This window comes from Scomber japonicus, chromosome 3 (assembly GCF_027409825.1).
Source record: "Scomber japonicus isolate fScoJap1 chromosome 3, fScoJap1.pri, whole genome shotgun sequence".
In the NCBI taxonomy this organism is placed as follows: domain Eukaryota; kingdom Metazoa; phylum Chordata; class Actinopteri; order Scombriformes; family Scombridae; genus Scomber; species Scomber japonicus.
In genome coordinates, this window is record NC_070580.1 from 10,245,887 (window position 1) to 10,390,065 (window position 144,179).

The following is a 144,179-nucleotide window of genomic DNA, read 5'->3' on the forward strand; positions in this document are numbered from 1 at the left end:
CCTTCAAATGTGACAGAAATACTCCAGATTTATTTGGACTGGTCCAAGATTTATGTGTCGGATTAGAGTTTTCTTTCTTTCTTTTGACCAAACTCTGCACCACTCTCTTAAATTCACTGCAGCTCCTTGTGTTATTGTTTGGTGCCTTGTTTTATGGAGCTTGGAAGGAGTCTCACTCCCATAATAATTTTCTTTATCATGTCATTTGGTATGAATTAATTACAGAGAACACAAGGACAGCAGTTAATTATTGCTCTTACTAACTTACAACTGATAAATTACAACATGAAGAACAGTTTGAAAAGGCTTATGATTTGTATAATTATATATGTCTTTCTAGGAATATCCAGGAAAGTTATTATCCACGGACTCATAACATAAACCATTTTTAAAGCGATATTTTCTAGGTAAGTGAATCATATAAATCTTGACTGATTTACTAAATCTTATAGGAATGTTCACTGCCACTTGACAATAAAACTTAAAACTAAAGGTGAAAGTGTGTATGAAAATGTAATGTGGTGAAGTTCTTGTTGAAAGTGGGTTTTGGGGCATAGTGTCACACGCCTCAATAAAGGACTAGTCTACATTGTAAATCAATGGGGGTTATGGGATATCAGTAGTAGTAGTAGAGTGGCATATTTCCTAAAAGAAAAAAGAAATAATGCATAGTTGTCCAGCATGAGATCACCATGAATGATTCACTGTTTTCCAGGAACCTGAAGTCCCCATATAATGGAGTCTATATGTTCATAGTACATATTTAAAACACATCAGCTGCAGGATATGGATAGCTATAAATAGATGGGCATAGATGAAAATAAATAGAAACTTAATGCAAAAGCTGAAGCCCACAGGATACACAGGACACCAATAACACATCAATAGCCCCAATACCACATCATGGGATTTGTGACCACTTTGGAGAGTATTATTTAGCCTGTCTGACACACACACACACACACACACACACACACACACACACACACACACACACACACACACACACACACACACACACACATTTACTAGGCTAAGAGAAAAGAGAAAAGCCGAAGGGAGGCGTGTGTGAGAGTATGACAGTGGATCAATAGTTGTGTTTGTGGCGGCGCTCCCACAGGAGTGGAGCAGTATATGAAAAGCCGCTGCTGATGGCTGAAGGTCCTCTCAGAACATTCCCTGTGTGTTTAGCCCAGAGCCAAGGTTAAACCCAGCACAAAGACGCCACAAAACCTCAGCCTGCCTCCCCGGGGCTACATACACTCACACAGGCAAGGCCCACTGGAGCCTTTCTTCTTTTCATGTGTGTGTGTGTGTGTGTGTGTGTGTGTGTGTGTGTGTGTGTGTGTGTCTTGTGGCAACAAAATGGTGACTTATCAAATGCTGTGACAGGGCTGCGAGCTGGGACAGAAGCTTAACTCTTTTTTTATATATATATATATTGCATTTCATCATTAATGTGTTTAATTATAATAATTATGTGAAATTAAATTAAAGAGATTTTAGATGATACTAGGTCAGTGGAAAGAATACAATAAGGGGTTTTATGACAGCTATATTAGCACAAATTTCCACACACAGGGTTAATACTCTTGTTGTAAATAAAGTAATGTATTTGATCTAAGACAGACTATAATTGTGAGCCAAGGCAGTGTTAACCTCTGTGATTTATCCAGACTTAATTTCCATCTTAACACCACTTTATTGCTTTTACTAGTATTAAACAGCCCCTGTGAGAGAGGGGTAATAACCATGGGGCCATAACACTGCTAAATCATGCATTTAAAGCAGTAAAATGTGTACATGGAGGTTTCACTACACCCCTGGTGACTGGGAAACTACGAAGGCACAGACAAATAAATGTAACATTACTTTTCTCCAGTTTAAATAAGAGAAAAAAAAGTAATTCTCCCAAGGCTCATTTTCCTTCCAAATTGTATCGCATTCACTAGATTCTACCCAGACAAAGGATTCTTGTTGTTGATGATTACAGAGACAGAGAGGAAAATAGGAAGCTTGTCATGCTCTCTGCAATAATGATAGGATACTCTGTCAAGCAGCTCTCAAGGTGTCTGCATTCCTTCACTTCAGCCATCCTCCTCGTGTACGGGCGGTAACTAGCTGCGATGTGCCTCGACAGGCCGTAATCGCCACAGAGGACTGATGGAATACTAATTAGCGTGCCACCACTTGAATTATTCATGCATCTTAATTAGGGGAGAGATTTCCCATTAGGCTTTTAGATGTGACTGAAGAGTTTGGCTCCTATTTTGTGCGAAAGTCGGAGTGAGCGTAAATAGATGTGCACGCACACGTACACACACACACACACACACACACACACACACAAACATAAGCAGCTGTGTGTGGTATATGCATACATGTGCGCACACAAAGAGCAAAGTCGCACGTCGTCAATGCAAATTGAATATCCATCACCCGCCCTCAAAACTTAAAATGAATATGAGGAAAGTTAAGTGTGAAGTTTCCAAAGCAATAAACAGACATATCATTCATCACAAATACACTACATAGCTTTTAGTAACAGTGGACACAAAATGCCAGATCGCCACAACTCATTCCTCTTTAAAAGCACATGAATAATAAATAACAGATGCTTTCTCTGCAAGGCTGCACAGAAAACATAGAACTCCTGCTGCCCTGCTATAGGGTTCACTAATTAAGCTAATTAACTAATTATCTACAGCTAAGACAGCAGACAGTAACTGCCAGTGCATGATACTGTATTGCTACTGTATTCCACTCACTTTGCTTTTCTTTCATCCATCTGCTGCAATTTAGCAGGGAAATTAGGCTCTCAATGTAGCATATTTGTTTAAGTAATTAGAAAGTAATTAATAACCTGAAAATATAATAATGTGCTCAGCAGCTTCTTCTGCAAACCATTCAGGGGAAATTGGCTGCTGCCAAGTGTGTGTGTGTGTGTGTGTGGAGAGAGGCCATTCACTTGTCAGCATATTACAGTGCGGCTGCTTCATGCATATGCAGGACTGAGATAAATAGGAATGACAGTAGAAAGGATAGTGTGGGGGAAAAAAATCAAATGTTGACTCATAGGTGAGGACGGACGAGGTGCTCTATATGACATCACTCTGCAGGTTGCTCATTGGCCGCCCGTTTGGCTGTAAAGACTGCAGCACCGGCTCCCATAACCACACAGCGAGGACGACAGCGAAATGTGAGCCCAAGGATCAGGTCGACATTAAACCCGGCTTCTAATTATGCTGTTCAGAGATTGTTTTTTATAAATATTTGATGAAATGTCATCTGCTGCTCTGAGGTGTTGGGTGGAGGTGGTGGGGGGGAGGAAGAGGATGGGTGTGTATGTGTGTGAGGGGTGTAAAGAGGGCTGTATAGTCTCAGATTTCACACTCACACAGACACATACACACATACACACATATATATAGTATGTAGACAGGCTGGAATCTTTACTTTGTGGCTCTAGGGGAATTTACTCACACATTTAATCAGCTCAGTAAATTTAACGTGATTTAATGTAACTTTTATTCAAAGCTTTTCATAACCAAATTCTAATTTTGTCAAGTCAGCAACACAGAAGGACAAACAGCAGCAACGCCAGCAACATTTCCCCACAGAAGGTCTTCAATGAATTTTCTTTTCAATTCTGACAAACTGCACACTGATCTTTACCACTCCTGCCACAATTATAGGTCATTATTTGTGCCACATTCTGCCACAACATGGACTTTTTCCAGTTTGGGACCTGTAGCTTGTAAGAAATGTTTTTTTTGTTGTTGTTTAAAGTATAAAAAACCTATCAACACATTTTATGAAATATTTGAAATACTGCTTATTTCAATCATTCTTTTAGTTCCCATTTGGTCAGTAAGTCAAAATTGGGAGGTGACTGTTGTACAGTATCAGCGGTCATCCTTCCTTCACATGTGTGTTGCTGCCAGCTTAAAAGTCATTATAGTGCACTGGCTCTAGAGCAGACCCCTGGGCCACATCCGGCATGGCAACTTGTTCTTCTGTCATTCAAAACATTAAAACTATTTATTTCAGATAGATGCTTTTCTTCTTTCTCTCACAGGCACACACATACACACACACACCCCTCCCTAAGCGGACACCTAAGCAGCTGCTGCACAGGGCTCTTTGGGATCGCTGCATTATCAAACTCCACCACAGAGTTTCTCAGGTGTCCTTGAAAGTGTGCGTCAAGTGCGACGGATCCAGGTGGAGGAAGACAGGAGGGATCTCCCAGCTCGCTGCCGCCGCTTTGTAGCTCCACCAAGACGGCAAATTGACAGCTGTTTCAGTGCTTCAGAGAGCCGTTTTGAAATTCCTATTTTTTACTCCCTGGTTAACTGCAGTGAAATGACTCATGAAGAACAGTGGGTGACAGAGGCATGTTGATCCAATGATCTGACAGCAAAATTATGGTAATTTTGCTGTGTGGTCTGGATGTCTACTATATCAGTTAATATGGGCCTTGTTATCAATGTCAGTGGATTATTGCTTTCCTATACTGGTTTCAGAGACTTCCATTCCATATAAATTCCATATATACTATATTTAATGTTTCTATTTGACCCAGTGTGACACAAAATAGTAATGCTAGACTTTTACTTTCCCACTGACTAACCATTCATAATTTGATAGTGTTATTTCTGACATAACTGATCTTAACGTCCTTGTGGTTCTATCACACATACACCTAAGCAGGCAAGCCTTTATTTAGTTGATGTTTGTTATAGCACATTTGTCATTTTTCTAGTTTCCAGTCCAAGTAATAATTAGTTATAATAATATTGTACCTGCAGGTGACTCTTTGCTAAAACATGCAATTAACTTGCAAGAGCAGTGTCTATTTCCAGTGTTAGAAAAAGTAATGTTTCAAGGCAAAACTCCAGCAACCCCTCACAAACTCATTACCTGACATGTGCTGCATTCAACACATTCAACGTACATACTATATCATGTATGCAGCCATTTTTACATGGTTCTTGTTTTAAAACTACTTAGTTTGAAACATTGACTAGTTAGCTGGAGATTGAGTCTTCAACCAACTTGTGAGTTAGCCTAAGGAGGAAAATGCTGGCTCATTACAACTGATAAGAACCACTAGCGATGAGAATGACAGCTTGCTTTAGTTGACTTCTTTCCTAAATGGAAGACTCATTGTTTCAAAAATGGCTAATAATTTTAAGTTTTTACATTACTGAGTACAATCATCATCCATTCCATCACTGTAACGCAAAGGGTTAATGTAGCAATAGCTTCAACAGACCATGCACGCACACTCATAAACACACTTACATTACTCTCTAAAATTATTCAATTCAAAAACTGGCCACTGTGCAGGCCTCAGGGTGTCATCTGATTCAGTGTGAAATACTAATCCTCCTCATCGATCTGAATATGACCAGCGATGGCAGCAGACCAGATAAATATGTATCATGAAGCCATACCCAGAGGCTGCAGTGGAGGGTTAGGGTCTCACCTGATACCAACACAGCTCAGGTGAAGTGTCAGGGAGAGGGACTAGGTCTATACCAGAGAAATGTGTATGAAGGGATGATGGCAGCTTTCCAGGATGATGTGCTCCCACCCACACAATCCTACTAAAGGGCAAAGGATGTATATATGATAGGATGGGATGGATATGTTTATCAAAACCTATAAAGACGCAATCATTCCTATTTAAAAAAATATTAATTTCTCCATTAAGTGTTTCCTGTACCTGGAAAACTGCAATAATCATACTAGTGCTCATATCAGAACATTTCATCTTATGCAATTTGGGTTTTGAAAACATCATTCGACTGAAACTGCAATTTGTTGTTTTCTGGAAAATATTACGGCTAAATTGGACAAGAGGTGTGTGGTAAGAGCTATCCTCTTTGATTTACAGCAAACCTTTGATACACTTAATCATGAGGTTTTAATTACCAAGTTATCAAACTTTATTTTTTTGCCAAATGTAATTAAATGGATAAAACCTTAGAAAAGGTTGGTAGTCATGTTGATGTACCTCAAGGTTCAATTTTGGATCCCCTTTTATTTAGTTTGTATATTAATGATGTACCTGAAGTTTGAACTACTGTCTTACCGGCTGGGCACAGAGAGGTAGGACCACATTAGAATCAGTAAAAAACCCTTCATAAGCAGGCTATTAAAACACTGGAGAAGATGAATATCAAATTAATATCTTCATCGTAAATTTTTAACTAAATATTTCGCGCAAATAAATGAGCCTGTTTGGCATATTTACATGATGGACCCATGTGCTCATGTTAATTAATGTGCATTGTCCCTTCTGAAATAAAATAAACATGAACATAAAGATGAAATATATTTCCATGTGTCCGTGCCATATGACCTTGCTGGCTTACCAGAGCTCATTACAGTGGAAGGCAGCAGTGGAATCAGTGGCAATGAAAAGCAGACATGACCCACAGATTGTTGGAGCCAACATGAAAGTGCTCAGCTATCAGTGAGAGAAGGAGGGGGAGTGGTACTGTAAGAACAAGCGAACGGAGCTGTCCACAAACTCAAATGTGAACTGTACTGGTTTGCATAATTTAAGGTTAATGAGGAAACAATGGCAGATAAAATCTCCCTCGTTTTATCCCGGCCTGGCTTTGCTCTACCGGGGTGCTTTTCATTAAAAAGGCATCAGAAGCAGTGCTTTAATGATCTGTGAATTCATCAAAGTTTCATCTCATTTTATATTACACCACGTATGTGGATATGAAAGTGGATTTTCCTTTTCAAAGAGATGCTCAGTCTTATTTAGCTAGGGTAGATCAGTGTAGCAAACATGCAGTAACTTCTCCACCCCTCTCCAACCAAATGACACATATTCTCATGTTGCCATCCGCTAATGCTTACATATTGTTAAATTATATACACATTAAATGGACTAATGTGTGGATGGAAATATATTAATATAAAAGAAGCCACTTAAGTATCTTTAGAGAATATATTAGGGATTAAAAGGAGAACACTTATCAGGAAAATGGCTTAAATAAAACTTATCACAGGCAGCAGGTTTTACAAAATGTCCAGTACAGCATGAAAAAAGTGCATTACAGCTCATTTACAAATCAGCAAAAACATGATGACTATGTGTTTTGTGTGTGTGTGTATATATATGCGTGACTTTTTGTTCCAAAAATACACAAACCCTTGACTCTTAATGAGTGTTTCAGAAGCAGAGGCAGCCTCTGGCTCTCTGTCTCTCAGTTATCCTTACAGAAGTAATTGGACAGAGGGACACACTGTTCTCCTCTCCAATAGCCTCCTCCGCCCTGCCCCTCCAACCCCCCCATCTCCCTCCCCCCGGCGCCTAATCACACCTCCATTTGCATGGAGGTCCCCGAGAATCAGCCTCAATAACGCGGCGCTGCTTTGAAAGATGAGTTTTTAATCTCGAGGAGGAGATGAGTTTCTGACCTGCACCTGTTTGTTTCTATAGTTTCTTTTTCCTGTCGTACAAAAGTGACCTGAGAGTAAATTTGCAGAGGCAGGATAGCTGCTCTGCTCCCTAAGTACTGTCATTGTGCATTCATTAATATCCCCATATCTGACATGGCGGGGAAAATGGTTCCCGGAGAAAAAGGGCACTTGTCGTGGTGGGTGAGACTCCCTAACAGGCAATCAGATAGGCTGACAGCGAGTGTCAGCTGGTGTGTGTGTGTGTGTGTGTGTGTGCGTAGGCAAAGGAGTGGGCTGTTGTCTTTGGGTAAGGTGTGGGTATTTATTCTTCTCCCATTGCCCTCTATTGACCCATGTAATGGAGAATTTCACAAGGGGAAGTGTTTGAAATATCCTTTGGATGTAGGTAATGTGTTCATCTAAGGAGTGCAGACCCTTACCCCAGTAGCTTTCACACACACACACACACACACACACACACACACACACACGCAAGCACGCACACACACACAATCAGCCACATTACTGGTATATGCATATACACCGTAATACTGCAATGTGGTTAAGATTATTTTAAATTTAGTTTTAAATATATTCTATAACATGCTATGGTAAGAATGTTGGAAACTCAATTTTGTATCAGTGTTCAGCTTTGAACTTTATTCTAACCATTTTGAAATGAGTATGTTAATGAGAAAAATGTGCTGTAGATACATTCAGTTTTGCGGCTGGATTTAAGTTTGAAGGAGATATGAGATGAGGTCACTGTTTGCATCTCCTGACGATGCAATTAAAACTGATCCACACAGACTGCTGTTGGGCAAAAAACCTGTGTGAAGTTTTGAAAGCAAAGTAGCAGATTGAATAATGTGTGTAACTTTTCAACATTTACATTTGGGCAAAGATAAGTTCTTATGGGATTGTGGAAGGAGAAATTATATACTGTTAATTATTTTTTGACAGTTGTTGATTTTAAAGGTACAGGTGGTGTGTTTTCAGATCAAAGCAGGACTTAAATGTTCTTCTAGTAAAATGCTCAGAACAAAAAAAACTCTATGTTTTTACCCTGCTTGAGAAATACACTAATTAGTGCTTTTCAAATGTTTTCAAGTTTTTACACATTGGTGGGTTTTATGGATGATGGGATGGCTCATGAAAAGTGAAAACTGTTCTTACACATCATTTTTCTAAATGATGTGTAATCCATCCAACATCCCATATCCCAAAGTGAAAGTGTACTGTAGATATTATGGAGACAATGGTGTGGATGAGGAAAACTAAAATAAAGAAAGAGATAAAAGAAAAAAGATAGGGATGCTGCAAATATTCTTAAGGAAAATGTGAATTTCAGCTGCAATAAGTATTTACTGATTTGTGGCATTATCACCCCAATAGAGTTGCTAGGACATGGTCCCTCACTGGCTTCCCACCCATGACCACTTTTAAAGCTCTGTTCAGCCAGGTAACAAAAAATAAAAATGCACCTCATGCAAAATACAGGATCATCATAAACTTTTTTTTTTTTTTTTAATAAGGGTCTGAAAATGTAAGGAACCAAGACCTGCACACACCTGATGAACACCTTTTTTGATTGGCTACCATCATTGTGCTCACGAGCAAGTCATGTTATCACCGGTGGCTCCAATGAGGTTTCATCACAGTCAACAAAAGAAGAAGAAGAAGAAGAAGGAGCAGAAGTAGAAGAATGTGGAAGCTCCCGCTGATGAATGTGTGCTACAGTGTAAACACACTGAGCTGTGTGCTCAGCAAAAACTACAGCAGATAAACAAAGGTAAGACAAAGTTTACAATTAGTCATGGTGCTGTCTAATATATTCAGTTCATGCAAATTGCTGCCATATGATTTCAATATTCCAGGCCAAGATGCGTTATGCTGGCATGAGCTTACCTTTTTGGGAGAAGCAATTCACTTGCAACCCTGAATACAAACAAACCTTTGAGCATATTTCACTACACAAACAGCTCATCACATCTCCCCACAGAGAATAAACAGAACACACACACACACACACACACACACAAATATGCACAGATTTGATATTCATGTGGATTTTGACACACATACATAGTGTACAAATAAAAATAAACAACACGCCTACTCTGATTACCCACAGCTCCTGCATCAAAAAAAAAAAAAAAAAAAACTTCAACAAGGAGAATCTTAGTGCGCATGCTAAACTTCATCACCTTGTTTACTGTGTCTGTTTATAGCTGGATGTGTGAGAGTGCTTCAGCGAGGCAGCAGCCTTCATCTTGCTATTACTGCTCCGCTTTATATTGTTGCCAAAATCACAGGTGACAGGCCACTTTTCCCGGGCGCTTGGCACAAACCCTCCGTTCATCTCGCGCTGCAGGCAGAGTCATTTGACGGCGATAGCACCCGACACACACACACACACACACACACACACACACAGGTTTCACATATTCAGCCTGAGTGTGAGACGGCAGAGGTAGAAAAGAAGGCAGTGAGAAGCTATATGAAGGTATTATTGGTGCAAAAGGTTTGAGCACCTGTAACAGTGGAATTTGTAGTTGTGTACAGTGATTGTGTATGTGTGTCAGTAAATTTGAGGTCACATACTCTATGAGTTGTGTACTTGTAGATTTTTTTTCTCTCCACAAATACAACACAACACTTACACATTCACAAATTCTTAATTACAGGTGCACAAATCCTATTTTACAAGTCACAGATTAAAAAACTGACATGCTCACATTTTTGCTCCTATTGTTGTAGTATATTTGGTGCAAAACATATTTGTGTACCTGTAACAAAAAATGTGAAGTTGTGGATAAAATTTGAATATGTGCAAATCTGAATGTGAAGTTGTGCAATAAATATTCAATGTATGTAAAATAATTTCTCACGAAAATATTTGTGTTCTTTTAAAACACAAACACAAATCGACAAGTACAACTGCTCGAATCTTCCCCACGAGTCACAGATTCTGTTTCCTTCAACTACAAATCACAAATCGCGCCTCCACTGAGATATGTGGTGCAGAACTATCTGTGCATTCAGTCTATGGAGCAAAAGGCGGGTGCTGATCTGAGATCGACTGATCCCACAGCCAATCAGAGAGGAGAGGGGCTTCTGTCCCACAGCCAATCAGAGATGGACTTTTGTTTACATGCGGATTGAGAAGGATTTAGCACATGCTAAAACTAACAGCAGCAGAGACAGCGATATAGGCAACTTTCAAGGTAGGTTGTATTTTTAACCACATAAATAAATAAACCCCGACGCGAAGCTGAGAAATTTAGCGTCCTGTCACTTTTCCTCTGTTTTGATAACCCTCCTCCCGGCCGCGTGCATTGTTGCAAGTGTGTATTGTTGTTGTCTTATCTGTCATAAACTGTAAAAAGAGATTACGGCGCGTGACAGATATGCACAAATGCACGCGGACGCTAAATTTTTCAGCTTCACGTCGGGGTTTATTTATTAATGTGGTTAAAAATACAACCTACCTTGAAAGTTGCCTATTTCGCTGTCTCTGCTGCTGACTGAACTTTTTATTACATTGTATCCTGTTTCGATCTGATATCCTTTTGGTTGTGTATTGTATTGTGCTGTGTGTGTTTTACAGAGATGTTTTAATATCGATGTTCATCAATATGTACTGTCCCTATCCAAAAATAAAGTATTTATCATTATTAATATTATTATTATTTATTAGTTTAGCAAGTCCAAATCCACCGGTGGGAACCATAAACTGTGGTGGGAACTCTTCTTCCCCTTCTCAATCCGCATGTAAACAAAAGCCCATCTCTGATTGGCTGTGGGACAAAAGCCCCTCTCCTCTCTGATTGGCTGTGGGATCAGTCGATCTCAGATCAGCACCCGCCTTTTGCTCCATAGACTGAATGCACAGATAGTTCTGCACCACATATCTCAGTGGAGGCGCGATTTGTGATTTGTAGTTGAAGGAAACAGAATCTGTGACTCGTGGGGAAGATTCGAGCAGTTGTACTTGTCGATTTGTGTTTGTGTTTTAAAAGAACACAAATATTTTCGTGAGAAATTATTTTACATACATTGAATATTTATTGCACAACTTCACATTCAGATTTGCACATATTCAAATTTTATCCACAACTTCACATTTTTTGTTACAGGTACACAAATATGTTTTGCACCAAATATACTACAACAATAGGAGCAAAAATGTGAGCATGTCAGTTTTTTAATCTGTGACTTGTAAAATAGGATTTGTGCACCTGTAATTAAGAATTTGTGAATGTGTAAGTGTTGTGTTGTATTTGTGGAGAGAAAAAAAATCTACAAGTACACAACTCATAGAGTATGTGACCTCAAATTTACTGACACACATACACAATCACTGTACACAACTACAAATTCCACTGTTACAGGTGCTCAAACCTTTTGCACCAATAATACCTTCATAAAGCTACCGTTAGCGCTATTAACTGTCAAAGTCACCTTCACCCCCGAGGCCCGGCCCTGCTGAACACACACAACAAACATACAGGTCGCTACACATTCATATGCTGCATGTAGCATGATTCATAAAGTCATTGTTAGCCACTGACTTTATATTATACAGCTAGCTCACCATTTAGCACCTTCAAGATTAAACATAGGAGGACAAAAAAAAAACACCAACTCATCAGCATCATGGTGGTGCAGCACTGCTGGCCCCCCTCAGGATTGCATCTCACCTTTATTTTTACTCAGCAGACAGCCTGAAAGCACGGCATTATGGGACAACGGAGTGTCTGAACGTGTCAGCCGAACACCTGCCGAGTGCGCCGAAAGGAGAACCGGGGAGCCTAATTATCAAGTAATTTGAAACAGCATTCTGTTGCCTCTGCCGCTGTTTTAATTAGGGGGTGTTGGCTTCCAGAGGTCACTCAGAATGAGCTTTTTTTATGTTTGCGTAGAGTAGATGTTTTTCCTCGCTGAAAGGCCGCTCTCCCTTACGCCACTCTTTAGACGACAGGATGGCAGGCATCCCGCCAAAAACAATGAGGAAGCTGGGAGAAGGTTTAGAATGCAAATGGGAATTAAGAAGTATAGAAGAAGACAAAGTGTTTCCTTTATTTCTTTTGCCTGCCTGTTGTCAGCGAGTGCTTTCTTGTTAGAAAAAAGGTTCTTTACCTGATCGCTCTGAATGGTAGAACATTAGTGAGGAAAGAAGGAGGGAGGAAAGGAATGAAAAACAGTTGTGTGAAAGAAAAGAATAGAAATGAATGAAGGAAGATGGAGCAAAAAGGGACAACAGCAGTTTGAAGGAGGGGATGAGAGCGAGGAAACGAGGAAGAACGAATGAATAAATGGATGATGAGCAGCGAGAGCAGAGACATGGAAAGAAGGAAGGGAAGGAAGGTGGAGTGTATGATAAAAGAGTGGAGGAAGAAAAGGGTGGGAAGGAAGCTGGATAGACAGATGGAATGGGTGGAAGCAGGACGGGAGTTAGGAAATGAACAAAGGATGGGTGCTGTCAAGACAGAGGAGGGAGAACATGATGGATGGATGACAGGAAGAATGAATGAAAGTAAATAAAAGGGGGGAAGGAAAGGAAAGCTGGAAAGAAGGAAGAAAAAGGAGGAGAGCGAAGAATGAGGAACGATGGAGGAGATGGAGAGGAGGTAGTTGTACAGATGGAAAGACGGGAAAGAGGGGACGAAATGAAGGTTTGATTGATGGATGGAAAGGAAAAGAAAGGATGATGGGGATACTTGCCTTCAGATGAAAAGGAAACATTCAAAACTTGCTCGTTCAAACTTTGCACTCAAATCTAAAAGAGAGCGTCAAGTTTTATTGATTGTAAAAGCAGCTCTGAGGGAGACAGGCTGAAAACGAGATTGTCATGGAAAAAAAGAAGAACGTGTGTTACTCATTGCAACTTTTTAAAATCTGCCTGTCTCTTCACTCAATTTCTTGAGACAGCCAAGGTAATTTAAATCAATTCTAAGTCCTTCAATTACAGACACACTGACAACAGTTTGGAGAGAGAGGAAATGGATTTTTCTGCTCATCTGCAAGCCAAGGACAAAGCTCTCTGCAGACCAGACTCTGCTCCTCCTTCACTCTTGACGTTTTTACCTGCTCCCACACTGTGTTGCTTTCCTTCCATAAAACCTGTCAACAAATATTTTTTATGCTTTCAGTCTGCTGGTGGTAAGACAATAACGGCTGTGGGGAGGTGAGGCTGGACCTGTTCGCTCATTTTATATTTCTGTGAGTGAGAGGAAGGAAAGCAAACAAACTAACAAACAAGTACAAAAACACAAACAGCAATGCTTTGCTTGGATGATCCCAACAGATAGGATGTGTTCGCTGTCTTCATAGAAAGCTCAAAAACTTATGAACGAACACATGTTGGCACTGCACACGAGGATGGATACATCAATATGCTGACACACATGCAGTTCTCACTCACTCACACACACACACACAGGCTCATGCCCCTTATCTGTCCACTGCCTGGTCGACAGATGCACAGGCAGAAAATTGTAAATATTGAGCAACCTCCTGTCCCTGAAAGATGAAGTACACTAGCTGGAGGCAATTCATACCCCTATTGCTTTTTTATGAACTAATATGTTCATAGTTGTTGCTTCCAAATTACTCAATAAATATCCAATACTTCCTGAGAGACGGCCTTGACCCTGTTGTCTCAAAGAATGCTTTTCACAAGCACCGGCACTCCCAATACGCTTAAACACTGACGGCAGCTTCATAAAGTGGCAATTACCGTTTTGACATCAATTCTGAGCCACATAAAAAAAGCTGCCGTGTTTTGAGAAAGCAAAATGGACAATTACAGAGACAAATAAAGCGAGTCACCGAGGGTGAAGAATAAAACTCCCTCAGCATCATAATTCAGCTTAATTAAAGGAGCAGCCCGCCCAAAGGGCCATTTAAAAAACAACGCCCCCCTTCGCTCACTTCCAGTCGTATTAGCTGAGTTAAAAGCAGCGGGGCTACATGATAGAAGTCTTCAGGCTGACCTCCAAAGCTTCTTTCCCCCTCATCTATATTTATATGAAGGAGCGGCACTAATTTTGCCCAGTAAATCAGTGTGCACATTTCATTGTGACCTCTAGCTTGACACTGAATTAAACAATATCAGGGCCCCGAGAAGCCCGTTTTAACAAGCCTTAAATTCCTCCGTCCAATCCATCAGCGGGGATATTTCTGACACACGGAGGGAAGAGCATGAAATAAGGCAATTATTGAACCCTTCAGCCCATTTCTACGGCTTGGCTGGCTGGCACGGTGCAGCAGAGCCACAGACCTCTGAGTTTGTGTCTTGAGATGACTCTCGGAGATAGGGGACGCTTAAGATTAATACATTACAAATAAATGATAGTAGTTAGCCAGCAGTTTCTCGCTCCTCTTTCTCTAGTCAATGTCAAAGTTGGTGTGTGACTTCTAACTATGTAGAAAACAAAGATGCGTTGCAATCACATCAAATTGCTCGGCCTGTCTGGAGTCCTCATGACTTTGTCACATAAAAAAAAAACACAAGTGTGCAAGAGACACGCTCCGGTTTGAGACAGAGACTCCGTTTTTTTTTCCGAGTGTTCCTCTCCAGTGCATACAGGAGGAAAGAAATGCTTTGTGTGTGTTTGTGTGTGTGTGTGTCTTTCATGGAGGTGGCAGTCGATCCTGTGTGTCTGGGCGTCCTCTCAGATTGCCTGACAGATAATCCATCACACAGTCAGTGTGTCTGACAGGAAGAGGTCTCAGTCAACTCTCTGTCGCTCTGTGCCGATGGTACGGGGGCCTATGAAGGACAGTCACTCCTCTCAAGTCTCTCTTGGGATGATGTACGCTGCAGTTTCATTAGAAGACTGGAGGTGGTGTATTTGAGGATTTTTAAGGGTGTATGTGTGTGTGTGGGTGTGCCAATCTGCTGATGAAGACCAAGACAGATATAGACTAATATGAGATATGCTGTAAAATATTATGTATGACACACTTTAACATATTGCATTAATAATAATGAGTTCTTAAGGTAAACCTGAGCTTGATGGCAAATGAATGAATCAAACATGATTAATGATAAGTATAAAAGTCTTTGGTAAAAATAGTATTATATTATTCAAGCATGACCTTGAATTATAAAAGTTAAACCGGCAACTATGAATGTTTTTTTTATACCAAAAATAATAAAAACACTGAAAAGGTAAAATGATGTTTTATATTTCCCCAACCTAGACAACATTTTAAAAATATTTGCATTTTATTTCTTTGCTCATTTATTCATTCTTGACACTGTAAACCAGAATCTAATTCTACAGATCAACAGCTTTTCATCCAAATACTCTTTATTTGGTGTTTTTTTGTTTGCAGTGATGTGTGTCTAAGTGTTAAGCCTGTGAATGTGTGCGGATTAATCATGATCTTACCTAAAAAAAATAAAATAAAAAAAAAGTTTCATAGCTGGAGCTGCCTTTTATTCCACCATAAAAAAGAAACAAGAGTTGCTACATGTCTGGATATAGTTGAATATTCATTTTCAGCTTTACTCATCCAAACAAACAGGAACAGAAATTAAAGCCATCCTTTCTCTTGAAACCACGTTGGTTTATTTTGTAACCTGAAACCATGTGACTACTATGTTATTCTGACCAAATTTGACACATTGATTTAAAAACGGATTTAAAATAGATTGGTAATCATCATGCGTGCAGTAGATGTCTCCTAGATTCTAGTTTATTTACGCAAAAGAAAGTTTGGCGCTGGTGATGTCAGCATGTATGACTTGAATTACTTGAAATAAGCATCTACTGTATATTCAAAGGTTATCTCAAGGCTGAGTTGTGTTTCTCTTTTGCTCCAGCAGTCAATAGTGTGGACTGAAAGGCACACAACCGTACAAATGGCTGAGGGTCTAACTTTCCTCTTGCTGATGTTACATTTATTCTGCGTATTCACTCTTTTCCAGAAAAGACTGAATTTTGCTCCCTTACTTTCCACTTGCTTCTTCCTTTCTCTCCATTCGAGTAAAGACACCTCAAAAAAAGCAATGTCGAAATATTTTCTTTAATCTCTGAAATTATATACACAGTTATCACACTGTATCCAAGATATCCTGTCAATATACATTCATGATTATACAAAAAAAGATCTAGACTTTTTATTTTCTCTTTAAAACACATCTTGTATGAAACTATTTCTACGACCGAGAGAGCTGGCAAGATAGTTTACGAACCCTTTAGCCTTGGCGTAATAGGCTCAGATATATGCCGTTATACACTGTACATCATAGAGTGAAGCAGCACTTTACAAATAAGACATGATTTACAAAATTCACAGCCCATTAAGAGTGGGTACTTCACTTCATGTGAGACATAGATAAGGCATTGGATGGATGGATTTAAGCTTGGAAGATGAAGTCAGTGGGAAAATTCAACGTTAATCTGCTAGGCTGGGTTACCTTTAAAGCACTGTGAGCCGAGGCCTGAGGTGAAAGATGATGAAGGCCTCTCCTTAATGAATACTCCTCACAGACCTTACAATAGTCCATACAAATGCCACAATATGCAGAGAGAGAGAACGTCACATGCTCTGCCTAGGAAAAATGGAATGCACAAAGTACGAGGGCTCCATCTAATCGCTGACAGAGATCGCTCGAGCGTTATTATGCTCTATGAATATGTTGACTTTCATTATGTGATTTCAAAAATAAAAAGCCTGAAAGTTACAGTGATTTATCTCAATTAATACGCATTTCATAGAGAGAAAAATGGATGAAAAATGTTTAAAATGGAGAACTGTATGGCTCTGTAAGGCGAATACCGCCTTAAAAACCTGTGATGTGATCAATAGGACTTGTTGATAACAAACAAGTAGAGGCCTATTAGAGCTTCAAGTCCTGGATGTGTGCATGTGGTAGAAAAAGGCTGATGATCTGAGGCTGTATGAGTATTAGTGAGTGTAGTGTTGCTACACTGAGAATTATGTTAAGATGAAGGTGGAGTTCCTTATTTCTTGATGGCAGCCACCGCTTTCTTAGCGGCGTCGTCCAGGTTGTCCGCTGCTGTGATGGGCAGGCCGCTATCACTGAGGATCTTCTTCGCCTCGTGGACGTTGGTCCCTAACGGAAACAGGAAAAAAAAACAGCGTTACAAAGAGGCAACGACAAAAAAACGACAAAGAAACTGACTTAACAAGGTTGCACCTGATCTGCCATCTGCGCTGATGTAAAAACCACGCTGTGTGAAAGACTTATTTTTGGAGGAATCAATCCACACCGATGGCAGATGGATGGAGTTATGGGTGAGCGGTGGCAAATTCAACTGCTGATCCGAAAGCAGCTTGGTCTGTGAACAATGGCAGTGAGGCAAAAGGGCAATTTGTGTGTGTGTGTGTGTGTGTGTGTGTGTGTGTGTGTGCTCCCCTGGCTGTAGTGAGGTTATAGGGGTAGCAGGTGCTGGGTGATACGGTGGCACCCATGCCCTGGTAGAGCAGCAACCAAGCAGAGAGAAGGAGAGAGAGAGAAGGAGAGAGAGAGAGAGAGAGAAGGAGAGAGAGAGAGAGAAGGAGAGAGAGAGAGAGAGAGAGAGAGAGAGAGAGGGAGAGAGAGAGAGAGAGAGAGAGAGACCCGCAGACAGTCTGCACAACCCTGAGGCTCTACACACTGAACTGGCTGCCTCCCAGCGCTGCACACTGCGCAGCCAAACACAAGCCTGACAAGCCTGTCACAACACAGGGCAGGGGGGCACTGCAGTGGACGGAAGGGCACACTGAGGGAGAGGTTGGTGGTGGAAAGAAAAAGGGGAGTGAATGAGAGAAAGGGCAAAAGAGCAAAAAGGTCAAATGAAGCAGAAATGGCCTCGCTGAGACAACAACAAAGGCCAGCTGTTTATGTGACATTCACTGATTGTACATGTTATGACACGGTGGCAAAGAGAAGGCCATTTGCACATCTGACTGATCTGATATCAGCAATTCTCTGCTCTGAATTTTACTTCTCTTTTTCTAACTGTAACTTGATTATTTTAAAATCTAGTCAGCATTTTTACAGTAAGAGTGATAAAAAAAAAGATTCTCATCTACATATTGTGTCATTTATGTCTTGTGTAGTTCACAACGCCGCTCGTGTGCATCGTAATCACTCGTCAACTCTGTGATGTTAAATAAAGGTGTTGGTGCGTGTGTGTGTGTGTGTGAATGCTCAGACACTCACAGGTTGACCTTAGCTCTCCTGGCTGGCGTGTAATTAAGACTGCATGATATGTGAATTCTCCGGAGGCCTGGCCACCCCTGATCAATAGACCTTTCATGAGGAATTCTATTACCAGCGCCACTTAACGCCTAATATTTCATCTCTTTTGTCCAGCCAGATAATAAGTCATTCCAAACACATTTCTGCAGGCTCGCACTCCAAAACAATCAATTCTGCTTTGTAATTAATTAGAATAAGAGCAGGAAGAGGCCTTGCTCTGGTGCAGGAATAGGGAAGGGGGGGGTAGAGTGTCCCAAACAGAGAATATGCTCCCTCTGTGGGTCCAAAGACAAATCTAGCATTAATGCTGTCGCTCAAATTTACTATAAGCTTTACATTGTATAGGCTGACCTGTGGACTTCATTGGGATTGACAGATCCGTATTATCATATAGTGACAGGCCTATCTGTCAGATGATTAAAACAAAGTTGCAGCAACAACAAACTTGAAACAACAGGAGATAAAACTGTGGGAGAAGCAGCCATATGTGCCAACAGCAAATACATAATGCAAGAGGTATTCTGAAAAGACAAATATCCCTATGCAAAGTGTATATAGCACTGAAATAAAGTAAACAACACATGCATTTTTTTTTTGTGTGCTATTTTTTCATCTCATAAATATTCATGAGCAGCAACAGCGTGTGTGTGTGTGTGTGTGTGGCATTGTTTAGTCACCGCTGCTTCTGTGCTACCTGTGTCATCCATGTAGCGTGTGAGGGGTTATTCACACATCTGGGGTGGGAGTGAGAAAGAAGAGGCATGGATTCATGTGTGTGGGCTTTTTTTCTGCATAGGTGTGTGTGTGTGTGTGTGTGTGTGTGTGTGTGTGTGTGTGTGTGTGTGTGTGAGAGCTGACTGCAGTTCCAATGTGAGCGGTAGGGAGCACTGATAGCTCACAGCAGCAGAGGCGAGGACAGAGAGCCCAGCTGGATACAGCGCCATTAGGTGTGTGTGTGTGATTGTGTAAGTGTGTGTGTAGAGTATGCTAAGTATATGAATGTGTGTATTCACCTGCAGCCACTAGGTGCTGCCAGAGACCTACTCACAGCCTGGGTAGGGACATACAGTATGATGTATTTATGCACACATGTGAAGTAATCTTAACATCTCCATCTTAACATACAGATTTGTACTCATAGCTTGATGTTATAAAGTAAATGTTCAATATAATCAGAGTCTAATGGGGTTATTCATCACAATCAATGACTTAATTAATTACTATTAAAGCAGCTTGGATTGTTCTGGCTTGCAAAAAACTCAGTTGCTGGACTCAATTTTGTTTTCCAACAAGCATCTATTGGGATTGAAATTCACAGCATCACCGCTTTCTCAACACTTTGAATACTTATCAAAACTGTTGAAACGATGTATCGACTCTCCAGCTTTACCAAACCCCCCCCCCCCAAAAAAAAAACCCCAACACTCAGCTACGAGGCTTTAAACACACCGTTCAAGCCAAACCAACAAAAGACCAAACGGCGCTAAGTATTATGCCATGTGATATATTGCAACTTCACAACACATTTCTGTTGGATTGCCGCTCTAATTAGCGAGCTTACTTGTGACTATTGTGGAAATGTCACTTTAATGTGTGAGTCAATTACAGGGCACCATATTTCAACGGGATAATAAGGCTTGGGGCTGTGCCAGAGACTTGCGCCGGAGGAGTTCTGTTGATGCTGCAGCTCCTAAATTTGGGACTGATTCTGTACTTCACAAGCTAAGTTTAGTGAAGCTTAGATCTGATGAGAGAACAGTGTCTGTTGCTGTCTCACACCTACAAAGACACTGTATATTTTTGTATGAGGTAAAGATAAAAGCCAGGAGTCAGAGCCTTGTTCAGTTAAATGCACTACTGCTAAAGCTTTACTTCTTTTGACCGGTAGTGATGAGTAATACTGACATTACTGAGTCAGTTCGCTGATTTAATGACTCTGGTGTTGCTAATAATATTAACGATGCCTTTGTGAGAGACCTTTTTGACAGGAGATATGTCAACGTGTCATATCAGGAAATACACAGGTGTAATTAATCATTTAATTAAACATGAATCACAGCCTCACTGTCGTATTGTGTGTGCTGGCTCACTGGCTTTGCTTACTGAGAAACTTACAAAAGGATCCTAGCCGTCATTAATGCCATTACAGTAGTAACAGTACAGCGCCAACCTCCTGCTATGACCAAATGTCTAATGTGAAAAATGTCTATACTGTAGTAACACCCTGAAAATAAAGCAGCTAAATGGGATTCAGCACTCAGCAGTCACAGATTTCCTTCTTTTACTCCTGTGCTTTCTCCTGCTGTGATTTCCTTCTTCGGTTCTGAACTGAATGAAGCTTTATGGATAAGAGGTAAAAACTATTTTTAAGAGCTTAAAGCGAGTCCAGTTACCTTTGACTTGCACCTCTATGATAACCAGGATGCCTGAGAATCGTTACACTCTTTTGGCAAATTTAAATCTGGATAAATCACACCGTCTTTGAATTTTTTTGAATGCACATCGTGAAAGCTCTTCATATTAGTTTGTAAAGCTACTTTGAAACAGGAGAAGGACAATTTTATGTATCTAGAACACTTGCTGCAGTGTATGTGTTTAGGCTCACTACTGAGATTATCCTAATATTTTTTTTTGTCACTGACAAGACACCAAACTAATCTAATAAACTTTCCAGTGTGGCTAATTTAATAGACAAGCAGATACACAGATGAAACAAACACTTCACAGTAACGCTGAATATTCCAGAACAGACAACACACATCAGGTTACATACAGTAGTTTGTGTCACGCAACAGAAAATAGTTGCTTCTCTGTGCATCTTCACTCCAATTACCCTGAATTATTGATTTAAGAACATTTTCTTTCATCGCTGAATGTCATCAAACTTGTTCTGACTTTGATTGTTAATCCTCATAATAATCAGCACCAAACAGTGAGAGAGTTTTTCTCTTCACAGGTAGAAATGAATGGATGAGACCTACTCCTTCTCTTCTTCTCTCCTCATCCTGTGTGTCAAACATGAAAAGCTTCTCATCTGAACGCAGAGCGGGATACTCCTTAACGCTGCATATGCTTTTCTTTTGATGTTCTTAGCCACTCATTAATCAGAGTATTCCTGTTTCTTGTGTTGTCTAGACTGTTGTTTAAGAGGGACATACATCGTATAGCTATCAGATATCACACAGAGACTAGTATATACACCATAAAGGCTAGAGAAAACCAAAGCAGGGGTCAGAATTCAGCATCAATGCCAGCCAATGTGGGTGTATATAAACTGTGTGTGTGTGTGTGTACATGTATATCTGTTTATGTGTGTACGTATGCTGCAGCAGATGGCTGTATTTACACTGTAATGACATTGTCAGGACTGAAGGAGCCATCTAAGCCTTACTAAAGGACTTTGTGCCTCTTTTTTAATTAAATGGGAGGAAAAAAATGGCCAGATCTCCTTTTAAGGTGAAAACAGCCTCCACTGTTTGACAGTTGTGGAATGGCACAGTAAATCAATAGGCCTCGAACAGAGTTAAGCGAATGCAGTCACCTTTTTTCCCTGGACCCCGAGGGCTATTTAAGGAGAATTTTTCCATAGTGGGAGACAGCAGCTTCACTGTGTACTGTTTTCATTTTCATACTGTGGCCAAAGGGGGCAGTGCAGTACTTCCTCAGGTACTTTCAATACCCTAAACATTAGTGTGTACACAGGCATCTGTAATTTCTGCCTGTGTTAAAGCTTTTGGAGGAATTTGCAATGGATGAACAAGAGGGCTGATGAAGTGGCTCATAAGCAGGGTGTGTTTTAGTTAGACATTCTCAGCCCACAAAAAAACAAAAAAAACAAAAAAATAACACCTCATGCACCCGTATCAACTAATTCAGCTCCCATCAGCATCTAGACCGCATGCCCCTTCTTGCCCGCATATGGGAATACACAACTCTCCACCAATGCAATCAACCCAGGCCGTTTAGAAGAGTCTTCCCAATTAAAAGTGTGCCAGTTAATCCATTCTGATCCTGTTGAAGAGTGCTGGGCCATTCCCACTGCCCTGCGGTCAGTCTAGCAAGCTGAGCTGATTGATTCTGAACCAATCTTCTCCACAAGACTGCAGCCTAGGATGTAATGACCCACAGCTAAAGCTTGGATTAGGCCTGGGCCAGAAAAACGTGGTTGAATCAACCACCAGCAGTGACCTTCTGGACTCAGCCTGTTTGAGAGTCAGGTTGAATTACAGGGCCTAGTATGAGAAATGAGTGGTGACTAATTAAGGGTCTATTTTGATTGCCAATGTAGTCGTTTCTGCTGTGACAAATCTCAGCAGCTGTATAGTCACCGTTCAGCAGTGTCGAGGTAGTCAAATTATTTACTTAAGTAAAATAGAAATAGAATCAAAGGTCTTCCATTCATAATTTCACTTGTTAAACAAAGTACTTGTTATGCAGGGTGGCCCTTATCAGTGTTATATTATTGGATCATTCTGATTACTTTATTTAATAGTTAGAGTTACAGATCTTTTTTTGAACTAATTCATGTTAAGCTATTTGATCTGTTAGTAATTTGATAACCATTCATCTGATACTATGAACATAAATTAGTAACATATGATATGTTTTGGATGGGAGATCGCAATCTGAAAAATAATTGCTAATTGTACCTACTAATTAAATGTAGTAGTGGAGTGGAGTAGAAGTATTAAGTAACATAATATGGAACAAGTCAAGTAAAATAGAAGCACCCCAAAATTGTACTTAAAGGTCCAGTGTGTAGGATTTAGTGGCACCTAGTGGTGAGGCTGCAGATTGCAACCAACTGAATACCACTCCCCTGGTGGCCCCAAAACTAAAAAAAATGTGAAAGGCCCTCTCTAGAGCCAGTGTTTGTTTGTCCATTCTGGGCTACGGTAGAAACATGGTGGTTCAACATGGCGGGCTCTGTGGAAGAGGACCCACTCCCCGGCAGTGTCTGAAATCACTCCCTGCTTATTTTGTTCAATGGTGGAATATATATAATATACGCTATTTACAACATACTTATGAATATTATATTTCATTACTGCCAAGTCTGTTCTGCTACATGCCAATAAATTCTACTCGCTGCACCTTTAAATACAGAGCTTGAGTAAATGAACTAGGTTAATTTTCACCACAGCCCTTCAGCCACATGGCGAATGTAAATTTAAACATCCTGCATATTTAGCTGTGTGTTTAATCAGCAACATGAGGACAGATGTCAGATACAAACTACACAGGTGCATATGTAGTATCTGAACTGGCAACAATGTTTCCTTGTTAATCTGTTTACAGTGGTAATTTGTGGGATTTGGGTTGTAGCCACACATCTGTCCTTGCTGTAACTCCACTTTTGGTTTAGGTGCAATGTTATTTGAGACAAAATGCACTAATATTACACAACTCCATGACACTGGTTTTTGTTTAGGTAGAAAATAGTGGAAACATTTTTCTACATTGTTAAGGGCTGGTGACCCGTTGTCCACACTAACATGATAACTAAACTTTCCACACACTATTATGCACTGAACAGCCATGTCCACACCTCGCTACTGTACCCCTGCACACAGTTGGATTCTCAAAACAGACGTACCTGACCTACAAACCATATTAGCACAGTGTGTGAGGACATACAGTATGAACGGCTGCTCTGGACACACCACTCAGCAGGATCTTGACAATTAAGCTAACCACCAACTGGCCCCCGCGCCTCCGGGAGTCACTGCTGCCATTCTACACATGCACGCACACCTACACAGACACAAGCATACACTCACACACACATAACACACAAAACTGACACACATTTCATTAGCATATATAGGTTGAAAGGTGAGCCAATCAGTGCCGTCTCTACTGTTATTCTGGCTGCCGCTAATGACGGGCGCGGCAGAATGTGACACGTATGAGAAATGCGCTGCTGCTGCTGTTCTTACTGGGACACTGGGCCACAATGAAGATGGATAGGCTCCAGGGATCGCAGCAAAAATAATTTAATGGTTTCAAAGTCTGAGAAAAGGTGAGGAAAAGATGCTTTAAATTGGTCCATCTTTAATACTGAATTATCACTATAAAAATGTAAACTGATATATTTAATATCTAATACATACAATGTAAATAATTTTATAATTAGTGATTATTTGCCTGTGTAGTATGCACTATTTGAGGTAGACAGAGTTAGTAGCCATCAAGGTTGTGTACACTGGACTAGCAGGTCAATGCAATAATATAGCATAGAGGTTTAGGAAAATTCCTGTTTGAAGACAGATAGTACAATGTATTTTTGAAATTCAATTAGAGATTGGCTGAATCACAATCTGCTTGCATGATGCCTATGGTGGTGTGACAGATGCTTGCTTATCTCAGCCTCAAAATGTAGAGTATGCTAAACAGCTCATCAAGATGAGTGACAATGACTGCTGGTGGTGTGAACTTGGTTGTGTACTGTAGCCTTGAGGCCACTGTCATTATCCAACATCACGGAATCCTCATTAAGTTCAAGTGCTTTTATCACACGCTAGGTTGAGATCAATGATCTGTGAATCTGAAGGGGGATGATGCGTAGTATATAATATACGAGTGGGAGTGTCACCTGGGACAGGTTTACTAAGAGGGTCAGACAGGTCAAACCTAGATCTGTGCATGTGTGTGTGTGTGTGTGTGTGTGTGTATGTGCGTTATTATTGCCCACCTTCTAGCCTGACCACCAGAGGCACCTTCAGCTCCAGCTCTCGACAGGCCTTGGTGATGCCGTTGGCAATGATAGCACAGTTGACGATCCCCCCGAAAATGTTGACCAGGATGGCTTCAACCTGAGATCAAAGACATAAAGAAAGGATTTAAATAATGTTGGAGATGCCAACATATGAAAAGAAAACTCAGTGTACCATCTGTATGTGACAACAGGGTAGCAGTTGAAGCATTGAAAAGCGACAGTCCTGAAATGCATGTGATTCTTGACCATATAGTCATTTTATTTTTGTGTTTTAACACCTGTTGCCAAATCCAAGTGATATTGTACAATGGATGTACATGTATAATGTCCAACAGCCATTATAGTGAAGCATAAAACATGAAACCATTGGCAGATGTAGATTTCAGGTTCTCACAGTTACATTTACTGTACATATGACCAATATAGCTGGAAACTTGCTTTACCACACCTGTGAAAAAAACCCAACTGAAATCTCACAAAGGAAACATTAATAGTACAGCCTCACCACCACCAACTAGGTTTAGGTCGTGCACTCAGAGGCTACATATCCCGAGGCAATACAATACTGTCACAGTAGAACCAGAAAAGAAAAGATATATTGCAGAAGTTAAGAGGCCAGCAGCAGGTAAAGGTGGCAACACTGGGACCAAATAATAAAGCAATATTTTAATGGGAAGTGGTGACAACAGAAGCTGCACACCCGGCTGCTTTTCAAACAGAGCTAGCTGTGCCATGTATCTCATTTATCTCTTAAAACCCTTTTACATACTGGGGTCTGGTAGCTATCTGACTGGTTCATAGAACAGAATGAACTACATAAAGTCTTTGGCTGATCAAAAAAGTGGAATTCCCACCCTGATAATGACCCTCGAATTCAAATTCACTTGTAACCATTTGAACATGTCAAAGGGTCCACTTTTCCTCAGCAGCAACAAGAACACACCTTTGAGTTTTACAGTGTGCTGACTCGCTGTGGTTGCAAAGAAAGAAGCCGTCTCGCAGTTTCTTTGCAAGCTAAAGATATCTTTAACTTTCTCACAAAATAAGCACGAAACTGATATCACTAAGAAGCGAAGCAAGGCAGCGAGAGTGTGTGTGTGTGTGTGTGTATGTGTGCGATTACACTAACAATCTAGCACTTGGTAATTACCCTGGCTAGCTCAGTGGAAAAGTAGACTGAGAGCACACAGGATTAATCCTCCATGTTTGTTTATAATCACTGCTAATCTGTTAGCGGTGATTTGGATGAGCAGCTTGTGGGTGTGTGCGTGCATGTGCGTGCCCGTTGTGAATGTGTATGTTTCCAGTGTGTGGTAATGATGTTTACAGGGAGAGGAGATCAAGGACTTGGATAGCTATCACAGCGACAGCCATGGCATTGTCCTCTACATGCTATCCAAATGAGCATCTCCTTATAAACAGCAGCAAATGACACAGGACCATGAGACAGCTCCAAAAACAAACACAGATGTAGGCTGGAGCAGAAAAGACTCAGTTGCCATGCGAAGAACTCAAGCAGGCTGCTGGGTCAACATGGAGAACTGTTTCATGTTGATTAAGTATCACACAGTGATGTGACCAGGAATGCAAAAAATAAGGAGAAAATGCAGACAAACAGCAGACTCAACATACAAGAGAACTGGACTCAGATGTTAAAATGAGGAAATAACAAGGAAATCTTGACCTTGCAGGTTGTAAAAGTGATAATACATGATGAGATGTTCTGATGTATTAAAAATAATGGATGAAGTGGAGGCTAATAATGGCAGTCTATTTTCTTTTCAAGCAGGACACGTCAGATTTCATTATCTCACTTGTGTAATGATTACTTAGCAAAGAAAACAAAGGTAGAGGTTTGTTTTTCTTCAAATTATCCGTTTTTTTAATGGGTGTTTTTTACAATCCAGTTAACCAAGGTTAGGTTCATGTCACCACTCAGTTAATTGACCACTAATGTAATAAGTAGAGAGTAGAGTAGAGTAGAGTATTGCTGCTAATGCTGCTTGCAGTTTACTGTACTGTACTGTTTTTTATATTCAGCACTAGGCAAGGCAAGGCAGCTTTATTTATATAGTGCATTTCATACCTAGGGGCAACTCAATGTGCTTTACATAAAAACAAACATTTAACAGTAAGAATTAGAAGAAAAAAAACTTACAATATACTCCAATTATAGTAATATTGGAAACATTAAAACACAATAAAAAAAGTAGTAGTATAGTTAAACTCTTGAGCGAAAGTGTTTTAATACACGATATTGACAAACATCTGCGAGACAAACTCATTTTGATAGTGTGTCTCATAATTTCACATCGCACATCTGCAAATGAACAACATCTGGTAATATCATCATTGCCTGGAATGAAATCACTTTCCCGGACTCTTCTTGTTTGTGTTTCTGCAGTGTTGGAATGAGTTACCCAGCTCCATACAGTCTGCTGACTCCCTTGGCGCATTCAAGAAACGCCTGAAACTCAGCTCTTCTGTGAGCACCTAAATACTTGAGCCTCTTTAACCTTCTAGTACTTTGTTCATTACACTACATTCTTGTTGTTTATGGTAATTTTTATGCATTTGTCTACTTCCAGTTGTTTCTTACTTTAATTTTAACTATTTAAAAAAAACAACAATTGTCAATGTCACTTTGAATAAAAGTGCCTGCAATGTGTAACTTTTACAATCATATGCTGGTTCTCTTATTGTGAAGCAGCTATCATTCTACCTAGGACTGACACTATTAGTGTTGATGAGTTGTGTTGACTGACAAACCCCACAGGCATGAACATGGGGGATCACAGGTACACAGCCAGATGTACAGTAACAGTCGATACGTTTAGACACACTTTTCCATTAACTGGAATGAGCTCTACTACAGATTAATACAGTACAAAAAAAGCTACATTCAGACATTATATTATACAACCACTCTACTGTGATATGGTCTACTCAATGACTGGCCAGGATGTACATGTATGAAAGGTGGCAGACAGTGTGAAACTGTGACTGCATAGTTCAGCAGTGTGATAATAACAAACCTCATGTATTGAACAGTTCTTCTGACAGCCTGTAAGGTGTGATCTGTAGTTCACTGTGTGTGTGTGTCTATATTCTTTGCTGCCTTAGGGCACGTGTGATAAGTGTGTGTTTCCTTATTGCCCTGAGCAGTTGTGGCCCACAGCAGGGGCACAGGGTCGACAGTTCTGCTGCTTGCCACCATGAATTTATACAGCACCAATTTAAAAAAATGAAGGAGATATCTGGAGTTTGAATATCATTGACTACATCCCTAGGCTTGAGTCTGTGTGTGACCTGTACAGCTATAAGCCTGACCACCATAGAGATGAAACAGATTTAAATTTCTATGAACTACATGCATAAGTGGAGTGACCGCAGGGCCAGAGGGGACGACCGCCTCAGGGCCCATGCTCAGTGGGGGCGCCGCTGGGGTCATAGTGCGTGACCCAACTGGGTAGAACTGCAGCAGTAGTAGAGCTTAACTCTCAACTTTTTTTCTATTCATTCTCTATGGTAGTTCTTATCACTACAGACAAAATCCTCCCTCCTACCAGAAAGTGGGTTGCAATGGCAGAGTGGTTGTCTGAATTGAAGACTGCAGAAGCAGCGATTCGAAGTTTATGACTTACTTTGCTGAAAACTTTAACTCTAACATTATTTGTGTCATTTTATGTTTGTGGTAAATTAATCTTGCAAGACAAAGTTTCAGCCATCTAAAGCTCTTGAAGAGTTATTTCTGTTCCACTCTTACTCTGCTGTGTGCTGAGCGGGACCATAAACATTGACAAAGACAATGTGGTTGGCAGATTTGTTACTATGAAGGACGGAGTTTTAAATAGAGGCTGCGATATATACAAAGTTTGTTAACCTTTTTAGATGATTTTTTTCCTATAAGAGGATGGTGGACCTCACAAATGGACTCCACTAAACTACAACAAGCTCAGCAAAGACAACAACTGATCAGTGAAACGTCCATAACTAGTCTTTATTAACTGAAAATTGGGCATGAAGAAATCAGTCAGAAGATTATATCAGTTATATCAATCTGCTGTTTAACTCCATGTTCACTGCTTCTCAATACCTGCCTATGTCACTGCCTCTGGTGTTGTTTATGTTATTTATGTGTAAGAAAGACATAGAAGTGACACATTGCAACCGATCTGTGGTTGTCTATTGGTTGCTGTGCTGAATAGTTAGTCAATCAATGCACATAGAACGCTGTGCGCTGTCCTTGGTGCTGAAACACTTTAACGCAAATAGCAACCTATTTTCTTTGTATTGTTCTTTAGAATAAGCTTGTTTGACAAAGCGGCTTCACTGTATGCTTTCTTAAACATAGGCTTGCTTGGTCCAGTGACTGACAATTTGTGCTTATGTATATATACCGGATAGAATATATCAGCTATTTAACGGCTGTGGGTTTTAAAATGACTTTATCAGAAGGGGAACCTTGAGGACATTCTGCCCCCTCTGTGCTGAGAGTCTAGCTCCACTCCTGACTACATGTGCAGAGATTTTAACAAGCGTTCTGTGAAGCAAACATTCTCATATGCAATGACTGGGGGTAATATAAAGATTTACATAAGTGTTCTTCATGTACACACTAAGCACTGAGTCATAGCGATACAGCACAATATTTGACTTGAATATCTGTATATAAAAGGAGACGTCCACACATTATACAACACAGGGCATGGGCGGGTGAAGCTTCACACACTATATCACATTGTAAGGTTTGACTAAGGGCCTCACAAACATCAACAAACATTCACAAATACACACACACACACACACACACACTGAATTATGTGGTCCCCACTGGGGGGCAGTAGAGATTTAGATGCCTTTTATAGCTTCACTAGAGAAGACTCTATTCTCCTCCTATCTACAGCCCATTTTTCAACTCTGTCTCTATTGGGAAGAACCATATTTCTTCCATTCATGCGTCTCCTATTGACACCCATGTATATTAATGATACATAAGACATGATTTATGTTGCTTGGCACACAAGTAAATGCAGTTTATAGAAATATGGATGTGGCGGGGACTGAGTCACACTTTGCTGGAAGTTTGTGTTTTCTTGTAATTCCTCTGGTTTTGGTTTACATGTAAGTATACAGGTATACAACCAGAGGGATGTTATTTCCCCTGTACAAACTGACAACTGAACGTAAGCAAACATTTGACTTTATGTACTTCTATAAACACCTACCTATGCTGAGTAAAGCTTCTAGATCCAAAACCACACACAACCATCTCCCTGTCTTTTGAAGGGGGATATTGTGGTTAAATACTGTGTGACCTGAGGGAATGCAGCCTCAGACTAAAAATATACAGAGGCATTGAAGGTAGAATTGAAGAAGTAGTAAAGGAAAATGATTCATCTTTCTGTGAAGGCTCATTCAGTTTCAAAATTGCACATTGCTTATTAGTTACAAAAGATATTGCCTTCTCTAAGCATGTTGCTGAACCATATGGGGTTAAAATGTAACAATGATGAACTGCCCAAAAGAATGGGAGCCAAATTTAAGTACAATCTTCTTGGTTTGATACCTTCTCCAATCAAAATCACTGCTCTGCTCCATTCAGGCTCTCAGTGTCTCAGAAATCCTACCTTAAGGTATGAAATAGCATTGGACATTGAGATCCGTCTTAAATCTTCAACATCGTACTCAGCAGCGTTTTACCTCCTGTCACCAAGCCAAGTACAGCCTCTTTTTCCTTAAAGGCATTCATTTCAGGTGAGCTAACTTGGCAGCAGGGTGGATTTCTTTCATCAGAGCTCAGCATAAAGGCATCAGGTATAATGTGCCAAGTCGCTCTTTTTATGGGATCTTTGTGTCTTCTTTCAGGCAGTGTTATGGCGGGAGCCGCTGCCTTCTACCTGGGCGTTGGTGAAATGATTCAAATTTAACAAAATAGGATCATTGCTGCTGGCTTTCTGATACCCGGCTAAGGCTTTTTTGTGTCAAAGTCAAAAAAGTGGCTTCACAGGAGAAACAAGCTTTTCTGCCTGCTGTTATAAACCCCACTAACTGCATTTAGGACAAGAAAGAAATATAACCCAGACAATTTGACATGCTCACGTAGTCTAATATTGTATTCCTATCTGTGTGTTAGCATAAAATGTGTCTTGGATCCATGTTTGACATTTTATGAACAGTATGTGTTGTTACAGTATTATGGACACGGGAAAAAGTCTCATTAAAAAACAAACTAAAAACAAAACAAAAAAATAAAGTTACAAATCAATGGTTGTCTGTATGGACCTGAAATATAAAGACAACACTGGAAAGCAACATCATGTTCAAAAATTCATAAAAATCATATTCCTTCCACAGACTAATAAATAGCTGACATATATGATGTACTTTTCTCCTCCAAGTTTCAGCCCGGAGGGAAGTAAAAGCATTGTACTCCTTCTCATTCTACCAGGCTCCTTGTCACGAGTTGTGCGAGCGTTGCTGAATTATCACTCAAATACACATTTTCATGCCCATACCCCTGTTAAGCGCTGCTAATCTCTCTGCAGGGAAGAAAGAAAAGGGAAAGCATCTTGTTTTCCTTTGTTACCAGCAAGCAGATAGGAGTAGAAAAAGGCAGGGCTGGAGATGGGTGTGTGTCTCTCTGTGCCCTATTAAGGGCTATTGTTCTGTCTTATCTACTGCAGACAGCCTGTACTGTCACATCCCTCTCTGGCAGGCCTTGTTTATTTGTTTTCGATCTGCTGGGGGCCCCTACGCTCTGCCCTGGGGCCACAGGTCAACATGCACAACTTCCAAATCAAGGAAGGCCCGCTGGCTACAATCACACATCTTGGAGTGGTGAGACGGCTGTTGGTGGGGAACGATAATTGTGTTTGAAGTCAAACGTGTGATGTCGGTTTCTTACGTTGTATCCAAACCAGACAGTAGTAGCTGTGCTAGTTCAGGTGAAGGGACAGCCAAGTGAGAACTACATATCTAGGCCGATGACAAATGGATGGAATTATTTAACAGACATTTTCACTGACACAAGTAAACAGTTATTACAACTGCAGAGCATTGTTGGTACATGTTTAAAATTAAATGACTAAATAAAACCTGCATATCCTACAAACTATGAAATATTCTGCATGGTTACAAAAGATAAAAGTAAACATACACTTGTCACAGTGGCGCATTCAGACAGTTTCTTGGAAAGACTGAATTTCTAGAAACACTGTGTAATTGTGTTTCAGATCACAGCACTAGTGCTTGCATGAAAAACAAGAGCATGTTTCCATGTGTTCTTTTTCATACGTGTTGGGGAGAATCAAATGCAAAGCGTGTAATAAAGATGTGCATATGGCAATCTCTTGTGGAACGTTTACTACTTTGAGCTTCAATCCTGTCAAAGCGAGGAGCTATTTTGCCTGTGAAAATCTATTCTTGGAGAGGATACAGAACAAGAAAGAGAGAAAGACACAAAGACAGACTGATGAAAAAAGAGGGTCTTGAAGTCAGAGAGTGAGGCGAAGTGAAACAGATGGAAGAGGAGAGATGGAGAAGAAAAGAGACGGAGAGAGGTGATGGGAAGTGGTGCGGTCCCTGGCTTCTATTGAAGGCTAGGATTGGCCCTGGCAAGGAGGGATAAGAGGGAAATAATTATCCGGCCTGCTGAAGCATGACAGCCCCTTCTTGGGACTGCAGAGAGACAGACTGAGCATTATGTCAAAGATTGGCCATGTCACAAGCGGAGACACCTCTTGACAGACAGTGGCATCTGAAGTTTCACTTGACGGTAAAAAACTAACGCAGTAGGCAGATGGCTACCTGCCTGGTGGAGACAAGGTTTCATCTGGAGGACATAAAGAAGTAATCCCGAAAGACAGGCTATCATCTACATATCATTATGTTAGTTGTTACTAGTTTACATGTTCCACCAAGCCTGATTTCATGTTATGAAATATGGAATCCAGCTCTTTTGAAATGCCATAAATATTCACCCTTGTTTTGGGTAAATTATCTCAGTTCCTCTTTCAGAAAACAAATTGTGATTCTTTTTTTAAAAATAGAACCAAAAATCAACCACAACACGCACTACAACTCCAGTCCTCATATCCTGAAAGATAAGAAACACAATTTTTACAACCTGAACCCTCACCTGCATCTGTATCTCACTCACATTTGTCCTGGCCAAGACTACTTTATGAGCACTCACACCACCTCCCACCTCCAGCTCCCCTCTTACTTCATTTTTCACTGCGGGCCAAAGAATAGAATCCAATCAAGGCAGGAATGGCTTTGCTTCCAGCCAAAAGAGGTTTGTACAAAAGGTATGGGGCGGATGAGGAAAGAGGGAGGGGGAGAAATAAGGAAAGGTGAGATCTGTCGGAACCTACGTGATAGGAGAATGGATCCTGGAGATGGCCATTACTGCCTGAAGGTTTGCCACCTGTTGTGAGTGAGCAGTGGGGTCATAGACTGTGACAGGTGCCTTGCGGCTGTGTGTAACCAACCGTTCTGCCCCTTTTTCCTCTGTCACAGAAATAAGGCAGTACTTTCAAACTGCTCTTCAATCCGTCATTGCACAGTGGGGTTCTGCACAAGTCAGGTATATTCATTTGTACTGCCTGGTATCGCACACAGTGACCCAATGGACTTTCAAGCCTTAAAAAATTGACAGTTCCTTTTCCAGTACAAGTTCTCTATGAAATTCCAAAAAAAGAAAGAGAATTTTAAGGTTGTAGAAACAGAAAACAGTTAGTTCTTAGTTGTTATGTCCAGTAAAAGAAGTCCAATAAAGTAAGTTCAATAAATGGGTTTAGTAAAATAAGACCAATTCAAAATGTCCATATCAGTGTGAGAGTCTGTTATTTATCATTATCACAATCTTGGGCCAACAACAGCTATTGTGAATTGGGTGTAATGATAGATCAGACCGAGTTGGATCAAGTTAGTTCCAGTCCAGGCCGGTTGGTGTTGACAGCGAGGAAATAAAATCATACAGCATGTGGTGTTTAATGATTGTAATGGTTTGCCTTCTGATCCATTCACTGCCAGGCGTCCCCATTAGGGTTATTTTAAACATGTTTGACAGGTGTGAGCAGCACCAATAAGACTTAACTGTGTAAAAAGGCGAGCGGACACAAAATAGTGCAGTGTGTTGTGACTGAGAATAATATTTTAGAATCTAGTTAGCCCAGGTTCCAGTTTCGTCCTCTCTTATTACACCCATATGTTTGCTGTGACAAATGTTTCTGGATGACCTTCATTTCTGCTTTTGGTGCAGTCGAGCACAAATTTGTAGTTCTCAAGGTATTTGGGGGTTGCTTGGTGACACAGCTCTAATTATAGTCTATCTGTAGTTCAGGTCTGGTAATCACTGTATGTATTCTGTCATTCAATACTATAAAAATCTGTGAATATTTGTGGAAAGAAGTTGCTATGTGTGAGGTGACTAGTCTTTATAGGATTCAAAAAAACAAAAGTCTGTTCCCATTTTATGTAGACCAGTGTGGACCACAGTACTTTACTTTAGATGAGCAGAGATGATTGCAGATGATTCTCTGTATAATCCTGTGATAGAAAACTCCAATTCTAAAAGTACTCTAGTGGAATGACTGGCTCAAAAGACTCAAATAAGGATCTTTTCCACAGACCCAGTATACTCTAGTCATGAGGTTGCATGTCAAGCAGTAACAATATACTTTTTGACTATAAGCTCAACACAGGTAATATATAATATATGCTGACCCTTGATTTCTTTTCCATGCTTGGGATAAAAGCTGAACCATGACATTCTCCTCCCTTAACTACACCATGTCTCATATTCCACTGATTGTCTCAACATGGGCGTAGACGGTAAGAGAAAAAGCACTATTATTGTTTGGATGACAGTATTTTTGTTGATCCTGTGTAACTAATGACATTCAACGTTCTTGTATTTATTTTCATCTATCAGATAGCACCCTCGCTGTTAGGTAACAGAACCACAGGGAGGCGTTTATTGTGTAGTAAAATAGAAAAACAGCCACACTGAAAAGGTTAGATGAAGAGCTGCGGGCGGCAGGCAATTTCTGCAGTTTGTGTGAACCAGCAACCCTCCAACACATCATCAAGGTAAACAACACCTTTTACTGTTGCATCCTGTTGTAGGGAAAACTCATGCTGTGAGCGCATCACAACCTCTGATTGCAGATGCTCACCGGATGCATGGCTCAGCATGGGTATTCCCTACTGTTGGGAAAAATGCCAATAGAAAAATGAAGTCGCTTGAGACTTTGAATGCTTAGGCAATCTGTGCTTTTACAACATGAATCATTATTGTCCTGGATGCATTTGAGAAAGGCTTTATGTTGATCATGAAAGGATTTATTTGTATCTAGTTGTGTTTAAATGAAAGGGTGTCTAAGCTATTATTAATACCAGAACGCTAGTATCACTCTACACTGCTGACACCAAGCCGGATGCTTCAGTCACTGTTCTACCTGCCATAAAACACATCAACACAAACCAAGATTTGTCCAAGTGCCATTCTCATTCCTCCACCATCATCATGTAAAGACTGTACTGTAGCTTTGTCCTTGTTGTTGGAGATAAAAAAAATCATAACTGTCAAAGTATTGTTGTTTGAAATGCTCCATCCATTCTATACTCCTTCAAACAGTTTGCACATCAGTCCTGCACATTTATTTACTCTATATTTATGTGAAGTTTTTGATCTTTCACAACTCATGTTAAAGGCCACACTGAAGTAAGAGTTGAACAACTAATTAAACACAACGACATGACAAGTTCAAAAAAGGTGTCCCGAACACATTTCCTACAACATACTGTGTAGACATTCAGTCATCATTTACATTATCATAAATCACCTGTAAAAAATATAGAGCTTTCATCTTGACACAGTTTGATTTCAAGACCAATCGTCTGTTGCCTCGAGCCAAACTGAATGTTTGTGTTTGGCTATGTAGTTCATCTAGCCTGTACTGCTGCCTTTTAGTTTCAACTATATAGGATTTTCTTATAATACTTTAAAATGAAGTTGTGAATGTTATAAAAAATTCACACTGTATTTACCATTACTGTAATATTTCCATTCTACTAATAATGTATATTACATGAAGAACCTAAGAGTGTTATTTACACTGTGTATGTTTGTGCTTTTTCATCCTAACAGCCTGGAAACTGACTTTGAAGGTCAACTCGAAAAAATTACTTTGTTGCACTTCACTTCTCCTGGAGATGGAAGCAGGGGTGGTGCATGGTGTTGGCTTGGAGGTACAGTCAGGGGGAATCACCTTGTGGGTTCAAAGGTTTGAAGGATCTATTTAAAGATTCGGGGCAGCAGCGGAGAGCTCAAATCAAGCAGGTACTGAGCATGTGTGTGAATGTGCTACCTGCTGCTCATGTCAACACTCTGCTGTGTCCAACTAAACAACTTTTAACCAGTTTGGAGTTGCATGGATTCATTTCCAGACCATCTTAAGTACATGCTAACAATGGGCATGTCAATCATTTTTGAGTATTTTTTATATCAGCATTATTAAAATCATTTAAATACCGTATATAGAACGTTACTTAAATAGATAGAAAGTAACAGAGAAATTCCAAGCATGACACACACTGAAGAAACACAGACCTGCATGGTTAGCGGGAGGTTTGTCAGATGTCAGTGTAGAACTTGTGTCCTGCTGCTCACTTCAGGGTATCAGGATGCCTCTAGCCTGAATGCACACACACTTACTGTATATGCACCAACACGCACCAACACACACCAACTGTAACCCTATCAGCAGGCGCACACACACACACACACACACACACACACACACACACACACACACACACACACACACACACACACACACACAAACCACTTTGCTCTGAATTGGACTCAACAATTGGAGCCAGTGTAGGGCAGGCATATTATTCATCCCCAGAGGGTGTCGTGTCACCGCTGACAGGCAGACATAAATATTCCTCAACCCTGTCACCAAGGGTTAATGGCTGTCCATCAGGCAGCAATAAGACATACAGGGCCACATGGGCTTGGTGTCCATGCTCACAGTATGAGCGCTTTCACTGGTACAGCAAGGTCATTTATGGAGATGGGAAAAACTATGAAAGACACATGAGGCAGGCGTGAATACTCTGCTTCATCATGTTTACATACAGTAGGAACAGACACATAGGTTTATAAACAAAAACCCATCCACGCACCTGATATCTGCATACTAATTTCCATTTGTGTGCAGTGCACCCACTCAGATTTATGTAGATACCTCTTCAGTCAGACTGATGCATTACCTAAAAAGTTGAGTATTGTTCAGTGTCTTGCTGTGTTGGGCTCTACTCTGCTCAGAGCAAGAATTATTTTATTAAATTGATGAAATGCATAATAGTTGGGGAATGGCATACATAATCACCTCAGAGACTGGGTACAACAAACCAGCAGCTGAATATAAAAGAGCCAACATTTCCCGCTTTGTTCCTAATGCTGCACGGCCAATCAAAATTAATTTATTCTAATGTATGCACACAGAAGGTCAATTATCCAAATGATTCCAGTTCAGATTGCACCTGATCTTGGGAGCCAATGAGCCATCGAAAGGGCAGATGGGTGTGCTTTGCAAGGCAAATCATCGCCCGGACCTCTTTTTTGTCACCACCCCACCATTTGCATGTCTAAATGTGCAGGCCATCCACTCACCTTTAGTGAAGTGCATGCCACTAATGGATAAACAAAGCCAGTGAGAAATATATGGGATAGGTGTAGCCATGGTCAACTGTCACAGTTAACACAAAGAAGAGCAAAATGAAGCCACTTGAGGCTTGTTTAACTGTAGCTGGATATGGCCTTTTCAAATATTACTAAGGTTTAACTTGTTTAAAAGAAAGGATGAACAAGTCGGAACTACAGTGAGACATGATTATGATAAATACAGTATAATTGCTAAAGTTCTATAATTATTTCAGAATAACTTTGCTCTAAAGCCTGATTACACTGTAATAATTTTCCGATCAATATTAGATATGCATATTCTGCATAAGTAGCATTGACATGAGATAACTATAAGTCATATCTTGGAGGCATACTAATTGCTATTTGACAAGTTGACAAGAAAGGCTAAACATGTTTACACAGGTCTCTCCAGAGACTTCTTCCCTCCCCTAGCAATAAATGGTAGACATGCAATTTGCACCTATAAGCCCATTAAAAAGTCTTCCAACAACACAATGCGACCGTCTACTAAGAATACATGTGAACATGCGTACCTAAGGGCCTCTTCCAAGCTGTGAGAGAATGCAACAGCAGCTAATTAAGCAAGAACAAGCAGAAGATAATGGTCTAGTGTGACACTTCACCATGTGTTATCAGCCATGTGTACATATACAGCAGTACCAGTGCTAGTTGAAATCAACAGGGGTCAGTATTGTTTTAACCCTTTATCATTCTTGCTCATTCTTAAAACAGTATCTCAAAAGCCTAACCAAAGGCATACACAAAGGGAACAGAGAGTAGTTTGTGAGCCATTTGCAGGACGTACATGGTCTCTTTTGAACAGTAACACGCTGAAGTCCCCCCACCCCCCAACAGTTAGAATCATTTCAACTGGCACTGAATAATAGAAGTTTGAACACAATGAAGTAGAAGGTTATTATTTATACAGAAAATGAATATTTTACATATTTTTCTGAGGGTATGTCAAGGCGAAAGTCATTATTAGCTTCCAAATGACTCCAGCTTCAGAGTAACTGAAGCAGAAACACATTATAGCACTTTTTTCCCTTATTGAGACTCTTTGCACATATAAAACAGTCAAAACAAGTGCTATGGTAGACAATCTGTTTATCTAAAAAGAAACAGCAAACAACTTCAATTTAATATTGTGGTGAAATATGCTTTTTAAAAACCCTTAGCTATTAGAAGTGTCAGTCAGTCATCAGTAGAATCTATTCCTATTGGTTCAGAAAGAAGAGGGACAAAGGCTTCCTTTTAACATGTCCTCTCATTGACTATTATAAGACTGTGAACAGCAACTGGAAGCTCCTAAGTGAGGTGTCAATTGAAAGGTCAGAATGTGGCGCGAACTGACGCAACAGTGGTTTGTGGGTATTCATTTTACTGGATTTAATCGACTGGACTTTAACCAATGTAAAAAGATCATTTTCTTTGTAGTTGTTTGGTAGTATGTGTTATATAGGCCTTCCTTCTCTTCCAATAGGTTTATTCATTCAAGGTTTCCACTATTTGTGCATGTTAAACTGGAAATCATGTGATGACCCTTAATGAAGTCATCTTTTCTGTATATTAGTCCTGGGAAAATGTAATTAGCCAGGTTTGACCTCTTTTATCCTGAAGGATTCTGCAGGAGTGGAAGTGGATTCAGACATATTTGATGAACTTTTGAAGTCATCTGAGGTGTCTTTCAAGGTCTTCACTGAAGAGTGCAATTGAAATTGCAACCTTGTATTTCTCAAAATGAATTGCTTAATGTAATAATGTATGGCTAATGTAGCTTTTATTCATCTTCTAAACTACATTTTGCAACACAAGGCTCTGTGTGTGTCCTCAGACAACAGTGTCATCTTTATCAGAGTGGTCACCATCACGTGTGTCCATCGAGGTAACACCCAACAATAATACTTCAATCTACCAAAACTTGGAAAAAACGGCTAAATCAAGGACCCACTGACAGCAACATTGCAAGGGATATAAGCTTATCAAACTAGGTTCTGATATGTTTTAACTGAAGCTGCCAATAACCAAACTTTTGTACCAAAATTTGAAAATTTTAAAACAACAAGAATACATTCATGATGAAATGATCAAATATAATGTTCAACGCAAAAGGGGCAACTAGACAGGGAGGAAAGACTTCCTAAAATGCTGATACTAGCCCTGATACTGTACATCAGTCCAACCCTACATTAAACATTATATACAGGCAGCCAGTTGATTTCCATTCATTTCAGTATGGTATGAAAATCAACTTCCAGAGACTGGAAAAAATCTAATGTTAACTGTGATGGTTTGCCTATTTCAAGCAAGCTTCAGGTCTGTGGAAGTTGAAATTTTCATACTGTACTGAAGTGAATGGAAACCAGTAGCTGCCTTAAAGGTAGGAAAATGATCGATAATAAAGTATATGTGATATTTAACAAATGAGCTAGAACATGAAAAAAACCAACACTCATATGGTCCTATAAGTGAAAGTAATTGCTATGATGTTAATTCTCATTCTCTAGTATGGGACAGTGAGGTGTCTGTCATCCTTGTGCTTCTTCACCTGTTAGCCCAAACATCCAAGGGTAAGAAGTCTTTCAAGATTACTGCACCAGATGTTGCTGACTGCCTGGTGTAGTCCATGAGGGTATGTACTTAAAGTACATTTGACTTTTAAACATCAGCTGATATGGGCTTTTCAAGGGCCAATACCGGTTTTGAGCTGGCAAGGGGACCTGACGTGGTGCAGATTTATTTTTAATTCTTTTCTCCAGACAGGCTTGGCATTACAACACAAGAGCAGCTTTGTCTTCATTAAAATTAATTGTGCACATGAAAACAAAAATAATTGTGCACTTGGGAGTCAAACATTGGAATATTTTCTCTTAATTTTAGGCAGCAGTGCTGGCACTCGACACCAAATTCAAAATTTTACTCCTGTGTGATTCTTTCACACTCTCTCCCAGGTGGGGAGATGCATGGAGACCTTCCTCAAGGTACCTGGCCCCGCTCAGCTTTTTTTCCTGTGTGCCAGAGAAAGAAACAACAGCATCCACAATTTCTACATCGTTCTCGACTAAAAGGTCATTTCCTGTATGACGCAGACCGGAATTGCTGCCTTTGACAAGCTCTTCAATGCACATTTTGCTTTTGCTGTGTCCTATGATGAAGCCTTGTGCAATGTCGACACATTCATCCAGACCACTGTGTATGGCATTGGTGCAGGCAGTATGAACAAGGGTCATCAGGTCAAGGAAATCAGAGCAAGAATTCTTCAAGTTAGAAGAGAAAACATCTTTTGAAATGTTTACATGTTATTTTGCATTGTACACCATGCAAGCTGTTTAGAATGATTTAGGCTTTTAGCATGGTTTGTACCCAGGAAGTCCTTGCATTTCAACTGTGAATAGTTTTTTTGTTTTTTTTTGCACATACCCTGGTTACAAGTGGCACTTATATTGAGCACATGGAGACTGTGTTGATTCAGATCTCGACAGCAATTTTGAGTTTGAGCCTGGAGCTTCTGTTTCATAGCCGGTAAATGTGGATTCTCCCGTGACTGTCACTACACACGTTCCAATTGAAAAAAGGCAAATACTAGACATGTGCAGCTGTTATTTCTCAAGTGCAAGCCTCAGGTATTCCTGAAAATACTGTGCAGTTTGTAGTTTGTTCAATGGAGGAACTGGTTAATGACATCTACGCTCATGTAAAAGAAGCTGTTGCTGAGTGTTTGTCATCTGACACCTCTGGAGAAAGCTTAGAGAAGGTTGAGGATTGTTTTGATCAGCTTGAAAAATCCATTCTCATGTCTTAACACAACATCTCAAAGGATAAGGCATTTTGAGGAAAAATGGAAAAATAGTTGAACCATTAAGAATCATATTCTTGGTGTGCGTTTTGACATACACAGAGATAATGCAGAACATGCACATATAGGTAAGTTCCTGTCAACGTTCATAGGGTTTCTTTCATCTATGTTTAGGAACAGTGAACTTTGTTACAGTTTCCAAAAAAGCTAAACTACACCAGGAGGATTTTGACAGAGATATAAAAGATGGTTTCTACTTTATTCACACAATGAGAACATTCTCTTCAGATCCAGCATTACTATGACGACTTTGAAACTGCTAATCCATTACGCTCGAAAAGGGAGGGCACAAACTTGGCTGTATTTATGACATTATGAGTCATTTGCCACCAAAGCTTAATTTTATATTGATGAACATTCATCTTGAATCCCTCTTTCACTAAGAGGACTTAAAGAAATATGGGTTTGATCCTATTTGTAAAGCAACTTGTTGATGATCTACACCTTTTATAAAGTGAAGGAATGCAGGTGCTTTGTTAAACCTTTTTACAGGTTTAAATGGCACTTTTGGTTTTGTTGAATCATTAAGTGGAATGTCTGGCAATTGTATTTAACTGATAAGAGAGAAGAGCATTCAGTCTTTAGTGAACACCATCCAGGTTTAACTCTATGACTGAAAGACATTCATTCAGAATACTGTGGTGCCATCCAACAAAGTCCTGTTTTGACCTCAACATATGATATCTGCTTTATTCCCTCCAACTGTTCCATATATGAGACAACTATGCAGCACAATCTACTAGAAGGAGAAGAGAATGAGTTAAAGCTTGTGTTTCAGTACTTGATTAAGAACTCCATATCCTCTCTAAGTTCATTGTCTGGGAGATTTATGAGCTTTGATTATGTATATAAACAGAGAAGAACAGGCTAAGTGTGCTAAAACTGGATGATCTTGGCCTTAATACTGTTCAGTCATGGTTCCTCATGGAGATTTAGTTTGAAGGAATGATAGCTGTTGGAACTTGTTACTCTTCTAAATTCGTAAATAATACACATTGTGTTTACACCCATTGTAGAGTATGCTATGATTTGCTTTTTTGACAATCACAAGCTTTTTAAATCTCTCTTTTCAGAAGGGGATTTGATTCCAAAAGCACCACCTAATGATACATTACCAAAGCCATATTACTGTAGGAAAACTGGGCCACTCATACACACGTGGAGCACAACTTCTTCAAAAATTCAGTAAAGAACTTTAAAAACTTTACAAAACACATTGGAATGAGTTGGCTTTTAATATTTGGAATTTTTATTTTAAAAGATTACAATTTGGCTTTAATGTGTCTTTTAATATTTCTATATGTTCCTCCTTCTACTACTACTACTACTACTACTACTACTACTACTACTACTACTACTACTACTACTACTACTACTACTACTACTACTACTACTGCTGCAGGTTGGGATCTACTGTATGTATGTTCTGGTGTTGAAATAAGATAACTTTGACCAAAAGGATTGTTAGAGATGACAATCCTGTTCTATCTTCTAATCATCTAACTTGTAATGTCTCAACAATGTATTTTGATGATCATTTAAATGCATTTAACATAAACAGAGGTCTTGACACTGAGCTGAATGAATGACATGAATTATGTTTATAGTATACCTGCACAGTACACAGTGACAGGGGGCATTGGTTGTCCACAACATTCAACACCCTCAGAGTTAATTGTGTTACATGCATTAGTGTTACTATGGTGGAGTCAAGTGTAGTCTGGAAGTGTTGATTTTCTTACACTGACACTAGTTCAGTACTATCAACACTTCTCAGTGTTAGCCAATGTTTTCAACTCCTTACACTGTTGAAATACAGAGTTAATTAAACGCCAGTGATTTTGCTGTGTGGCATATCTTGGCTCACCTTATGGCTAACAATAGAGGGAATAGAATATAATTAGTAGGGTAGAATTTATAGTGGTATCATAAACACCAGAAAGAGATGGAGAAACAGTCATGGAACACAAAGAAATGGATAAAAGTAAGTGAAAGGGAACTTGAATTCTTTTCTGCCGCTGGATGGCAAGCTAGCTTGAGAGGCAATTTAGCAGGGCTGAAATAACTGCAGAGAGCTGTAATTCTGATGAATGAGAGGTTATCTTCATATGACATTCTCAACCTTTGCTGGCTCCCTTTAAAGGTTTCTCTCTCTCTATATATAGGACCCTTTTTTTTTTTTTACAAGCCCACTGATTTGTCTTTCATCCTCATCAATGACTGAATCATAGCAGTTAAAGGCGATGACTGTTTTTCAGCACCACTCAGCTCTGGTTAAATAAGTAACTTAGAAATTGACAGACATATTTTGCCTCTCTGCGCCAGCCTTCTGTCGTTCCCATGCGTTCACCCCCTCTGGGTCCTGTGAGGTCTGGGTAAGTGGGTGCTAAATTGCCAGAAACACCCAAACCTGGTCGAAACAGATGGGCACAATCAAGGTTTAATTTTCAAAAAGCCAGACATGGATACATACACTGATTGGGCATGTTAGCACGCTTGCCCAATACTTTCTTGCTGCAGTGGGAGCTGTTACATGAAATTTTCCCATGTCCTCAAGCCTCATCAAATGGAGAAGTGTTCGGCTCTTATATGCAAATGAATGGGATTTTTAGTTGTCTTTCAAGGGACACACACATGCACACACACACACACACACACACACACACACACACACACCAATGGCTCCAAGGCTGACATTTTGCCCTGCAGACTTTTGATGGAGCTCTAGAGAACAGAGCAGCATATCAATTAGCCATTAAGGGTTTGCTCAGGTATTAGAGGGATCAGAGAAACCAATAAAAGCCTCAGGAGGAAAAAGAAGAGGCTGAGTAGATTCCAGATCGATGGAGGTCTCATCTAGGGGCTTGCTCTATGTCAGAGAATGGCATATAAGGTGGACAAATAATGTGACCTTTGAACTGCAGGTGCAGGCTGGAGCTATTATGCTAATAAAGACCTCAGACCTTCAGTAATTTAACTATTTGGATGTTGAGAGCTTCATATTCAGGCTGATAACACTAGATATAACATAGCCCAGTAGACATTTGGGTAATGTTATGTTATTGGGGAAGGTAGATTCAATATGAAGTCATTTTTTCAGGGTTTTGATGTCATCGGGTTAAACGTTGTCTTTTTTCCTCAGCTTTATGTCTGCAGTCTGTTTTCGCCAGACCTTTTCAAGCCATTGAAGCAGGAACCTGAACTATTTGACCTGTTGTACACCAGTAGTAGTTATGCAAAATAATTATATATACATGAATATATTATTATATCTATATTTTATAAAAGCACATTACTGTGAATATAAAACTGGAAATGTATGTTGTTGAAATATTAGAGCACATTATTTGACCTGGGAGCTCGTGTAAATAACAGGATCCACTTTTCAGTTACTTTTCAAAAGATCAAGATAAATATTACATATAGGAATTTAAGTGTTCAGCATGTATTCCTTTGGCTTTGGAGTCTGGTTCAAGATGCAATTATCTTGTTTTGTGTCCGCAGTATGAAAGCAAAGGAGCTGTTAGTCTGTGGAGTGAAAGACTCTAAATACAAATAGTGCATTCAAAAGATGGATTATTAGTTTATAAGCACTTGACTGACAGCAGTAAAACCAGTAAAAAGATGCAGTATAATGATTTATCTATCTGTCATTGTGCGGTTTAACTTTGACTTGCATTTCAAGCAACCACACTTCCCCCTCACCTCTCTTGCACACACATATATATATGTACACACACACACACGCACACACAAAAGTAGTGAAAGAGTCAAAGAAGGGTTAGGGGGATCTTCAGTCCCATATCTCATTCGTTCTGCCTCTCGATGTAGTAAAACTCCACTTAATTCATTTCTTTCCAGTCCATAAACCCTAACTCTAGCACTTTCAAAATCACCAGCGTGTTCTCCACTCCTGCCTTCACTGAACCAGTGACTGAGATGCCACCCCCGCCCCCTCAACCCACCCCCACAGTCCCCACCTCTGCAGATAAACTCTTTCAGTTCCTTAAGAATAAACAGGAACACTCCCATCTTACCACTCTATCAACCCACTGTCCCATATAACAGTCAGCTGCTGATGGTTCGGACTAGCCTGTCTGTGCGTGTGTGTGTGTGGGTGTGTGTGAGAGAGTGTTTGTGTGTGCATGTGTGGCAGAAAGCGAATGGAAGTCTTCTCCGGCAAGATGAGCTCCAGTGATTACAGGCTGAGACACTTTTCTAATTATTCTGTCAAACATCAATCCTGTGGGCTGATGCAGGCCATCCTGTGGCCTGATGGACAATGTAATCACTGCTAAGCCCCCCTCCATCACACCCCCACTACCACTCCTCCACCCATTTTACCGCTCTCTACAACCCCTCCACCCCCCACCCCCCACCTCCTCCTCACCCTCTCCACTCTCTCATCTTCCTTTCTTTATCGGCCTTTTCAACTCAAGTCTTTTGCTCACTCGCTCTCTGTCTCTTCTTCTCATCTCCTTTTTCTATACACACTATTTCAGCCATTCTCAATGCTTGCTATGATGCTATGCTGGTGGATCTGAAAAGACAGAAAAGATTGAATGCCACAGGATACAATCAAATGCAGGTAAAAAAGAAAGAAAGAAAGAAATAAAGTAAAGAAAGTCTATGCTGTGAGTCTGAGAAGACACATAAAACATAACTATTCAAGTTATGTTTTAGTTCTCAAGGACAGTGAAGACTACTATGCTTATCTATTTTAAGACTGTAACTTCAACAGAGGCTCCAGACAGAACACCTACACCTGCCCTGTTGTTTTCAGATAGCTGAAAGGACTTTTACAGTTTGAATGCAGTTGTGAATGACAGGTTTAAACACATCTACTTTTGTCCAATCTATTCTCCAAGAGATTGTTTACATTATTTGGATTTCTCTGTAATTGCTGGCAATTTTCCCCTGAATTTTGTTGAGTAACCAAATCACTAGCTGAGGTACGTGACACTGAAAGCAGACAGGTCGAGTTTTTTTTGTGTCCATGAGGTTTTGTCAAATTTAAAGGGGTTCAAATGTGAGAATAAAATAACTTGCACACATTCTTTTTCTTGTGGAGCCAGCATAACATGTCTGCTTTTAATCCATTTAGAGAGAATATATTAGAGGATTATGACAAAAATGTGGTGTAAGCATAAAAACTTTGTACCAAAATACTTCAACTTTTTTAAAAATGCTAAATTCTCAACAAAACACCATATCAACTAGTTTGGCATGATCTTACATTGTAACTTTTTTATATTAAATAAAGGAAATTAAATATTAAATCTAATCTGGGGAATCATATCAATCAGGAACCATTTCAATTAAAAAGAAATGTTAAGTCCACTGTAGGTGGATAAAATATATATTTATCATTCTTTTGTCATTACACCACTTGACATTTTCAGGAGCATCCAGTCTTATTTTTGGTTTAAAAAAATGGTGCAATTGTCATTTCAAATGACAAACTAAATTACAATGTACATTTTAACAAACCTGATGCTGCTTTTAAGACAATTTTGAAGATATTCTTGAATTGCTCATTTTACCATCCCTTAATGTCACTGACCCAGACATCATTGAACGTTTAGTGTCAGTAGAATTCCATCATGCTGTCCAACTGTGTTTACCGGTGAAGTAAATACCATGTTGTAGTGCATTTATCAGTTATTTGCTGTTTTCTTTCATGTCGAGACCATTTCTCCATTAGGTTACATATTCCATATGTAGGGGGAATGATTTCTCTGCGGTCAGTGTACATGGATACTTTAAAACTCAGAGTTACAATCTAACCAGATGTTTTCATTGTCAATCTACTGTGCCTGCAGATGAAAGCTCACTGTTCTCTCGTAATTAAATCAAACTGCATCAAAAAGGACAATGAGCAGCAGATGTTACAATAATGAAAGGAAACCTGAAATTCTTTAAAAAATGCATCTACTGGGATCCATCACGATGAGAGAACATTTTTATAGTGGATGCACTCATCCACATCTTGATCTGCACAAGTCTGAGGCAGCTACTTTATACCTTTATCCGATATTTACTGATAATTCAGAGTCCTGATACTGTGCGTTACAGTGCTTAAAATAAATCTGAGAGTAAAAGGCCTAAGAGGTTGTTGTCTTGGCAACCAAATCTCTACAAAAGCAAACGCTGTATCACCAATAACCATGGTAGTCTGGCAATGAATGAGAGGAAATGACAGGTATGAGATGAAAAGTCTCTAAAAATGTAAGGCAAGTGCTACAAATCCTAGCTTGTTTAGTTTAAATCTCAGCAATGGAGAAGAGAGAAAGAAAGAAAGAACTTGCTTGAACATTCAGACAGACTGGCCTATTTTTTAGTTTGTCATCAACCTGCAATTTGCTAGTATTGAATATAACCTGTACATTTTTAGTATAACCAAATGGGATTTTACAGATTGTGCCTGCCAAAAACTGATCCTACAAACTGTTTCTGCTACATATCAATCCTTCCCCCCCTTTCCTTTACAGTGCCTCTCAGTTTTCCCAGTGCAAATCTCTTGTCCATCTGTATCCTCCTCTGGCAGCAGCAGATACTGACTGAGATAATAGTGTAGGGGAACCGTGTTCTACATTGCCTCTGCTTCCTGGTGAACAAGGCAGACGGCTGCAGCAGCAGACAGTCATGTCATACTAGGGACTCAACTGGATCATACAAGCTGATACCAAACACTTCCCAGTGGCTGTTACTTTTCAGGAATGTAGGAACAATAAAATCTGGATGAGGGAACTATGAGGTGGTATGTGATGGCTGAACGTATTGACTAGCTACATCCTTGCATGTATGTTTGAAGGGTTAGGGTTAGGGTTACACTGCTGGACACAGACAGTTAAAAAGGTGCATAGCTTTCATTATTATTTCCTTTCTTACGCCTGTGTAACGCTAATATATGTCTACTATTGTGTATGTGCGTATGTTGCCTCTTCACACAGATACACTACTTTCTACCCTGACCCCTGAGCGTATACACGAAACGCGAGAGGTGATTCCTCTGGAGATACGATGAGGCGAACGTTTCATGTGAGCCTCATCGTCTTTCCATTACACTCGATAATAAAGAAGTGTGTGGATCAGACAAGAGGCTCATATCAAATCAGGCCTGGAAAAGCCAATTACACTGACAATAATCTCTCGCTGTACTGCTGCCGGCATGTCTTGCCATACAAAGCAACAAATACCTGAAACACGACCAGTGATGGGGGGAAGGAAGGGATGGGACATTTAAACTGTAGTATATTTGTGTATACTTCATGATTTGAGAGCCAGTGTGTTTGGGGTTTGTTTGTTGTTGTGTTTGAATTATTATGCAAGACTTCATTGATTTATTTTCAGAGTGGATTAAAATGTTAAAACAAAAAGGACAGCGCAAAGCACTATTGCTGCCCTTGCATGTGTCATACTGAGGGAGTAATGGAGGTGGACGGCAAAGAGGGAGCTGGTGGAGAGGAGCTAGTGTCACAACCCATGACCCTGTGCAAATCCAGGAGGCTGCAACAACAGAGAGGGCAGGAGGCTTGTTGGATGTGACAGCTGGGTCTGACTAAAATCTGAAGGTTAATGTGAGTTGTTAAGGAGCCTACGGCCGTGCTGGAGTGAACACAAGCTTCAGGAGCCTGAGCACGAGCATTATTATCCAAAGACAGGTCAAGGGAAACAACTGGATGCATAATCACACACAAAGTGGTGCTTATATATCAGCTACTAATAAATGTTAAAGTAACCTATTTGTCTTTGTGATGAGGGGCGAGGGGTAACTTTCATCTACAAACCAAAGTCATGTCTTTGTTTGCTAACTGTGTACAAAGCAAAATTTGAGAATTTGAAACATCTGCAATCCCCTCATAAAACCTGTTAAGTGTGACGACTCAGATGTGTTTTTAACATAATTTGTCTGTTAATGAATTTAATCAGGTTCAGTTTGTGCTGTAAGGGTTAGGATTAGGGTTAGGGTCAAATATTTCTACACTCAAAGAAATACAGTAGTGCAGGTTTATTTGGACTTTGCTACCAGCTCCCTAATATTAGCAACATTTAGCTGCAAATTTGTAGTTCTCCTGTCATGTCTCATGTATTATCAATTGCCAATGAGGTTGGGCAGTTTTCCCAGTGTTTGCTCTGTAATTGTACAGGCCTGGATGCCCGCCAATGAGAACCCCCCACATGGCCAAATTTTTATATATTTAATTTTTTTTAAATAGCAAAAAAATAACACTTAATATCCATTCATTCAGAAATCAATAATCATTTGCATGTGGGAGCATCTGTGCGGTTCTAAAATGTGAGTCAACTTTTGTGTTGTTGCCTGGGTCCTAATGCAGATGTGATGTGGCGTATGCTAGCAGCTAGCAGCAGTCAACTGAGTGGAAACCCTGGTTTCTTTTTATATGTAATGTAAGATGATCAAATAGCACGTTAGACCGTTTAAACAATCTCCTTACAGCAGAATTGGCATCAACAATCATTCTTTCCATTCTTCACAGCCAAAAGTGTATCTGAGCTCTAGTTAAATACTATGCTATACGCTCTATAATCTCAATTTCTGACAAGATTAAAACCTTGTATTTTAATTTAGTATGAATCCTCATCTTATATTCATTGAACCTCTATTGGTATGACAGATTCTTAATTTCAGTGCGCATTTTGCTAAACGCTTTGAAATGTATGTTGAAGCTACTGAATTATCGCTTCTCTACACGTGTCTCCTGTGAATCGTGTGCCGCCTTGCAGTGACTCACTCACTTAATGATGTGAGGTGCACTTCGACCACCTCCAGCTAAAGAGTGGATGGGGAAAAAAAGAAAAAAAAAAAAAGAATTTTCCAAGGCTTTGGCATGTTGTTTGTTTGCTTGCCATCATTTCTTACTTTGCTAATATATTTACAGCAACAGCCAAGTGCTCCAACTGCAATTAACCTGTGTTTCAATGACGCAGGCTTAACCTCGACTAGTCACTTCAAAAAAATATCGCCAACATTAATAGCCTGAGAGGACAGGAAAGGGCAGAGTGTTTGTGGTGTCAGTGCACGGCTCAGAAAACACGAATGGTTTCATCAACCGTATGTTTGAGTGGCCTCGAATAATCCCCCAGCATGTGCACACATAAGCGCCAGGGGAGCGTGAAATGAGGGAGGTCTAACAGTCACAATTTGCGACCGCGTCGTATCTCGGCGCTGGACGGTGCTGTCTGTGATGGCGACACTCCCTGTGAGGTCTAGGGGAAGGATGGGCAGATGGAGAACTGGAATGGTGGCAGAGGGTGGAGCGGGTGACAGCAGATGGTTTGGATGGAAGGAATCTCCATTTATAATGCTGAGTGGAGCAGAAGAGAGGTTTAGTCAGGATAACATTGGCTAGCGGCGGCATGCCACATAAAATATGAGGCATTATTGTGGGCTACTGATCCATGACTATGTTCAAACCATGTGTGAAGTGTAAACACAGCACACTGCTCTCATGGCATAATATTTATAGCTTGAGAAAATCGAGGGTTAATGATGCAGCCAAGACAATATTCTAAGGTTTTTTTTCCCTCCAATTCCCTGGATACATGTAAATGGATGCAGGGACTTGCCTGAGTGCATCAATTTAAAAACAAGAAGAAAAAAAAAACAGCCTGAGAGTAAAGTTACAAGGGAGCTAGAGTGATAATCACTATTCTAACAATTTTCTTCCAAAACTGTGCAACAGAGAATACATTTACATTTCCTTTCATCAACAGGTGATGTAGCAGAAACATTCAGCGGCTCCTATAGAGGCACATGAGGATAAATTAAGCCCTTCTTTTTTGCTATGTCCTTCCTCTCGGTGCTTGACTTCACAAGGTCGCTCAATCACGAGCAGCTCCCCTTCCCCCCGTGGCATCTAAAGGCCCTATCTGATCGCTCGCTGGCTCCCTCCTGGCCCCATGGTGTGAACCAGGTGCTGCGATGACAAAACGCTCCTGGCAGCAATAAGAGAACAGAGAGTGCAGAGCTCAATTAGCCCGAGCTCCAATCCCAGATCCTCTATTGATTTCCCACGGATGAGGAATGGCAGACTGTAGAAAGCTCAATCAGACATGCCCATGGGACCTGTCTGTGTGGGAGTGCGTGTCTCTGTGTGTGTGTGTGTGTGTGTGTGTGAGAATCAACACGGAGGCCAACTGGAGCTAAGACAAGGTGCCGGGATAAGGTGAATACATTAGCAATCCATAGTCTTTATGCATACATGATGGTTAAGTAATAGTGTTGTCGACTGATGGTGTGGTGGAAAGCGTCATCACTCTTTAAAAAGCATGTGACGCTGTCCTAAGCCCCCAGATCAAATGGGAGGAGGAGGAGACAGACAAGGCATAAGTTCCCTGAAGGGCGAATCAATCTGACAAGTCATCAGCTCCATAGTGCATCTCTGGACAATTCCTTCACTTCCTCAAATTAACCTTCGCGAGAGGAATGAGAGGGAGAATGTATGAGAGTGTGACAACCCTATTTGTCCTTCTCTTATGGTTTGAAGGTGCAAAGTGTACTTTTTTGATTTTTTTTTTCCTTCCCCAAATTCATGATGTGCGCATGCATTTGTTATCTGCGTTATGACAGTGCATGGATGTGTTAGGACAGTGTATTTTTGAGTTCAAGAGTTCGGTCGGCAGGGGAACGCGTGTGTGCATGTCGGTGTGTGTGAGAGACATGAGTGAGTGCTATTGTTACCTCGGGTGGGACTGCCTCGTCTCAATACACAGCTACAAAAGTTAAAAGTCTGCAACTCTGTCTGAGCTCAAAGGCAACTGTGAAATTAGAAAGACTAATTGATTTAAATGCATGCTAATAATTGTGTCCTTGTCTTATTACATTCTACATTCATGCACACTCTGTAGCTGAAGCATTCTTTCCCTAGACAAGTCAGGTAGTTTGTGACAGAACCTAAATGCTCTAAAATAACAATAAAACTGAATTTCAAAATCTTGTTAGGCTCTTCCACAGGCGTACATCATTGGAATACAGATTTACCCAGATTACCCTAACCTTTACATTGCATTCAAAGGTTTGAGTAAATCTGCTCAATAATATGTCAATGATTCTGTAATACAGTAAAAATTAAAGCATATTCAAGTATACAGAACTGTCAAAGCAATGGGCTCCAAACATCATCACATAACCACTTGTAAGCATTTGTAACTACCACCCTGTTTAAAAAGGAAGAAATCACTAAACACATCTTTCCAGCTTTTGTGGAGTAATTTCCAGAGAAGTGGGTACTTGTTGGTTGGTTTTCATTCAACACAAAGTCTGTGGGATTGAGCTCTGAAAACTGTGAAGGATATGCCCAGTCAGTTTGAGCTGTCTTTCACATTCCGTTTTAAGTTGTTATCATGCTGAAGTACTGAAAAGCTCAGCTGGCTCTAATCCTAATGGAATGGGCATGCTCATGATGATCATACAATTTTATTTGAAGCTGCTATGAACCTGGTGAAGACCTTAAACTTCATCACCGCCGATTCAGAGCAGGTAAAACCCATAAAGGCGGCGGCGCACTTTGGAAGAGGGACAGTGTCTCTCCAAGAAGCACTAGTAAAGAGTAGATAGCATTATATTATAATGTCAAGAGATTTTAATTCATGGTGGTATTTTCAGGCATTGGTGTAAGTGAGTTGATAATCAATAATGTGAACTGCAAAAAGACTAGAGAGCAGAGCAATCCAACTTTGTAAAAAGCTGTGTATATAACACATAGTGAAAATAGATATCAGATTCCTTCATATTACAATTACAGAACATATACACTTGATATATGAAATGTTAGGGGGGAAATCCACACTAATTATAACACTGGCTGTATGGTGAAACAAAAAACCTGCAAACAAACAATTTGCATGCTAGATGAGCAACATGCTTTAGATTCAAACAATATGCTGCTTTGTTTATAATTTGCATATACACTATATATAAAAAAAACAACCTAAAACATTCTTTAGGGACTACGTGTTCAACCACGCTACCAATCGACACTTCAACCTGCTGTATTTAAAAGAAAAAATGAGTCAGTTGCCTACAGGCTTGTGCATAAAATATATAGAAAAGATGGAAAATGTAATACAGTTAAATCAAGAAAGAGTTGCTTCTGTAAACTGATGTCATGTTTTAAAATATGTATATTGACTATCAAAGTTGAGCCTTGAAAAGAAATGGTTTGAAATCTGTTGTGTTTGATGTGTCTATGTGATGTATAGGTTTTTGAGTTCTGCACTCTGCGTCAGTCTATAGATGAGCGCTTCACTGTGGCTGCACAATTGAGTTCTGAACTGCTGCTCTATGTCTCTGAGGCATCCAATGGACAACCTTGAAATCTACACACACACACACACACACACACACACACACACACACACACACACACACAATCACTACTGTATATGTACTCAAACTTTAAAAAAAAAAACAACCCACACATTAATACACTGAGCTGAAGAGTTTGTCCATATGTATGTACACACTGAGCATTTACAGATCATCAGGCTCATGCTGAATACATTTCAAGGACTAACATCAGTGCACTATAACACAAGCTTGCCACACTGCTGCAGAGATTCTAAATGTAGTGGAGCTGAAGAGGTCCCATGACACACAAAAACCCAACCCTATATCTGTCACTAAAGCAGGAGTTTAATGCACTGTAAGCAAATCTGCAGGAAAACCATTATATGAGGTAGAGGCTCTCTCTCGTAATGGTAAACCAATACAATGACCTGTGCTGTATACATCTGAAAAAAATAAAAATGAAATGCATCACCCTGAGAGCCACTTCTCCTTTAAAGCACACAAACCTCCCTCCTATACTGTCATCCTGTAGCAAGCAATGTTCACTCTTTCAGTGGCCTGGCCTCGATATGGCAGCCCGAGCGTGTTGGCTGGACTAAGTACTAGTCCCTCCATGGCTGGCCCCTATTTAGTACTTGTGTAATATTCTGCGCTCTGGGAATGAACTCCATTACTGTGGTAGCTTGTTTTCTCCTTTCTCTCCTTTTTCTCAACGGCGTTGCATCGCATGGTGTTTATAACGCAGGGGACCAACGGCTCTCGCAGGCCCTCGGCTTCAGGCGGAGAGGTGATTTCTTTCCTTCTAAAATAACACACTATTGGGGGGCTCTCGCATCGCAGGTGACTCTTGTGATTAAAAGTTGTCGGTATCCCTTGAGGGCTGCATGTGTGTTTGTGTGTGTGTGTGTGTGAGAGAGTAAATGTGGAATGCTGTGTATGTATTTACACCTATTTTCTCTTGCTGCGCAGTGAGTGAATGAAGTGTGCCATTTCCATCTCAGTCATGTGCTGCAACACCCAAAGGACACAGTTGCGTAAAATAGGGCCGCCTCACCCACTCCCCCCATTCCCCCCTCCCCTCCCCTGCAGCCTGAAGACAAGATGATGCACTTTTTGCAACACGGCACGGCACACTTTCCTAGCTCACCTGCTTGGACCGGAGTTACTGTCTTTCTGTGACACTGTACATGTTGAAGCACATGGGCTCAGACATCTCCATATGGGGATGAGAAAGGCAGTGCCTGGGTTCCTAGAGGATTTAGCTAGCAGGCATGAAACTGAAAGGAGCTCCTCACATTGACTTTAACAGGATTTAGCTAGATGAAAGGCAACAGGGAAGAAAAGAGAGATACAAAAAGGGGGAGAGAGGCCAAGGGAGAGAACGGAGGAGAAATGGAAGGAAATGAAGGAACCGCAAGAGGCAAACAGTGATAACTAGTTGGCTGGTGGACACAATGGGAGGCCACAATAAGTGTACGGGTATGAATCAGCATGTGAGCAGTGTTGAATAATACCAATAAAGGCTCTTTTTCACAGAACACAGAAGCAACAGTGTTGGAATAGGTAGTAATAGTAGTGTGCTCCCTGTGGTGGAGATAGGACGTAAGTAGCAGGCAGTGCTCAGGAGTGTCACGGCAACAAGGAGGAAAGTGGTTACAAGGGGACCACAGGTGAGTTAAAGCGGAATCACTGAGCTGGAAAGAAGGAAATAGCACATAGTTTTAGCTACGAGGGCTGACACACTGGGGTACACGCATAATTATCCCACACAAACAGCGAGGGGGTGAAAATGCAAGGGGGAGCTCAGGAAGACGTAATACAATCACACACAAGCACACACACACACACACACACACACACACACACACACAGGTGAGCCTCGGCATTCCAAATTGAGATCACACACACACACACATACACAAGCCGGCGGGAGCTGAAAAGATGTTTTGTGATCAACGGCGTGATTATGCAACAACATTAACACAAGTGTACGAACCCACCTCCATATTTGCCTGGGAGGTGGGTGACCCAGCTGAACTAATGCTAATGTGCCAATCTGTCCCTCTTTCACCTCAGAGCGCAGCATCCTCACTTTGCATCCCTATACTCAGTCTGCTTCGCCTGAAACCACACAGCAGCAGCAGCAGCAGGATGAACTACAGCAATGTGTGACAAACAATCCTACAAGTAGCAACCAAGAAAAGCACACACACACACACACACACACACACACACACACACATACAGATGTACACACAAGCTTTAACGCAGATAGACATATTAAAGTGTGCACACAGATTAGGGGTGACACAATATGAAGGTTTTAATGATTATCATTGCTGAAAAATAAAATGAGTTGATTGCATTATTTCCTAGTTATTATATGTTGGAATGCACTTTGTAAGAAAAAAAAAAAAAGTTGATGTTGATTGTTTATTGAAACGCTTCACAACTGATGCTCAATCACCATCCTTCATTCCTACCCTGCAAGACATTACTGTATCTATATTTTTTTCCCCCATATTCCATATTCCATAATTACCGATTTAATTTAGCTGCAGACACTGTTACATTCTCACACCAACGACGAGGGTGCGTTTTAGAAAAGAAATGTCATTATTTACTCGAGCAAATCAAAATTACAGAAAACTGCCTTAAGCCCTGAGAACAAAATGGATGTCGAGTTGGACAAAACATCCATCTGCCACTTTCTTTACGGCGCAGGCACAAGGCAATAACGAGGTTATTTGGTATTTGCTGCCTGCTCCTGCTTCATGCCTACAGGTGATGTGAGGGAAACCTCAATAAATTCAGCCATTCTGTCAACAAACTGTTCTATACGTGGATATGAAGAAAGTGGAGCTATTTATTTTAGCATGGAAAATAAATATGTCCGTGCCTAAAAAAAAGCCCTGGGCCTAAATTCAAACAAAGCTGAATAGTCTGGTACACTCAGCTGAGCTACATAACATCTCACACAGTTAACACGCACTCGGCTACACACTACCTTATAATTTTTTTCTTTTTCTTTTCATCCAATCATTCCAATTTGACGTCCCCCCCCTCCCCCTCCCCTCCCTGCTCTCCACTTCAGATACAGTATACTCCAATTTCATTTGTTTTCTCTCTTTCTCTGTCACAGAATAGTAATGTTTAAGGTAATGAATGCTGTAAGGGAAGGTATCGGAGAAGTGAGCAAACAAGAAAAAAAAAGAAGAAAAAAAAAAGAAAAGAAAAAAAGGAGGCTTTGTCATCTCAGGCCCCCGTCTCTGCTATTCAGTGCCAGCAGTACACTCACATCACTTCCACTCCTCTCAGCACAATGAGCCTGAGACATCAAAGCCAGACGACTGAGAGGGAGAGAGAGAGAGAGAGAGAGAGAGAGAGAGAGAGAGAGAGAGAGAGAGAGAGAGAGAGAGAGAGAGAGAGAGAGAGAGAGAGAGAGAGAGAGAGAGAGAGAGAGAGAGAGAGAGAGAGAGAGAGAGAGAGAGAGAGAGAGAGAGAGAGAGAGAGAGAGAGAGAGAGAGAGGGAAAGAGAGAGAGAGGGAAAGAGGGAGACAAAAGCGTAAAAAAAAGCGACCGAGGAAGAAAGATTTCGAAAAAAAAAAAAAAAAAAGACAGACGACGAAATACCTGTTTTTGTGGAAATGTATGGTGTAATTGCAGCGTGATATTTACTGCTGTGCTGCCTGCTTGGGCCGCTAAATGCACCTCTACACATAAACCATTCTAATCCTTCTAGTCTAAAGTCGTAGTGGTCTAAATAAAATAAAAGCACATATTCATGTATGCAGCGTTCTTAATGGCCATCTGTACGCCAGCTATCGCACTCATTCCATGCAGTAAATAAGCACTTTTTGCTGAAAGAAGAATGCAGGTTGTTTGTACATAAACTGTAAACAGTAATTACGGGCAATGCAAGTAACTCAGTGTGACTGGGATTTCCTCTGTAAACAAAGATGGTATATTTAAAAGGCTATAAGCACTAATTGCCGTGATATGTAAGGCAAAGACAGAAAACAGCACTCTCACTATAACTTAGTGACACATGCTATCAATCATTCTCACCTTGTCACATGTATCTAGCCAAGGGCGTGATGTCAATTTCTACTCAGATTTTGGAGTATGGGAGAAGTAATTTATGAAAAACAAACAAACGGGAAAAAAAACAACAACCCAAATGCAAATGTGCAGCTCTCACTCTCTCTCTCTCTCTCTCTCTCTCTCTCGCTCTTATTGTCAAATGATTAACATTCCCTTCACAGATCAGAGCAGGTTTCTCAGCTCCCCTGGTTGAAATGCTAATGGTGCTTCCAACCCAGTTTAATGTCAATCCTATTCTACTTTTTTCTCTGTTAGGGAGGAGCTCCCTGTCTCTATTTCCATACACAGCAGCAGGAGGGACAGGCAGCAAGCTTACTCCCCCATCTGGATCTGGGGAATCAGCCCAAGACAGAAAGAGAAGGAGGAACAGTAGGAGGGGTGTAGGAGGATCCTCTTGTCCATGCCGCAGTTTTTTTTAGGTTTTTTTGGGGGGGGAAGTGGAGGTTGAAATGAAGGCCGACTTTTTAAAAAACGACTTTGCATCTGTTGAATTCCGGCTCGGTTTTTTAAGGAGATTTAATAATAACAAATGACGGCCTCATACCAGGAGAAAGTGACATGTCTTTGTAGTTTTTCCTCTCTCCCCTATTGATCGCATTTCCGTTTTATCCACTGCATTCATCCCCTATCCCCCCCCCCCACCACCACAACAGACCACTGAGTTGAATTCACGTGAGACCAAATAAAATCTACACAGAGTGGAAATTTGAATGAGGCAATGTATCAACTGCTGGGATTGCTAAGCTTGGTGGGTTTTGAACATTCATCTATAAAAAAAGGTTTGCAACACTGGTCTATTCACTGCTGTGCGATAAATATGAAGCAGAAAGTCTTTGAAAAATGCTTCCATTTCCAGACCCTCATCACTAACAGTGAGTCACATGAAAATATTCTGCTTCTGAGTAGAAGGGTTAGAAAAAAAAAGAATTTATCAAGGATCCAATTATGACAGAATATCTACTTTAAGAGTAGAATGTGTAACAAAATATAGGATAGTATATTTGTCTTCAAATATTTCAAAAAACTGGGTGTTTAAATGAAGTAAGATATTTTTTTTCTAGCAACGATGGAAAACTAGATACATGAAAGTAGGGCATTTTTGGTCAAATCTCTGAACAACCTAAAGAAAGTGTGAGTGCAGTGAGGCGCCTCCTTCAATAACTGCTGTCGAGGTGTATTTGCTATAGTGAACCTGCACTTACACCCCAACGTGTCTGCTAAATGCATAGCCAGTATTAGAAAGCTGTGGTTAAATTGGGCAATTCCCAGGTGTGTAGGTGTCATCTGAAATGAGTGTAATACAGTTTTTTTAGTCATATGAGCGTGTGCTAATAAGGGGGGGGGGGGGGGGGGGGGGGGGGGCATATGAAATGCTCCTCTGTATTCCATTCAAACAAGTTTTGTCTGAGATGCTAACACAGAAGCAAGCGGAGATCAGTCCGGGGATGTGGGAGTGACAGCGGAGGGGGAATTAGCTGTGCGATGACTGTCAACACACAATCAGCACCGCAGTACCATTACAAGGCTCAAAGTGTTTAGTTTGGGGTTATTAGCTTTCTGAACATAGAGCTGAATCACTTGTGAGACACCCCAAGCTGCCACTCATCCTGAGACAGTCTGAGGCATACTTTGGATGAAATTTGTGTACTGTATGTGCATTAATTCTGAGTTGCATAGGGACCTGTGTTGATGTTAATGTGTGTGTGTGTGTGTCTGTAGATGCACATGTGGTAAGGAGTGTTTAAAAGCTGCATTTTACTGCATCGATTTATCATGCCACTGCAACTGAAAATGATGGCATGTAATCACACAGCCTCCTAGAGTCTGTTTCACTCTGTGAAACATGGACATATGCCAAGGTCCCCAGTCTAATGAGTGCTGTTGTCTCAGTGACAGCACACTAACCATATAGACAGGACTTTATGAATGTGCTATGACAAGATACATGACTGCAATATCGAACACTATTCAACAAGTGGTAAAATTGTTGACTTTGACTCTTCTTAGATCTGGTTCAGAATAAAGGAAGCAATGTGCCTTATCAGACTGAACCTAAATTGTTAACACACAATTCACTTTTTTCAACAGTTTGTTCTTACCTTGGGGTCAGCAGTGAGCAGCTTAAAGGCCTCATACACCTGCCTCTCTTTGACTCCTCCCCCGAGGTCCAGGAAGTTAGCTGGCTTTCCTCCGTGCAGGTCAATGATGTCACATGTGGCCATGGCCAAACCGGCTCCATTCACTGAGGGGGCACACGCACACACACACACACACACACACACACACACACACACACACACACACACACACACACACAAAAATCTGCGTCAGCTCACGTAAGGTGTAAAAAGGTATACTCCGCTATAAAAGGACACATAAAGAGCAGACACGCATTTAGTCAAATGGATAATGGCTTTCCAGAGTGAGACTTGTGGTGTCAGGTGTACTCATTTTACACATTCACTGAGTGTTAATGATGCTGTAGCCTAAAAATGATCTCTCGCACAATTTATTAAACCTATTCATTAACTTTAACAAAGCTAATTTCGGGCTCTTTATGTCTAGGCTAAAGTCCAAAATTGAAACCAAAAGATCCTGAGAGAAAAGAAAGAACGGCGGCAGCCATGAATGAATTAAAATAACATTACCGGCGCTGAAAAAAAAGATGACATGTACTGTAAGGACACCCACAAAGGAATCCAGCTTTAAATTATCTACCAAAAAAAGAGCAAATAGCTGGAAAAAAAAAAAAAGTGTCACACTTAAAAAAAGTGAATCGCGTGGAAATCTTCTAATCAGGAACATTCAATGCTTGGAGTCAAGCAACACAGAGAAAATTTGATTATGACTCCACTCTCGACTTCAGAGGAAAAGAGTATTGATTAAAAGAGGTTCTGCTCTGCTTTTTTTTTTTTTGTGGCCTGTGTCATCATTTAGCCAACTGCCAGCGGAGCTACCCTGCTGAGTTGTGCGGGAGCCAAGTGCACAAAAATGTCTTACCTCGTTTAAGTTTAGCCAAGCTGAACTTGTGTCCTGGCAAGCTCCCCCGACCAAGGTCTCAATAAAAGGGAAATTCGCTTTAACAGCTGTCACTTTGGTGGAGCTCTCATTGAAGCTGCAGGGCCTTAAAAGCTGTTGTTACTTTAAGAGATGCTGGGAGCTGGGGGTTGCAGGATGGGGTGTGTGTGTGTGTGTTGTGAGGGGGTGATGTGGTGGTGGTGGTGGTGGTGGGGGTTTAGCTCTAGCAGACATCTAATGTGTTTACGAGGCTACGGGGTAAGAAGCGAAAGCACCTGTTAGTGCTGCCGTACACTGTAAAAGCTTTGATTTATGACAAGAGAGGGGGCCTTTAATGAGAATGCTAACAATCTAGCTCGCTGGAGACTTTCTGGGCGGATTATGGCTAATTAGAACGCATTGGTTACGGCAGCATTCCTTCTGGAGCCCTCAGAAAGCTGCTTGTAATGTGGACTGGAGGAGAGCCCAGGCTGCTTTTACTTTAACTAAGTTTTAACTGTGTCCGAGCTTTTCACTTATGTGACTTAAGAGACGCATTAAAGTGTTATGCCAGGATGGGTTCGCTTATGAGAGAACTCATTTAATGATTAGTGTGTGTGTGAGTGTGAGTGTGTGTGTCTGTGTCTGTCTGTGTCTGTGTGCATAAATGAGCTCATTCTGTTTTCTGTTTTTGTTTCCATACCGAAGCAGGCGATGTTTCCGTCCAGGCCGATGTATTTGAGGTCCCACTTGGCTGCCTCCATCTCTGTGGGGTCACTCTCAGTCATGTCGTCCATCTCAAAAACGGCTTTCTGACGGAACTCGGCGTTGTCGTCAAAGTTGATCTTCGCATCAAAGCAAACCACTAGGGCAGAGACACAGAAGAATGGAGAGATGACAAAGACGGAGTTAGGAATAGAGACAGCAAGAGAAAAAAAGCAGTAAAATGAGAAAGAGGAGGATATGAAGCAAGGGAAAAGGGAAAGGCACATATAAAGAAGACAACTAATTATCTTTTCTAAAACCTGAAATTAATGAACTGTAGGGGTGTCCCCTCGGCCTACTGGTCTTAATTACTTCAGAGGCTGGCTCACTAAGGCATGTGTTTTTGACACTGCCTCTAAGGGATAGACCATTATAGTAAATGGACATTTCCTTTCCACATCAAAGAGAGAGCATTTCAAAGACGCCTTGCTCATGAAGCTACCTGTAAAAAATAGCAGGCAAAAATGGAACAAATCAAATCAGTGACCAAATATAGTGACCATAGCACATAATGCACAAGCCAAGGTCGGAGTAATATATATAATTTAAGTATATATATAATTTGCTTGGTTGAAGGAATATTCAAATGAAGTCTAGACTTAAGACACTAACAGACTAAGACACATGGACATACCATGATCCCATATATCACATTCTGATTAAAAGGATATCCTGTAAGTATTCAGAAATCAGAAATGTAACAATTAGGGTTTAAAATGTACAATCCTTGAGATTTGCATGAAATCATACCTCATTTTGATACTAGTTATAGTCAGCATTTCAGTAAAAGCCATTCAATGTCTTTAACATTCTGTAACTACCTCTCTATATAGTTTGTTAGTGTTCCCATACTGAATTTATACTGCCTCCCTGAGCACAAGGGAAAGGATGCATGCATGTAATTCAGCGTTATTGTTTTTAGTTTGATCTCATTAATTATTATTAATACTTACATCAATTATAACTTAATGACTTCTTTATTAAAACAACACAAGTTTGTTTGGTCTGCTCTTCTGTTGCTTTCCTGACTAAGTAGCTGCTCAAGTAGTTTGCTGTAGCGTTAAACTGCATTTGCTCCAACTACTAAGATTAAAATGTAAAAGATTACAATTTTAATAAATAACATCTAGAAAAACTGTATGTGAACGAATGGCACATGACAGGTTAACAAGGAACCCACAAATAACAGTGTGAGGAAAGTGAAGGGAATATGGGAATAGGCTTTGGGAATGATATCCAGACAAAAAAAAAACTATGTAAATAGAACAAGCAAGCGCACAGACACAGAAACATGCAACATGCAGCAGACAGACACTCCTGGGACTGGGAGGTTGCACTGGGACTGGGGAGTAGACATACTGTGTCCTCCAGGTACAGTAGCGCTCCTACTACACTATTTCTTTCTTTTTTTTTTGTTTGTTGTTTGTTGTTTTGACACATATCATCACACTCCATCTACAAAATGAATTCATCTATTACCAAATAAGTAAAAATTTTCCATACTTGAGAATTTTGCCTTTTTCAATAGACATCTATTGAGTACCTGCAGGAAAATAGCTGTGCTCCCCTGTGACATGTGAACAAATCTAAAGAAAGAATGACTTGATTTTAATGTGAAGCTCCTCTACAAAAGCCTGCGCCTCTGTCACAGCCACCTTCTCCCCACTGGTGGAAAAAGGAAACTCACACCTCTCAGTTTTAAATTTGCCGTTTGAAAGGAGTCATTTTAGTCATTAATATTCATAAGAAATCATAAAACAACAAACATCCCTTGTCAATCTTTGATGAAGCAGTACACTTTCAACAGGAATCTGTTTTTGAGCTGACTAAATAACATCAAAGTAGTGATGCATCTTAGGTGTGTTGTAATACGTCTCGATAGGACACATCACAGTCAATCTGTGTTCAGTGCCACAGACAAGACAATCACAATTATTTCTTTGGGAGAAAAAAACTAAGTTCAGTACAAGTTCAACTAAAGCGGTATCACGGCAGCTACGATACGTTTGCCTCTCATCGGAATGATAAGCAAGACACCCAAATCTCCACTCCTGTCATGTTTTTTACCAATTTATTGCGCTAAATGACAACAGGGGGGACTGAAACTTACCCACAGCTCTGTGTTTCTTTGTGAATTCAAGTGTTTTCATCATCTGCTTACATCAGGGGGGGGGAAGGAGAACACAGACACTGGACTGAGACAGGCTTTGAACCCACAACTTTAGCCTGAAACCATAGCTGTGGCTACTAGTGATAGCAGACTCAAAATCAGCCTGGTATCAGCTACAATTTGCACTATCGCTTTATAAAAAGAAAACACATACTTTATAGGTTCAGTGCTTCCAGCTGCTCTTTTTAAGAAGTGGGACATTACATACTTTTAAAGAGCGTTTAATATTTTAGACAAATTATACTGGTAGGTTTCAGCTGACAGGCGACAACAGAAGGGCCAGTTCTGGGCTTGTTTTTTTTTTAATGGGGGGACAACAGAGAGACTCTCACTTGTTGAGAAAGGCCAACTGCCAATTTAGAGCTCCATTAACTTTACACTAGTAATACTGTTTTACACACAGCATTCACAGCATAATAATGATGTGCTGAGGCTCTGGATTCTGGATTCTGTACTTGAACTACAAAGACTTTGACAGACAATAGAGATTTTATTTATCGCTCTACTGCACAATAACTTTATCCTCAATCTAATTACTGAATGTAAATTACAATCAAGTGAATATGTAATAAGGGAGACGGTGCTGCTATCCAGACAATGACCTCAGGAAGAGGATTTCCTAACCCTTTGATCTGTTTTTTTTTTTTATTAATTTGTAATAATCCCAATGTTGTTGTTGTCAAGTACACTAAAGCATCTCTCCTAATATAAATATCCCAGGTTGGTGTACATAATGCATTTTTGTTCAGCACACAGCTAACTATCTGAAATAAGATGATGATAATAGAAAATGGTTCCCATGGGACATAGAAAGGCAAGAGAATAGTGTGATGAATATTCTAATGGTGTAGTGAATACATTTTAAAGTATGTATATTGGTTTCAGAATAGATGTTGAGCATTAGGCAGGATTAAAGTTTTATAAGCTACCAAAACTTCAAATTTCGCTGCTGAAGTCTTCAAAAAAATCAAATAAATACAATTGATGAGATTAAAACTTCAATTTAAGCCTTAAGACTTTTCAGTGACTAAAAACGTAATATACTGTATTTATAATTGAATTTAACAGACATTTTATGGGCCTGCTGACACCCTGCTTTGAGCTTAGCAGATGTTTTTTTTTTTTTGAGATATTCAAACAGTATCCCAGAGAGGATAGTCACTCTTCAACGGCCATGGTGTAAATGAGGGATGTGTCTGGTGCTGCTGCCTGCTGCGGTAATTTGTAGTTCCTCATTACTAGTTGATGATAGGCTGTACGCCTTTAGTTAATCATCAACAACTAGGAAACATCGACAAACATCAACATGCTATGAATATGGAAAGCTCTGCTCCCTGAAGCCATTTGGATTTTGATCCAGACAAAGTCATGCTGACAAGAAGATGACGTCAGTATGTTGCAATTACACTTCACATTCTGTAATACATTCAGACCTGAGGAAATAGTATGCCTGTATCCCACAGTCCATGATTAATATGTGGCTGCATGTTCACGTTGAATTCACAATTTTCAAGATTTAACATAACTTAACGACAAGAAAAAAACATATGGAGAGACATGCACAGAAAACACAAGACACACAGAAGGCCAAGTCAACACACACACACACACAGAAAGACAGACATTTTCTATGATACAAGGTACCTTGTCCTTCGGGAGTCTCTCCGAGAGGATTGACTTCAACTTGAGTGGCGTCGACTTTCAGGAACAGATCATAGAGCCTCTTAATCTGATCTGCTGCCTGCGAGGTCCACAGAGGACAGTAATTACCTGATGGTTTGGATCTGAGCAGCCGGCCCCGCCAAGGCCACTCAGCCTCCCACACAAGCTCCATAAAACATGGCAAATCACCTTCACTATCACGTTGTCTGGGTTTGTTTTGTACGAATGTCTCTGAGCTAAAAGGGAAATGTTTATTCACTCTTTCCAAAAGATGTGACATCTGACGAATAAGGCATGTGTTATAAACACAGCATTCAGACATACATTAGTGCTTAATACAAATTTCAGCAGATTCTACCCAGACATTTTCTTTTTTTTTTTTTTTTTTATATTGCTTTTTTCTAACAAGTCTGATATTTACAAATGGCACATGAGCAAAAGATGAATACAGCAATACAGTAGAAACACTTAAATCATCACTGTCAATGACATTGTGTATCTCCTCCTCCTTTAAAATCAACACACATTTGGCATCCTACAAGAAAAAAAAAGGATCACATACAAAAAGGGTGCAACCTTTGCCTCTCTGTTTTCTTCTGTGATTCATTTGGCTGATTTAAACACATTCCACGTGTTAAGAGCTAATCTGATTTCTCGTGCCGCGCTGACAGTGGAAAAGAAAACAAATTAGTGATCCGATACCAAGAGATGAATGGTTTGGAAATTAACTCTGCTACTGAGTACATACATACCCTGCTGAATGTGAACTGAGTCTCTCTGTGCTGTTTTCTTAACTGGCCTCATTTTACTAGCTGAAGCTGCTTTTGAGCATGACTTTTAAACTCAAGGTGAGTAGTGAAAATGTTTGTTTTATTGCCCTCAAAATCTTCTGTAGCTCACTGAGATGAGTTTCTTACTGCATGATTCACTCACAAAAACAATACGCTGCATGTTCTAACAAGTAATGGTACCATTAGTGATGTGATCTCTCCTCAGCCTGGCGCACAGCACAGTGTGTCACTGCCAGATATGACAATAGACCACCTGGCAAAGTCAGTCAAGTGCAGTGACACTTCACAACTTGCCTCTGGAAAGCTGATAATGGCCAAAGTTTGCTCTTCTTGTGAATGAGCTTCTATCTCTGTATGCGTATGTGTGTGTGTGTGTGTGTGTGTGTGTGCGCATCATAAGTCTTCCTGTTCTTCTTTGCATTGTGACTTTAAAGCCCTCAGTGTGCCCATTACCTGTCTCTGCAGAGGTCCTTTGAAACCCAAATTAGCTGCCATGGCAAGTGCCTGATCGTCTCGCACGCCTTCAAATATATCTATGGCTTCCTATAAGAGATGCAGAGAGAGCGGGAGAGTGGAGGAGAGAAACAAATGGTAAAAAAGGGAGTGAGACAGAGCAGCTCAAACACTAGGGCTATAATTTGACACAAAGCTGATGTTCATATTGAAGTGAGCCATCGTAATTAAATAGTGGTAAGCTTCCAGACATGGAGAGATGAGAAAGAGGGTCTGAACCGATAGATTTATGATCTTAAGACCCTCATATCTTTGACTGTCAGATAGAAGCTCTCTTACAACTCTTATCAAAGGTATAAAAATGTGTGATTTCAGGGTTACGCAGTATTAACTGTATAAATATATAACTATGCCTGGAACATACGGATTTTAATGAGACAATCAAATAAATGACTGTGCTGCCATATGTGTTCAATAGCAAGACCGCAGCTACGTGCAGCACATACAATCTAAAATCTCTATTATACATATACATAAAAAGACTATGGATATAATGAGCTGGATTTGTACAATCTGCTATAACATCTGTAGAAGCAGCAAAAGAAAAACAAAAAAAACAACATGTAATGAAGGGGGGGGGCATTTGTAATTCTAAAATTGTACATGTGTGAACAATAAAAAAGGACTTGTTATTTTGAAGTGCAATGAATGAATGCATGCATCAAATCAAAAGTGATATTATACCTGAGAACAGCTGGAAGTGTGGACATTTTTAAAGGGAAAATCAAAACCTACCTGTTCAGCCTGGCTTCTGATTCATAATTTAATAGTTTTTAATTTTATTCTATCATGCTTGTTTTTGTCTTCTTTATTTTACACTCGTATTATTATCATTCTACAGTTTTATCTTCTAATCAATTGTATTCTTTTGTCTTTGAATGTCTCTCTTAACCTAGCCTTAGTCCAGCTTTTATTAAACCTCATCTTCTATTTTACTTTTCTTTCGTCTTTTCAATCTATTTTAACCTAATTTTTTACTCTTTTAATAAACCCTTTCTCTTATTCTCTCTTATTTTCACTTTTTTATTTAATTATTTTTTATCTATTTAATTATTTATTTAATGTTTTGAGTATTTTTATCATTTTTTTATTTTCTTTTGCATGTATTGATCTCCAGTTTTGTCTTTTAAAATGTTTATTATTAATATTTACTTATTTTTTAAATTTTGTAATAGCTTGTCAATCAGCTGTCAATCAACTGTAAAGCATGTTTACCTACGTACACTAGTACAGTATGTATGAAAGGTGTTATATAAATAAAGTTTGATTGATTAATTAAAACTAAGACAGCTTCTTTATGTGTGTATTGGTTCATGTGATGCTCCTGTGTGTCCTGTGTGTTGCTGTATGGGTGCATAGTGTTTAGTCCCGGCAGTCTAAATAGGAGCCGGACAATGAATTGAATTGAATTAGCTGATAATATGAACAGAGCACAGCCTCCATCTGTAAGTCCCTCTGGGCAATTTAGTCACAGCATGATTTCAAGTGTCATCTTCTTGGAAAAATGGAAAGATTTATACTTTTTAAAGAGAACTGTGCCAGACAAAATCAACCAATTCCATTAAACTGAAAAAAAAAGAAAAATCCATTATATCTAATTAAACATCTGCACTTTTTTAAAACTAGGTAAACTGTATAACCATTACTGTAATGAGCAGCACATTATTATTCTCATATTGTAATGAGGAGCGTGGAATAAAACTGATATACCTTGAAGATGAGTTCTGGGGTGCTGGCTGCCACCTCCTCAATATCCATACCTCCCTGGGGGCTTCCCACCATGACGGGACCATTACAAGAGCGGTCCATCAGGATGGCGAAATAGGTCTCCCTGGTAATGTCCAGGGCCTCGGCAACCATAACCTGGACATGACACAGCAGGAGAGAAAACCATCTTGACTTCATGATCACTTAAAGAGTAAAAGCTGTGGTCCTAATAAGAAAAGAAAAAAAAAAGACTCCTCCTATGGTATTTAGGATTTGCAAGCTTTGCCTTTTGTCATTACAATGCAAATGCACAAGTTCCATAATATTTAACACAAGACTGAACACAATGGCAAATAAGCAGAATCCATAGATTGGCAGAATCTATGAAGCAAAGCGCTGAGAAAAATCTCATATACTGTGGATGAGAGAAAAAAAAAAGAGAAGCCAGCAGAGAGGAACTTTACACTGAGAGTCGGACAGATAAGCAGAAAGAGGAAGCAAGCAAGAGGCTTGTTTGGAAAAGAAAAAAACTGACAGGAAACTATCAGTTTTGTGGTGGTTAATGGGGCTGCAGGCTTTTTGGATAGAGTGTTAGGGTTCAAGCCTTCCACCCTATCTCCCACTGAATGATGATGGATGCTCTCCTCTATGTTAACAGACATCGTACCTATCTCTTTTTTCAAGTGTGGTCTTCCCCCAGTCACTCAAATGTTCTCTCAAATTCACGTTTGACTTATAGCCCGTTCCTTTAGTCAAACTAAACACATTCTACACCCACTCTCACACCCCTTTTTGTCTTTTTCTCCCCCCCCCCATTCATCTTTTACACCCCGGCTCACCTTCCCTTATCTTTCCTCTCATCCCTCTATCAGCACCCTGACAGCAAAATCTTTGTAGGATATGCAGGGGAGGGGGGGGGGGGGGTTGCCCCTTTTCCAATGGTGATCCCTGATCTGCTGTGCTATGCTGTGCAGTAAGGCTCGAGTGTTGATTCAAGCTCCATTGGCAGGTTGACAGCTGAGCTCTGGCAGTCATCTGACACACCAGGTTCTGCCTGCACCATCACTGTACTCAATCCTTCAGGTCAGTCAGTGGCTGCTCTTGCCTGGTCTGATTTCTTCTTCGCTACAGGCATCAGAGGATGTTTTTGAGAGTTAGATGGACAATTTGAGAGGTCTCTTCTCCCTCTGATCAAATGAGAGTTTTGTCCATTTTTGTTGTTGGTCTTTTCTTCCTGCCTCTGAGACACAGGGATAATTCTTGTGAAGCTTGTGAACCTTCTTTGCCGAAAGCGCTTTCTATAAAACGACAGGTTTGACACTCATTTGATTCCACCTAGATTCAGCAGCAGGAGCAGGTGTTGGGTGGATGATGGGATTGTAGGTGCAAACGAAAATAGGGGAGAGACAAAGAAGGAGAGCGAGAGAAAAGAGAGAGCAACACACAAGCCACAGAGAGAAGGCTTCATCACCTGGAAATGTCTGTTTTGTGGAGTTGCTACATGCAGCATGCAAGTAGAAAAATGATATTCTTGCTTGTTAGTGGCACACAGAAACAGTTGTTTACCAAACACTTTAAATTCACAGTGGGCTTGGTTCAATTTATGCAATGAGCCATAACACAAGCCAAGCGCACCCACAGTAAACAACAGTGGACAGCTACTATTTAAAACTAGCAAAAAACGGCAAAAACAAAACAGAGCCAGTCTGCCGTCACAGTCATTAATTTTACAGAATTGCATTACTGGACTCAAAATGCCTTGAAATGAGGTCAGAGATACAGAAAATAAAACTACACTAAACGAAAGGAAAGCAGAGTATATCAGTATATCTTTCCTTCACTCTGTGCAGTGGCTCACCGTTTTCACTTTCACTCCATCTTTAGGTGTCTGCTTGGTAGTCAGGTTGAAGCCCAGCATCTTATTGGCTAGCTCGCCAACCACCGCAGGGCTGTGGAAGACAAGTTACAGATTCAACTGTATCAGTCTTAATTTATAAAAATAAAAATAAAAACCACGTAGGAAATGCAGAATGAAAACAAAGCAAGTGAGCTGACACATGAATAAGTATTTCTTTATCTTTTGAGAGCATTGTTCATTTGAAGAGAGATATGCCAGAGCACTTCCTGTGCATTAATGTAACATATTCTGACAAAGCAAGCGTTTGGAGACACTTTGGTCCATCTACACATCGCTGTGAATGAACCTCTACTTATTCTCTCTGTTTAAAAGCGGCCTGTTCCTGTAAGCCTGCTCTGGTTTTGTAAGTGAATACAAATGAAGCCGGGAGTTGGACTCATCCTTTGATAGATGAGACTAAGGTGAACTGTGTGCTCATGTCATTGTCTGGGGACAATGAACTTCAGCGTATCTCACTTTAAAAAAGTTCCTGGCCATTCCGAACCCTGAAGTAGGGTGACGATGATACATGTCTGGGACAATTGTCATAAATCACCTTTTTTTGCCATAAAAGGCGGCAGTAAGTGGTTGGAGCCTTTACTTAAAAAGAGATAGCACATAGTTTAGTACTTGGAAACATGGTGGAAGGAAAATGCAGGCGTCTGAGCAAAGAAAAGCTCTTTCAAGTTGTTGTTTAGCCTTTTGAAAAATGCAGAAGATTTGAGTGTGAGCCCTCATTGGAGGAATACACCCATCAGACTTTGTAATTCTAAGCTAGAACAAAATAAACCTCAGTGGCAGCACAAAACCTAATCAGGGAAGCTCAGTGTGTGGTGCATAACACTTCTGACGTCCTTAAAATCCCCTTTTCAACATTTAATTGAGGGTAGTTGTATGAAAATGAGACACTGGAAGAAAGAAAAAAAACTGTTTATTTGCAGCTAAAGCAATCCTGGCTGTGTCTTTGTGCCTAGGGAGCATCTTCAGAGAGCTCTTTGAGCCTCTTCACTTTAAAAGCCGCTGTCGTATGAGAAAATAATATGCATCTCCTGCTTTAACTCGCAGTGTGAAATGCGCACGGGGACATACTCACTCCTTCGTTAGGTGCACTCCACCTTTAAGGCCGCTGTCGAACACACCCTTGCCTCTGCCGCCAGCCAGAATCTGAGCTTTCAGCACAATCTCTTTGGCATCTGGAAGAGAGAGGGAGAGAGAGACCGATAGAGTGAGAGGAGACAAAAGAAGAAGAAGAAAGACAGACAAAGCGAGGCAAGAGCACTTAAGATATAGGCTCTGCACCTTGAAGGCCCCCTTGAGTCTGCCACTTATCTGTCCATCTGATTGAGGGGAAAAAAATGTGAAGAGGAAAAGAAAGAGGGGGTGAATGTGAAGTGTGAAACGATTAGAGAGTGTAGAAAAAAAATTGGTTTACACTCTGGACTACAGCACCCATCTAGAAGAAAATCGTAATCTAAGACCTATAATTAAAATGTACTGCGTGAATGACACTTCCCACAGTGAAAATGGGCATAAAATGGTCATTAAAATATATTTTCCACATACCATATGCGCTTATAAAGGTTTAATTGGTATGTTTCCTCATGACTAGCATTTTCAGTCCAAGAAGAGGGAAAACAAGAACTGCACTACTATTGGCAAAACTTCCCATGACCTTGCTCCAATTATATAACCACCCTGCATCCCCTTTGCTGTCACTGCCACCTTTTGCACATCAGGAGGAGGCCCCTCAGCTGTCTGTTCAGCATCCTGCCCACAATCTTCCTATTCTAATGGTGTGAGGACATCTGATGGAAGATGGTCTCGGACTAAGTTATTATTATCTAGGTGGGGGGAGTTCAGCCATTGACAGGTGGCTGGCATCGGGCTGGGAAGTAGGCGGTAAGGAGAGTGGAAGGGGATGATCCACCGCGCCGTGCCGATTGGCGTACGAAGCGTGCCTTGCCCTTGGAGGCTGGAGACAAAGCTCCTAACTTGCTGGTGTGAAAAGCGGAGCTCTATAGGTGGGAGAACGTCGAGCAGGAGCGTGGCGAGTCGAGGTATTTTAAAAAAAAACAACCTCTGGCTCCACTTTCTGCTGTAGTAGTAGTAAGAAGAAAAAAAAGACCCCAAGAAAATAGCCTCTGACAAGGTGGCAGGGATTAAACTAACACTGCATTAGTGAGGCCCGTTCTCTGTGGAGAGCTGTGAGGGGAGAAAGAGAGAACGAGAGAATAAAGGTGCGCTCGTATGCAAAGGGCTTTGAGAGGAGTCATAAATGAATAAATATGTTAATAAAAAACTGCTACTGCGCAAAATTAAAAAGAGTTCAAAGCAAGATGAAATAGAGTGTCCTACGGGCATGTGCAGCGGAGAGGGACGGCACAGAGAAAATGACTTTTCCTTTAAAGAGGAGAGGAACAAGAAAAAAAGGGAACAAGTAGAAGAACAAAGATGTAGCCCCAACAGGGAGATAGCATTGTTGGAGGTGTGGAGAAAGGTAAGACTATTGACACATGATGAGGACCTTTAAAAAAAAAAAAAAAGCAAGATATGGTTTTAAAGCGGAGGTATATTAAATGTATTAAAAGGCATGTAATGTGCCAGGGAAGGTAATGGGGTGAAAACGAGGCAGGTGTTCACTCCTGCTGCACTAGTAATTGATAGCAAACCTGCTTATTATGCGGCACACAACAAGATATTGTGGCAATATCAGCGATTATGGATGGGCACTGGAGGACTTATATGCTGATTATAAGAGGTAACTATAAAATGAGAAACAAAACAGGAGGAACAGGAGATATAATGTGATAAAACGTAGGCATGCTGCATCTCAAAGACTGAAGGAGATGTTCTGATGGAAAAACAATCTCTGTAGAATCATACCAAATTCTCTGGTTACAATGAAACGCTGTTCTCTTTTGAAAATACACGGAGAGGATAATGATGTCCTCAAAGATCACAGAGAGCACAGTGCATGGTAAAGGAGCAGGGCGACCATTATCTGGTAGTATGACAGACATGAGATGGCCTCTAACACTCCAGATAAAGGTTGGGTTCCTAATGAGTGCAGAGCAGAGTGGGGAGTGGACGGAGGGGAGAAAAAAAAGGAAGAGTAGTATATGTAAAAATCAGAGGGCGAGTCATGCTTTTATGTTCAACCCAGACACTTGGACGAAGACGAGTGGAAGGAAGGGGCACGTGTTTGAAGTTAATCAGCGGAGACGCGGACGGGCGGCGTTGGAGAGTCGGAGCTCAAGCTGTTCAATACGGTATAGGATGCAATATTAAAATCAGTAAAGTGAGAGGTAATGAATGAATGAATGCTGACGCAGAACCAATTCAAAACATGTTCTATCAGATGGCGAAGTGCTTCCTTAAAATGTATGCTCTCATTACCGCGAGTGAGCAATACACAGATTTCTGATGCACCACATACGGAAATGATGTCTTTATTTGGGGCGACCATAATCATTAGAAATACCTCCTGCAGAAAATGCTTGGGTTATTAGCTGAATGAACATCATTTTTTTCTTGGGGAGGGGAGTGAGCCATCGTTGCATAATCGATTCTCTGCATCCATTTGTATCATACGTGGCCCACTGTGAAGATGGGGAGTAAGATTTCCATCTCCATTTATTTCCTGTATCTTGGGGACACGGGGGAGGAGATTAACATTGCACAACATCTCCCGACACATCACATGCGATCGGAGTAATGCGGTCATCATCCTCGGGCCTTACTCATTTCCCAGTAATGAGTGCAAATCAACGCCCAGTCTGCTTGCCAAAGACAGCAGTAAAGAGGATGTTGCTTCAACAATCAGTGTCTCTTTCACCCTCTTTCTGTCTATGTACTTTTTAAAAAATCTCCCCTTTTCCATGTAGCCTATGGGTGGCCGGCAGCAGAGTTAGCTTTGGTCTGATATTTAATTAAGCCTTCGGGGCTGTGCCAATGGGGGGGTGGGGGGTGGTAGCTGGTAGCTGGCGAGGTACAGATGTAGGCTGTGCACCAATACAGACTGAGTAAGACATGGCTACCATCTGCGTGAATGAGAAAAAGATCAGGGCATCCCTCCCCAGCGTGTATGTGTGCTGTAATGAAAGTAATGTGGCGGCTAAATGGAGAAGACTAATCAAACTCTTGGGAGAAGAGAAAAAACAAACACAAAAGCACGCACAGCCACAATCAAACACCACAGAAAGTCTGAGGCCTTGCTATGGATAAATGCCATCAACACTAGAGGGAAGGAAGAAAAAAAAAAAAGACATCTCCATTTTCATTTTCAGTATCTGCGCTCATCCTGTCAGTACACCTTCGGGTTATGATGCTGGAGTGTTGATTGCTGCCAAAAAAGAAGAAATTAGTCTTTGAAAAAAAAAGGAAAGGTCTCAAATGTCAGTCTACAAGACCATTAAAAAGCAAAAACTGTAGGCGTAATTATTCTTCTCACAATATTTTTTTGGATTTAGTTACCAGCATCGAAACATAATTATAATTCAGAGGGTTAGGGTACTACAGGTAGAAAGAACAACCTGGGCTTCTATTTGCTTCCATCTAGTGGCACATGGCATGTCTTTAAATAACTTCAATTATGTTGTCAACTGCGTATTGATAGCCGCAGAAAGCTACTGGAGCAGCTCTAGTGTTTGACTCATTCAGCCACAGGGTTTTTTACTGTGTCACATACATGGCTCGCTAATATTAGGAACAATAAGCTCATAGCCTACTGTAGCAAAAAAAAAAAAAAACTACCACTGGCAATGCAGGATACTAATGATTTAAAACTGTTCTGATAAGCTTTCCTAATAGCATAAGCAGAGAAGAGAATATGTGCCTATCATTAACACATGTAGAGAAAGGTCACGTTAGGCCAGTACTTACTTCTGCGCAGTGTTCGGTGTAATAGCTTGCCACCACATTATGTTTTAATTACACATTGGCAGCGACAGAGCCAGTAAATGGAACAGGTCGTGTTGAATGTTTAGACGTCCTCTGTGATGGTTTCATTTAACCGCAGCGGTAAAGCAGATATTATCTTGAACGAGTTCAGCTTTCCATAAACTTTTACCATTTAAAATTCTGCCAGGCTGCCAAAAAAGGTCAGATGGAAAATGGCTCTCCAGTCATGCAGCGATGGCAGGTGAACCAAAAAGGAATGCTAAGAAAATAAAACCTGCAGTTTTTCATCTGTCTTGACATATATAATGGCTTTGAAATTCTTAAAGCTAAAACATGTTTGCCTGTTCAGCTGACGATGAAAAGTCAACTACAATTATTGTGTTGTGGTTGTGTGGCTCTGCTAACCAGTCAAAGTGGATGCTTACATCTATACCACAGTTTCAAGGTGGACAACACAGATTAGTGTCATAAATAAGGCCTGAATGATACTTGACTTTTGGGGCAGATGCAGATAATGATATTAAGGAGTAAAACAATTCTGATATCGATATATAGGCCTATATATACACCTGTAGAATATATACATGAAGGATGATCCATCAAATGTGGGAATTACTTGTGACAAATAAATGTAATGGAGACATATTTTACAGTTTAGGAATAAACATTATCGTGACAAGTGACATCAGTAATATACATTTGTGGCTATATAACTTTAAAGAATTTTTAAAAATATGGACACATAATCAGACAACATATATGCTGACACCAATATATCTGTGACAGGCCAATATCGACCGATAATGTTGGCGGACCAATATATCTGTAGGGCTCTAGTCATCAATTCAGTATCGGATCAAATGTGAAATATGGTCACAATCTCCCCTTATGCACCCGACATTTGTATTGATTAGCTTGATTGCCAGAAAAGGGTTTCTGTACACCATTATGATGCCACAGTGAAGCTGACCTTATTGATATAAAACATCATCGTTTTATCATTTCATTTTTATACATACTTGTGTGCCTTTGTCATGATTAGCTTATGAATTCTTCAGTTATGGCCAAAAAACATGTTTTCTAATGAGTTCATCCTTGAGTCCAAGTGGGACCAAATTTGATGAAATCCCCCTAAAGGTGTTCCTGAGATATTGCGTCCACAAGAATGGAATGGACGAACAGACAACCTGAAAATATAATGCCTCTTTCCACAGCAGTATACCAAACAGTGCTAAATCCTAACCATGCACTGCCAAGTCCTCTTGCTACCGGCATGTCCGCTAGAGCAAATGCTGGTACTTATATAATAAGACACAAACACAGATTTGGACAAAATAAAAGCTAACACAGATAACAACAATTTGACCTCTTTGTTTGCTACAACTAAATATATCATTACCATGTTTCTGTCTTGTCTGGTTATGCCTGTATCCGTCTCTCCCTCTAACGATGCCACCTCACTGCTACTCAGTGGAGGAGCATATCGGCGTCCTGGACCGACAGCGGCACCTCTGTGTGACACCTCCTCCAGTCACCACTTGTGTGACAGCTGAGTCCTCATTAGAAGACAAGTCCACCTGGCTTTCAGACACAGATAAGACTTCTAATGACATCCTGAGTTGGCCCCGGTCTCCTTTCAGTGACAGAGAGTTGCAGTTCAAACCCCTGGCTGAGAGTTTTTCATTGCCATACAACCAGAGGGGTGACGGTAATGATAATGGTGTTGTGGAATGATGGGAGCTAAATGAGAACGAGGGCATCTGTATGGAGAATGATTTGTCTCAGGACGAAGCCTCTGAGAAGACATTTGCTTGTTTTCAAGCCACATCGTGAGACAGTTAACTAGCTAAAATACTGACTCTGGGTTTGCAGACAACAGAGCGCTCGGCAAAATCTCCATTAAAATGGTTTCAATAAGTGACCGACAGTACACACAAACATGAGCTGCTCACTTCTCATTATTGACTGTGGAGTTTTCCATCAGTTCGGCATGATGAACTGATAAAAAAGCACGCCTAATGGTTGGAGCGACCTACAACAGAAGCACAATGGTGTTTTGACATTATGCTCCACGAGTATGATTCCCATTGCTGAATCTGAATAAACTCTCAACTCCCTAGTCACGCCAACACTACTAGGTAGCCCGCGTTTATGCAAAATACCATGACAACAAATAATAGGCTACATGCACACTTCTACTGGCACATTAGTATCATCCTAATATGGTAGAAAGGATGTGTAAGGAATAATTCCACGTCTCACCCACGACATGAATAGGTTAGGGTGCGTAATGAGGAGGTAGAAACACTAAGCAGCTTACAGAAATCAGCTCTTTGAGAGACAGGCCGCTTTACCCTGCAAAGCCTATTTACAGCTGTTAAGACAATTTCAGATGCATTGCTTTTTTCTTAACAAACGAGAGACCTAAGAGCCAGCTAATGTATGGGTTGACAACAGGTCCTTAGAGAGGTCAGAGTACTGTGTCTACTGTACTGTATCTGGGCGGGCACATGTGGATGTATCTGAGCTCTTTGTAAGGGCTGTTTGCTTCATCATTTGTGGATTCTCAACATTCCTGCATATACAAAATATGCAAATGCAGTTATCACACAGCCTAAAACATGTTTCTCAATGAAGCTGTTGTAGCATCAGTGGGCCGCTGTGCCTGTGTATATTATACGTAGGCGTGTATTATATTGGCAGGAAGGGGAGACAGGAGAACTGCAGACTAACATCTGTCTCTCTGTGTGACAGACCAGGCCTCCGATGGCACAAAAGCTGTTCCGTCCGTCAGCAGAAGCCCAGCAGGGGAGCGGGGTGCTGAGCTCACTCCAGCTACTTTCCCGCACTCATTTATTATCTCTACAATGTGATCGAAGTGGCAAACGAGGACACTAAGGTACTGTTGTAGTGCTATGTTTATTTCACATAGGGACGGGGCATAAATTGAAGGGTGTTTGACGATATATTCAAAGACGGAGGGAGAACGACACAGTGGAGGAGAAGGAGAGGGCAATAAAACACTGAAGAGAAATGAGAACGAAAGGGGAAAAGCAAATGAGTGAAAAAAACTGAAGGAGTGGGGATGAGATAATAGATGAGAGGGTTAAAAACAAAGAAAGGAAAAGTCTACGTGGGTAGTGTTAAAGAAAGAGCGATGTTGCTTTGACTTTACAATACCAGTTAATACCAATGTAAATGAACTTAAACCCATTTAGGTATTCGTTATTATAGTATTCGCCACGTAAACAGCAGCAGCACGGTTAATGGTTGTACATTTGTCAAGAAGACCAGCTTAGCCTAATAAGTATACATGAGCTTCAGTGACAATAGCCAAAGATTCCGCACAAATAAACAAGGAGCAGTCGTGTGAATTCAAACAACTTACTATTCTTATGTACTTATTCCTTATGCAAAAGGACTGTACATTTTGCAGTGTATAGTTGACACAGAAACAAAGATAGAAAATTGAGTATGTACTCAGAGCAAAGTGGTCAAACACAAAACGGTGCTTAGTGGCTGAATGCCAGCAGTCGTCTCAGTATAAGTGAGAGCAAAAGCTTCCAGACTTGAAACAGCTAAATCCAAATGTAGTGTTGTTGATAGACCTGCTGTCACATATACTGCATCTCAACTGATCAAGACATCAAACATCTATTTTTACAGCATTAGTTTCACTTAACTGATGCCATTAGTGCACAAGTGCATTATTGCACAAGGGCGATAAAAAGCCAAGAATACGTCAAATGTAATGACACATGTACAGGGTTTGGTGTTGCTTAGTGTTTGACTGTAAACTCAAAACACAGAAGCAGCATACCATGTGTAGGAAAGCAGCTGCCCCCAATTCCTCCTATCTAAACCCACACATCGGCAGCAGCGCATCACGTGTTGGCGTAGGTTGACGCTCTGTGCAGCAGCTGAAGATGCTACTCTTAAGATAATAAAGAAGAAATTTGCTGACAATCCATTGCAGCAGTGATGGTTTGTCAGGTGAGACATCAAGTAAAAGCAACAGTACTATATATACTCCTATATAATGTATTTCATATATAATTGTTATTCCCACATCAAGGAAATTTGGTGTGCAGCCAGGTGACATCATAGTAGATAGTCTCAAATCAATTAAAGGCAAAAAAGAAAAAAAGTTTTAAGTGCACTCTCAACTATTCTCCTATCTAACTCTGAAACCACATCTGGTGCTGTTGCAGGTAACATCACTATAAATAGAGTTAATGAGCTTCTTTTGTCGACATAGCTGTTTAACTTCATAAAGTACGTATGAGATCATTTGGCTCTCATGTTTTCAGTTAACTTCTCCTCCCACAGTGACTCACAAGCTCGTCCATTTGAAATGAACATCATTAAGCAGACCTCCCTTGTCACTGTCGCAATCACGGACAGGCTACTGTACCATCGCTCAACTGAATGGTTGGCGACAATGCCACTGCAATATCCCATAAGACTGAAGCTGCATTTTCTTTTGAACTTCAACAACCAATTATTAAGTGAGATGAGTTGCCTCTATAGATGAGCAGCTGCCTTAGTGGCCTCCGTCCAGTGGACCAACAAGGATGTGACGCGGGCTCCAGCTGGTGTATATTCGCACACAAACGCGCAAAGCTCTAAGAGGGTCGTCTTATGTCTCACCACTTCAGACAAAAGACAAAAGTGAAAGGGCTCTGGTTGAGCCAACTCTACTCCGCGCTAACTGCTACTGTCAGCGCTTTTCACCAGAGACTCTGCCTCATTTTCTGAAGGGGGAAGATGAAAGTGGTCTTAAAAGGCGCTTGAAGTGTTGAAGTGAACGAGGAGGCTCCAGTGGGGACAGTGTGAACAAGGAGGGAGGGGATATGCAGTGAGCAATGATCTGGCCATGGTCCATGTTTTAACCATGTTTGACAGTAATATATTTGTCTGTCCCTTGTTGAAAGGGAAAGTGGGCCCAGTGTGTCCATGAGGTTTGTAGTACTGCTCTAAGTTTCTTTCTTTTTTTCACTCCGTGGATGATTAAAATGCTATATGTCCAAAATGTTTCTTAGTCATTTGTGAGACAGTATCGGTATCACACACACAGAAAAGAGCATTAACAGAACTAGATGACAAGGGACCTAGGCCCTATACAACACTTCCAAAAGAAAAAGCAAAAAAAGGGAAGGAAGGGAGGAAAGGCAGCTGGAGTGAGAAAAATCATTGTATTCCTTCCTACAAATTCACTGCTCAATGACGCATGGAATAGTCTTAATAAAACATGCAATTTAGGGCCAGAATTATCCAGATAATGGCTCTATCATTGAGCAAGTGTTGGGACACAATAACACAAAGAGCAAGTGAAGCATGAGCAATGCTAATGTGCCACAGAGGCATATCGCCACTCGACACCCACGACACGGCTTCTGCATGTCTCTTTGATTTGTGACCTGATGCACTGCACATCTTAAATCCAAGAAATTAACAACCACATGTAAAGAGGCACTTTGTATCATTTTAGCTTAGAAGAACTAGAGAAAAAACACTATTTGATCATAAATTATCACTGCTTATCATTCAGAAGGGTGTCATGCTATGGACACTCTGACGTTTGCACACTACATGTTTGATCGGGGTGGGGGGTCACACAATACAAGATCTTTCACAATCCAACATGAATCTGTCTTGTCAGAGAAGTAAGAAGCTTTCATTGACTATAGCTCATTGCCACCCTCATTGCAAACTAAAGGACCTGAACTCCTAGACAGGTGCAGATATTTAGCCTGCTTGATACCTTTGAGGGATCAGCAAGCTCTCGGATTGCATCTTTGAACAGTTCACACATAGCGACACATAGCCCCGATTTGCTTCTGATCTGGGGCTTTTGTCGGCGATCTCCAAAAACTGTTGTTGAGTGGAAAATCAGGGCTACGATCGTGTAGTGTGAACTTATATTGGCTTCAGTACCTGTCTACTACAACAGTAAAAGCCCACTATACTCAACTTTTTAATCAAATTAGAATGAATGAGAAGGAACATGTCAGCTTACTTACCCTAATTCTATGCTATGTAGTAGAATTGAGATAGTCCTGTTCATTCACTGTGATTTCTGTGGCCTCACTTGAGTGACAAGCTAACAAGTGACCTCAGATTCCTTGTTGTGGTACTATAAAAGATAGTTGGCTTTAAAAAAAACCCCTAAAAAACAATCACCAATACCTTTATTACATCGAGTTGAAGCCAAAATGCTTCCACTCAGCTATTCAGACGCAATATCAATTTAGCATGGCTCGTTAGTTTCTTCCATTTTGTATTATTAAAGAGAACACCACCTCTCAATCCTATTAAATGGAGACGGCACATTAAAACCAAAGCAGATGTGAGGGGAAAGAAAGTGAGAAAGTATAGCTCAGCATCCCTTACTGGCAACACAGGCCAGTCAGTTTTAGAGGAGAGGGGACTACGAGGGAGGACACGGGTGAGATCCGAACGTCACACATGGGTAAGGAAAGTCCTCGGAAACAACTCGTGCTGATGTCCATGGTGGGAAGGAGTGTTTCTGTGACAGATGGTGCGGGCTAGGCAGCGTGTTGGGTTGGTGGAGAAGCATATGGTGCTCTCTAGATGATTTCATACGGCAGCTCCATGCCCAGTCGGAGGTGTAAATGCCTCTCTGCACTCTGCCAGAGAGAGCGGAAAACGTTGATATAACCAGCAACGATGTGGAGTCTCACCGGGTGTGAGCTTGTGTTTTATGCCACATCTTCCGTGACTTAAAGGGACAATTCACTGCTGTGTGCTGTGGATATGAAGATTTCTTAAAACTAGGTCACCTATGTAGAAGAAATGTGAAATTATGTTTTAAAAATGAGTGTCATATGACTAGAGAAAAAACTGTGGAAATACTGGAGATTCCCTATGTTGATCTTAGGGGGGGAATTCTAGAAACAACCAGAATGCATTGCATGTAGTCTTGTCCAATCAGCTACAGATGGTATGTTTCAGAAACGCAGGGAGAAGTCGGTAGAGTCAGTTGGTAGAGACAAAGTATTACATCTCTTTTCTGAGGCTTATCTTCATTTTCATTCAACACTTCTCCTCATTGAGTCTGGATATATTGTACAGGAGTTGCAAGGATCATAGAACAAACAGTGCACTGGAATCAGTTATGCGGATCTGTGCAAACTTACCGAGATTTGTACACAAAGCTTGAATGCTGCTAGATCTGCCGGTGCTCGTGGATAGTCAAAAAAAACCTCCAAGCCTTCTGTCTTTATTTCAGCTTGTTTTGGGAAACAATCGTGGACGATGGGGGTGAAAAACTGAGAGCGAACACTGTTTCTTTTATTCATTTTGTACCAGATTGTGCTGAAGCTGAATGCAGTAACAAAGTAACAGGTAACACCCTTTCACCATTCTGTATTCAGAGTTGGTTAAGTCTGGTGGTACAATATTCTAGTCAGTTCTCCTCTCCTCTACACTCTGTTGTGTCGGATTTCACAGCACAATATTCGGCCTTGCATCGTGAAACTAGTTTTCTAGTATTTAGTAGTATGGTATTTTTGTGTTTGCTTTTCAATGTAATGTGGTGTTTTTGGGGACCCATCTTCCACAGACCTTGAAGGCACCACTACAGAAAATGAGAAAATGCACTTAATAGTCAGTAGAAGGTAGAAGAAGGTGGACCTTTGCTCAATATTACTAAAACTTAATATTTTCTAAATGGAAGAAAACACCCAGATTGATATTAGGGATGTTCATGTATATATGAATCAATGGCATTGATGTACTAGATTGCATTTTAATGTAATTGCATACATTGTGATTGACCATTTATTTCTGGTCAGTGGCTGATCTCTAACACAGCTCTGTAAAAGAAAAAGAACTGCAACTGGTTCCTGCCATGAACACTGTTCCTCTGTCTGTAGTAATGAAAGTATTGGAAAAACATACAGTACCTTCCTCTTTACACCAAAGCACAAATATACTGGATTTGTACAGCTACCCTGATCCTCTACGCCACTGGGTCCTCCGAGACTGCCCATGGCTCTTTCTATATTCCATGTCCTTCTACGTTGTAGATGAGATATGGATGGAGAAACACAAGGGATGTGCCTGGAAGTCCATCCAGGAGGGGATGAATAGGACTCTTTTCTATATACACCATACTATTGGATTCAATGAAAGGGGATATCGAATTATCTCACCAATCAGCTATTAGCCAGCCATTATGTTGCAGATTGGGTTGAAATTTCCTCTCCCTTTCCTTTGAACACATATGGTACATTGCTCAGCTTTTGATTTCTGGCTGGATGACAAAGCAAGTAATCTTTTTTTTTTTTATGTGAAGATTGAATGCAGTTATTAAATTTCTTATCAAACATGTACTGACGATATAATACACACATTCTAATCAGAATCCATCAATGCAGCCCAACAAAACCTTCCACACGCTCAGCAATTAGGGCTCTAGATCTTCTGATGGTGTCTGAAGCTGGCTGACTAATAATATGGAAATCATCTACAGTGAAACATTGATGCTTAGGTCTTCCTGTGAATACAAACATCAACACTACAGCAAAACCGCCACAATACACTTCAAAACAGCGTTGTGTGGAATGATACCGGCTCCTGTTTTCCAATGAGATCTGTCTCAATTTGCAGATCACAGGCCAGAGGCATAGAGAGGGACTGAGCTGCCACAGAGAGCAGGCAACCAAATGAGCAGATAGAAAACAATCACTAAAAAGATACACACAACAATAGTGTCCTTGCCCTTGAGCTACTTTTATTCACACACCATCTGAGACACAGTTTGAGGCTCATTGACTTGACTAAAAAGGAGGACTTCCAGATTTAAAGATTTCGAGTAACCAAAAACCTTTCCGGGAAAAGATAACACACGCACACACACACATACATGGCATGGCTGATGAAGCGTTTTACATGTAAGAACTGATATTTACTTCAGCCAACTACATTTCTGAGTGTTTTTAAGCTTCTCCTATATAAGACAGCAATGCATGGCAGATTGAGCTGCTGGAGACATGTTGAGCCAATAGTTGCCTTTCTTTCCCTCTCCCTTACACTGTCACCAAAAAGCACAAGCATAACCAAATACCTGTAAACACACACACACACACACACACACACACACACCCACATACCTGCCTCATCAAAGAGTTGGCTAATGTCAAGGTAGCTGGATATTATTCAGTAAGCAAACATATCAAACTAACTATCCCTCTAATAAGCACACATGAGATTTGACAGCCATGCATAAAAACTGTTCTGTTTATGCTGAATATTCATAACCAAGTGAAATAAATTAAAATGACTCTGTTAATTGTCATTCCAGCAGCGAGGCTGTGCTAAGCACAAATAAGTGAAGAAGAGCAGCAGAGGTAGACTGGAGGGAATGACCAGAGAGAGAAATTAAGGTAGCTTTAAAAACGGAAAACAAAGACAAGACACGACAAAAACAGCGAGGTAGAGAAAATATGATCACAACACAATTTGTGAAAGGTATGTCAGGGAGATAACAATGGTAAAGAAGGACAACATATTCCTCATTCATCTTATATGAGGTGTACACACACACACACACACATACACAGGTGTGTACGTTGATTCCATTCATTGCACAAGCTCAACGTGGCGTGATGATAAGAATCCGAAGCAATGTTTTCTTCCATTGCCGCTTTTTCAATGAGTGATTGCTGGGGGAGTTAGGAGGCATGGCAGACATGAAGGGCTTTCACAGCAAGTAAGGGGAGGGAAAATGTGTTTTTGATTTAGAATTCAGACTGAAAATCCATCAAGATTTGCTCAATAGATGCATCTGTCAAGCGAGTGGCGACATACAAAGTGGACTGTATAATCACATTCTCTTTGGCTGTAGCAGTGTACAGGTATGTGTATATGTGTGTGTATTTGTGCGCGTGGCCCGACATATCTGCTTAGAAGGCAACATGAAATCTATATTCATTATTGCAGCTGCTATGATATCTCAAAACTGCTAGATAGCAACCAGGGCTTTGTGAAAAAGCTGCATACATATACTGTTGATATATATAAATATTTATCTGTGTATCTGTGTTTATCTGTGAGTGTGCTCATATCATTGCTTAAGGAAAGGCAGGACAGTCTTACATTGGTGCTGAATATCATCAATAACTATTTATAACATTTTTGTAAAATTCAGAAGGGCATCTACCAAAGAAGAAGTCCTCTTCCAATTGGCATATTTTTTAAACATTGGGTTATTTGAATAGTGTTGCCAAGCACTAGTAATGCCTGAAATGTCACAAAATCTCAGGTGATGTACTAAGACTCAGGATTAAGCCTGAAGAAGGTCTTGCTATATTACCCAACCAGAACTACCCTCTTGTACACCCCACAGCAGGCATGCACCTGAGTCATAAGATGAGCCACATTGAATACAATAAGAAGTTAAAGAAAGTTTCTCTGCACTTCCCTCGTCTAAAGGCATGTACCCACAAGCATTATTTGTGACATCACAACTAGTTTGGAGCCAAGAAGTCATGGCCAAGAATGCTACTTATACAAATGTGGTGTGGAAAGTTGAAAATGGACTTTTCAGTGAAATAGGAGACTCAGACAATCATCACCCTGATATCCTGCAGTTCAACTTTTGAAATGAACAATATTTGTACATTTATACATTTTGGATTCTGGAGAGGAGGAAATGCCATTTTTTTTTAAATTCCTAACCAGGAACTGTTTTATGCACAAAAAACATACTACATAAATGAATACTCAATAACTCTTAATTAGCAGAGTATTTTTGTGTTTTAAAGTCTAGATGAAAGTTCATTTTGACAGCAGTTAACTTCCGTGTCATGACATATTTTCCAGTGAAACAGGATAGACAGGCAGGCAGGCATGTCATAATGAATCTCAGCTTTGGTGCTTCTAAAAGTTGAAGACTGATTGATGGGTGGGTGTCATGGTATTATTGGTTGAAAAGTGTTGGTTCAAGCCAACATAAGCATGTCACATTTTGTTTTACAGGAAGAAAACATGATTGGATTTTGATATAAGAATACAAAGAAATTGATTTGGGGGATGTTTTGGGACAAAGTGTTAAATAGGAATGAAACCATTAGCATGAATGTGTATCAAAACAACAACTAACAATATACTAAGTGCTACCACTCACTGAAAACTTAAATGATTGGTAGTTTCATGAGGCACTGACAGATCCTTGGTCATATATATTATTTGGGCTGAATGTGTGTATTTGTGGCTGATTTTATTCGTACCTCTTTATTGGACACGTTTTAGGAAGCTCTGAAAAAGAAGTGCTGCTGAAACTCGACTGCAGCGTGCCATAGTAGCATCTCATTACACACATCAATTACTGAGTCTGCCAGATACACATTTACTTGTACTTTTCCCCCATTTACTCCTGCTTAGCACATTTTTGGCAGCATAAATGAATATGGTTATGTCTTTATACCCATAAGAAGATACATCTGAATGCCTAAAAATTTGATGAGAGGAATTTTTAACCTCTTATAAACTTTAAAAAAAAAAAAAAGAAATCATGACATCTACATATTACTATGCAACTTCAATGTCCAAAAAGTTTATTTTTCAAACCTACGGTCCTGCTTGTGCTGTCAAAACTGTAAAACTCATATGCGACTAATGGATCTGGGTCATTAATTTCTGACAGACAGCAGGAGGTACTGTGCCATTCCCTCCGTGTCCCAGTGGAGCACATATTCCAAAAAGTTTTCACTTTTTTGATCACTCCCTGCATGGCTCTCCCAGTATGGGGCCATAGAAATCAAACTCTACTTTCCATGAGCCATTAGCTGGTTGTGAGTCACCCATCTGCCACAACGTTAACTCTCCCCTAAGAGTTGTCATTCAAGTTAAAAGGGAATCAATGGTCCATGTCGGATTTTTTTTTTTTTTTTTAAGTTTTGATAGTGGAGGAGAAAGATTTTAAGCTATTTGCCCTCAGCAGTAATAGAACAAATCAATCTGTGTCCACTTTATAAGAGAGTTGGACCACTCCATAGTACATGAGGAGGGAGAGGAGTTTCTATACAGCACGGCTGCAATTGAACTGTCAACCTAACCACTTCATGGTTAAGTAAGTGTAACGGAGAGGAGAATACTGGTTGGTGTGCATGTGTGCATGAATGATTGTAGGTTTGCGTGCTCATATGGATAAGTCTACCCTATGCATGTCATTCTCCTATGTCTGCTCTCTCACGCTCGAGTGGTTCATTCTATTGTGTACGTAGGGAACCAAGGACTCATAGCAGGATATCAACGCCACACAGAAATCCATCTGAGTCCCCCCCCCCCCCCTCCCCAGCACGGATACCCCAACCACCTGCACCCCCCCTCTACCCCCCCTTCGTGTGCAGAGCTATGCCCTGTGTCCTCTACAGTGGAAAGCCATGAAACGGAGCTCCAGTGGGAGTTGGAGCTTGGCTGCCTCCGTTTGCATTTCAGCTCAACAGATCTTAACTAAAGAGGTTACTGATCTCCCCCTTTTTTCTCTCAGTCTCTATCGCATTCATGTTTGACCTAACGTGACTCCGAGAGTGAGCTGAACACACTCATGTAAAAGCATGAAAAGACACAGTGCGTATTTGAAGAATTGATGCGTCGGTAAATAGAGAGCCAACAATAGTCACATGTCGCAAAAAGCGTGAGAAATACACGCATACACACACACACACACACACACAAGGACACTGACCAAGTCTCCCTGCATACAGTAAATGGAGATGAGGGGATAAAGCAGTCTTAAGTATGCTGTGGGAACAAAAGGGGGGTTGATTTACTGAGCGAACTAATTTAGTGTCAAAGCTGCAGAAATTAGCGTTGGCGCATGTTTTCTATTTAGCTGAGAATTTGCTTCCACTCATAATACAAGTGGTCACGGACGCAGTTGAGTTAATTTGAATTCAGTGCTGTTAATTAAGACCTGATGTTGGGCTATTTAACACGTGCCCTGTCCATTTCTTGAAAGCAATGCAGCACAAAATAAAGTGTAAGCTCTCTGCTACTGAGCATGAAATACGGCTGAAGAAACCACTCAAATTATTTCACAACTGCAGTCATGAAATTACTTTTACCGCAGTGGATGATCTGCAATAAGAAATCACTTTCAGCCATCATTTGTGTAAAGTATCTTTTCCCTTTTTTCACACATTTAGCAGTTTAACATAAAAAAAATGCCCAATAAAGCAAAAATACCATTTTTAAGCATTTGCCAATTTTCCAGCATTGAGAAGGCAAATCTCCAACAGAGCCCCATACTTACGTCACAACTGTGGACAAAATCTCTCGGACTTGTTCGCATCTAAACTTAGCATTGTTACCATCTGGGTTTTATTAAGGTCTCCATTTCCTTCTAACTCCTTTATTCTGAGTTTTCAGGCTCTCCCATTTTTGCCTTACCAAGCTATATACTGTAGGTACTATCATGAAAATATAATTCCTCTCTTCCTCCTATTCACTTTATCTTTGTCTGCATTGTAACCTGGGCCCCTGAAAGCAGCGCTCCAGGCACTGAAACCCAAAGGCAGTGAGAGTGGCACCTCGCTAGGCTGACAACCAGCACGGATACACTATCAGAAAAGCCGTAGCTGTAGTTGATAGAGGACGCTGAATAAAATATAAAGCTGAGGGGAGGAAATATACGGTGTGTACGTTGGGCAGTTTGGTGTGTGGGAAGAAAGTAGAACAGTGAAGGAAGAGGATGAGAAAGAGAAATCTATATGTGGGTGCATATGTTAAAGCATCTTTGTTCATGCAAATATAATGTCTTTATGAAGATTTGTGCGACAAGAATAAAAATCAAAGTTTCAATCACTTCCTGTCTTGGCTTTGTGTGGCTTTGTATGAGTGTGGGGGGCAATAATCCAAAATGTAACCAAGGATTAAAAATAAATAAAAACAAAAAAAAGAAGAGAAACCAAAACAACAACAATAAAAAAAAAACAAAAAAAGATGCAAAGCATGAGAAATTGAACGCGAGAGGTTGTGAAACAAATTAGCGCGGTTGAGTGCTGTGATGAAAAAGCGAGCAGGCACGACCACTAAGCTCAGACAACACTGGCTTCCACACACACGCAAACAACATAAAGACGCGATTAAACTTGATAAAACTTCAACCCTGATTAACCACAGCCATTTACACGTCCTACAGCAGGGCCAAACAGCCATGCAGCATAAATAACACTGTGGAGGTTGCAGTGCCACAGCAGTACAATTACACAATAATTACAACTAAATCACAACTTATAAAACCCTCAAATTGACTCATTATCAACACTAAAGCAATAAAGAATTAGCTTATATGTAAATCTATACAACATGAAGATACTTGTTGTGGTCATGGGGCTTAAGTGAGCAACTGATTTCCTGTGTATTTCAACTGATTTGCTGTGTTGCTCCAGGAAAGGGCGGCTTTTGCTATGTTAACTGCATTTTATGTCATCAAAAGACCTTGATTACCAGTCATGTCATTTCAAAGTAGTTTAAAAAGAGTCATGCTACTCGGTTGCACTCGTACTCATCAGTTATTTTGTACCACAGCGTATCTCAATCTCAAAAGCGTATCATTATGTCTAGGCTTACTGCTGAGAATCAAACTTTAGTACTTTTTTAAAGTAATTACCAAGAGGTATCCACAGCATCAAGTAATGACAACTTTTAAGAAAACTAAACATTGAAAACTTCTTCACAACTTATTTGACATGTTTTCTTTCATTAGATATTTCCTGTTTGAAATGATACACTTGCCATTTTTATACTATAATATTTCATCTAAGTTGCTCTATGGCTGTAACACACACCTAAAAGTAAATGCTTCTCTTCATTCAGATATCTTACTGACAGCAGTATAAGGGTTGCAGAATTCTAGGAATTTCCAAAGTTGGAAACTTTTCATGGGAATTAATGGGAATATATGGGAATTAACATAAAAAAAATAAACTTGGAATGTACCAGTTATTTGTTAGCCTATAACAGGGAACTTAAATATAGTTAGAAAAAAACATATTCTTGCATAATAATGTTTAAAACAATCAGATTGATAATAAATACAGTTGACTATCTACAGTACCCTATTCTTCAATCACATGCACGTAGCACATTACTTACTGCAGGGCCACACCCCCTACATGCACTGTGCATTCCTTCATCTCATGCACACATGATTTCTACAACCCTCGACTATTGAAGCCTCTTTTTTTTCTTCTTCTTTTAAAAAAAATAAAAATATTAGTTTGTATGCATGTCTGCTTATGACAAAACACAATGTTTATATTTATGTTTGTATACAGTTGATAGAGTTTGATAGAGTAGTTTGAATACATTCCCCCAAATTTCCAGTTAATTCCTGTTAATTCCCATATATTCCCATGGAAAGTTTCCGACTTGGATTATTTCCAAAATTCCCCTGCTTATTTGGAAACTTATTGGAAATGTTCTACCCCTTTGCAACCCTAAACATTATTGAACAATTCCAAGCAATACCCTGCCCTAATATGGAGGGATGCTTCTTTCCCTGTGGTTGAGTGCACATAGGTTAACTGTATGGCTTGTGTGTGTGTGTGTGTGTGTGTGTGTGTGTGTGTGTCCTCTACTCACTGAGTCTCTTTGCAGCCTTCAGGGCCTCAGAGGCCGTGTCAGCCACATAGAAGCGTTGGACGGCCACACCGCTCTCTTGCATCAGCTTTTTGCTCTGGTACTCTTGCAGATTGAGCCATCTCCTTGGACTCAACCAGTTGGACTAGTGGAGAGAGAGAAAAGGAGGGAGGCAGAATGAATATAAGTGGAACTTGTTGGTCACCATGCTAAATTATAACATTTTCTCCTCTTTATCCCAACGTCTCTCACAGCGCTGTGCTCTCTCTGCTGTGCTGTTTTACATTAAACGACTCCAAAAAAAACATGTCTAAAACCTGCCTTCATGTGCACAGCCTACATCCTTTCTCCTCTTCCCTCTTCCCCCCCTCCATCCTCCATCCTACCATCGTTCTCTCTCCTCTTCCTGTAATGAGGCTGGCAGCCAGGGCTAAGCTGCAGGACTGCTCTGGAGCTGTTTGCTCCATCAGCAGACACAAGGCCTGTCAGCTCCAGCTGTTGTTATTAAAAAGAAATTGGCTTTTTAATGTGAAGGAGAGACAGAGGCTGGGTTAGAGTCGGATTCCCTCAGCACCAGCACACACACCACTATGTACATGGTTGTGTGTGTGTGTGAGTGTGAGTGTGCATGCATGCAAATGTTTTCACAGGAGAGATGTTCAGGTAGTCATTAAGGAGAGAAAGGCCATTAAAGTGAAGGGAAAACAAGGATTGCAAGGTAAATTATCTTTCACTGTGTGTATTTTCTAAGCCAGCGAAGATTAAACTAAACATTATAAACATCAGGATTGCACTGCATTATATTGTTGACCAAGTGAGCAACTGACATAAGCTGTTATCCACTATTGTATGTTAGGAGTAGACCAGACATAAAGGTATAAGCTGTTTTCTTGTGTGATGTATAGTCAGTTATTAGATAAGGGAATATACCATAGACATAATAATCATTACAGTATACTACAGTAGAATAGTGTTAGTATCACATTTCAATACCACTTAAATATAGAAAAATCAAATGCTCTGTCACACCAGCTGTGCTTAAGTCTGCATGGTCAATACTCTGCGGGGTCGGGGGTTTTAATAGAAGTATCCAGCTGCACAGGTCTGAGTCCACGTTTGTCAGTTGGGGTGGAAAAAAATACATTTGTGTGGGGACAAACACACATCCCTAAAATAAGGAAATAGCATCAAGCTGTGCACAACACCTTGAAATTGAATCTGAGTCTTTCTACACTGAATGACAAAAATTATGGCAGTCGAAGGAAACTGGAATTATTTTTTGCTGAAAGAGCCAGACACAAGACGGACAATGTTACAACTTGAAAATTGGGATAGTGGTACTAGTACTGAAGAAATAGATATATTTGGTATTAGAGTAAAGAAAAAAGGTCATGTGGAAACTGTAAAAACAGTAGTTTGACAACATAATCTTAACTGGGTGGTTTTTTTTTTGGGAAACAAAAGCATGAATTCATTAATAATATCAAAAGCTATATTCAAAGTGATGCAGATAATGGTTAAATAACTCATAGCAGTCATTTTTACACTTGTGTTAAGTGACATGATGACTAGCAGCAGCATGTCCTAGCTGCATTAGATAGCATTCTCTTCCAGTACTTAACAGTAATAATTAAAGCCAACATTTGAAGGTTTATAGAGCAGGGGAATAAAATGACTGCAATAAACCTGCTGCACTCACTCTTTCAGCTTATCATTAACAATTACTCTGTTACCCAATACCTATATATAGTGCAGGAGTGTAGGGCATACGTCAAGAATCAACAGGTTTCATGGCAGGTGAATTGACTGCTAACCCATTCAACCAGAGGGGGGGGGGGGGGGGGCAATCAATATGAAAACCTGCAGACAGCCTGAACCTCTGTGGTACACAACTCTCTATTCCTGGAAATACCTTTGTTTTCTTTTCAAACTTAAACCTGTAATTAAAGGGTCTTCCTCTAATATGAGATCCAATGATTAAGATGTGTCAGTCTTATAATGCGTCTTTGATTTGATGTTGTATTTAGAAGGTAAAATATAGGAAAAATAGGTTTGCTGATCACATTCTGAAACTGACGCATAGATGATCAATAATAAAGAAGAATCAAACAAGTGGCTCCACTCTTCATAAGTTAATCATAACCGTGATGTTTTTATGCTTGTGTGTGGAGATGTAGAGAACAAGCGTATTGGTTCACTGTCACTCAACCATATAAAAAAAAAAAAAAAAAGGATGGAGGGAGTGAAAAGCAACCATCGACTTACCGTAATGGTTATTAGTGATTAAAGGCTAATGAGCTTGACATGGCCGCTCTAATAGGGAACGGCTGAGCCAAACCTTTTTTTTTTTTTTTTTTTAAATCAAGTGCCGAGCACAATCATCAACGGACCTCGACTAAAAACAAAACCCGCATGACTGGTAATCCACAATTCATGCCAAAACCCGACCCTCGGTGTGCCACAGCACATTGTATTAGCATGCCTCCTCCATTCCGACTCTCGTGAGAGTCTGTCAGGAGACTTCATTAAGGCTAGAATGGGTTGTTTTCCAGAAGAACAGAACATGTTGATCCATATTGGCCTCCTCTCTCGCATAACTGAATACAGTAATGAGGGGCATCCAAGGGTCACCTCTGCAGTCTCATCTAAAATAATACGGCATACCATTCAAAATGTTTGGGTTATTGCAGTATATTTATGTGTACATGGGCTGATATGATTTCAGGTCTGTCTCCATAGCGCTCTATAACAGCCGATATTGATGATGTAATTCCTGCAGGAATCTAAAAAGGGGTTCAATGGCAGGGCAGAATATAAAGTGCAGGACTGAATGAATAGCAATATGAATAAATCTGAAAAGACTAAATTGGAAAAAATTACAACCGAGCTTAGGAAAGAACTCGACGGATTTGGATAACATGGAGCTGTCCTTATCTGTTGGGCTGTTTAGCAAAAACTTGGCAATGTGCTACTTTGTGTGTTTTGGGTACACGACTTTAAGGATTCACTCCTTTTCTGCCTGTCGCCCATTCCCACATATCCACTTTAGCGGAACATATCCCACAGCCCTAACAAGCCCGAGCTGCACAACAAGTTTTTTCTCTCTTTTGTGGACTCATTTGACTGCTGTCAGGTACCTGCAGGGCGGGCCTCGGTCCTCCTCTCTCTCTCTTTTAAAACATTCACTTCCCTTGCCATTCAAACATGTTTGCCTTGGGAGGATGAGCTTGGGTGCATCTCTCTCCATCTGTCAGTATATCCTCCTGGTCTGTATTTGACTGGAGAAAAATGGCAAGATGAAAGCCTGTCGCGGGACCTGTTTACGTCTTGTCAACAAGATGTATCAGAGGAACACACAGGGGCATATTAACTGACAAGTCAAAATAGGCCTGTCACCATACAGTAATTATGTTATCAACTTATCCTGCAATATATATATATATACACAGTATGTTTAATATCATATTAAAGTAGGAATTTGTTAACACAGCTCAGTTTGGTTATGTGGTTTTATTTGACTTATGTTTCATTCATTTAGTTTCACATTCCAATTCAAATGTCTAAATATTGTTATGAATTAAAAGCTCATGGCTCTTTGAAAGGATTTACTTGCCAGAGTTTTCCATATGCAGCTGACTACTCATTTAAGTCCAGCTGGCTACTTTATGAAATTCATTTTTTATTAACAAGTCCCAATTCACTATGCATGTACATTTATAACCGCTAGCCTCCGCTTTAATATCTCTGTGTAACAGTCCAGCCCACACATGCTCTGTATGAATGTATGTGTGTATGTGTGTGTGTGTGTGTGTGTGTGTGTGTGCGTGCTCAGCTAAAAAGGTTGTGTTCTGCCCGGTACAGAGCGCACAGTCGTCTTCAATGTTTGACAAAATATTAGTAAAATAATTGATGACAAACCACATTAAGAAGTGTACTGACTGCACAGATAGGGGACATCCTCATTAGATGGACTACTTTGGAAAACAGCGGTGACAACTAGATGATTGCACATTAAGTATTAAAAGGTCCTCTGACAGCTCTGCATTTTCCATACTCACCACACACACAGGTGTTTATGAGCTTAATGAATGAACAAATGAATGAATTATCTTCATTTACACTGCACTTTTCACAGCAGCCTCAGCCTTGGAGTGAAGATGAAAATGAAGATGACTAGAATTTGTGTTAAATTAGTAGATTTGAGTCAAGTGATTCATAGTTATTTTTGGCAGAGATTTATCTTTAATTAATTGAATTTAAAACCAATACATACGCTAGATAAGACATATGATTAAAATCATTAAAACAGCGTGTTTGTTTTCATTGAACAAGAGTACATTTATATAAATGCACTCTTGCATGCCACAGTGGCATGTCTTGATTAACCTTACAGTGAAGGTATCAATACATAAATATGAAATAATAAAGATCTAATGACTCTGCACTATTATGCTATTATATCAATGGCATAAAATGGCTTTAAAACGACAATAATATAATTTAGCGCAATTATTTCTGGGGCAATATATCGCCCTATGAAAGAAATTACTGTGGCAAGCCTAGGTCAAAAATAAGCTTTGAATCCAGTGACCATGAACACAATATACACACAATATAGTCAAGCTTGCACTGCCATCAGATATGGGCAAAGTGTGGAGTCTAAGCTCTGTACAGACACACTGTTGGTAATATCAGTCTCAACTCTACTGCTCCAAGCTTTCACATGTGAAACTACAAACTAAACTAAAGTAACTGAGGAGTTCAACATTAGCGGCATATAATTCGAATTCAATTTGATCAATGCTGCTTGGAAATACGTTGATATTAACACGAAGGTTGACATGAAATGATCAAAATAAATACCAGAGTTTGGCAACAAAAGCTCTATTGCAAGAGAAGTGAAACCATGTTTGCCAATACAGGAAAGTACCATGAAGGTTAAATGAAAGAATACACAAAGCATTCCTTGCCTCTTAAAAAGGAGGAACACTGGTAAAATACAGACTTAGAAACATGGCAGAGAAGCACCATGGTAGCCAAATAGTTACTATGGATGTCACATAACCCAGCGTCCCTAGTTCAAATCCAGCCAGTGACCTTTCATTGCATGTCGTACCCATCTCTCTCCCCTTGTTTCCTGTCTACCACTTCACTATCCTCCATCTAATACAAGGCAAAAATGTCACAAAAAATATCTTAGCAAACAAAAGAAAAAAAAGGAAAACATGGGAGAATGTCCTAAAACCACTGGTGGGTGACATTAATGTGACCTGAAAGCCACTGCCATGTTCCGAAAGGACAAGTCAACTTTTAAAATCTTTATTTCTGTTAAATGAGGACCCACCTTTGCAGCAAAATACGCCTGTCAATCTACTGTTACCCTTCCTGAAGCAGCTAACTAGGAATCTCACACAAATATATGTATGAGACTTCCTTTGAAACGGCTCTTCCATCATCTAAAAACAGAAAGGAGCATCTTGGGAATGATAAAGAGCTAAAAAGACTTCCCGAAATAACAGTTGCTGCTGCTTAGTGGGGGAGTCAAGTGGGACTGGAGGTGTCCCCCCAGGCTCTGACAGTTACCTTGGGCAAAACACCAGAGAATGGAAAGGAACCTGGAGCACTTTTTAATATATGCAGACACATACATACAGTACATGTAGACCAGTGGTTCCAAAAGAGGGCAAACTAATGATACTGCAAGATTCATCTGATTATTGTTCATCTATTGGGCTTTTTTAACAACGTTCACCACATTAAAAAGATAAATAAATAAGGTGACATTTACATTAAAGGTTCTATTTGTAAGAATCAAACATTCCTTCTCATCAGTGACACCGGTGGCTGTTAAGTGAACTGCAGTCAACTGCCTGTTGCTCGCATTCCCTCTGCTGTACATGCACTGTCATACACACACACACACAGACACAGACACAGACACAGACACAGACACAGACACACACACACACACACAGGCTCCTGTTGGGTTGTGACCACTGGCCAAAGAGAGTCAATCTGCACCACCTAACTCACGAAAAAAATGCATTATCATCCGAATCTGACCCAACCTGCAAAAATGCCAACTTTATTTTACCAACAGAGCGTTCAGGCCCACATTCCCACTTACTTGCTATGAACCCCCCTCCGCAAAATTACCATTTTCTTTTCACACAGGGGCTCAATCAGACATTACCCTGCCAGCTACCCTTGTACAAAGTCTGTGTAAAGTCCAGTTTGACCATGATTTCCATTCACACATACAACCCCTCTCTGGATAATGACCTGTAAATTTCAGGGTTACAACGCACGTGTGAAAAGGTGCTAATGTGCCACCTCCAGCTCCACCTCCTGTCTTTTTGTCCGTGCCACCGACTCCAAACTTTACAACATCTCACTAGCCTCTTTTAAACCACCAACAATTGTAAGTAAAATGATCTGTAAACCAGCATATGTAATATTATTTGATATATTATATAACATGAAATTGTGCACATAGGGGCCATCCAAGTTCTATTCTTGAAGGGGTGTGGAACCACTGATGCAGACTCTTCCTTGACACACTCTATCTCCCATTAACTATGCAATCTTCATTATATTAATGCACTTTGAAGTCACGTTCATATTTATTTTTATTTATTTATTTTCTTTCTTTCTTTATTCTTTATCTGTGCACTAAATGTCACCTGATTTGTATTTGTTTGATGTACTGTTTTTGTGTTATATGTGCCTTGTAAGGTGACCTTGACTGCTTTGAAAGGCGCCTTTAAATAAAATGCATCATCATCATCATCATCATCATCATCATCATCATTAATAATAATAATAATGATATGCCTTATGTGTGTATATCTAGGTCTTAGCCTGCATGGAACCAGTCATGCAGTGTTGTATTTTTACTTACAGTGTTCTCCTCATGCTGATGACAGTAATGTTGCCAACATGGGTATAATATTATAAACAACATTCAGGAAAAACCCTTCTGCTTGATTGGCACGTAGTGTAACTGGTTCATCATGTACTTATTCTTTGGCCTGCAGTTGTGTTTATGACTACTATGACAAGTGTAGCCCAGTTTGGGTTGTTTTCTTGCTGCAGACTCAACTTTTCTTTGTTTTGTTGCCTCATATCACCTCAAATAAGCCTACAAGAAATGCATAAATACAAGAATATTGGCAGCTAAGTGAGAAATAGAAAAACTGTGTATGGCAACTTTGTGCCAAATTCAAATAAAACAGAAATAGTGTAGGGAAAAAAAAATTGCACCTTAAGCTTTCTTTATTTTTTAGAACATTTTAGAAGCTTTTATTAACAAATATATAATGCTGTGTTTTAATGTTGTTATATGTATGATATCCATTGCCACTTTAAAGCATTATTGACAACTGAGCTCTCCAACTAACTAACTAAAGCAAGCTGTACTGCCATTCTTGGTTAGCAGTTGAATGTGAATGCATTAAGGACACAAGAGAACATTCCAATCTGTAGTAACCTGCACATTTTTACTTGATCCCTAACCCTTAAAAAATGTAACTTATGAATTCAAATATCATTGAAGGGGGTGAAATACAATAGATGTAGTTAAAATCACCCAAAAAGAAGCTTAAACCTCCATATTTCTATTTAAAGCAACATGAATACCAGAGCATGAGGAACAGTATAACCCTAAAAGGAAACTTTCAGATGGGAATTTACAGACTAACAAAGTACTTCCAAACTTAGCATGTCCTATTGTGCAACTCTGTACTTCCAGAATTACACCACAGATCAATTTGCCACCTTGAGAATAGATATTTTTATATAACGAAATCCCCTGCGAGTCCCCTACTACCTCAAAATCCACTTCAGTCTAGTCCTGACTACGGTTATGTATTCAGTCACTCCTCGCTGTGCTTAATGCTACCAGATAGTCAAGTCATGACACATAGCAGAGGTCTTGACAGGAGAGGAATAGTCCAAGTCCTAGATGTCTGCCCTGGAAGACAGAGCGGTAAGAGGCGGATGGCGGTACGGCAGAGAGGCAGGAAGGCAAGCAGCTGGCCTGCAGCCCCCTTGAGACACTCTCTCTACAGTAATTATCCTCAGCAGCACTCCAGAGACAATCCTACCCAGTCCCTCTACCTAACTACTGCTCTACTTATTCTTAAATACACACACACACACACACACACACACACACACACACACACACATAGAGAGAAAGAGAGAGAGAAGAGTGGATAGATACACACGGGATCTGCTGTACACACTGGTGAAGAGACACTATGGCACAAACAAAAGTTGTGCGCTCTGACATGGGGCCCTAGATGGGGTAAAGTATTCACGACTAACTCTTATACACACAAAAGCACTCAAGATCTTTGTCATGAATTCATCCCGGTAATGAGAAGTGGGGCACGGAGGTAGGAGAGAGAGTGGGAGTGGTGACACTGATAAACAGCGATATTCTCTATTAATAAGAGGAGCGGAGGAGAAGCAAGAGGGCAGGGAGGGGGGGGTTAGGGCGAAGGCTATGACATAAAAGTTTCATTTATTTTGTTAATCAAAATAGAAAAGGATTCCTCAGCAGTGCTAATGTAGAACCACAAAAAAAAAAAAAAAGTAAGGGCGAGGTGGAAATTGCAAAAGTAAGCATTCGCACCAGTAGCCGGGCTTTATGGATCAACAAGCAAAGCCCCCCCCGTCTTCCTTTCTGCTTCCTAGTTTGTGCTCAAATCAGCTGTACCGACAGAGGCTCACCGTGGAAACCTCCAAAAAGCAAACCCCGCTGAACATGTACCTGCTTTACCCTTCAGGTCAGGGACTAAAGCTCAAGCTGTGACGAGAATATCCCACCACTAACAATGCAGACACACACTTTTGATGCGACACCACTCCAATAATAGCCCCCCCCCCCCCACAATCCCCATCATCTCCATTATGTTTTAAACTCTTCCAAACCTGCACTGTGCTTTTGATGCAAAAAGCACACAATGAAAAAACTCTCTTACAAAATTCAAATTAAACAAGAGCAGAAAGAGGCTGAAGCAGTTTTGAGGAGGCACTTATTCCAGGAAAAGAATTCTACCTTTTCGGAGGGCTCGCAGCGAGAGTCTTGACATTCAGCGCGTGATCGTAAAATGTCACTGCAATGCATTGAAGCAGAGATGGATACTAGCCTAACTTTTTTTTTTCTTCATTCATTGCATGGGGCTTTTGTTTAAAGCCGAAAAACCTCAATCCAGATCTCAAATGATATCTTAGCAGTGCTGTGGATACATGTAAATCTCCAAATAATAACTACATTATGAGGTTTTTTGAGATAGTAAAACCTGTTTATAGATACAAAACATGCAAAAAAACAACAACAACACAACTACAGGATGAGGATGTCTGCTAAACTCAGTATCTTATAGGCCACATTGTGCTTTTAAGCCCTGTAACACAATCTGAGGTGATCTATGGGCACAATTAATTGACAAAAAGTAGATAAATGTTACAGTAGATGTAAAGAAATTGGTGGTGGGGGGGGGGTTGGGGGGAGTAGCTGAACAAACCTAAAGACAACACCTCACAAATAGTGACTCGAGTTGACATTCACAAGTCAAAAAAACAACAACACTGGGACACGGAAATGTGCTGAATACACTGTGTCACCATACGGCCTTTCTCTCTCTCTCTCTCTCCCTCTCTCTCTGTCTCTGTCTCTCTCTCTCTCTCTTCACAGAGCACTCAGAGTGACTGCGCCCTCACACAAAGACAAAGAGAGGAGAAGGAGTGCTACGGCAGCAGCTACATCAGATTGCCAAGTCCTTGTCCGCAGCTGCACTGACACACGAGTGGCAACTGAAGGACAAAATCTCGATGTAGGCGAACGCTGCTCCCGAAAGGCTCGTCTGGCTCGTCCATATGGTATTCAGTGCAGCATCATGCAACATCAGGACTTCTAAGAAGGAGGCAGGGGGAAAAAAAACACAAAAAAAAAACATTGTGCACTTCCTATGTCCGGGTGAGAGCAGGATGCACAATGTCAAAGCGCACTTGTTGTGAGAAGTGTCATCACAGTGAGTGGGATGTCTGATCTTGGCACTTGGCAAAGTCATTTTCAAGACGTGCTGTGGTACTTTGTCGTTTGCCCTTCTGTTTTAAACTTAAGGAGTCAATATCCTCGGGCTCATTTAAAGCAGTTGTCTTTTTTATCACTAGGAGAGAGAGTAGGAACAATGTCAAAAAGTCAGCGGTCTGATGGAGCGGTTCTGGCTCCCTTTGGAAAATTTATTAGAGCTATAAGCCTTAATTTACAGGAAAAGGTTACAAAGCAGGCAATCACCTTTGATCAGGCCCATAAACAGCAGCTCCAGTCAATGCCGCGCCGCTCGTCAATCTGTCACTCAAAAAAACATTCAAAAAGTGGAGGGGGGGGGTCTCGCAGGTCAAAAAACCGAATTTCTTTTTTCTCGAGTGGGAGAGAGAAGCCAGACGTGGGATCCGGGCAAACGGCGAGTGAAGTTGTGATTGTGTCTGGCAGCTCGTAACACTAAGAGAACATTATCTCTGAACACAGGCTATTTATCTAACAGACGGCTTCAGCACTGCGGTGGCTTAACAATCCAGCCCTGCCTGTCTCTCTGTTTAGCCGCGCTATTATTAATACATGTTAAAGCAAGGTAATGGTTAAATTCAATGGTAATTCATTATAAATATATGTGATCGTCGTTAATAAGATGACGGCTAGTTAAATGCTTTGATTCATTTGATTATTCAGGATGTGCTTGTGCAAGGTTGTGGAAGGCTTTAATCTAGTAGAGCTGTAATTATTAGTTGTTTAATCAATTAGTTGATTGACAGAGAATTCATTATCAACTACTTTAATAATTGATTAAATCACTTTGAACAATTTGCTACATAAAATGTTATAATTCTGGCTTCTTTAGTCTTCTATGTGTTATGGTTAGGGTTAGTAAACTGAATATCTATGAGCTGTGGACTGTTGATCTGTTGATCTCTAACCAAATAACTCATCAATCAATCAAGACAATAATGAACAGATGAATATACTACTAGGGCTGCAATAATGATTTTTTTCTGTTATTGATTAAAGTTGCTATGGCTATATTAAAAGCGATCTTTAAAGTGATTGTGATCTTAGTTTCACCTACACAGTCTTCAAACAGCTGGTGGATACAATTTCACAAACACCTACATGCAGCTGTTTAGTCAATGAATCCACTGACACACAGATAACCAGAAACACTTTTGATTACTAATTGTTCGGGTCATTTTGAAGCAAAAATGGCTCTATGATAGGAATATTTTGGGCCAATATGAAAAAGTCAACATGGGCTTTGCTTTTGATGGTTAACCATTTGCTTATATATTAATTACAATTAATTTAGTCATAACTTGATTCAGAAAAGAATGGGTAGATTTACTAATAACACAGACACCAATTCAACAACCCTTCAAAAACTATAAAGCTATTATATTTGTGACTATTACTGTATAATAATCATCAAACAGTCACAGAGGTGGTGATTCAACTCAATTTTCAAAATTGTTTGTTGTACTGTATAACACTGTAAAGTAGAGTGTGCTAAATATATTGACTCATATATTTATTGCACTGCAACAAACCGTACATATGTTTATGATATTGTGTTCACCTCAATTAATGAATACATGACCCGCTGTTCTTTTAAAGAGAGTTTTCTTTGTATGACTCACACAGCTTTGAGAACATTATGGCAGTGAGAGCCCTGCCAATGATAAAGAACAACAGTGGACATGACGGAAAAGCCGATCAGAGTAACTGATAAAGACACCTGAATGAGAGTCTTCATCACTCACCATCCTTTAGAAGTAGCAAATGACTTTACAGAGGGGTTTTTTTTACCATTAGTTTTTAAATTATGAATATATTGTAGATAAAGCTATTACATGCACCGTGAAACGCTGCAATAAAGCAGAATAAACTGACACTTTCCCATTCGCACAGAGGCTATCATCATTAACAAGTCTGGAAGTATGACGGCTGGATGTAGTGCCGTTCCATTAGAGGCAAATCTCAACTGGCCCACTCAGCTGGCAAAAAAGCAGTGACGTGGTTTAGAGTAGTGAGCACATTGAATACATATGGAACACTACTGGGAAGACTAAAAGAGTCTCTGTGAAAGTATTGAAAGTCTTCAGCAATATTCATGAGGAGGACTCTGCAAATGTGTATTGATGTGGCCTTCATGACACTCCTATTAAGAAAAGGAGGAGAAGCTTACAAGGCTGCAATTGGAGGGGTGGGAGGGTGGGGCGGGGGGGGGGGGGGGGTGGCATTTTAGGCATCTGAACTTCCTCACAGTGAATGTCCTTCTAATGACCACAGGGTATTCCCCACCTACCAGCATCTGAGAAGGCATGTCTTAGTAGCAGACTTTCTACTCAATTGCCAGAATAAAGAACCATTTTTAAAAGACTCAGAAAAATAGTGCAGCAGAAACATGAGAGTAAGAACCACCCATGGAGCCACGCCCTGTCAGTCCACCACTTCAGTCCACATTTGAGTTCCCCTGATCATGAATCATAATGACTTTTCCTCAGCATCATGATGAAGTTGAAATTTGGGGTTTTTGAATGTGTTGCTTCCTTCTTAGAAACACCAGCGTGTTAGTATGCTGATGTTATTTTGTTCAAAGGTGTGCTTAAGTCCAGCCTCACAGAGCTCCTGGTGGTGTAGCTCTGGCAAGTAAAAGGGGGGGTGGGGTGGGGTGGGGGGGTTTATTTGAAGAACGGCTACATCTGTGTTGCAATGAATTCCATTTTCAGCAAACAACAAAGCTTGCGACAGTAGAGCTACAATCTAAAAACGATTCATTCAAATATGCACATATCATTTACCAACTTTAAATATACTGTCATAAATTACCACATTACACAAACTGGAATTGTGATACTAGAAAAAAAAAATGCCTAAATGTACCCCCTGACTCCTATGAGTACAAAGTCGTGCTAACAAAAAAAAACGCTAACCGCAGCGAGTGGACGACTGCAGTTTCCAGAGGCGCCGAATATCTTGTATTATACAGTAACATCCCCGGGTGTCTGGTGAGGTTAAAATCCTCATTACTTGTCATGGCCAGACCCTAACCCCTTTGAAATGACACTGCCTAATTAGTGACAACAAATGGCTGCAGAGTTAATTAACCGGAATGCTCCTTAAGGGCCGTTATCAAATGTTTAAGAAATTAACAGATTGCCAGTTCGCCAATTCTATGTAATTGATTTGTTCCCATTCAGGTTATGAACTCGTCTCTTTTCTCCATCCATTTAGCTAACCATGCAGGAGGAAATTAACAGGGAACTTTATAGTGTCCACTTCCATGAGCACGGGCTGAATCCCAGAGAGAGAGAGAGAGAGAGAGAGAGTGGTACTCAGTGGCTATCAAAATCATTGCCATACTTATTACTGTAGAATGTTTTTTTTTTTTGCTAATGAGGTGGCAGTTTTGCCACTGTGTTGCTACTCATAAATACAGGCTGTCTTGCAATTAGACAAGTGCTGTGTAGTAAGCTGTGAGAGAGGTGACGGGGAGAAAAAGGAAACGGAGGAGGCAAAGAAGCAGAGTTGATGTGGATTTTCTGCATAAACAGGCCAGTGTGAATCACAGGCATATTTCTACTTACAGCCAGCCATGGAGCGGTGGTGTGCCCTGTGAAGCATTAGTTGGATCATTTTTAAAAAGCTATCTGGCCTGGTCTCCTCTAATTAATAAAGTGAATGAGTGTTAATGGCAGAAGTTCCCCTCTCTCTATTCACAGTTTTGGCACTGCCTCCATAGATTTGGATGAAGAGTAATGGCGAGGATAGTCAGGACTGTAAATCTGGTAAAGCCTCGGGCCTCTTCGCCATTCTGGTCTAAGAGGAGCATAATGACTCATCCTCACAGACATAACACTGGAGGTTAATCGCCAGCATTTTACACCGTAAAGCACATCTAGGCATACAGATGAATATGCCTATTCTTTCGGGGGTTTAAATAGCTACAAAATGGTATTTTAAATGGTGGTACATTTCTGTGTAAATCTTAGATGGATCAGGGTAATTTTGAATAATCTAAGTATGTAAGATGTATCTTTTTCCTCTAATTACTGCTGCCTCCCACTTGTAGCTTTCTAGGTCCTTTTTAAAAGCTAAGGTTAAGGCCCCGGACCATTAGAGTATGGAGAGAGAAATGGCATCTGTCTGTTAAAGAGCCGGGGAGAGAACAGAGGAGCAGAGACAGAGGCGGGAGCAGCAGAGCGTGGCTCCAGGATTTAGATCAGTGAGATTTGCATCATTGGCAGGTCTTTAGGCAGGGCAGGTCTAATCTCCTGCAGACAGGCTTAAGAAAAAGAAAAAACCTGACTGTTGTGTCTCTACAGATAGGGATTTGGGTAATTAGCATAGTTAATAAGAGAGGATGTACGGTGCGGTGTTCAAAGGTGTCAGGTCTGACGGGAAGATAACGCAGAAATAAAGCCGAGCAATACAAGGATGCACGACTATGTCAAAGGTCGGCCTAATGTACATGTAAGCTCACATGTATGAACTTGGACCGACTCAAGTTTCAAAAGTTAGTCACTGATGTTATTGTGTGCCATAATCGTGTGGTTCATGGTACAATTGTGAATGCACCAACCTGTCCACATTCAAAAACTACTGTAAACTCACCTTTCTAGAGCTGCTTTTCATGTTGCATTTAATGTCCCCTGCTACTTCCTGTATTTTTAGATTGTTTCTTATATAAAATTCTTTCCCTTTCATCTTCTGAAAGTCTTTGTGTACCTTGAAAAGCGCTCTAAAAATAAAATGCATTATTATAATTATTATTATTATTATTAATGTTATTCAGGGAATAGTTTGGATTGTTTTAAGTGGGGTTGTATGAGGTAGTGAGGTAGCTAAGCAATGTACAGCTGTGGACGAGGCCAAAACTTTTAACAACCTAAAAAAAGGCCCACCTAAAAATAAAAAAATAAATCAATATGAGTTTAAGTGTATGCTATATTTAGAATATTTTCCACCACTTTACCTTGCTGTCAGACAGTCCATTCCTGGCACTACATTTTCTCAACCGTAGAACATCTGTATCCCTCCGCGTGCCCCTCAGTGCATTACAGGGTCAGAAAGTGCTGCTGCAGTGTAATACAGTGCACGGCATGCGTAGGAATATGGAAGTTGAGAAAATGTAGTGCCGAAGCAAAGGGATGTCTGACGGCAAGGTAAAGCAGTGAAAATATTCTAAATGTAGCACACACTCAACCTGATATTGATTTTTTTAAGTGGCTAAAAGTCCACAGCAGTATATTTGTAAGCTCCTATGCTGGTACTCTGGTACTCCTGCCTGCTTCTCCAAACTGGGCACATGCCAACACAAATCTACTACAGGTAATACACTGACACACTGTGTGTTATTGAAAGTTTAATGATATGTTTGCACACTTCCAAGACATCCGTGTCTAGGATAAACAAACCAGCTAGTCAAACCCTGACATCCAGTCAAAGCGTCTAGTGCTGTTGAGTATAACTGCGGGTGTTGTGGAGACAATTTATTTCTTCTAGGGTAGCTCTTTTTTCATGGCTTTTTATTGCTATTGGCAGGAGCCACATTGCTCTGTAACACAGCATGTTGACTCACACGGGTAACACTGCCACCACTACCTTGACGACAGAAAAACTACACAAGCAAGCTGACAAAATAAGCCCACGCTGATGAGGACGAGTGTTTATCCAGAGTGGCCCCAGGATTTCTGAATTATGAACTCCAAATCAAAAATCCACACCGTGTCAGTTTAGAAATAAAAAAAAAATCTCTGATGTGTTTGAAGGTCTAATTTCAAAAGATGATGTAGTGCGAGTATGGCAGCTGAACCCTATCTTCAACATACTACACCTCTTAATGAATTACACCAATCACTGACATTGTTTTCTCGACTAATTTTCAACATCACTTCCACTTTCTCCCTCATTATCTTCACTGGAACAACAGCACAAGTTAAACTGATAGGAGTGCATTCACTCACCAAACCACCCCCCCCCCCCCCCATTTCAGAGGCTGCCAACATTTCCTAATGACTGCAGCCCTTCTAAATTATTGAAAAAGCCTAAGCACCTCACCAGCTACAGAAATGGCTATTAACCTTGGTGAAGCGATATTCAAATCCAGTTAGAGCTAACTTCGTCCTCCAGTATCCCTCGCGGGGAGGAAATGTAAATGTGTTCTTGCTGAGACAGATGGGGAAGCCGCCCGTCGTTTGAAGTTCCAGCAAAAGGAGTCGTTGCAAGCGGAGGGCTCTCCATCCCCCTCTGTAAAATATTCAGGACCAACTGTCATTGAGCCACCTATCTTTCCCCGGCGCTTCCCTTCAAACCATGCTGGGCTTCGACACTGTTGGGTTATTACTAGGCAGGAACACCTTACAAAAAAAAAAAAAAAATGAAGAAGAAAAAAAAAAAAAAAAACTTAGCAAACGTTTACAAATTCACCACTGTGCAGCGACAGTGAAAAACAGCCTGAGGATTATCTCGCTGTGCAGACAAGAATTCAGGAGATTTGATTTATGAGAGCGAGAAAGAGTGAGAGATAGAGCGGGAGGGGGGGGGGGGGAAACACAACATCCCACTCCCCCCCCCCCCTTTTTTTTTTTTAAGAGCATCCTGTCGCCTAACCATCTGAATATTGTGATGTCCTCTGTATTGCTGTTGACAAATCATCACAAATTGAATTCCTCAGGTTCGCTGACATACTGTCAGAGCTGATTTGATTCTATTGTGAAGATACCTGGGCTGTCAATCAGTTTAGGCTCCGATACTGTGCTACAGAGCAGAGAGAATCCCTGATCATTACTCTTATCACCTGGCCCAAGAGAGAGAGAGAGGGAGGGAGGGAGGGAGGGAGGGAGGAAGGGGGGGGAAGAGAGAGACACACGAGTGGGAGACAAAGAGAAAGTGTGTGCGAGTATGTACACAAGGAGCACGTAAACAGGCGGTATCAATGCGAGATTAGAAGTTTTGCAAGAGTTTACTTTTTTAAGGGGATGTAACTGTGTGCATCTGTGAGTAAAACAATATATGGAGCGCTGGTAGATCTCCACAGTATTGCATTCATGCAGGCGATGCACACATGAAACATGGTACAGGATAAAAAGGTAAGTCACACATTGCTTAGACACCAGAAAGAAAACTAAAAGATTATTGTAATTTCAGTATAAATTATGTTGTGTAAACTATGTAGATAATCATACTACTTTCATATTTTATGCAAATAATTAATTATAATGTAATAGATAATAAATAAAGTTAAAAGGAGTCAGTGATTCTTCAGAAAGATTCTACACTTTTCAGTCAAATTCAGCAAAATCTCCTCATAGTCCACTTACTGTCTTTTCTATGGGCCTGATTTACTCAGATGCCAAATACAGAGTATTAAATTGCGTGTGCACACTAGGGTATAAACGCCCCATATTACATATTCATTATGGCAAACGTACTAAATGGACAGCGCAGATTATCTTGCACATTTGAATTACGCAAGCCTCCGTGTGCCACGTTAGTAGATCAGCTTGCACATTTTTTCTGAAGGTGATGCCAAGTTTACACACGTTTTTACAACCTTTAATAAATCAGGCTCTGTGTGTGCTGAAAAAAATAAAAAAAATAAATTATCGGGTGTTCCCACATAGTCCTGACTCTGGAAATGTGTAGCAGACCAAGCCACACAACACTATTCCACCCAATCAGCAACAGGGGGATACCGTCTCCACCTGTTGAATGGTTGTGAATTGAAGAGAGAAAGACCATAACCAATTCACATAGAAAGTCTTTTTAGAAGCACATCTGACACACATGAATGATGTGCATCTCACAGAGACCCCCGTGTTGGTTTTTTTGCACTCATTAACCGTATCTACATTGACTGATCAAGGCTCCTAGTCTGCCTTTGAGCTCACCTGTTTCACTACGGGCATATTTTCTCCTCACTTGCTACAGTGGGGCGGGGAAAAGAGATCAATGAATCAATAAATACAAACACTGTCGATTTCTTCCCGTTAAGCCGACATGGAAACTGTTTTGGTTCAGTACATTTCTGCTGTCAGTCAGCCTGGTGAAGGCAGTTTGTCCGGGCTGCTGTTCTCTCAGCTCTAGCTTCTGTGGACAGAGATTCTGAACGCAGGTCAAGTGAGAAGTGGGTAGGGGCACGGAAAGGCACAAAGTGTGGTTGGACTGTTGTGCTAACATGAGGCAAAAAAAAAGTTCCACTCATGATGACCCTCAGCTGACGCACTGCTATGGATTCCTCAATATTTCTCTTTTGGCCATTGCTTTGTCAATGCTTGTCCATGAACTTGAGGAGCAGAGCTTCCGAAGGAGCACGAAGAGGGGTGTATTTTTAGGAAGTTGTGGCTGAATTCACATGCTGCTTGTAATTTTTATGTATTTTTAATCATATTTGTTAAATGCAGCATGTAAAAAACTATATAACAGTGCTTAAAAATAACCTCAGCAGCCTCATAGTATGTGGAAATCTGTCAGGGCTGTATTTAAAATATGACAAAGTGTTAAACTCCTGTGAAAATGTGTCTCTGGTGGTTTAATCAATAAAAAGGTCACATCCAACACTGACCAGGACCTATACATTTTGAATGCCTTTAGTTCTTTCCTTTCAGTGATGTTCTCTGCTTTGCACCATAAAGAGTCAGCAGCTGAAGTCATGTTTCTCCAGTGCTTATACACTAACCAAGATGACTGAAATCCCCCATTTTCAACCATGCATATCATCACTTTGTATTTTGACATTTTGGCATATTTGATGTGTCTATTACTGTTGGAAAAAAGCAAAAAAGTAATGCCAATTATTGTTGTGGGTGTTTCTCTTGGAGCATTGCTACATGTTCCAGGGGACGTGTCTGATTGCTGGTGTTTAAGAAGTGTTTTCACTCTGCATGCTTTATTAGATTGTGATGCTTCGGGTAATAAACTAAATGTGTGGTATTTCTCATCTTTTTTTAGCACGGATTTTCAGTGCAGTTAAAAATGTTGTATAAATTCATCAACTTTAAAGTCAGTCTTCAAAGAGGACCTACTATGCTCATTTCCAGCTTCAAATGTTTATTGTTGGACTCCACCAGAGTAGATTTGCATTATTCACAATTTCAAAAAACGGACCCTTTATGCAGCCGTTATGTATGACTTTTGTTTCTTTACAGTCCATTTTAGCTCCTATTTCTTTAAAGCCCCTCTCTCAATGAGCCCACTCTGCTCTGATTAGCCAGCTTTACGTATCAGAATTGTGTAAAGTTACCTCCAACACAAACCCACTGCTTCAAATTAAAAGCTTTTAAATGACAGTATAACAGGAGACTTTTATTTTGACTTTACAGGACGTGAAACATGTTCCTCACTGAATTAGCAGAGCTCAGAGAACTGGTTGAAACAACAATATACGGGCATATTTGAAGCTTTGCGTTGAGTGGATCAATTAGAAATAATGCAGAGAGAAAAGGTTCAAGCAGAAACAGCCATAACGATGATGATATCTGATGAAGAGCTGCTAATGTCAAGCCATGTTCCCTATCAGCAAATGAGAAATAGTTCTATTGTATCAGTGATATTGTTTCTATGGACAGCGATAGCATATGATGCAATACCGATACAACAATACATCAGTGACAAACAAAAATCACTCAGCAATAATTGCCCGTTTCTGTATCGGCCGGCTATCATCACCTAATAATATCTGGAAGCTGCAACGTTGACCTCACCATTGCCGAAACAATTTGTTGATCTCAATGTGTCAATCGGCACAGTAAAAGGTATAGCATGCCAAACATGTGTACAGTAGCTGCTGGTGTATACTTCTATTCAAACATTATTTTCTGATTTTTTAAAATGCTTTTTATTAATATGAAACACATTATATATATATATATATATATATATATATATATATATATTTAAAAGCTGCACCCTGGTCATCACATGTCCTGCTTAAAGCACAACCATTTTTAAGCCTGTGTTTACTGTAAACCACTGTGATCCAGAGCCACCAGCCGTCAAAAACCACCATTTTCCGCTCCATTTAAAACAAGTTCCAAGAGTCAAAAAGCTTCAGCAGTGCCAAAATCTATCAAAGCCACACAGCAAAGGCAGATATAACTAAATAACATGCATAAGACTGCAAAAGCCGAAATATACTATATTATAGCTACCACAGTGCCAAACAGACTGTAATCACTTGACTGGACTAGTGTTTACTGTTTCTTGCTTTGTGCTTTAGGCCAGAATATTTGTACTTTTGTTATAAGTGTTTATACAGACGCGCTTCAAATAGAGACATAATTTTAAAAAAACATCAAACTGAGCCGCTGCTTACATGCTGATATGTTCATCTGGTTGTCTTGAAGCTTTGAAATTTATGACAAAAAACACAACACTGCTTAGTTCACCATAAAAGTGTATTTGTTTGTTATTCAATACAATACAGGGAGATTTATTCCTGCTTGCTTTTCTGTGGCTTTAGCAGCTTTTGTGTCCATTCTCTCTTTAATGATTTTTGCCTAATGCTTTGTTTGCAGAGGGGCTCACAATGTAACAGCAATCATTTGCCACAGTGTACAAAGATAAACCTAATCAGATCCATTCTGTTGTCCACAGCTCAAAAGAGAGACAGTGAGTGATCAAAGTGCAAGAGTCAACCTTTTGACTGTGGGCTTATCTAAAACGGTGCTGCATTCAGGAACGTCCTGGTGTTCCCTGGTAGCAGGGTTCAGGTTCACATGTTAAGATGGTATGACAACTCAACTATGAACATGTCTGTGCTGTTAATGATGAACCAGGTGCTCCCACAGCCTACTGCATAAATAACACTTAAACGTTTTTTTTTTAACAAACATACATTAGAGGTTATAAGGGTTAATGTAAAAAGTGACAGGTTATGATTAAATGGAGCATAATGTAACATTTAGTTAACAATTCACTATCACAATTCATTTTTTCTGACAAGCTGTGTATTTTTTTTTTTTTAAGAACTGCTGTTATTACAAAACAGGCGTGAACTACAGAACTACAGGTTTTTACGAGCACAGCGTCACACAGTTCAACTTTGATCTGTCAAACCTCTGCTCGCTCACACATGCTAACCTGCTAGCAGGGTAGCTACACTTAACAGCTCGCCGACACGCTAACAGTGGTCGTACAGAGGCAGAGACCGCCGTGACAGAAGACAGCCACACTCTGAGGAATGACAGCTGTAAGACTACCTTCAGTTTGTCAAGAAGTATGTGCTTGGAGGTTGCTGTCCTCAGTCCTCTTGCTGCAGCCTGGGATGCCACGGATGCCGCCATGGTTGACACGGATGACCAAAGAGAGGTGACGTCGGAAGCATGTGCGCGTTAACGTCTCCGTTCATAGGTCAACCGGCCGACATGGGCGGTGCTTAAAGAAGACACACAGGCACACTCCCCCTAGTTCAATGTGCAGCATGCATTTACAGGCTGTTAGTAGTCTACTTAGACCAAAGAAAATGTCTTATGTCTGAATTCCCAAGGTCATTAGAACAGAAGGTATAAAAGGCTGCATAGAAACCTTTGTGATGACAAGAAAACAGTCTAGGAGATGAGTAGCATGTTGTTTGAATGTGAGAATGTAAGCATAATGAATTATAGAGAAAGTTACTCAGTAAAACAATAATAAGCTTTATTTATATAGCACCTTTCAATAAACATGTTCACACAGTGCCTCACAAACATAAAATCAAATATACACAATTTAGTTACATATCAAATATAATAATACAATTTTAAATATAATAATACAATATTACAATAAACTCGAGAAATAAATGGATACATTAGTTTAATGAACAATAATAGAATGAACAGTATTCTTTGTTTAAATGTGTTTGGTTATTACCATCAGATAAGCCAAAAGTTATTTCTAAATTAAGTGCCCTTTTTAAAAATATCCTTATATTGTTTTAGTCACATTTGTTGTAAGTTATGCCGCAATCTAAAAGAACTATCAAAAATGATTATTCATATTTAAAATTCAACTGTTGAAAATAATAAAAATATTATAAAAATATAATCAGCAGAACTGATTTTTTTTCATAACTGCACAAGCTCATCCAGCTGTTTGAGGGAATAACATTTTGTCTGATGCTCATTTTGTTTTCTATCTTTATACCTCAGTATTTGATTTTCCACTCATTGCAATGCCATAGCCACCACTGATGACATATATATATACACAGTACACATATACATATGCATATACATACACATACACACATATATTTCAGGGGGTGAGGGGGTTAACGGTTTCAATTTTAAGAGGAGTTTACTGTACTTATAAATAAAGTAATAATACGTCTTAATCTTTGGCCAGCTTTACTTTTGTAACTCTTTTGTTCACTAGAATTATATTCATGACATTATGAAAAAGGCTTTGAAACAGCATTAACACAAATGTGTAGAGAGGTCAAATTTGTTCAGTTAAATTAAAGTAAATATTGAAAATTGTTCTGAAGCTTGAAGCAAGAGGAGAAAAATAAACTATGACAAATAAAAGCTTTATAATTTCGGAGGACTGCATTGCCTATGCATGACTTGAACAAGCCATATATATTTATTTACATTTTTATGAGGCAGTGTGGATGTACACTATTTATATTTATACAAAAAATGATGATAGCAGTTCTTTTGGGATTTAGTATAAGTAGGTTGTCTTTATATGTTTAAACATTCATGAGGCTAATGTGTTATTGTTTTGGGGTTTTTTTTGGGGGGAGGGGGGCTGTACTGTAGGATGCTGGTAAGGATGCATACAAAATGGTTTATTGCAAATTAACATCTGATATTTCCCATTAGGAGATAGGTCAAAGTCAGTGTACATCATGTATTTATATGCATGGAAGTATACATGTACTTTGCACTTTAGCTGAACAAGTCCACTCAGTTCAGTGCAGACTTCTAATGTCTACGATTTAGCTAGAGAATGAATAATGTGCATAGTGGGTTTAGACTACAGTACATGCAGACATGTTGGTTTGTTGCTGATGAATGTCTGAATAACCTCTTAAAGGATGGATCATTTACATGACCTGACATGAAAATCTAGTTATTTAATCATTTGTTAACACAGTAGTTTATGATTATTATCATTTTGAGGGTTTTTTTCTTTGTATTAGCAGCTATTTAACTCTCTAAAATAATCACCACACTTCATATTTGTGAATCTATGAAATAAAGTACTGAAATTATTCATTTTAATCATCTAATTTAGACACTAAAAGGCTTCACATGGATTTTCAATGTCTGAACAGAACCAGCTCCATCCAGCGCCTGACCTTGTGAGCGGGACAAACAATCACTACACTCAGCTGAGAGGTATTGGTAGGGAGTCGAGTTAGAGAGCGTGGGATGTGTGAGCTGATCTTGTCTGAATAGCTAAATAGCCCACTCACACAGTCCTCCAGAGCCCTCATTACATGCCACATCTTGAAAGGGCAGAGAGGGCAAACCGATCATAAAGAGCAATGATTATGACAGAGGGAGAGAGAGAGGGATGAGATACTCACTTAGAAACCATCAGTGTCAGCAGGCTAGGGAGGACAAGACGGAGGGGGTGGAGAGGATGATGAACAACTACAACCAAGAGATCTTTTTTCTAAGCCCTGCTATGGTTAAATAACTAAATCTACATTGTAAAACCTTGAAAACTTTTTAAAATGGCAAATGTGAACTGCTTTAATGTCAGCTGGGAATTTGCCTCATGTTTATTTGATATTTTTGCTCTCAACCCCCTTCTTTTGGGTGAGAGCTTTTGATAGTCAGTGATCCGAAGTCCACACAGTGAAATAGTCTTTGGTTGCCAGCCTTTTTAAACTAACCACTGTGAAAGCACAAATGAAGTGAAAAGTGCTGCACTGGCATAATATTTCAGTACCAGTATGTCAACATATTCTATCAAATGCATAAAACGCCTGGCCTGTCTCCTGTCAGTGAAGAGTGACATGTATAACTTAAGCCTAAAAATTCACTGAGAGCCAAAGCCAAGCAGAATGACTAAAAGATGATTCACGTGAACATTTTTAGGCTTTAGATTCCTTTTTTTTTCTCTTTTCTTTGTTTCACCAAGGATTTTTCTCCTCTCTGGAGAATTGATATTCAGAGAAGACTGTCAGAATATCAATGGCCCTTACTAATGCAATTCAACTTTTCTCATTTGGGATGTTGTCCTGTCTCGCAGAGCAAAAACTGTGTTTTTGTCTCCAGTGATAGAAATCATGTCATTATTCTCCAACAATACAAAGCAATTGTGGTGGTTTTTATCTTGCTTACAACACATCTTAAACTTACAACAAAGTCTAGATTTTGAGAAAATGCAGCACTTCACACAAAAGTTATAAAAAAGCTCCAGTAATATATTGTATTTCTTTATATATATATTATATTATTACTCGTTATTATAATAATTATCTCATCCACACACACAGAATAAAATCTCTACTGGTTACTCATTTCAATGTGAAAGACAAAATACAATTGAAGCTACTGATTATATAGTAAAATACACTATACTGGTTAGAACTGCTTTAAGGCTTAGAAATCAAACCAATGAATTAAAGCCAACACACTAAACAGCAGACTTAAAATCTCTCTGGGGAAGACTTGGGCAAGAATCAAACCTCTGCTAAAGCTGTAATGTGATAACACATAAGCAGACATGCTCATGTGTTTTTTAGGTAGTTTTTATTAAGTTGAATGAGACTTACAAATAATAATTCCTATTTTGCTAACTTTACCCCTGTTGATGTAAGTGATACAGGAGAGCTATTATCAGTTTAGATGATGTAAAAGAGTTACAGTATAGAGAAAACAAACCTTTATTTTTTAGCTGTCATGCAGCATGGAGTGTGAATAAATATGAGAAAACAGTAAAAAACATATATATGTTATAAAAGAATAAAAACTGAATGGAAAAATAGCATGTGTAGATAAAGATTAATGGCATTGTAACATTGATTTCAGCCACCAGTTTCTGAACACATGTTCTAAGTTAAGAAAATAATCGTTGCCATGTTCTCTGGTTGTTTTTCCTGGTTTAAACTAAAGGTAATCATAAGTTCAATTCTTTCTCGTCTCATCTTTTCTTCCCTCTGCTCATCTCCCCCGAGGAAAACCAGTGAATGTGGAGGCAGAGCAACTAATTTGCGGTTTCCCTCAATAATCTATCGTTAGTTTCCACTCAGTGAGCTGCAAGCAGTCACAACACCAGAGATGGAGAGCCGCAGTTCCCAACAGGCCGTGTGGTCAGATCTGACCCTTCCCTCACACTTAAGTAGCAGCAGGGTGCTCAGCTAACGACCCACAGGGCTGGAGAGGACACCCTGAGCACACCCTGAGCCTGCCCAAAGTCTGGACCACACTGTCCATCTCTGTTTGTCTGCCAGCCCTCTCATTCTCTCTCTCTTTTTCACTTCAATCTCAGGTGTCTCCCTCTTTCCCTGCTTCCACTTGCACTGTTACTATCACTTTTTGCTTTGTTTCTACTCATTCTGCCTCTTTTTGTGCTTCGTTTTCTCTCTTTTAACCATATTTCCCAGATGTAAGTTCAAAAGAGAATTCAGCTCAGTCCTCCTGACTGCATAGCCCTCTTCAAAAGTCAATGAGACAATGACAGCAGGGCTCTGCCCATCTCATTAACGTGACTGGCTGGACAGCATAGCAGATCACCAGAGAGAGAAAGAAAAATCCACATCATCCAAAAGGTTTTGCTTCTCCGTCTGTCTGTCTTACACTCCCCCTCTCACACATGCACAGAGCCTGGACACTTTAATGACCTTTTCTCTGACTGAATGCAGATAGGTTCAATTCAATTTTATAGAATCTGCACTCACAGCCCAACTCTCAGCCTTTGAGAAAAGCAGACATGAGCAAGCACCAACTCACTAAGTTTGACCTCCTTGAATGTATGTATATAATGCCCTGAGGCCCAAAGTACAGGCAGTGCATATAAGAGTAAGGGAAAATAAGTGCAATCAAGTTGTGAAAGTAGCTATTCAGCTTTGTAACAGCGCTGTGATCCAACACAAAGCTAGAGTTTTAGACTCTGTTTCATTATATGTTTACATATAGATTTATGTGGCTTTAGCTAGCCAGAGCACAGTTTTGTTTTCTATCCATCAGAATACCAAATGAGTGAGCGAGATGGGGAATTAATGCACTTAACTGCTGAGTCAACAAGCAAGGAATCTAGCAGCTTAGTCACACAGACAGCAAGCAGACTGCTTGACAGGAAATTAAAATAGGCAAGAAAGACGCTACAAAGACCTGAGACTGGCGGAGATCGGACAAAGAAGGAAAGTGAAAGAGATGGGCAGAGGAGGGGACGGTCATTGCCATCCTGTACTCAGCACATCTTTTGATATGACAGACGGCAAACATAATTAGTCATCATTTTCTGCACTAACCCTTGGAGTTCACAATGTCACAGCTATGCATATGTATTAGCCTGAGCCCTCCCTTTCATCCTTCCCTCCCAAAGAGTTTGGACAGATTATGACACAGTAAACATTTTTCACTCGAGACGAAGAGGAGGGCAGACTTTTCCCCCCAAGAGTTGAGTACAACACCTCGATTCACACACAATAACTTTCACTTTTCCACCATAAAATCCATAACAGCCCAAGAACATAAGATTGGCAAAGCTTGGCTTGTGTCTGCTCTGAATGTCAGTGCTGGAGAGTGAATCAATACAACGACAGGAGCTGCCACATCTTAGCTATCTCTCTCCCCCAGATGTCTGTCAGCCACACTCAGCTGGAGGCCCTCCATTAATGTGCTGTGGAATAACATAGTCAGTGGGTCTCCATGCTTGGAGACAGATGTATCAGACAGAGCTTGTGAAGTGTTGGCTCTTCGAGTGTGTGATATTCCTGCAGGTTTTGCTGCAGTTCCCTGGATGGAAATAACCAGCCTGGATCAAAGCATGGGAGACATAATATTATGATATCATATGAGAGAAACACTCACAGAGGTGATTGGTCTGTTAATCATGTATGCATGTAAGTGGGTGTATGGAGGATCATTGGTAGGATTTCAAAACATCTTTACCGCAGAGATAACATACAGATCATATCCATTAAGGGGTTTTGCTGCACTGCACAGGGAGGGGGTCTGGCAACTTTCTCGTGTTCCTACAATGAAAAACAAATGCTGACAAACTCCCAACTTCAACAGAATGAAATGATGACTTCTAAAATGCTGGCTACGATAGACAGCCCTGTTTCATTTCAGGCTTCAGAATCACACACAACATTGCTCACTACACCAGGGGAGAATTTGTAATCCAAACAAAACCAGGCATCACACCTGATAAACACAAACCTACACGGACACCCACGAACACACACATCACTATGCAGCAGACACAAACAGTCATAAACACAGTGACAAGGCCAGCAGAGACTGTGAAAGTGCTCAGATGTGCATATGAGAGAGTGAGAGGAGCCAGATTCCTTTACAAGCCCCTCAACACATGCGGTGCCACCTTCGTCACCAAAGGGGGGGGACTGGGTCATGCTTTAAAACTTTTAGCTGTTCGTCTCTTGCCTTTCATTCCCCTTTCAAACCTCCAGCATATCAGTGCCCTCCTTGCCTGTGACCTCGAAGAAGCAGCAGGATGCCTCTCATCTCTTTCTCTCTGAAGGTGATATCTTCAAATGACCAAGGAGATGTGCAGAGATAGACAGGGCTGCATTGTGCAGCCTGTGAACTCGAGGAACATAAAATAAACATGATTGTTGCACATAAAGCTCCAGACACGCCATGTGAGATGAGGTGTCTCTTTTTGAGCGTTTTTATGACTATCATTGGTGGATGCGTGCTCACCATCCCAGGACAAGCATGAAAAATGCATGCAGGTGGTATGGTAGGAAATGTCAATAGAGGAATCAAAGCAATCAGGATGGTACTGAAGGGAATATTGGTGTGATAAATCATGTTGTTCCTGACGGAGGTCACAGAGGTGGGAGGGGGAGAAGGGTGGGGCAGGCGGGTTGGGAAGAGTGTTGCACATGGCACATGGCAAGGTGCAGTGTGCTTAATCATACACCTTAGGGAATGGCTCGGAGACACACTTTATTCAAGGGTGCGATTCAGAGTGTGACTCGTGATACAAAGTCATTTGTAACACAGTGACCTTCGAAGGGCCCCGTTCTCTCTGTGTGTCTTATTTCTTTGATTTAAGCCTCATAAAGATAGACCCATGGGCTTGAGATTAGCTCAATAGGACATTATTGCCTACATCAGAAAAGCTGCTACGCTGCAAGATCATTGATGGATGATAGTTCCTAAAATGGTTTTCCGGGTGCAATGATATCCAAATGCATTTTTTAGAAGCGAAAATGTTTTCTGTTGTTGCTGTTTCTGCACACTCACACATGATGATTTAATGTCTTTGTTTTCTTCACATAATATAGCTGGAAATAGCAGTTGGTTGTTTACCATATTGCCATTTCCCATTGCCAACTGAGGTATTGCTTAAATAATGCAATGACCGCAAGCAAATGTGAATGTCATCTCAATAGCTAATACCTACAGATCCAGCTCCCAAGGCAGTCAGCCCTTCCTCCATATGTGCTGTATGTAAGAATAGCCCATCCTGTCTCTTAATAACACCTTATACTTCAAGAGATGATGAGAGTGAGTCACTGTAGTGTCCAGTCTAACCTGGGGTTAGTATGAGAGGTGAAGAAGCCTACTGTTTACCATGAATCTATGCTGTGGTGTCATCATATCAAAATACTGAAGATGTTAGAGCCAAGACTAATTACCAAAGAGCTTCACAGTTAGCTCATCAGATCATGTTCTTCCTAAGATGATGACAGATGTTGATCATCTCAGGAGTCGGGCTGCTATGATTTCAGATAATGGGCCAGTTAACTAAAGCTAGGCTAACTTAAAACAGGTGCTAGCTAAACTTTCCATTTGGTTACTTTCCCACCTGAAAAAATATTGAAACTTAAGTGACATAATAATGGTTCCAAATCGAGATTTACAACAGTTTTTAGCATAGCTCAAAATCGCTGACATCATTGCCGGTTGCTCGGGGCAATGCTACTTCTTCACTCTCTCATGTTAAACTGAGGGCAGACTGGATGCGTCAGTGACTCACTATCGCCTCTTTAGGTACAAAATGGTTTTATAAGACAGGACAGGCTGGAGCAATTCTTACATATAGCACTTTTAAAGGCTGACGAATAACTAGGGCACAGTAACACTCTCCATGGTTGCATGTGGGTGAGGGAAAGAGAAGGAGGGAGTTATCTGTGGCTCCATTAACCTTGTTTGTGTAGAGGCACCTCCACTATCCTAAGCCTACATCGCGTGGGGAATCTCAGGGGACCCTACACTAATTAACCTTGTGGAGACACCCTCGGTTGAGGGAAGCTGGGGCCAGAATAATAAGGAGGCCTTTGCCAGGCCATTAGCAGGAAGATTAACACATCCAACTTTCAAGTAGCTTTTTGACATAAAACCAATATTTGTCTGCACTGGTTTGGTCTGGGGTGTGACACAGCTGAATTCTAAGTGACATGTGTGTTTGAGCCCCTTGCAAAGCTCAGCAATCACACAGGCCTTTTCTTGGCAGCTTTATTATGAGAAAGTATGGGGCTTTTGTGAACTTCTGTCAATAGAATGTGTATAACAACCGGTCAAGGTAGATGGCCGCTCATCTAGAGCCCTCTTCTACTTGAGGTTTATTTCCATTAACAATGTAGATTTATACTCTATATTTTTGTTGTCAAGATTATTTAATGATGTATTATTTTTGAAGATGTATTATTAATTTATTTCAATTGTTGCTTTTACTTTTGTATGTATGAATTCTCCCCGTCTAAAAATGTAATAAAGTATGTTTAAAAACTCAAGGTACACCATATACTTCTTCATGCCCCTGGTACTCTGTACTACTTGATGCTGACAAGATGGAATGAAAGAGCGATGTCACTTTTCCGCCACACACCAGATGATAGGATAGGAAAAATGAGCAACGTCGCTTTAGCGCCACAGACCAGTTTTACATTTTTACCTCATGCCTCAAACCCAAAGGACAACTGATAATCATTCAAGTTCACATGCAATATTAATACTGAAAATCAAGCTCAAGTAAAATTTTCTCTTCCACTCCATGGGAGGTTTCTGTCCAGACCTGAGTTCACTTTGAAAACCTGCATAACCATTCATCAGGTGTACTACCCCAATGAAACTGCCCACCCATCACAGTCTCCGCAGCATGGCAGGGGACAGCCCCCATGTGTTATGGCTCATGATGAATGCACCTTAACTGAAGCCTTTCTAATTTAGAGTGTACTTAGGCTTGCAAGGCTAAAGCCTTGCATATGCTACTGATGGGATCAATCAAGTAGCCCTCAGTCACCAGCCAGTGGCCACCACCCCACCCCATGGCTTTGATGCAAAAGGGACCAAAGCTTGACATAGCCTCAGGTTCACGGTGACTAACCGGCAGATGACAGAGAGACCCGGGTGGGGTCTCGGCGGTAGGGTTTGAGAAACTTCATGTTCTGACGAAGCTGCGGCGCTTGCGCTGGGAATAGACTCCCATGAACGGGCTCTGTGACAAGATTACTGGGACAGACGGGGCATCTGGATCTCACTACAAAGCAAGCGGCCTGGGGAGAAATATGGAGAAAGGAAATAATCTCCCCAGCCATAGAGGCGAACCCGCAGGCCGGAGGAACTGACCACTGAACCATGGCTTACTGAATGCCTGATGGTACTGTAGCTTGAATTTTCGTCCAAAGGCGGCAAAGACGCTTGAGCCCAAGGGATCTGACTCTGGCCTTGCCTGTCCAGCCAAAACACTTTTATGATTTCCAGGCAGTATTTCACAGCCCTGGTACGCCGGATTGTATCAGCCGAAACAGAACATTTCCAGGTAGGTGACTTGGTAGTCGAGTGGATACCGTGCATGCCACCTCCGAACTTCCAAACCTCCATCAACCCCCATCAACCTCCTACTTCATCCAAACACACATACCCACAGTTAAAGCACCCAAACCCAGGCACTGAAAAACTATTATTACAAATGGTGTGGTCAAACAAAAAAGAACTGAACTGAAATGACAAAGAACACTGGACCGTAAACAAAAAAGACACACACCATGGCACTTGTTAAAGGGGATTTTTTCCTTTCCGCTGATGCTGAGTGCTTGATCATGGGGGAATGCTGGTGCTCTGTAATTAAAGAGTACGGTCTAGACTTGCCCTAAGTGGAAAGTGCCCTGCGATAACTTCTGTTGTGATTTGGCACTGTATAACTAAAATGGACTTGAATTGAATTTCCTAGTGTTTACGATAAGAGGATACTTTATGGCATCTCCATGCTCTTTGGTGCCACAAATGTGACAGTAATAAGTTGCAGTTTCAGTGTATCATGTTACAAGGGCATGGTACTCAATACAGAATTCACAAGCAGAGTCAGTTAAAAATGCTGCATCAATTTCCGTCCAATACAAGAGCAATATAGACAGAATCACCTTCATGCCTACAGGCAATTTAGATTCATTAAATCTCCCAACCTGCATGTCTGGACTGTGGGAGGACACTAGTGAGAACAGGAAGACTGTATCATCACAAACTGGCAAACAAAGGAACACTGTATATTACTAAGCACCATAGGGTTGAGTCCTGCACTAAAAAATTCCCAAAACTGATATGAATCTTTCACCGGCTTTATTTAAAATCAGGTACACTGAGTGGTAAGAATTTAGCTTACAGAGAAAAGACACATTTGCATATAAAAGAAAACAATAAAACGTTACAGTGAAAACTGAACAATGGAAGTGGACTAAACTTGGAGGCATGCAAATATTTTCCCCACTGATCAAGATGTACTGAAGGTGTGTGGGAGTCAAAAGGCACTGTCTCTCACCATATTGACTGATCAGACACTTTCTTTGTTACAAAATTTAGGAATTAATAAAGCAAAACCCATATATATAGTAAATGAATTATCATTTCCTTTATCATTATGAAAACTGCATCATTATGTATTACAGCTAATATTGTCCAGCCCTTTTATAGAACACTTAAGAAATGATGAGAATAAATCTTGAGTCATGCAGATATGAGAAATGGAGACAAAGTCCCACAATGTCCCTCGAAGATTTGAAAACTGCATGTCTGCAAGCAGGTGAGAGTGAAATCTTTGTTTATCTCAGATTGCTTGACATGCTGGGATTTGTGCCTGTAGTCGCGTTACAAAAAATGCATGCAAGGTGAACATGGCTCTGTCTCGCCAGCTTTTTATCGAGATATGCCATCGCATAGCTTGTTCTGTGTGTGATCTGATTCAGGCTTGATCTTTTTTCTTTATTTCCCCTCCCTGTGGTGTGTTTTACTCTAACTCTATCTGCAAAACACACGCTCACAATGTTTGGGTGGTTGCCACATCCCCATCTTGCATCTCATCACTAAACTTTACAGCAGAATAAGGAAGTTTTGCACTTCTACCCAAGAGAAAATCCACATAAATCTGAAAAATCCAAGACAGCACTTTGAGACTTCAAAAGAAAAGGACACAATGCATTTGAATATCTTTTATAACTCTATGACATTTTTTTATTTAACCTCCACCTACAGGGAAAAAGATGTCATATCTGAAAGGTGACGGACTGTTAGTCATACTTCAATAGGAGCAGTGAGGAGGTGGTCAAGTCCAAAAGCTGTGAGAATTATCACCTCTTAACCCCACATTGATTTGGACGTATTTCATTGTGTTATGCAGCATTGTGAATTCCTAGAGAAATGGTGTTGAAGTGACTTTGTACGGTGGAGCCGTGCGACAGCATGGTGTATGCTCAGAGACCTTCTGGGCTTCATGCATAATGCTCTTTGTGTTTCCTAGGAAGGATGGACGGGTGACAGGGAGGACTGAGTCCCTTCCAGAATATCAAATGGATTACGCTCACTTTCTCCCTCTTCTCGTCTAGCTCTCTCCCTCTCTCTTTTATGCTATTCGCTGGAAACAGCCAACATCATTGATGTGGCCTTTTCCTGTGTGTGGCATGAGAACAAAGGAATTGTGCTTCCTTAGCATGCTATGGCTGTCTCTTTCTTCCACTCTTTCTCTGTTTATCCTCCTGTCTCTCTCAAATCTGTCCTTCTACCTTTCTTTCATCTCTTGGTTTTAATGATTTCTTTTCCAAGAATGTCTGACCTGTGCTTTAACAGAGTCTTAAGTGTCACTTCAAAAGAGAGATGCATGTCAATTGCTCCCATTGTAGATATTGACAGTAATAAGAGTGGATATTTCACAAGTGTGGTTGTTTTGTTTATAATACCACTTAATTCTATTCTGGCTGCCAGCAGGATATACATGCTTGGCAAGCACTTCACCTTGAATAAAAAAAGAGGTCGTCTTACATTATGGTGAAACAAAATTAACTTGACATGTATGGACAAATTCATTAGAAAACCCAGGTTTCTATCACAGGGGTCATACTGTATTCCTAAATTTCATTATGCTATATTTCATTACATAACAGCACTTTGCCCATTAGCCCGTCGCACCCACATTTACAACCCCATGAATTATGAATCAGTTTCCTTTCATCACAGCTGGAACTCTCTCCCTGATGTGCAAATTACACTCAGGAAAACAACCCCAATCGAATCAGAGTTAGTCCACCTCGATACAGAATCTCAACAGCAACCCAGTCTGCGCAGATCCCAGACGGACCAAAGAAAACGTACAAAACTTTATTGTCACATGGTTCATTGACTGCAGCGAAACTCTCCAAGACAAATTTCCAAACCCAACATATACTGCAGATGAACAACATAATCTGGTTTTAAGATTCTGTGGTTGGCTCTTTCCCTGACAGTAAGTTGGGACTAATAGATAACTGCAGCCCTGAACGTGCCCCTGCTGTAAACTCACCACTGTCCCATCCATACAATTTCTCAAAGCCTGAGACTCCCTGTAGTGCTTTATAATGCTCTGAGATATCCACATCAGCCACTTGCTACATTCACACTTTATACAAGCATGAGCAGAGATTAGTGAAACATAAATCAGAGAAGCCAGAGAGGAATGGGCCCCTGGCGTAATGCAGAGGCGATTATGAACTCAAATGTGCACTCTTTTCAATAAAAACATGAAATATGATCTGGCTTCAGGAGAGCTGTGAGACACTTACAAGAACATTAACAATTGGTGTTCTCTGAGGTTATGGCATGGTTACAAGACCAGCTTTGATTGAGCCCAATCTGGTGTTTATTCCTTTGACCCTGTGGCAACATGAAAGATGATTTTTTTACAAACCATATTGAAGTGCATCTCAGAGTTTACATTTAAACTGAATTGGTTTTATGTATTAAAGAAGCAGCATCTCTACTTTCCAACTGATAAATCTTAGATGAATTGCTTCCTATGTGTGAAGGGAATTGATTATGTGATTGTGGGTAAACACTGGGCACTAGGAACATGAGCCTGATATTGATGAGGAAGGTTTTGTCCATTTAAAATGCCACACGGACACATAGGCCACAACATGAAAATATACATACACTGGGGTGTCATTTCCACTGGGGACAGGGGGGACATGTCACCCCCACTTTTCAAAATTCAAGAATTATTATTTTTTAATCTGCACGATGTCATCTCCACGGACAATCACTGTTTTTTAATCTATTCCAGCATGGTCTAAAGTAGTCTACCTAGGAAAAAGCTATGATTTTCACAAATAGAATAAAGCTTTCACAATTCTTAAACTGTGTTTTAAAGAGACTTTGGCCTCTCTGAGATCATTCAGTCCAGATTTTACCAGTCTGGGTAGGTGGTAATATACTTTCTGGCAGAATATAATTATGACCAACTTAATTATTTCCTGGATTTTGTATCACCACAGTACCTACATGTATGTATAAAAATACAACAAATGGGATTCAAATCGAAAACATTTTTATGGTGGAGGACCCCCACCCCCCCTTCTCAAACCAAAGTTACACTCTTGCACATACATCTTACATTTTTATCGAGAAAAGTACATTTTGTCAAAGCTGCACCGTAACAGATAAATAATGGGTCCTTTTCAGACCTAGGCACATACTGTGCCTTCCCATCCACTACACAAAAGTACACTTTGATGGTTAGGTATAGCGATTTGTACCACTTCAGTCTGAAGAAAATGTACAGTTGCTGTCGTCACTAAGGTAAGTGGAGGTTATGGAGGAACAAAAGTGAGGGATGGGTGGGGGACAAAGAGGGCAACGTTGAAAGTGAATTTCCACTTTGTGCAAATTTAACCAACATTTGGTCAGTTATTGTAGTAACTCCTGCTGATTTGAGGAGTGCTGTTTATCTCAATTTAGTCTGGGAAAAAAAGCCCTGGTCAAGACAGATTTCTCCTTTTTGTAACCTCTCCATGTATTCCTATCACCAGCCAAGACAATTGGTATTGTGCGATCTGTGCGATTCTGTGGTATCTCTGCATGGAAGCTACACTATGATTACTTTGGTAAAGAGCTCAGCTAGAACAACAACAACAACAACAAAAAACAACAACTTTGGTTTGGTATGTTATGGTGAGGCTAACATTTAGAGAAAGATTGTGGATACGATTAATAAAACAAACATTCATTCATTCCTCATTTGTGATGGAGGTGATCTCTAGTCTCCTTGATAAAAGACAGGCAAGCTCTATGCCCATCCACACTCCTACTTTCTGCCATCCTGGCTATGTAAATGGTATTACTTTATGTATTGGCTCTGAATGTTGGCACCAGACTTCAGCTGTAAGCTGTGCAATCATCCAATGTGGACATAGTTACATACTGAGCTGATGAACTGCAGTGTGAAAAAAAAATGTGACCAAAAGGAATAAATGCAAAAACGGCGAGGAATTCAAATTTTTCACTCCTTCCCTAATATGGCATGCTTTATTTAATGGGATATTTTGGGCCCTTGGGGTACATAATTGTCCCTTTAAAAGTTACAAATAGTTGTGTTAATGTATAAGGCAGGGCTTGAGTAATAAGCTCCTGTACTCCAATAGGTAGAATTCTTCTATACTTTTAATCGTATATTACTTCATGTATTAGCTCTGAATGTTGGCACCTGACTTCAATTGTAAGCTGTGCAATCATCCAGTATAGACATAGTTACATACTGAGCTGATGAACTGCAGTATAAAAGAAATTCATGACGAAAAGGAATAAATGTTAAAACGGTGGGGAATTCAAATTTCTCACTACTGCATAATATGGCATGCTCTGTTTAATGGGACATTTTGGCCCCATGGGGTTTAAAAAGGTACATATAGTTGTGTTAATGCATAAGGCACAGCTTGAGTAATAAGCTTTTGCATTCTAAAAGGTACAGTTCTGCCATACTTTTTCTCTGAGAGGGTATAATCAAATCCCTGATTTATATCAGTGGACCCCTTGTGTTAAATAACTATGTCCGATTTGCCACCATTCAGAGATTTTCACAGCCAAGCTACAATCTCCATCTTATCCATGACGCAGAGAGAGATGGCTGTTGATGTGTGCTCACAGAATTTCATCAGACACACTGTTCCACCTCAGCTCTGCTCTTCTTTCTCCTTTAGCATTGCTCTGATTAGACCTCTAAATTGGATTCCAGTGCGCCTCTATCATTTTTATGTTGTTTTGTGTTTGTGCACCCTCCGCTCCCCCTCCCACTCACGCTTCACCTCTCACTCTATCTTCCTCATATTTCAGCTTTCTCCATTTCGTGCAAACTCAGCTTTCGTTACACTAAAGGGCTGACATTTCTGTATACTCTGGTATTGTAAGACTATGCCATGCAGTTCAGATGATGTGACAACACAACACATTTGCTACCATTGTGTGTGTGTGGGATATTGTAGAGAACATTTTATTCTTTCATTGTTAGATTTTGCACTTAAGAAGTGAGGTGCTGTGGCGCCAGCGAGTACATTATTCTTACCCTGCAATATGTGATGATAACAGCTGAATGTGTAACTTTGCTATCAAACAAAAATCTCCTCACTGCATCTCTCCTATAATTAGTATACAACATAAAACGCATCTGAGGCAACCAACAGAAATGGCTATAGTCATAAAACCTTTCACAGCACTTAACATACAGCACAGGGCCTTAAGGGGAGTGTCAAATTAAAAGCAGCTCCCTGTTTTGATTTTACCTCCATAGGGCACTTGTCTTATAGTGCAAGTACAACTAATGTGTTACTTTCAGGGTATATTCATAATTCATAAAAGCATCGTGGTTAGATGATTCTATCTCAGGGACCATTTCAGCATATACCATAAAACACTCTTATCTTAAAACTGACACCATCTTGTTATGCATCAAATATCGATGCTAATACTGGCCTAACGATCATATATCCGCTTATTCATTGTTGTTAAGAGCGTTATCACACTGTTGTCCTTCCGATAAAGAAATGAATTAAGGAATGGCAAAATGACATAATCCCTATGTTAATGTAAGGACTGAAATGACCCCACTGATAGGCACACACCCCCACACCAATACAAAGCTTCCAGAAAATCTGAATATTTCAAAAACCTTTGATGGTGCTAAATGAATTTATTTTGGCCATATGCGCCAGGCCTCCCACGTACAGATACTTTATTAAACCTTGCATTTTTTTTGGGCAGCTGCCAATCTACAACCCACTACTTGGAGAGGCAGAGTAAAAGATTCTATTGTTTTTCTGAGGGAGAACCTGGAGAACAAGCCAAGCATGCAGTCATGTTGCCCTCGCCTCCACCGCTTTTGCTTCCAGTGCACGTTTCTCCCGCACCAGCGCTTCGCATACACCAAACCTTAAATATATGAGTCCACATGTAGCGCACCAACACAAATATACATACACATGCATTTACAAACACGTGCACAGCCTTTCACGTGCATGCACCCTTACGCAGCAAAAACAGTAAATGAAGTTATTTAGTTTTAAAACCCAGTGGCTCTGGATTTATGTTTATCATGAATTATGCATTATGTGTTGCTGTTGTTGTTATGATATTGATGGGGCAAAGCGTTAATATTGCAGGTTTGCCATAGCAAGAAATCAATGCACTTTCTTTGACTGATTTCAAGTGTAACACAATTACTGTATGTTAAAAATCTGGTTTAAGCTTCTCAACCCCATGTAAAGAAACATTATCTGATTATGTGTTTATATACAATGCAAATATATCATTTTTCTGGTTGCACAAATGCATCTAAAGTGAGTGCAAAGATACCAATTTAGAACTACCAGATGACAGAAAGACCTCAGTCACTATGATACATTTACCTGGGATTTGAACCCCAGGACCGCTTTAACTATCAGGAATCAAGGGGCTTCCATGAATCTGCTGGTGGGGGAAAGATCTTTTATTCTGAGGTTCTTATGAATGACAACCATGATGCTGAGCTTCTTGATTCTTCTCAGCATCATTGTTGTCATTCTTCTCAGCACGCTCACAGGAAAAGTCTGACTCTATCTGCATGATGCTCTCCTGTAGTAGAGTGATAAATAGATGATGAAATATGCAAATAAAAATCTACATCCTCAAGCAGCAGCATCAGTCGGTAGCAACATGACTCTGCTTGTTTACATACCTTGGCAGGTGGTCTTCCCTCTCTGCTGGAAAAATATTATAATTAATGAAATTAGTATCATGTTAGCTTATTGCTTGTATCAGTTTATTTATTTATTTATTTTTTGCCCATAACATTACCCAAACCAAGAGTTCTGTCTTCACTTGGACCAATGTCTGTAATAAACTGCCTCCCAGACAACAGAGAGAGGTTCTGCTCATAGGTCGCTGTTATGTAGGTTGTTGCCACTCAGTGTTTCCAGTGCACAGAGCACAGAGTTAGTTTACGGTACATCATTCTGTTACCATTGACTCTCTCTGAAAGCTCCACCTGTGTGATTGAATAGCAATGTGGCTGTTCAATCACAAAATCTTACACGAGCTCAGGAAAGTTCTCAGACGCATTCCTCTAAAGGGAGTTTTCCCAAATCGGAGTGAATTAGCCTGATGATGTCATCTTGGATATTCTCGGATTGGGTCTGAGACATTGACATTTTTCTATTTGTTACACACTGGGACTCTGTTTTTTAAAGACATGAGTTTGTATTATTATAGGCATGGCAGGATCCACAAACATTATGGAAGTACAATACAAAATTGCTATCCCTTTAACCTGGTTACTATACAACATATTGTTATTCTCTTAACAAACAAGTTATAACTAACAGATGGTTTAACTGTGAAAACACCTGTCTAAAGGCTGTTAAGGTCCAAAGTTACTATGATTGTTGGGATCTTGTTTTATTAATACTTTTAGAACTTCATTTAAGATCTTAATAATAGCATTTCCAGGTTTATATGTATTATCTGGAGCTCTATCTTTGCATGATTTATAGTAAAAAAAGAAGAAAAAAACAAATTCTGATTTGTCTTACACTGCATCTTTATGCAGCCCCTCAGTTAACAGGTCTGAAGCAGCCCATTTTAGATCCTGTCTCTTTAGGGTCCCCCTGCTGATGAGCCCACTCTGTTCTGATTGGTCCCCTGACAGGCATCCAGCATTTCCAGAGGTTATGTAAACAAACAATAGTAATAGGATTTCCCTTGTTTTTCTCGCCCTTTACTCAAAATTCAAATTTGGCCTCAGAAACTCAAAATGGTCTCAAATACTGTGCATCAGCTATGGATGTGGGCATGCTTGAAGAGCCAGAGCTGAAACCTTGGCTTTTGACTTGCAGGGAGTGTTTACATTACATACCCTCATCTTTTTATGGAACTTTGACACCATTCAACATAGACATCCATCATCATAACAGAAAATCATGAAAAGCATGATATGCTTGATAAAAAGAAAAAAAAATTAATTAAGTAATAAAAACTCTTGATTTTCCGAATGGTACCCATACAATATTCTCCTCCATTACCCCACCTATTTAAGATTTGTGTCAGTCAGCCATTAAATGCGCATCATAAACACTGGGGCTTCTTTAATTAATGGTAGAGACTGCAATCATGAACAAAAGCTGAAGTGTGAAGCTGAGTTGAGCAAATAAAACCAAATTAATAATGGCAATAATAATCCTATATTAGATCTTATCTGACCCATTCAAAGCCACTTAGAGATCCTAAAACAATGACAGCCACTACCATGGTTCTTCCAAAATTGAGATTCATGGGAGACCACCTCATATTTAATGTTTTTTAATCATGTTTACTGATTGCCAGTGCAGAATTCTCCAGGTGTGTAATTGTAATTTTGTGCCTCTTCCAGGTCGTCAGGGAGGGAATGTTCATCTCTGAACAGAATTTCATGTCTAATAAACACCTGCTGCAAGATTTGATAAAAACCCTTTCAAGTAAACCTTTTCTAATTAAGAGGCATTGCTTTTTGCTGCTCCAACTTCTTTGCCCCCCATTCATTCATTCTTTTTTTTCTCTTTTTTTCTTTACAGTTGTGTGTGTTAGCCATTGGTCAGTGATTTGTGGAATCTGTGCCTTCTTCCTCTCAGAGCACATTTCCTGCCCGTGACAGCTTCTCTCTGGGGAGTGACACTCATTCTACTCTGGTGGAGTGAGACCAGAGCCCAGAATACACTTCTCACACAGTAGTAAAGTAGACTATACACCAGGGCCAAAGAGACTAGTATCTCACCTTTACTTGACCTAGTATAGACTAAGTTGCTCTCAGCAGGCAGCAGACGGGTACTGCTGCTCCAAAAAAGAAATAATCAGTGAGAGCCACAACACAGCCATGGTACTGTAGCTCTATAGCATCAGAAAGTCAACACTGAACACCTACAGTATGACACAGGCAGTGACACACATACATGTCCTCGGGGGTGATGAATGATATTACATACAGAACAAACTCAGGAACAAAAGAAAAGTTGAATTAGGATTAGTTTTGGATTACATTAGGATTTCTTTAGGTCTAACAGTATGTCTGGGTAGGTGCAGGAATGAACACACACACACACACACACACACACACACACACACACACACACACACAGACCCATTGACTCCTCAGCTGGAGGCGTAAGGATGTCAAGGAGACATGAAGAGGACTACAAACCTGTGCCTTCCTGCACCAGCCACTGGAGGAAAATGAAGAGTTGGACCTAACAGCTTAGTTTTTCTTTTCAGATGCAGACTACAACATGAATGAACCATCCTTTCTTTTTATGTTCCTCACTATCTCTTAAATTCTGCTAAGAGAAGCCATATTCTTTTGAGTGGCTCCCTCTCTTCTCCTCTCTTCCTGTTATTAATGCACAATAAGTTTCTTCATTGGTCACAGAATGCACTAAATCTGTAAATGTGACTCATGTTAACTGTTTTTTTAAGAACAATTTAATTAGTTTGATATTAGGGAAATTCAAACACTGCTTCAAAATCTGTTGATTATAAGTTACACCTATTATAGCATTTTAATTACTTGATATCAACCAGTATAAGCCTATTATTTAGCTATGGTTTGATTGCTAGGATAATGCTTTCTTAAATATTTAATTACAGATTAGAAAATGAAGGTTTATTGCTTTTATTCTGTGTTTTAGTTGGTTAATCAACATTACAATTTAGAATAGTTTTCTTAGTGTTTCATGATGTTGTAGCATTGACAGAACAGAAAAGCAATATATCATTTTACATTCAGTGTATACTTAACATATTCAATTTACTTCTCAAATAGTCTATAGGAATATAATTCCTTTTGCCTTTTATTTGAAAGTCAGTCAGTCCCTCTGCATACAATAATTAATTACACATTCTCCCAAAAGAGTGCTAAGGATCTTTTTTCTTTCAAAACATCCTAGACTATGGAAACTTTTACAACTCTTTGTCAGACGGCTGTTGCTTCTTCTTCTGGCCTTACCAGCTGTGATGGCTTGTGTTGTATTCCAGGCGTTGTCTTTTTCATTTACCCATGAGAGATACAATCTCCAGAAAGTAATTCTCAACTAGAAGAAAGACTGCACACACTAGTTAAACTTTTTAAAGACTGTTCCAAGGACTCTTCTGATTAGTTTAGAGCTTCATGTATCCAACTCTGCATCCTGCCACGAATCCACAGAGACTGGGACACCTTCCTGTAGCGTGAGTCCACTAAACAGCCTCAGCTAGTCTGAGACTGGATTCATCCTCCTAAGAAACAGTGAAGCAAAGCTGCTTCACTGAACATACTGCAACGCTTCTCATTTGGCTGTCACTCTGGCAACCCAAGGATAACCGCGTCTGCCTCGCCTTGCTTGGCGCTTTCTGGGAAGTCTGCCCATCATCAAGCCTTCATCACCATGGAAACAGAAGGAAAACCATCTACCATGTTTGTGTCTCACAGCTGATGCAAGAGCAATTCAAAAATTAATTAATTATTGGCTATAGGGCTATTTGTCTAGGGCCCTCATTTCGTTTTTGACTTCTTTTCGAAGTCAAAATTAATTCAACAATTCACTTATTCTTTGGGCATTAACTTATTAGTTTAATTTACTTATCAATTAATTTACCTATCAATTCATTTATGAATTCATTCATTCATTCATCATCTGTTAGTTGTAGATATATTATGTGTATAGTTTTCTCTATTCCTCTCTATTCCTTGACAGTTAAATAAATGGGGCAGCTGTGGCTCAGGAGGTAGAGTGGGTTGTCCCCTCATCAAAAGATCAGCGGTTTGATTGGCCGCTCCTCCAGTCTGTGTTGAAGTGTCACTGGACAAGAAACTGAACCCTGAATTTACCAATGGCTGCGCCAATGGTGTGTGAATGTTAGCTCCCTCTGATGAGAAGGTTGGCACCCTGCGTGGCAGCCCTTGCCATCAGTGTATGTGTGTGTGAGTGGATGAATGTGACTTGTAGTGCAAAAGTGCTTTGAGTGGTCAGAAGACTAGAAAAGAGCTATATAAGTACATAACAGTCCATACCATTTAAATACCTTGTTTTATAACCAAGTTGTTGTATCTGTATATTCTGCTATATCAAAAGAAGAGGGCTCCTGTATTCAGAGCTCAGAACTTTTAGGTATGAGACTAGTTAACTTAATGTAATTATTTTTTCTCCTAATTATTCATTAATTATTGATTAATTATGAATTAATGATTCAATGAATGGACGTGGTGCCACCACAGTTCAGAACCATCTATATATATAATCTATATTAAATGATTAGATTATTGTAATACAGTAGTTGTACACTGAGCTGTGACTAAGTGTAATGTCATGAACTGACAGCAATTTAGAGAGTCATTAATCAAAGCCAGACATTGCCTGCATGAGCCAGCAAACTTATCAATAGTTCATGAATCAAAAGCGTCACATACATTATTTCGCAGTTTCTACATATCACATGAATGCCCCTTTTTGACTTGAAAAGCTTCCAGGAAAAGGTAATTTATGGAAGAAAAGAAAAGAAAGGACCCTTTGTGCAGAAAATACTCTGTGTCTCACAACCTACTTTCTCCTTCTCACACACATAGAGGCTTTTTTTACGCCGGCAAAAATCACTCATGAACAATCCGGTATTTTATAATTGCATCACAGCCAGCTTGTTATATATGAGTTTCATATTATGATTGACTGTGAAAATGAAAATCATGGGAATATGATTTTCTGTCATTCAACCTCTGTGTGCTTATTCAGCTATTCAAGATCATCAGAGATAGAGCCTTTAAACAGCATGCTTTGGGCCAAAGGCAGATTGAAGAGGTTATCAGTACATCACGGTGCACATATTCACACCTGTTACATAAATGAAAGGACAGCACAAGAACTTCACAATCCCTGAGCATTCTTGTTGTGAAGCAATGTTGCCCATTCAGCCACCACAGCACTACTATATGTGTCCTGACATGAAATCAGATACATATGTTTATGTTGGCAATTCACAGACATGCAAATGTTGCCTGGTTCCATATGTAGATATGTTTAGGTTTATATATTCTTTTGTCACTAATAGGCTTTCTATGGGGACTTAATGAGGATTTAAGATTATGTAATAACATCAGAGGCTTTGTCACAGTGACAGAATGCAAATAAGACTTCTATGTAAGGATGCATGTCATCACTTTAATTATTTTTCTCTTTGCTGTGCTATGATCTTGTATGTTATACTTTGGATGGGAGAAAGACTTGTTCATTCATGGCATATTTTAAGTGTAAATCTCCTCTGCTATCGCCTCAGGTGTGGAACAGAGAAATTAAATGTTCAGCAAAAAAGGATAGAACGAGAACATTACACAAGGTTGTAGGAAAGAGTCAGGATCCTTCAGGCGCTTGGTAATGTTCTGACCCCAATGTAAATCCATCAGTGCCATTTTGCTAATGAACTGATCTATGATTTACACTGTCAGTGGAGCTCGTTTCCTGCTGCCACCTTTCTCAAAGTGCTGACAGCGTCTCTCTGTATTTGGCAGACCTTTTGTGTTATTGTGTGTAAGCTGATTTATGTTATTCATCTTAAATCCCTGATCCAGCCTGGTTGTCAGTTGATAACTTTGGGTCAGTGCGTACACAAGGAGAAGAAATACTTACTGGGGGAAAGTTTTATTACATAAAACCAATTACTGGGCTACTCCGGATGTGTTGCGTTTGCATACAGATTTTGTGCTTGTGTATATTATTCATGATGCATAATTGAGAGGCTGCATACAGCATATACTTACAACAATAACAAAATGTATGTAGCACTTTTTAAAAACTTTTTAAATTAGTGTTATTACAGTTGATTGAGTGATTGCTAATCCACCGTAACTACAGAAGGCACAGGTGCAAAAAAAAAAAAAAAAAAAAGTTCACACCTTTATTTCCATGAGAAAAAACAAATCCCTGTGAGCTCCTTGGTCTCTGCTCATGCAATCATAAGGTGTGATGGGAAAAGGTAAGAGCTGTGGGACATCTGTGGCATAAAGTGAACATCCTGAGGTTTAATGAGGCTTAATGTTGCAGATGCGTGTCTTCTGCTGATTGAAATCCACCTTGCACAAATTGGCACATTTTGAGATGGGATTAACCAGTGGGAAAAGGAGGGGAACGGGAATGGAAAGTGTAGATAAAAAGAAAAAAAAATCACTAGGTTTCCTGTTTCTTTTTTCAGGGAACCCGAGAGAAATGTGTAAATGCCTCGTTTCGAAAGCCAGTGAATTAAAGGTCCAGTGTGTAGAATTTTGTATCATCTAAGCTGACGAGGTTGAGAATTACAATCAAGTGCGTAGAACCTACGGTTGTTGTGAAAAACACGAATAACACGAAAGACGAAAAAATGAGAAAAACACAAAAGCTTCTCTCTGGAGTCACTGTTTAGCTTGTCCTTTATGGGCTACTGTAGAAACATGGCGGCCTCCATGAAGGAGGACCTGCTCCCTATGTAGATATAAAGTGCTCATTCTAAGGTAACAAAAACACAATGATTCTTAATTTTAGGTTCATTAGACTATATATAAATTAAAACATACTTATGAATATTATATATACCATTTCTGCCAAGTCCACTCCACTGGATGCAACTACACACTGGGCCTTTGAACGAATGCCACACCTTTTCCAAAATAATATCACACAAACATATTTGATTCTGACACCATAACATAAACTGAAAATATAAAACTCTAATCACAGTTAGAATTATCTTCGTATCAATTCTTTTTTAATAACTGAAAGGTGGTAAATGAGGTGTATTCAGACATTAAGTGAATTTCCACCTTGTGTTTGTGGTTGGCTTCCTATTGACCCCAATCACATAGTAATCTATAAAATGATTGACAGGAAGTTAAATGGCAACAACTGATTATGCTCAAAATACACTAGTAGAAGCTTCTCAGATGTGGTATTTGCTAATATTCAGTTATCCATGATAGTAAACTTAACACTGACGGTGCCAAAACAAGTCATTTGAATATGTTCACTTTGGCTTCACAGAATAATGACGAGCCATTGTATACACTGAACAATCAATCAAGGCATGTCAGACCTATTGATAATGAAAATAATGTTGGTTGCAGCCTTACAGTACTCCTGTGCCCTCAGCTCTATGTGTGCAATTTGATGGAAACACAGCTTTACAACAAATCAAGTCCAAGTCCTCGAGGAGGAAGAAGGAGAACATGATATAGTTAATATGATACTTCAGCTGTGAACATTTCAAACAAATGTGCTATTAATCAAAGTATGTAGACCTCCAGGGGTTTGGGCCCCTTGGGCAGTTACCCACTTTTCCCAGTTTATTTGGCAATAAAACTGAAAGCAAGTACACCTAAAATGCAGGTAATATTCTCTTATTACACAGGACAACTATGCACATGTACAACTGAGATACATAAAATGTGTCAAAGTTGAAGCAGGAAGTTGGTTTGTACACTGTAATAGAGTGAGATGGTCGCACACAATGATGTAATGTATTTAATGTGTAATGTATTTAATTTATCTTCATCACAAACAAATCAATTACATGACACATTTTGTACATCATACTTATACTTTATTGAGCAGTTTTTAAAAGTACCATCGTTCTGATTTGTAGCATGCATGTTTTACTTTTTTACAAACAACATTCAAGTTATCTTTAGTTAAGTTGTGTTAAGTAGGTTAGGGTTAGGGTTAGTGGTGGCTGCCACATCAAATTCTCTGTTAAGATATTTTCTCTATAGAATATATAAGGTTTTGGTACTGTATATTTGCTTTGGTTAATATATAAATAAGTTAACCTTTGGAGGAACTGTCCTGTTATTTGTACTTCAGTTGGGAGTGTGTTGTGCGGTTGTCAACCTTTTGTTAACAAATGGTCTGATTAGACATTATATATATATATTCCCCATTGTGTTTAGTTTGTTAGGTTAGTTTGGTACGTTGGTTAAATTGGGACTAGAACTTTAATTACACATCTCACTAACACACTTAGTTACCAGAACTCTAGTTAAAATGTTTTTGTTGTGGGATAAATAAAACCTCCTTTTTAAAACTACCTCTTGCCTGCCAGCTTAGTCCCTTGCAATGTTGGCATTGTAATCTTAAAGTTTGCCTTAGTTTTCCTAAAACTTAGTTTGTAATGAACCGGAGTCATCCCTTAATTTTTACTGCAAGAGATGTTGAGGTGTTTACTTCTTTTCAGTGTTGTTATCAGGGACTGCAAACCTCACGCATGCTCAGTAGATCTGATTCAAATCTACACTTTGTAATTCAACTTCAATAAATTTTTGAATGGCAAATACAAGTCCAGGGCCAATATCAATAACTCCAATTCCCCATTCTCCCAAGGCAAAGAGAGAAATTTATGTTTTCACCATGATATTGTCCTTAGGCCTGATTTTATGAGGTATTTCTCATTGATTGTTTAGTCTTCACCCACTGAAACACGATGAAATTTAATGATGTGTGCCGCTTCTTCCTACAACACTATTAATTATTTTTAGACTGTGGGTGGCGAGGTCATAGTGTGAAATGGCACTGCTCCAGTTTGTTTGAGTGATTTCCCTAATAGACCGACAGGCAGCGGTGTGAAGTGTTGTACATATATATATATGTATGTGTATATATATATACAGTATGTGTGTGGTGTGTGTATTGCTGGTGCGATTGCATAATACAGACAGACAGATCAGTGACAAGGGAACAAGGGAATCCTAACTAAATTTGGAGATAATGGCAGATGCTCTACTGTCTGCCAAATGTCTCCAGAGAGACCTGTGAAGAGGGTGGAAGACTGGTTCGGGTGAGTGTTGAAACATTGTGTCTGATGGACTGTCTTTTGCATGTTGTGATGGTGATTCAGCCAGCTATTCTCACCTTGCATCAGCCTGCTGTCCTGTCACTTTCAACCTCAGTACACCTCCAGCTGCATCACCATCATGTTTACCTTCACACACTCACAGCTAGACGCAGTTGCACGCGGCTCCATGTTGCTCGTCAGAGAGTCTCAGGGATAAATGGTCTTGAGTGTGACAATGGCTGTAATTTTATGAAGGGGTTGAGGAGCTGTGTCTCTTTATTCAGCTAACCTGATTACAGCCCTTCTCTTTGCCTGTGTGAGCACACAGTGTAATCTAAAAGTAACACCTGGGCCACTAGGCGATGCAAAATAGACGGCATGCCAAAGTACTGGCACACCCCCAAAATGAATTAAGGTGGGCTATTCAGGTCTGTCCTGACCTTGGGGAGATGTGCATACTGGTTTCTGCTCTCTGAGAAACAAGCTGAATACAGTCTTTTATTACAGAGTCACTGTGAAATGTGTAATGTATGTTAATCCATCTGGGATTGGGAGGAGAAGAGTCAGGTTCCAAAGGGACAAAATCATGGTGTTAAAAGAGGAGAGAGAGAGGGAAGGAGAGAGCGAAAGACAGCGCAGAAGTAAAGGAAATTTGTTCAAAGGAGACCAGTCAAGGGAGAGAGAGAGAGAGAAAGACGTTGAGAAAATGATAGTAAGGTGACAGGCAAAGGCAGAAACAGGCAGACACAGCCAATAGAGGGAGCAGAGAAATAGAGCCAGGATAGACAGATGGAAAGACAAGGGCACATTCACACTGCAGCTGAAAAGCCTCTCGATTCTGATTTTTGTCACTTGTCATGGGTGACACAGATCTGATATTCTCTAGTCAATGTGATGCAAAGAGCAGCATGACATCAGATTTTTTTTTCTTTTTCTTGTCTGAACTTATGGACCACAGAAAATCAGGTTCTGACGCATGTGAAAGGCATGTCATTTTATAGAGTTGCCATGACAATATGTAAAGTATTAAACCACCTGAGAAAGCTCACATAATGTTGTCTATGGCTGCTTGGTTGAACTCAGTCTAAAGCAAGAATAAGTAGCTTTTGAGAGAATAAATGAATTGATTCATTCTCTTAAATGAAAAATTGAACTCATAAGCAATAGAACACACATTCCATTTCAACACACCATGGGGTTTTGTTGCTACAGCTGTCTGGTGCTGTATGTAGTTTATTGTGGCTAGGGTGAACTACTTTAGATGAGTATCTCCGTGTAACTGACATTACTCACTCAGTTAGCTGATGCAATTGCTTGGATGTGCACAACATTCAGCATTTAGCCTGGTCATTTAAATGCCACTTGTGACCACAGTGGGCATTTTTCAGCAAACATGACATAGGATCATGGTGGTTCCAAGCCAGGAGCACTTCAGCAGTTAGCAGGGGCCACCTAGAAAGATTATGGAGTAAGTCTTTACTATATTTACTGTCACTATAAACAGTAAGCTTCCAGCAACTACATGCCGACTGCACACACCTTGGCTTTCTACTGACCTTATCACTGAGTGTTGCAATTGAACATATTTGAAAACTAATTAGCATGCAGGTAATTATTAAAAGTGATGGATAAATAGTTGAAATGTTCAATTGCACTACAACAGTACCCACCCTGTGTACTGAAAAAATGAAGAAATAGTCAAAGTCTAAAAAAATAAATCAAAAAAATCCGCACAATCATAAAGTCCCTTGTGGATTCACATGTACATCAGTGGATCTACCACAGCCACTGTGTTTTTCTCTTTGGGGAAATACTATCAAACAAAACTATGAGGTGCTTTCACATCTTTACAAGGGGTATGATAAAGGGGTACCTGAATCTGTCTTATAGGACTGTGGGGGTACTTAATACAAAAAAGGTTGGGAACCACCATGAAACACGACAGAGCAAAAAAATACACACACTGCAACTGATGTGTTAGTAGGATCTGTTTATAACAGGAAAGATGTCTGTGACACTGATACCATGCATCCAAGAATTGATGTGAGCAGCTATTCCAGACACAGCTATATGAGCGCAGCCTATGGTGTGAACGCTGACACACAAAGCTGATGAAAACACGGCTTAGGCTCCAGTCATATCAGTCAGCTCACGCCAGCCCTTCCTGTCTCCACCTATTGAGTGGGAGAGTGAGAGGCGCCTGGGTTGCACCAGCAGCTGTGGGATCAGGTGGCTTTTCTTCTCAGGGCTCTGGCCATACGATCCTGCCTTTGCCGTCCTTTCTCCCTCATCTCTCCCATAACTGATCAGCATGCACGTAGTCGCCCACTGTCTGCTTGCCAAGAAGAGTGAGGGAGAGTATACTCTGTAATCTATGGCTGCCATGATGACTTTGAGGAGCTCAGTTGTTACCTCCCATTTCGTCTCACCTCACCCTCTTCCCCACAGTTGTAATCCTGGAGCTGTCAGCGGGGGCAGAGTTATGCTTTGACCAGAGAGAGGGCATTTTGTCATAAAGATGAAAAGTGGGGAAAAAGAATGTGGGCAGCGGAGGCCTATAAACTTGTTTTATTGCATTGCAGAGAGGCGATTCCGTGGAGCACATGCTTTTAATTAATGATACCCCCACCTGACCCTGTGCTACTTTGTGTTGTACATTCAAAAGCTGGAGTGCTGAGAACCTCAAGCAGAGAACTATCTTGGCACAGTATGGAGTTGTGCATCCCCTCTTTAACTGAACATATAAACACAATTTATGGCTGCAATATTAGCTTACTATTCTCAGTATGAGCACCCCTTTACTTGTAATAGGTTATCAAAACTTCCAGGGTAGAACCATTACAGTGCTGGGAATTTGCTCCTCATTCTAAAAAGCAAGTGGCGTGAAATTAGAGCTTTTGACCTCAATAGGAAGAGTGAGCGTATACATTTATCGGATAGAACTCAACACAGTTTTCTTTATGTAACTGTTACCCTCTTAGTTTTCTGGATGTTATGTTTCTTTATCTGAACAGCAGTTTATTATCATAAACTAATACTCTGGACAATACAATGTGGAAGGCTTTGTGGGTGCATAGCTGCTTGGAAGAGTGGATATGAAAAAAACATGGGATCCAGGTAGGGAAAGTGCAGGCTAACATCAAAGCCATCACACAAAAGACAGGAAGACCAACCACATGAAATATTGATGAAGCACTTAAATTAAAAAAAAAGTATAGAGGAAAACAAAAAGGAATCTTTCATAACTCATCATAAAGAACAGAGGGGCTTCACTTTCACAAGATAACTCCTGAAATATAGATCACTGGATTTGTGACCTGGAATGACCATGCATGCTGTACCAAGTTTGTCGCTCTCAGCTGTGATGGTCCTTGATAGTGGGTCATTAATTATGGATGCTGCAGTGCAAGTAAGTGGGAAGAGTTCGCTCCCCTCCACTGTTTTATGAGTCCTTCAACATTTGAACTCAGACCTTTCACCTGGGGTGGCGTATGACTTTGGAGACGCGGTATGAACAACCCGAAATACATAGACGAATAAAAGAAGATATATTTTACTTCAAATCAAAGCCAGAGAATATAGATCTGCCCCCTCATAGTGGCGCAGACAATTAGAAAAGTCTGTCATTGATTGGACACGTACGAGTCTCTGTTGGCATAAGACAGGGAGAGGCTTTATTGCTGCAAGGGGCTTCTTTTAAAGTGTTCAGACAGTTCGGTGCCTGGTGTGTAAAATCTGTGATATCGATACTGAAATCAGAGTCTCTCTCTCTCTCTCTCTGTCTCTCGCTCTCTGTCTCTCTCTCTCTCTCTCTCTCACACACACACACAATGACAGATAGACAGATGGTCCAGACTGAAATATCTCCACAACTCTTGTCTCAACAACTGTGTGATGAATTGCCATAAAACTTGATACAGGTGGCTCCAGAGGAAAATTCTAATGACTTTGGTTATCCATACATTTACATTTATTCATTTTGTCCACATGAGGCACAATCCAAGGCCGAGTAGATGTAGGCTTGACAATGAGTGCCACAATTCTCAATACCCCTAACGCTTTAAGCTCTGATGACTCTAGGCTGAGGCCCATCTCATTTCCAATTCCTTTGTGTGATTCTTTAACTTCTCATCTAGCACCATTACAATGTCAAAAGTTGTCCAATACTTTGTTTTTCATCAGAAACACACATGCTAACTAAAATGGTAAAAACATGGTCAACATTATACCTGCTGAAAATCTGCATGTTAGCATTGTCATTGTATTAATTTCATCTCAACAATTCACAAAACTACATGATTACTTATCACTTTAGTCTATTACACTTATTAAGCTAATCATGTCTTTATTTAAATTTTAATTATCTAAATGTATCTTTAATTTATGTTTTAATCAGCTTTACTAAATTGTTAGCTATTATTGGACCAATACTAACTATTTATATGCATGGTATTAACAAAGCTTTCCAATTTCACATCATATTTCCTGAAATATACATTACTGTACATATACTTACAGCAACCACTGACAAGTTGCCATCATACTGTGTGCATATAAATCCCCTCGGGGGTGGAATTATAATATTAAAAAGTTGTGAATAACAACTTTTTAATTCCATCAGATGGTAGGGAGAGAGAGGGAGAGAGAGAGAGAGAGAGAGAGAGAGAGAGAGAGAGAGAGAGAGAGAGAGAGAGAGAGAAAAGCAGTTATCCAACAGTCAGAGCTGGAATACAGATCATGTATATTTAATGAGCTCATGGTAAGATCAGACATCTAAAGGGCTAAACATCTCTGGGATATTTAGTTCCTCTAAAAGCCACAAATGAAATGAACAAATGTTTTGAGTTATGAAGTAAACAGTGGTGGTGGCAACATCATCATACAGTGGCAGCTCTGTAGAGCCACGGCTTCACTATGTGTGACCTTTTGCTGATGCTTTTTCGTATCACCCAACAGGGGTTGTGCTCATGTGGGGCTATTTCCAAAGGCTATGTTTTCTGACAGAACTTATTTGAAAGCATACCATGAGACAA

At 40.2% G+C, this 144,179-nt stretch overlaps 1 protein-coding gene across 1 annotated transcript; it reads right to left on the reverse strand.

Moving 5' to 3' along the window:
* Window positions 1-16,455: 16,455 nt before the first annotated feature.
* suclg2 (succinate-CoA ligase GDP-forming subunit beta) lies at window positions 16,456-112,756 on the reverse strand. Its single transcript, XM_053315137.1, has 11 exons — window positions 112,645-112,756; window positions 91,384-91,525; window positions 71,963-72,062; window positions 70,831-70,921; window positions 68,976-69,128; window positions 67,206-67,295; window positions 65,944-66,040; window positions 62,068-62,229; window positions 60,467-60,609; window positions 25,347-25,467; window positions 16,456-17,521 (listed from the first exon to the last, which is right to left on the reverse strand). The coding sequence occupies exons 1-11, from the start codon at window positions 112,726-112,728 to the stop codon at window positions 17,409-17,411; spliced, it is 1,296 nt and encodes a 431-aa protein (XP_053171112.1). The 5' UTR covers window positions 112,729-112,756; the 3' UTR covers window positions 16,456-17,408.
* Window positions 112,757-144,179: the final 31,423 nt, after the last annotated feature.

What these genes read in the sequence shown, in the direction of transcription:
- suclg2 (XM_053315137.1), bottom strand. Translation starts at nt 112,728, where the DNA reads ATGGCGGCATCCGTGGCATCCCAGGCTGCAGCAAGAGGACTGAGGACA. An exon ending in TGCTCACTGCTGACCCCAAG is followed by an intron (nt 25,468 to 60,466) that starts GTAAGAACAAAC and finishes CTTTGATCTCAG; the next exon opens with GTTGAAGCCATCCTGGTCAA. An exon ending in TCTGGTGGTCAGGCTAGAAG is followed by an intron (nt 17,522 to 25,346) that starts GTGGGCAATAAT and finishes TGTTTCCGTTAG; the next exon opens with GGACCAACGTCCACGAGGCG.